The following is a 144,179-nucleotide window of genomic DNA, read 5'->3' as shown; positions in this document are numbered from 1 at the left end:
TATGGTAGAGAAATCAGCAGGAATGGGACTGTTACTGTTTTATTTCCTTCCTTTCTTCCTCCTCGCCTCCCCTTCCCCTTTCTCTTACCCTTTCTTCTTCTTCCTCTGCAAGGCAGCCTGAATCAAATTCCTCCATTTCATGGAGAGGGTGGGATGGGATTTGAGGACAATTTCCTTTTACGGTGACAGGGCTCAGAACATGCTGCCCCTAAATGTGGCACCTTGGCAGATTGAATATTTTAAGCTGAAAGAATTTGAGAGAAAGTCAGGTCATTCTAAATTCTCTCCAGCCCTTCTCCCCAGAAACAGGTCAGAGAACCCTCCTGTGAGAGGTACCCTTCCTGTACCTGGAGGAAGGTGCATCCTTATCTCCGAAGACAAAGGGATGCCAAGAAGAATCCGAACTAACAGGCCTTGCTAAGTTTCCCTCAGTTACTACACTTACTTCCTTAACTTTGCATACTCCTCCATGACCATCCACTCTTCATCAAACCCAGCACACTATATTCAGGTCTGACTGTTTCTCTGGGTCTTCATTTCCTTAGGAAGGCTCCCGTGTCAGGCAAAACGTATATTCAATAAATGTGTATGCTTTTCTCCTATTAATCTGTATTTGGCTTTTTTGTGTCTGTGTCAGCTTGAGCTCATTGCTGGAAATATACTAGAGGAAGGGAAAGAAGAGGAAGCAGGAAGGAGGAGAGAGTTTTTCCCAGGCTTGGAAGGGTCCCAGGAGGAGCAGGAACCTGAGCCCAGACCCACGGCTGTGGCCATGACCTTGATCAGCACTTCCATGGTGCTCCTTGTAGGCTGGACACAGGCACCCAGATTCCCAACCTGGAAACATCCTCACAACCACGCTGGCACAGAAGTGTTCAGACTGCCTGTTCAGCAATTTTAGGAGTGTATACATTAGCTGCAATAAAGGTAGACCAACGGACTGAGAGACTGTTTCCCATTTTCTGGAAATCACATAAACCTCACGTGCTTTGGGGGTGACCTCAGGCAAGTAATAATGATGGAGACAGAATTTCCTAGTGAGTTTGGCAGCATTGGATTTGGTCTATAATTTAATTTGATTTTAAGACTATAAAGGTGTATAACTTTTTAATACCAGGTTCATATATAGAGAGCATTCCACACAGTGCCCAGCAAATGGTAAGCACTCAGTAGGTGATACCTACTCTTATGGCATCTTTCATTTCTGTAGAAAACATTCTTACTACTTCAATCCTTCTAAAGAATTAGCTGTTTGGAAAGCTTGCTAAGCTTTCCGTGTGACACTAACTACCGATACCTGAGTGGTTTGTGTACTTTGATGTATTGCACAATGGATGTAATATCAAGGTTTAGCACAGCAGAAATGTACATTAAGACATGGGATGGGAATTGTCAAATATCCGGAGCTATCACCTCATTGTCAGCTAAGATTCCCGTTCACGTGCTGATGTTAAAGAGTCAAAATTCTTCAGAAACTTTCAGGGCAAAGCAGTTACGTGACCTGTATTTTTCCTGTCTCTCTGTCCATATAATTGAGCTTTGGGGCCCGATACTGAAACAAGTTATTATCTGGGGCAATGGAATCAATTCCCAGGGGTTCTAACCAAGTGCAGGTCTCACTGAGCTGCAGGAAGCTCACTTGCAGATCTTTGCATTAGCGTCTGACAAGCTCTTCCTCCCCGAGAACTGTGCTGTCAGCGCTCATCTGCCCCAGGTAGCCAAGAAACAGAAGCACAGAAGTGGAATGAAGTGGCTCCGGCGCTGCTGACATGGAATCGCCAACAGTTCAAACACCCAAATTCTCAAAAAGAAAAACTTAAAAGTTCTGTTCCCATTATTATTCAAATTACTATCTTTGAATAGTTTTTTCATCCCTTTATTGGACTTGATTAAAGTATACTAAGAAATGTTACTTTGCCAAGTGTTTCAAAATTAGTAAGTGTTCTGAAATGAACATTCAAAAAGCTTCACATTAAACTGAAATCTCCTCTTTCTGCCATAGAACTGCTCTTTAATTTAAGAAAGTCCAGCGTGGACAAATCTGAACTGAACAAACAGGTGGGAAAACACATGGAGGTAAGTCACTTGCCCGAGGTCATACGGTTAAGCCCTGCAAAGCTCACTGACTCCAAGCAGTCTTCTCTAGTGGACAGAGGATGATGAGGATGTGGAACTTTGTAGAAAGAAACCCAATCTTAGGAAGATCTATAGGAGACTAGAGGAGCATCAGCAGCTTGGTGGCTTGCCCTTGTCAGTTTACATTGCAGGGTTCCCTTTGATGAGGTTCAGGGTACGCCACCCCAAAATATGGCAACTTGACATGTCAAATATTTTAAGCTGAAGGAGTTAGAGAAAACAGCAGGAGCAGGAAGGTCACTCTGATCGGGCCCCCACCCTCTTCCCTGAAACGGATCATAAAACCCTTAATTACGTGAGAGGTACCCTCCCTAAATCTGAAGGAAAGGAACAGCCTTTGAAGACAAAAGGATGCCAAGAAGAATCTGAACAAACAGGCCTGGCAACTTTCCCCCAGTCTGCCTTACTCACTCATAATCCTTAACCTGTCATATTCCATGACCATCCACTCTTCATCAAAGCTAGCGTAAAAAACTCAGGTATAATTATTTCTTTGAGTTTACAATTCCTCATGAAGGCTCCCGAATCACCTAAAACTTGTAAGTGAATGTGTGTGCTTCTCTCCTGTTAATCTGTTTTTGTCAGTTTAATTTTCAGACGCAGCCAGAGACCCTTCTTAGGTCAAGGAAAACTTTTTCCTCCTCTCCACCGTGAGATCCTCCACACCTAAGCAGAGCTTTCTGAACTTGAAACTCCCCTAAGAGAAACAGCTCCTTCAACCCCTCCCCTTATCAAGAAAGACTGCTTCATCCAAACGAGCAGTGAGGGTACAGGCTTCATCCATGCTCCTCCCCTCTTTCCAAAGACACCATCAAAGGCAAGCGGACTGAGGGGAAGGGGGTGTTCTATTGTACTACCTTAGGCAGCTAAGTCAAAGTGATATCTGCAGGGGGAAAAAAGTATTTTCTTCTGTTTCTGTTATGCATCAGACTAAATCTTTTCCTATCAAGAATGAAGCTTGTCTTTGTGAAAACAGGATTCTTGCAATATAGCTAAGCTGGTGTGACCTTCAATGATCTGCCAGTGGATGTTTGTCTCATTTAACAAATTACTTGGCCTGAAGGCAAATATGTTACAGTATTATCCGCTCATGCTGGAAAGCAAATATAAAATGGGTGTCTCTGCATATGAAAAGAGAATAAAGGGAGGCTTTGACAAGGCAACTACTTTATCAAGCATTCAGTGCCACCTACCTATTTTGCATTTTTAGATGTAGAAATCTGGGTTACTATGGCTTCCAATAGCGTTAATAAAATATAAATTCTTGACGCATGTTTGCTTATAATAAAATAGAAATACTTATGCATATTTGCTTTAAGCACATTTGGAGTCAGGAGATCTTTCTATTTAGGTTCTGCTAACACTTGCAAACAGTAGCCCCCAAAATGCAACAAACTTCCCAGGCAGCTTGGCAAGATGGCTGGAAAATGGACATCCCTTCTCTGTTCACATCTTCTTGTTTCCTGTACCATTTTTGTGCTTCCTCATACGAACTTTGATTTTTCTAACTCAAATCGGGATTAAGGTTCTGACAAGATGCCAGCCTATGATGGACATTGCTGCACTAAAACTTCCCTGGAAATATAATGAAATAGAGAAAATGATATTCATCATACTCATCAGAATGATTCTTGCGGAGTGTTCTGTAAGCAACTGGAAGGAAAACTCTGCTATTGCACTCTCCAGGAGCCCTGCAGAGTTGCAGTGGCCAGGCTGCCTTTCAGAAAGGTGGTCCTGGTTGCATGCAGGATTTTATTGTGCCCAGTGAGGTGTGTTAGCTCGGGGCCAGAGTGGAATAGGTAAAGGTAATAAGAGAAAGGCCAGTCTGCAGCAGTGGTGCATTGCCACCTGTGCTCCATGTAGCATTTAGCATCACCTCGGCATGACTATCAATGACTATGAAAAACATATATACAACACAATAGAAATATGGGAAGAAGATACTGGATTGGCAGATCACAGGGAAACCAAATGGCAAATAAACATATGAAAAGATGGTCAGTTTCACTGGTCCTCAGAGAAGTGCCAACTATAACAAGAGATCATTATATCATCAAAAAGCTAAAAGCCCAATAAAATCAGGACACACAGAGGACATTATGTTCTTCTCTATAATTTGTGGTTTGTAAACTATTTCAACATAAATGGACTTGAAAAAAAAAAAAAAAGAACATTGATTTGAAGGAATTCCTGTGCTGTGTGCCAGCCTGGCTGCATGAACGCCGTGTCATCTGGCCTCACATCGCGTCACGAGAAACCCTCTGCCATGGCAGTTCTCTCCCAGAAACACTCCTGCTGAAACTCCTTCAGGCCCTGGCGTTTTAGGTTCCAGACATTTTGTAAGGAGCTGGGGGACTTTAGGCCGAAGATGCAGGTGCCAGAAATGGAAGGAAGCTCCCTATGTGGAACTAAATGCTTTCTTATTTTCTGTGAAATTTTAAAATGGAAAGTTAGAGATTTTATGTTGGGCTACCCATCTTCGTGATCCTTAATAATGAGGCCAGAATTGTTAGGAAATGTGCTTTGGACTTAAGTGACAAGCTAACTAGCCATATATTAAAGACCCAGGTAGGAAATTACTGCAGAGACAGCTCTATGTGTTCCCCTAATCATCTTGTTCTCCGTGTACACAGAGGACCACACTGTCAGCCTTCTCGCTCCTCCTTGTGAGCATGTGCCTGCGTTCTGGCTAAAGCAAAGTAAATGCAAGTGACTTTCACTACTTCACCTGGATAGCAGACGTCCTGTGCCATCTTCTACTCTGTCTGTCCCTGCCCGTATGTCTGGAAATGAAGGACTGTGAGATGGCAGAACAACGTCCACAACAAAAAGAATATTGATTGGAAGGGATTCCCCCAAGGCCCAGGGGTCTCTGTCTGGCTCTGCATCATGAGAGAATTCTGCATCTCCGAGTCATCACGTCGGGTGGAGCCTCCCAGGAAAGCCAGATGACGAGGAATGTCTGCACGGGGCCTATGTGTGAGTATAAGAAACACATCTCTTTGTGTTAAGCCACTGAGATTTTGGAGCTACCTTGGTCACAGACATTGGTCTATTTTGAGTTACCCAGTAATCTCTTAGAGTAAGATATATTTTCTTAAATGTCCCAGGAAGTCCTTCAAACATGCCAGCAGAGCTACCGTCTAACTTAGAATTACTTATTATCTAGACATTTAAAATACACGGCTTTGAAACAACCCAGTCTCTTTTCCTCTTGCCACTGTCACATAGGGGAGAGGCAATGCCGGGAATATGACGTGCTTTATGAAGCAGTGACAGAGAAGCTGGAGAGGAAACTAGATTTCTGAACTCCGCGGTGTACATCTCGGCTTTGATGTTAGTACAAGTGTCCTGTTTCCTTTCCTGCGTCCCGCACGGAGGATTCATTTCCAGCGGCAGGCAGGGCCCCGAGCCTGCTCTTTCTAGCAGGGTAGCTCCCCCAGATGCGTTCATTTGCCGAGCTGACCGGTGTGACTGCTTAGTCTTTATTGGTGTTTGGTCTTGGTCTACAGCTGTGACTAAGAGTTTGGGGTTTTAGTTGTGATTTATGTTGGAGGGTTTTTATTTTTCAAGAGGAGTAATACATAAGATTTGAGACATAGTGAGTTTTTGAGGACAGATGTGAGCAAATCATCCCCAAATTGAGACACTGAATGGAGCACAGGCCCCTTGAGACCAGACAGGACCGTGGCGTCTCCTACATGCTGAAGCCATGACTCACATGCCAGCTCCCTCCTCAGCCTCTCCCCACGAAGGCTCAAGAGTTATCTCAGAAGTTCCAAGTTCAAACAGGGTATCGGGCTCCCCTCCCACACCCTAGGAGAGGGTCACTCCATCCACCCCAACCTCATCCTTCACTCTTCTCTTTTCCTTCAGATCCAGTCTGTCAGAATAGTTCTGTGCTCCTTCTTTCAAAATAGATCCTCAATCCATTTTCTCTCCTGGATTACTTCATCATTTATGGACTGTTCCGCCCATTTCTGCCTTTGCTCTTGGTTTCGTGTGTCACTGGGATAAAGCCAACTCCTTGAGACGGCATCCAGGTTTGACGTTCCCTGTGCTTTTCTCTCCCCTCCACTGTCTCCTACCTCATCACCCATCCCTCACCCGAGCACTCATTTGTTCCAGCCACACCGACTTCCTTGATGTTTCTAGAATGGATCAGATGTGACCTACCTCAGGGCCTTGCATTTGCTGTTCCCTCTACTTGGAACACTTTTCCCTCATTTATCCATGTGGATTAAGTGTCATTCAAATGTCAGTGAGGACTTCCCTGACCAACTGCACCTAGCAAGTCTTTTCCTCCAAGGCCGCATCCTCTGCACCACAGGCTTCCTCCACCTCCCAGCGGAGGCTTCCAGGCTCTTCCTACAAGCTTTATTTTCCTCTGTAGCACTTACCACCATCAGATATTGTTATTTTTTGTCTCTTTTTGATTACCATCTTAACCACTTTTAAGTGGTTTCAGTAGTGTTAGGTAGATTCACATTGTTGTTACCACAGACACAGAAAAACAGAAAAGTTGTCTAGAACTTTTTCATTTTACAAAACTGAAACTCAATCCTCACTAAACATTACTTCCCCTCCCTCCAGCCCTTGGCAGCTACCCTTCTACTTTCCGCTTCGATGATTTTTGACTACTATAGATACTTCATATGAGTGAAATGATACAGTATTTGTCTGCTGTGACTATATTTTTATGCTTAGTGTAATGTCTTTGAGGTACATTCATGTTGTTACATGTGACAGGATTTCTTCCTTTTTAAAGGCTGCATGATATTCCATAGTATGTGGGCTGCTATCACGAAATATTATAGACTGGGGCTTGTAAATGACAGACATTTAGTTCTCATAGTTCTGGAGGCAGAAAGTCCAAGAAAAGCTGGCAGGCTTGATCTGGTGAGGGCCTGCTTCTTACGGCCTCCTGGTTCACATATAGCTAGCTGTCCTCTCGCTGTGTCCTCACACAGCAGAAGGGACAAGGGAGCTCTCTGGGGCCTGCTGCCATTCGTGAGGGCTCTGTCCTCATGACCTAGTCACCGCCCCAAGGCCCCACCTCCAAATACCATTACACTGAGGTTAGGATTTTAACATATGAATTTTGTGGGTCACATTCAGCCCACTGCAATCATTTTGGCAGGAATATTACCTAATTGGTATTGCATCTTTGGAGCATCCCATGAGGAGCACATAATGTTAGTTTGTTCTGAATTTAAAAATTAAATTAACCCCAGGCTCAGCAGGCACTCTGTAGGCACACATTTTGTCTATGTACACATTTTGCTAATGATGTACATATGATCAATTTTTAAAATTACATTTTAGGTAGCATATTTAACAAATAGATCTTTTCTCTCAGGAAAAAAAATAAGGTTGATTGTTTTCCTTCCCCGTCTGGTGAAGGAGAAGTGGAAAAGTTTGCCAAGCAGACCCTGTGAATGTTGGCTAAAAGAATTATAAATTTGAGATTCTGAACACTGCACCAATTCTTGCCATTTTTTGTCCTTGGACAAGTTATTTAGTTCTTGGTCACCTTGTTTCATCTTCAAAATAATGGAAAATCATGCTTGCTGCTCACCTAATCTCTCTCCCAAAGGCACTGATAGTCTAGGCCAACCAAAGGCTTCAAGGGATTACTGATTTTATAATTTAAATGAAAGACACACAGAGAGGCAACCCTCTAGCGTTATGCAGACTGTTTTCATAATGAGCTTAACAGCATTCCTTGGCAGCTGTCATTTCAACACATTGTACATTTACTGAAAAGTCAACAACAGATGAGACTAGAACAGGCGTATCCTCAAAGGAAGATGAAACAGTTATCTCCAAAATCTCCCCTACAATGAAAAACCTGCCATCTTAAATACAAGCTTGTAGTTGAAATGAAGCCCCTTTTTTATTAAGAAAAATTAATGAATCTTTTGGAAGACAATGGTTTATAAGATGAATAAATCCAAGTCTATTAAAGTAGATGGTCTCATAGTCAAGGCTTCAGGGGAAGGGTGGCATTGTAATTATTACAGTGGTATCAGTGTAGAAAACAGATACCATGTAGCTGAACAAAATCAACCATGTTTCAGCCAGTTACTTTTTAAAAAAAAATTTATTTTGGTTGGGGGTAATTAGGTCAGTCTGTCTGTCTGTCTATCTGTCTATCTATCTGAAGGTACTGGGGATTGAACCCAGGACCTCGTGCATGCTAAGCATGCACTCTACCACTGAGCTATACCCTCCCTGACTTAGCAAGTTACCTTTTGAGATGAGACCTATACATGTTTAAAAAATACACATAATTATTACAGTGCCCTTCCTCGGCCATCATCTTGTCTAGACTTTAGTTCCTGACAGAGCAGGCTCTACCACTGTGATGGCAGTGGCTGCAGCACTGCTGTTCCACTTCAAAGAGCAAAGCAAAGAACAAAAAGCATCAACAAAACTCGAGTGTCTTCATCTCTGCTTTCCCACCAGACCATCAGCCTCTCTTAGCCATCTGCCTTCCCAAGTCCATCTGCAGCTCACAGTTGATCATGAGAAACAATCTTTCACCTACACCTTTATTTGCTTGGCACACTTTTCTCCTGCTGTGCCCTCTCAGCAAAACCTCAACTCCAGAGAAATTCAGCAATCCATTTTTTCCACTCCTACAACAGCATGGCTGAGTACTGCAGGAGACAGTCACACCATTTGTCTGACTAATACCAGCAAATAGTCAGATTTCCATTCTCAAGTAGGCTGTTAGCATCTCCTGGAAGTTCTGGGTCAGAACCTCCTTGATCACCTCAACAATCTTTTCCAAATTCACCTGTTTCTACATGTTCTCTACTTAGCCTTTATCCCAATCTTAGCAGAAACTTAATTTCTTTTCAGAAAAACAAGAACCAAAAAAAAAAAAAAAAAAAAAAAAAAAAAAAAAACCCAAAAAAACAAACAACAAAACCCAACTCTAGACAGAATCTCCCTCTAACTTCCTTTATAAAATTTTGGATAGTACTCAAGACAGACATGAGGTAGAAAAGCTGATTTTTCCCCTTTACATTTTCTCCTTTGTTTTTCTGAACTAAATTACAAATTAAGCTTGCGATTGAGTCCCCACTCATCAGAGTTGTGAGAAATTCAATTTCCTCCTTGTTGTGAAGTTGTACAAGGATCCAGGAAGCTTGTGTGGGGCCTGATATATGGAGAAAAGGCCTCTAGACTCCCTTATCTTATGAGACAATGTTGATACTAGGTTTCAAACCCGCGGGCCCACCCAAAGACTGGCAGTTTGACTATTTCGTGCCTGTCTTCTGCTTGTTCTTTCGGAGGTGGGGGGGTACCTCTCTGCCTGGTGTTCAGTGTACCTGTATGGCCCACATCTAATTCCTCTCTGAGTTTCCTCTCTAATTCCTCTCTTTGAGATGCTTTCAGAGATTGGAGACCCTGGTCTCTGCTTTTCCCAGGACTTGTCCAAATCTCCATGCCTTCCTGGTTGAAGGAAATTTTCTATCTTTTCTTCTCTATTTCAGTTTTTCGTCTTAAAGTTATTCAGCTCTTACCACACTCCCCAAAGGGATGACCTAGCGTAACTCCCTCAATGACTTTCAGCTTTCAAACACAAAAACCTGGGGAAGTCTGCCTTCAAGAAACTTCTGCTTGACAACCTATAAGAAATGGATAAATTCCTAGAAACGTACAATCTACCAAGACCATAAAGAAACAGACAATCTGAACAGACTAATTATTAATAAGGAAATGGAATCATTAATCAAAACCTCCCAACAAGTAGAAATCTAGGACTAGGTGACTTCACTAGTGAATTTTACCAAACATTCAGAAAAGAATTAATACCAATCCTTCTCAGACTCTTCCAAAAAATAAGAGGGAACACCTCCAAAGTTATTTACAAGGCCAATATTACCCTGATGCTAAAACCAGCCAAGGATACCACAAGAAAAGAAAATTACAGGCCAATATCCCTGATGAACATAGATGCAAAAATCCTCAACAAAATATTAGCAAACCAAATTCAGCAGTACATTAAAAGGATTGTATATCATGTTTAAATGGAATTTGTTTCAGGGATGCAAGGATGGTTTAAATTCACAGATCAATATCTATGACATTAACAAAATGAAGGATAAAAATCATAAAATCATCTGAATAGATGCAGAAAAATCATTTGACAAAGCTCAACGTCTGTTCATGATAAAAAACTCTCAACAAAGTGGGTATAAAGGGAATACACCTCAATGTAATAAAGGCCACTTATGACAAGCCCAAAGCTAACATCATATTCAGTGATGAAAAGCTGAAAGCTTTTCCTATAAGATCAAGAACAAGACAACAATGATGCCCACTCTTGCCACTTTATTCAACATAGTATTGGAAGTTCCAATGAGAGCAATTAGGGAAAAAAGAAAAAAAGAAATAAAAGGCATCTGAATTGGTATTTCCTCTTTGTTCCTTTCTTCTTCCTTTTGTGGTTTGGTAATCTTCCTTTGTATTATCATGGATTTTATTTAGTTTTTGTGACTCCCTTGTAAGTTTTTGGCTTGTGGTTACCCTTTTCTGTAAGTCTATTAGCCCATTACTATATCTCAAACTCATCCTACCGAAAACAAAAAATTTTAAAAAAAGAAAGAAAGAAAGAAAAATACTCTATACTGGAATTTGACACAACATTGTAAAATGATTATAAATCAATAAAAACTGTTTAAAAAAAAAGGCATCTGAATTGGAAAGGAAGAAATAAAACTATTACTATTTACAGATATTATATAAAGAAAAATCTTGAAAACTCCACCAAAAAAATATTAGAACTAATAAACATATTCAGTTAAGTTGCAGAATACAAAATCAACACACAAAAATCTGTTGTGATTTTATACACTAATAACAAACTGCCAGAAAGAGAAATTAAGAAAACAATCCCATTTACAATTGCATTAAAAGAATAAAACACCTAGTAATAAATTTAACCAAGGAGGTGGAAGGCTTGTACACTGAAAAGTATAAGAGATTGATGAAAGAAATTGAAGAAAACACAAATCAATGGAAAGACATTTCATGCTCATGGACTGGAAGAATCAATACTGTTAAAATGTCTGTACTACCCTCAGATATCTGTGGGTTCAGGGCAATACTGTTGGGCTGCATCCCAGAGGCCTATAAGCCCTATACTCACTTAGCTTCAAGACTGAAGAAAGATCCTGGAGTCAGGGACAGAGACATCAGTGGTTTAATGGATGGGGGAGCTTACTTGTCTGAAGCAAGGTCCTGGGGTGACTCTCCACTGTGTGCGGCTGAGATCGGGCAGGATGTGGTGGCAGTCGCTCCAGGGGCGGGGGAGGTTAGCAGTTACAGGGGAATTGATTTCAGGTTTGCTCATTGGTTATCAGGGAAACCAGCAGAGGGGCACACCCCTCACTGCCCCTTTGATAGGAACAATCACTAGCTGTGGCCTGAGACAAGTGTGTAGGAAGGTCAGTCTCATGAGTAGGGTGAAGGCGAAACAGGTGCTGGTTGAGCAGGAGATGTATAGGGAGCAAGAGAACAGCCATCTTGGGTGCTCTGAATTCCAATGGCATTTTCCTCAGAAATAGAAAAAACAATCCTAAAATTGATATAGAACCACAAAAGACCCCAAGTAGTGAAAGCAATCCTGAGAAAGCAAAACAAAGCTGTAGGCATTACACTTCCTGATTTCAAACTCTATTACGAAGCTACAGTAATCAAAACAGTATTGCATTGGCATTAAAATAAGACAAATAGATCAATGGAACAGAATAGAGAGCCCAGAAATAAACTCACATGTATATGGTCAATTAATTTATAACAAAGGAGCCAAGAATATACAATGGGGAAAGGACTGTCTTTTTAACAGACAGTGTTGGGAAAACTGGACAGCCACATGGAAAAAAATGAAACTGGACCACTATCTTACACTGTACACAAAAATTAACTAGAAATGGATTAAAGACTTACTATCAGACCTGAAACTGTAAAACTCCTAGAAGAAAACATAGGCTCCTTGACATTGGTCTTGACAATAATTTTCTAAATTTGACACCAAAAGCAAAGGCAACAAAAGCAAAAATAAACAAGTAGGATTATATCAAACCAAAATGCTTCTGCCCAGCAAAGGAAACCATCAACAAAAAGAAAAGGCAACCTACCAAATGGAAGAAAATATTTATAAATCTTATATCTGATAAGGACTTAATATCCAAAATATATAAAGAACTCATACAACTCAATGGAAAAAAAATACAATTAAAAACTGGGTGGTTGATCTGAATAGACATTTATCCAAAGAAGACATACAGATGGCCAACAGGCACATAAAAAGATGCTCAACATCACTATCATTATTATTGATAAAGAAGATGTGATATATATATTTACACACACACATGTACATACACAATGGAAATTTATTTAGCCGTAAGTAAGAAGGAAATCTTTTCATTTGCAACAACATGGATGGATCTTGAGGGCACTACTCTTGAAATAAGTGAGAGAAAGACAGATACCATATTATCTCACATTTGTGTGGGGAAAAAAACCCCAAAACAAAACCCGAACTCCTAAATACAAAGACCAGGTTGGTGTTGCCAGAGGCAGGGGGTAGGGAGTGGGTGAAATGGGTGAAGCGGGCAAAAGGTACAAACTTCCAGTTATAAAATAACTAAGACCTGGGGATGTAATGTACACCATGGTGACTATAGCTAATAATACTATATTGAATATTTAAAAGTTGCTTAGAGAAGAGATCTTAAAAGTTCTCATCATAAGAAAAAACATTTGTGACTATGTGCAGTAGTAGATGTTAACTAGACTTAATATGGTGATCATTTCACACATACAAATACTGGAACATTATGTTGTACACCTGAAACTAATATAATATTATATGCCAGTTATATCTCAATAAAAAAAGAAAGAGGGTTAGTGTGCCAGCTAGTTTGAGCTTCTCCACTTTAAGGCCTTTTTATGATCACATCTTAGCCCAAACCCTGACTAATCTATGTCATCCATTTATATGAATTATGTTTTAATAATTATAAGAGTTTAACTTACGAGCATTAGAAAAATACATTGTTGTCTATTCTTAGTTGCAAACTCATTGTGAGGCCACAAATTTATATTCCACTGTTATTCACCACATTGCACTGCTTTCTTAACAAGAATATTTCAAATTTCAAAATTATGAGAATTTCAGGAACAAAATAAATTATTTTCAAAGGGGAAAAATATATATACATAAAATTTCTGCTCTCTGCTTCCACTAAGCAAATGCCCCCAAGAAAGGGGACACGGATGCCTGGCCACCTCATTGGAAAGGAGAAACATTTAATAAGAACAAAACACAAACTTATAACTTATTGTTTATTTTGTCACTCTTAATTGTGTCTACATCCATCCTCCCTTTCTTTAGGTTTAAGGTAATTCCTTAACCCTGACTTTTATATCTTCCTTTTTTTCTCCTCTGATACCCTGATCAGGAATGACCTTTCTTCTTTAAAGAACCTCAACACCTCTCTCTCTTTCTTACTCAACTTAGAAACGTGCTTCCGTCTCTCATCTGCAAATTGCCCTGCAACCCGTGTCCCTCTTAGGTAGTGTCCATTTCTCTCCTTTCATAGCCAAACACCCTCAGAGTTAGTCTTCTTTGTCTTCTGTCCACTCCTCAAGCCCCAGCTAGTCATCTTCTGACCGAAATTTATTGAAAGCGCAGTTGCTAAGGTCACTTGTGACTTGCAGTTGTTAACGCCAGTGAAAAGATTTTAATTCTGATTTAATTAGACCACCTCACTGCATTTAACATTGTGAGTTAGCACTCTCTCTGGAAATAGTCTGTACTGTTTCTACTTATACCCACAACCTTCCTCTGACTCCTTTGAAGGCTTGTCTTCTTCTGGGGACCCTGAACATGTTGGTGCTTCCCAGGGACTGACCAGGAATCACCACTTTTCTTGTTGTACCTACCCTTCCTGGGTGATTTCATCCATCTTCATATTTCTTTTGAAATAGGTAAAAAAAAAAAAAAAAAAGTCTTAAAAATTTGTATCTGGTGTCTCCTAAATTAAAAGTTCCAACTCTGAGGTTTTTGCAAAGGCTCAGACTTTCATATCTCATGGTCTCCTGGGCATTTGTGCTGGGTAAGGAACAAACTCACTCTCAGTCTACATATATGGCAGATTCCTAGTGCCTTGTGATGATATTCATGTGTTGCTTCAAATATTGTCTCATAGATAGTGTGGAAGTCTACATGGGCTGAATATTTTAGACCTACACCAAACTTGCATAAACAGAGTACATGAGTTTAATGAACCCTATAAATTGTAACTTTTGGGACAGTGTCCTAAACTTAGTTCCTAAAGTGTCCCATGGGTCTCATGCATTCCAGATTCTTTGACACCATGTATTAAAAAAAAATGGTCAGTCAAACCTTATCTCTGGAAAAATATTACACTTGCCTCAGGTGAAGCTTTTTTATGAAGAGTACTTTTGGAGCAACAAAAAGGACAAAAGAGCCGAGACCTCATCATTCTTTTTTTTTTTTTTTAATTGAAATAAAGTTAATTTACATACAATGTTGTGTTAGTTTTGAGTGTACAGCAAAATGATTCAGTTTTACATATATATATATATTCTTTTTCAGATTCTTTTCCATTATAAGTTATTAGAAGATACTGAATATAGTTCCCTGTGCTATACAGCAGATGATTGTTATTTATCTATTTTATATATAGTAGTTTGTATCTGCTAATCCCAAGCCCCTAATTTATCCACCCCCTGCTCCCACTTTGGTAACCCTGGCTTGTTTTTATGCCTGTGAGTCTATTTCTGGTTTGTAAATAAGTTAATTTGTATCATTTTTTTAGATTCCACATGTAAGTGCTAACATATGGTATTTGTCTTTCTCTGTCTGAGTTAACACTATTTACAAAAGCCAAGACATAGTAGCAACCTAAATGTCCATTGACAGATGACTAGAAAAAGAAGATGTGGTATATATATACATATGTGAATATTACTAAGCCATAAAAAAGAATGAGATAATGGTATTGGCAGCAACATGGATGGACCTAGAGTTTATCATAGTAAGTGGAGTGAGACCTCATCATTCTTAAGGAACAGGTTGCATGACTGTTGTGCCGCTTTGCTCCTTGTGGCGGGTTGTATATTTCCCACAGAAAACTAAATGATCTTCTACCATGTGACCTTATCACCCTCCCATCAAGTTATGCGAGCTTGTTTCTTCTTCCTCTTGCATTTGGACAAGCCCTGTGGCTGCACTGCAGATAGAGTGTAGCAGAAATGACTCTGCCAGCCCTGGGAATGGCCCTTCACTGCCCTGATTCCAGCTGTCCTGCTGTGGGAAGCCCAGGCACAGAAAGAGGACATGCTCAGGTGATACAGCCCCAGCTGAGCTCCCAATCAAGAACCTATGAGTTGTACGTGACCAAAGTGACTTGGGGAGATGAGGCATTTTCCCCAGTACTAACAGGGCAAGAATTTCAAAGCTCAGGACCCAGATATTAGGCCTATGAAATGTGGTTTGTGGAATAGCAGAATTGTAGCTTCAAATGTTGCCATACGTTACTGGGTGCTGACATGGCTGAGTATAAGTCAGTCAGCCCATAGATCTGTCATTGTTTGGACCTGGTGGACAAATTGTTCACATACATTGCTAAGACTGCATTTACAATGTATCTCCTTAAGATAAAAGGGAGACAATGAGGAACTATGTCAGCCTTTTGCATCCCTATCTTTGCATTGCTTCTTTGCTGCCTCAGGAACAAGCCAAAGCAAAAGCAACCTTGAATGAGTCCAAATCCATATTCTCATCCATCCTGAAACCTGGACCGGGTGGCCCGGTACAGTATCTCCATCCCAAAGCCCCACAGGCATCTCAGATGCATTGTTTTCCTCGCTGAGCAGACGGTATTTCCTCCTGAACCTACCGCCTTTACCATCTTCTCTGTCTCCTCAGGTGTTAACCTCCATGCACCTGTTCACCGTATTTCTCCTCCCTCTTTCACCACACTCAGACAGCATCTGAGGCAGCTAATATGACTTCCCAGACGGGGTTTAGGAACCTTTTCCTAAAGCCATTTCAAGATTCTGGCCTTAATCACGTGTCATTTTGATGAACTGATTCGCCTCCCGGCCTCTAGTCCTGTCTGCCTAAAACCCCCCTTTACTCAGCTGGCAGAGAAAGCGAGCTGGAGGTAAATCTGACCGTGTCATTTCTTTGCCTCAAATCTGTTATTCTGAAAGCCACACGTGGCTCCCTTGCTCACCTCTGGTCTCATCTCCCATCACTGAAAGCCTTCTCACAAATCCAGAATGCTTGTCATACACCAAGCTCTTTCTTGCCCCAGTGCCTTTGCTCATGCGACTCTCTGCTTAACATACCTTCTCTCTGTGTCTGTCCCCACTTCCCAGTCCTCAGACTGGCTGATGTCTCCTCATTCTTTAGAACAGGAGAGCTTGAAAGAGTCCCTATCCCCAGGCAACACCCCAGGCCAATTACAACAGAATTTATGTGAGTGGCTCCCAGAAACGGCTTTTTTTTTTTTTTTAAAGCTGCCCAGGTGATTTCCATGGTAGATAAGGCTGAGGACACTGCTTTAGAGTCATGGTGCTCCTCTTCCCTCCAGATTCCAATGCTTTTATGATTCCATAATGTTCTGTAACTGTCTCTATTATTACACAGCCCGCAGTGCATTATAATGAGCTGCTTAAACGTTGGTCTCTCTGGAGCAAATGACTCCTTCAGGATAAGAACTGCAGTTTTTTTGTTTTTTTTTTTTTCAAATTTGTACTTTCAGTATTTAGCTTAGTGGCTGGTAGGTACGAGACAATCAATCACCCTTTATGAAAGAAAGAATGAATGAGAAAACAATTTAACTTATGCTAATAAACATTTTCAGAATATTCACATAAAAAGGAAGTGAAATGTCACCCTAATTTGCTCCAGCACTATTCATTTTTTGTTAAGTCCCGAAGCATACAGGCATGAGCAGGGTGGGAATACAGACAGTTTGCTTTATGATTTGACATGAGGATATTAAGAAACCAGGGCAAGCACTGCAGATTTTGAGGGGACAGGCCCAGGAATGTGACACGGGCTACTGAGCTGGCTATGAGATGTAAAGTCTTGCTACAGAGAGAAACAGAAAAGGGAAGCATTTAGGGCTTACTCAGTAACTTCACAGGAAAAAAAGAAAACCGTTTCTCCTTCATAAGAAACTCCAGTAGGTTGGGATAGGTAGAACATAAATGTGTACTTTTGAGAACTGAAAACACTGTAAAGAGGGAAATGAAAATTTTGAGCAGAATACTGAGTTATAGGAGAATGTTTGTCAACATTCTGGAACCACTTCAATTCACTAACCTGTTTCTGAGCATCCACATTTCAAGTCACTGTGAACTTGAACAACAGAGTCCCTGATACCAAGAAACTTGGTCTAATAATAATGGTAATGGGGCTAACAGTATAAATACATATTTTGAGCATCCACTGTGTGCCAGGCTTTGTCCAAAGGTCCTTTATGCAGATAATGCCATCTAATCTATGGTTAACTTACTATTCTCACTTTTTTAGATGAAGAAACTGAGGCTTAGGGAAATGAAGTCATTTGCCCCAGGTTGATAAAGCTAGGATTTAAACTCGTATCTTTTGGGTTCTAACCCATTCTCTGCTTTCTTAATAGGGGAGATGAAACATGTGCACCAGGGATAAAAGTTCGAATGTGGTATGTTATAAGCAAACAGAAGGCCATAAGAGAATGACATACAAAGTTTTACTTCTCACTGGGAGCAGGTAAAAGCAGACATCGTAGGGAAGATACCTGAACCAGCTCTGATGTGAAGGGTAGAATTTTGTTGTTCTAAGTTTAGTAACTCTCCTTAATTTTTTTTTCAGTGGTTTTATTATAAAATGTATTTGGATTTCCAGAAGAGTTGCAAAGATATCACAGAGTTCCCCGTACCCTTCACCCAGCTTCCCCTCTGGTTAACATCTGACATACCCTTGGCACAATGATCAAAACTAGTAAATTAACACTGATACAAGACTATTCACTAAATGACAGGTTTTATTCAGAATTTCCCCACTGATGTCCTTTCTCTGTTCCAGCCTCAAGTAATAGAATTTTTATCAGGAGAAAATTGAAGAAGACGATATTCCAGAAAAGGGGAGGTCCCTGAACAGTGAAAACTAATTCTAAGTCCAGGGTACTTCTGTTAAGATGATCAGTGATGTTCACTGCATCTAAATTAGCCTATTAGCAAGTGGAGAATTCACCACTGCTGTTGACTTTCCTGTCAGTCAGCTCCGCCTGGTTGAACGTAAAGTGATAAATAAGAAGGGAAATCATTTGTGTGACTCCCTTGTTGCTCTGCCCTATTTCCCTTTTGCCTCAACAGGAACAGAAAATTAGGCTGTGTGCATTTCGGTGTTAATGCACTCTCAACGGCTTTGCTGTCTTGGTCTGACAGTTCTGGCCTCATTGCAACATACCACAGATCTGAGAAAAATATGCCAGTCTATGCTGTTTCCCCAAGTAAGTTTTTTCATTTTTCAGGGTAGAACCTTCTCTACCAAAAAGGATAAATAAAGCCTAGGTCTTCTTCTAAAAGGCTCTCAGAACAGGCATATTTAAAAGAACAACCACCATAAATCCCATAGAGCAATAATACACTAGGCATAAATTTCAAGAGTATGTTGCCATTAAAAACAACTGTCACAGAAACATTCACCTGAGTCTCTGGGGAAATATGAATGATAGGAAATCTTGAACCTTGCCAAGTGCTATGTGAAGAACCAAAAGAAAACTTTCTCAGAGGAATAGCAACAATGTCTCCAAGTTAATTTTCCTTTACTTTTCTTACTGGATTCGATGCATTTCAGCCACGTTTACCTACTTTTCCATCTTGCCCTGTAGATGGGTCACATTCATATATTATTTTATTTTCATACATCATTTTAAAGGTGTATCAAGAAAAGCTGTTGGATTTCTTTTCTTTCTTCCTTTTTTTTTTTTTTAAATAAAAGAGCTAATATCAACTTCCTTTCTTTGACTTTAAGATAAAACATGTGACATATTCTGGCTGATCCAGTGCAGAGGCAGGGCTGCAAGCTGGCTGTGCCCACATTATCATGGACGTGACTCAAAGGTCACCAGTCGTCAGTATTTCCTGTTGTTGATAGGACGGCAAAGTGGCACATTTTTAGTCACATTACTCATAACCACACTTTGGTTGTTTAAATTAGAAGGAATAATAATGAGAGTAATTTGTGGGCAATTAAGCCTCTCCTTTCTACCTGTCAGTTATGCAAACTAGAAGGAGATTAACAGCACAGTCATGTGTTGCTTCATTTAAGAACAATTTCATGGGGACTTTGAATAATGTGGGTAGTCTATTAAAATGTTAGAGGAAAAAGTTGAAATCTGCTATGCTTTAAAAAAGTTTTATTGAGATATATTTTACAGATTACAGAATTTATCCACTTTAAGTGTACAAGACAGTGAATTTTAGTCTATTAACAAAGTTACACAATCATCTACCGGAATTTAATTTTAAAACATCTCCATCGCTCTAAAAAGAAATTTACGCCCCTTTAGTCACTCTCTATTCCCACCTCCAGCCCTAGGCAACTACTCATTTTCTTTTTCTCTCTATATATTTGTCTTTTAGGTCATTTCATATAAATGGATCATACAATAGGTGTTCTGTGTCTGGCTTCTTTCACTGAGCACGTTTTTGAGGCTCATCCATGTTGTAGCCTGTATCAGTACTGCATTCCTTTTCATTGCTGAATAGTTATCCATTCCATGGACATACATTTTATTTACCTTTTCACCAGTTGATGGACATTGAGCTATTTTCACCTTTCGGGCTATAGTGTACAATGCTGCTATGATCATTTGCATTCACACTTCTGTGTGGGCATATATTTTTATTTCTCTTGGGCAAATACCTAAGAGTGGAATTTCTAGGTCACATGGTAAGTCTGTTTAACTTTTTAAAGCAACTGCCAAGCTGTTTTCCAATGTGGCTGCATCATTTTACATTCTCACCAGCGGTGAGAGTTCTGGTCTCTGCACATCTTTGGCAACACTTGTTATTATTTGCCTATTTTCTATACCCATTTTAGTCAGTAAGAAATGGTATCTCATTGTGGTTTTGATATACACTTCCCTAGTGAGTAATGATGTTGAGTATCTTTTCATGTTCCTGCTGGCTTATCGGTACTATTTATTGGCATTCGTTCTTTGGATAAATGTCTATTCACATCTTTTGTCCTTTTCTAATTGGGTTACTTGCTTCTTCTAGCTCCCTGTCTCCTGGAGGAAAGTATTTTCTCCAATTTTGGGGCCATTATTCCCTTGCACTAAAAAAATTGTTTTTATAATGTAGTGCATTAAAAAAATATTTTATCATGTATTCCTAAACAAAACATCATTTTGCTTCTTCTTGAGCTTTACAAAAATGGATTTATATTGTATGTGGTCTGCATCAATAGAATCTTGAATATTCTGAAAAATTTAATTTTCTTGTTGGGTAAAATCAATTGTTTTCCAACAGATCAAATCTTTAAGATTTAAAAAAAGCATATAAATGAGAACATGCTGCTGATGAGTCTAGTCTTTTGGAAAATTTAATGCAGTTTTGTAAATGGTGTATAAGGGTAACAAAAAGATGCCCTCAGAATTTATGAACATCAGTTTTCACACTAATCTGATATTAGAATGTAGAGCTATTTGCCTCTAAGTAATCCTATCCTGGGAATTTTTCAGTTTGTGAGACTAATTTGTATAACTTTCCTGTCTCTTCTTTTCTCTGAATCTGATAATTACATCTTTTATTTCTTTTACTGCTTTCAACAGGCTATTTTCTCTGGCAAAGATTTAGAAAACTGATAATCCTGAACTGTCATTAGAATTAGAGTGAATATTTACGTCCTGATTAAGGGCCTGAGGGATTCTTTTGGAGATGAGTTAATAAACTTTAGTGCATGGATTATGTGAAATGTATCTCAGTTGCAGAGGCCTTTTTTTTGTTTCCTTGTTTTTAGCTTTTTCTGAGCGGAGATGTAAGAGTGTGGGTTTGAAGACAGACAGATTTGGTGTTGAACCCTTGCTTTGCCACTTTATTGGCTATGAACAAAATACTCTGTATTACTTAGTCTCTAAATGGGGGGTAGGAATGCATTTATCACATACATAGTATGATATTACAAAGTAAGATGATCTCTCCAAAGCACCTAGCATCTCAATAATTTGTGGGTATTGTCTTTTTATAATATATAAAGAGGCTTATCAATATCAAGCTCTCAAATTGCTCTTTGGTGACATCCAAGAAGGGGAAAAATAAAAGCAGTGTAGTCACAAAGACTGTACTTCATAGATAAGGTACATAATGCTTGCTAGGATAAGAGAGGAAAGAATGGAGGACAAGTATGGGATGTGGGGGTGGGCGGTAGCGGTGGGAATGGTGTCAGGGAGAAAGCACCCAGGAAAGGCAGGTAAGAAGAGCCCCCACATTCCTAGCGGGACAAGTTGACGCCAGCAGGGCCGGACCATCAAGAAAGTCCTGAAAGGGGCCCTCAGCAGCACTCAGCTGAGCTCTCAAATTTTATCACCACTTAGATTTTCTTTCATTACTTTTTTCCCTCCACTGACTCCAGAGTTAATCTGTTGTTCACCAAGAGGTCTGATGTGCCAGCGAATTAACGAATGTGTGGGAGAACAGAGTCTGGAGAGGAGAAGGATTTCCCCCTCTTCTCCTCTCCAGAGAATGAAGAGGGGACAGGGTGGGGTTTCAGAGACTGTAAGACTGTGGTTGAGAGCAGGTGGACTCTTCCCTACCTCTCTGTTGGGCTAGGGTACATGGCTCTGCCTGGGCTTTATACAAAGAAGCTCTTCTCCCTCCTTGTGTGCTGAGCCTTGCTTAGTCTAAGTGCAGTAAAAACTACAGGGGACATGAGCTTGTCAGCAACCCAAGGTCCTACAGCACTGGAAAGTCAAGGAGACAACTTCATGAGCTTGGCAGACATCCCTTGACAGAGTCTGCAACCAACGTGGTGGTATTTACAATCTTAGATGAATTTGCAGACAACAGACATCATCTAGTTGATAAGAGGGCAAAAATAGGATTTCACTGGTTTGTTGCATTTGTGTAACTCCCCAGGTATTTTCAGAAGTAACTATGGGAGAAATGATTAAGGAAATAGCTGATAGTTAGATCATGGTGATGAATCAGACAATTTTGGCTTAAATGGGCATGTAAAGTCATTTAAATCCACAGAGAGATGAGGTCTCAAGATTTTTGGATTATGTAAACAATAATTTACAAATTAAAACAAAAATAACCAAGTGTATTAATTTAGGAAAAAAATAATAATTGTTATAATTATATATTTTTTACTAATAATTATATAATGACAATAAAAGTCTTTAGAAATGTGATGTTTTAGCTAGCATTTGCATTTTCCTTCCTGCATAGGGTCCTTGCAGTTCATAGATCCTTTTCATGACATTCTAGAATCTCTAGGGATCTAGGGACCGTAAATTGGGAATGGCTCATCTTTTTTCCCATTCAGATAGGGGTAAATGGGGCCCGGAGTGACAAAGTTAGTATTAGAACTCAGCTCTCTTTTCTATCTGAGTGTTTGTCTATTCTTACCCTCTGTTCCTTCCGGTAACTTTTGATATCCATAGCCCATAGGCATGTGTTACAGGAAGGGAAATTAACAAACATACAGAGCACTGAATGACGTGTAGGGCTGTCAGATATGCTGGTAGCCCATTTCACCCATTTCACTCTAGAGATAAAGTACCTTGGTGTGTTGGGTGGAACCGGGGAGAGAAAGATGTCTCAGGCTTGTGGCAGAATGTCACCTTGGTTAATAATTGGGGAAAGCAAAAATACGAGGCTTATTTATTTAGCACTCCTTAAGAAGCCACAGTACGGACCTCAGGAGAAGAAAGAACAGCCTGGCAGCAAGTTGGAGCAGGAAGAGGAGAGGCGATAGCAACTGGCCTAGACTTTTGTGAGCTTAGGTGTCAAGAGGGAGAGTGGAGGGCAGCTGGCGTCTGGGTCCTACCGAGTCTCAGGGAGGCTGGTCATCTCAGCCTTTCCAGCAGAGGGCACTCACAGCTTGGTTTTTCTCAGGCCATCCACGCTTTCCCTCCCTGGGTTTCCCTGTCAGATCTGAGCTAACTTGGGGTCCCAAGCACAGGGTAGGGCAGCTTCCTCTCTTCTGCAGGGGAACCTTCTCCAGTCTATGGAAAGGGAAAGGGACTTCACTGAGGTCTCAAAATCTAGAGAGGACCTCGGTGGAAATCTCGCTACATTTCCCATGCAGGGTCCAGAACTGAGGGTCCAGCCACATGGATTTCCTTTCTGCTTCCCTGCTCCCAAATTTGATTAGCTGTCTCCTCAGAATATGTCTGTTCAGAATTCAATACGTTTTATACAAAGTCTTGACTAAAGTTATCATTGCTTAATTAAAAGTTTCTTGCAAGAGAGAAAATACATAGATGATTGAAGGTGGAAAAGCTAAAGTATTTAACAGATTGAAGAAATGTAAGAAGAAAAAATCCCCACCTAGTTAAGGGACTCAAACACTTGGAAGGCGGGTCCTTATATTCAAGGCATTATTATGCTAGTGATTCTTGGTAGTGAAGGGTAGTAGAACATGCCGCCTCAGAATGTGCCCTTTAGGAGGTGGATTGTTTTGAACTGTAGGCACCTGAAAAACAGCAAATGCAGGGAAAGGCTTTCTCTGAACTCCCCTTATCTGCCTAAAGACAGAGCCTCCAAAAGGAACTCAATTGTCATAAATCCCCTCCCCCAGGAGTTTCATTACAGAAGAGACTGTCTGACACACCTAAACTTTGTCACAAACTCTCGTAACTCCAGTCTGTTCTTCTAAGGGACCATTCTTCTTTTCTAAAAGTCATTTATTCTCCCCTAAAAGGTCTACATTCCCTTTCCCTTTTCCCTGTGAAGACGACTTAAGCCTGATTTCTAAGCCACGTCAGAGAGCTGCACGTCTTTCCCTGGGCTTCTCCTGTGTGTACATGAGGTATCCATGGGAATAAACCTCTACTCGTTTTCTCTTGTTAATCCATTTTTAGGGGTCTAGCTAAGGACTCAGAAAGGTAGAGGGAAGTTATTTTTCCTCCCCTATAATAATTTATTCAAATCCATGGTCTACAACTCTTTGTTAATTAACTCTGTATTTAAAAATTGAAAAATGGAATGCTATGCTATTCTTACTAACAACCAAGTCTTAGGTCATTATGTGGTGTAAATGATTTAAATTAATTGCTGTTTCTTTCTCTTCTTTTATTCAAATCTAGAATTCACAGTGTACTTTAGCCAAATTATTCAAACTATTTTTCTGTTCCTACAGGGAAGTTAATTCAATCCTTATCCAAGTAGCTTATCATAAAGTTTTACCTATTGCATTCTTTTTCTAAATTGAAGTATAGTTGATTAACAATGTTGTGTTACCTACTGCATTATTAATTGCATATAATTTTGCCGTACTTTCATGATGGATTTAAAGTTACTAGTACTAGGTAACTCCTTGGTTTCCAATTGTAATATAACTCAGTTTCAACATCTAATTCGTGTGTGTGTGTGTGTGTGTGTGTGTGTGTGTGTTGGTGAAGGGGTGTTTCCCAAGACCACCAAATAATTCTGGGACCCCAGCTGGTGACCTACAATTCAACTCAATTCTGACACTATTTATTGGAGATAGTGTCAGATCTCATAGGTTAAGGGCTTAAGGGCTGGGCCCTACAAGACTGCCTTACCCCCCACTTCAGGCACCAATTGCAAATTCAGATTGGCACCTGTGCTTCTGACCAAGTGGCTGTGGGTCAGAGGTTCCAATGACCCCTTCCTTGGGTTTGATTAATTTGCTAACATTATGCAAACAATAATTTGCTAACAAATACTAAGCAACATTTTACTTACTAGATTGCTTATTTATTATAAAGTGATATAACTCAGGAATAGCCAGATGGAAGAGATGCATAGGGCAAGGTATTAGGGAAAGGGTAAGAAGCTTCAATAACCGCTCTAATGCATTAATCTCCTTGAAAATCCATATAATCACCAACCTGGAAGCTCTCTGACTCTTACCTTTTTGGGTTTTATGGGAGCTTCATTACATAGGCATGACTGATTAAATCACTGGCTATTGGCCATTGATCTAGCTTCTGCCCCCTCTTGCTTCCCCTGAGAGAACCTCTAATCACGCAGTTAGCTCCCCTGGAAACCAGTCCCCATCCTTAGGTTTTGTCCAAAAGTCACCTCAGTTAGCATAACAAAAGACATCTTCTAGCTCCCATCACTTAGGAAATTCTAACGCTATTATCTCTGTGCCAGAAACAGCATGAAGCCCAAATATAACTTCTTATTGTAGATCACAGTAATCCAATTAGAAACTTGAGTTCACAACCTACCTCCTAACTCTGACAATTCCTGACTCTAACAATTCTTGGTTTAGAGATTCCCACTGATGGATTTATTTGGCAGAAACAAGTTTAAATACTTCCAGCTGGATATGAATATACAAATTTTCATTTTTTTAGAGGAAACATTTTGTTCATTCTTGAGAGAGTAAGTGAAATTATTTTCTGTACCCTTGAGCAGGAGAGAAAGGCCATTTTATTTCTAAGGACTGGGCCCTCCTTACCTTGGAAGGAAGGTGTGACAGGCTGAAGAATACATGCTCTAAAAATGGCTGCATCGATAACATTCATTCAACCCTGCATGCTTATCTTACAAGATGACTGACACTCCTCTCCTTGGAATTTATGTTCTTTCCCTGAATCTGGGTTTTGACTAATGGAGTATCTCAGAAGTGATGCTATGTGATTTCTAATGCTAAGTCAACCAAAGATGCAGTTTCTGCCTCTTTCTCTCATCCTGGAGGAACACAGGGCTGTGTGCCCAGATGTCAGGGCACTGAGGGAGGAGTGGTGTTGATAGCTACACCCTCCCACATTTTTGAGGTGCCAACTTATACTAAAGGGCTCAGAGGCCTTGGATATTAATCCTAGTTATGTTATGGGAGCAGAAACTCTCTGAAATCTATAGATTGAATAATAGTCAAGAATGAAAAGAGGTTTGCTTCTCCCTCACCCTTTCAAACCAAACTGCGAGTTTTCATTTCAAAGACTCTCTAGCATCCCAAGAGTGGAAGTAGAGGCTGAGAAAGAAAAATGAACCCAGGCCACTACGTAGCCTTGCCTTTCTCCGTGACTAAGACATGCTGCACCAGGTGAGGTAAGCACCATGAGAGAGACCTGTGTAAGCTCTGACCGCTGAGTTCAAGGCTAGAAAGCAACTGTTGCCTTTCAACTTGAAAGGATAGGTTAGAGAGGTTTTGATGAATGGCATCACTTTTGATTTACTCCTGTTGCTTCTTGGCATCTCATTTTGACATTCATCAACAGGCAAGATGTGGACAGAGAGGAGCCCTGTGGTCTGAACCGGCTGCTAACAGGCACAGGTGTCTTCTATTACATGAGCACCGCCATTGAATGCTTCACACTGAGGTCCTGATGGCTGTGTGGGGATGCCCTGTCCCCCCACCCCCACCCCGGACTGTAATCCCTAGGGGCAGTCTGAGCACCTCAGGGTGAATTACAAACCGAGCACAGTGCGTTGTAGACATTCCTGTTTCACATAGTTTTGTGCTGACCCACATGACTTCTCCACTCTAGAATATCATGAGATTTATTGTTCTGTTAACAAACACTGAGCACTTGTAGACCATTTTTGTATCCTGCGCTGACATTTGGTACTCTTTGCTATGCTCGTGTTCCAGAGATCATAAACAATTTGATAACAGTGAATGGAAACAACAGGGTCTCATATGTTTTATAGAAAAAAAAAAGTATAATCTTAAAATTTATTTTGGGCCAGATGTACTTCCCTTAATTACTGGTTCCAAACATGATTTAGGGATTTTGGATAAAGGAGGTTCATTTCTATGTATCATGTCTCATCATATATCTCCTCATATTTTATATAATATACCATTTTTCTTTTCAATGTTCATTTACACAATTATTTTTCATGATACTCTCCACTTAAACCTGTTACATCTCACAAATTAATGGATGACTGAAATATGTACATTAAAATTTGCCAATATGGTGATATATGTCTAGTGACAAATAATTTGTGACATTATAATCCAAGATGCTATAAATATGCAGGGGTGCAAAATATACATTGTGACAGTCTATGCACTGTGTTTTCCTGTTTCCATCTTTTAACTGCCAGCTTGAACTCTGTAGGCAGGGTCAGAGTTTCATCTTCTAGGCTCCTATAGTAGCTGATAATACTCCATTGTGGCCCCTTTGCTATTGCTGTGTTTTGTGGTTTACATATCCGGGAACCTCTGAAGGGTTAGAGCTGGGGTCGTTCACATTTCTGACACCTGCATTGTCATATTTGTGCTTGCTGCAGGTGCTTAATTTATGTCTACCAAGTGAAAGAATGGTTCTTGGGATGTCATTTTGTTTACATCTATTATGGATTCTTGGATTAAGATTCTGGTTGACTTTTGACCTGGTGTAGACAAATTCTCCCAATTACAGTCAGAGCTGGTTATTATGCCCTGGAAAGTTCTCGGAAGGAGATATGATCTGTTCCTGACTTTTTAAAATTGAGAATTTATCTGCCAAGTCATCTGTGTCTGTGCTGATCTCTTGAGCATTTCTAATATTATTCTCAGAGAGGAAGTATTAATATACTGTGTCTGTATCTTCCTTTCCTTCTTTATCCACATCAGAAATGTTGATGGTTTCTGTTCTGTCACAGTATACCTCCTTGGAAGATAAGCCAAAAACCTTCTCAAAGTGAAATGATTATATCCCTTATGAATTCATAATTACTTTAAATGTCTCAGTCATCTTTAAATGAGCATTTCACCTTCAAGGAAAACAAGCAGCTGTACCAGGCCTTGGTTCTTCCACAAAGGAGGCAACCAATAAAAACTGACCCCTTCCAATAATTTTATTAATTATTTTAAAATATGCTCAAGGCTTGCTCATTTATTTTATGAGTTACATTTATAAAGTTCATAAATATTTAACTTAATAATGAATTATTAAAACATGCAAGAAGGTAGAAAGCGATCTCATTTGCTATGAGACAAGAAATAATTTTTAGTCAATTTGTATAACTACTTCAGACTGCACATAAAATAATGCCACCCAGATCTTTTATTTTCTGTCCAGAAAATGGTAAGTAGTTTTACATAGTTTCATTGAGTATTCTCCTTTTTTTTTTTTGCAGTCTTTGCATAAAATTACTTCTTGTTACTGTGATTTGCATAGACTATGAATGGACATTTTGATACTTTAACCTGTTTTTTTCTTTCCTCCCATTATCCACACTATTTAGAGGAAATACACTTGAGTAAACCTTATTTTCTTCCAGAAGTAATGGTTCTTTTTTTTTTTTTTTTTTTTTTGTATTCCACCCCGGGTTTGAGATTTATTACCTTATTAGTAATGCATTAAATAACTCTTTAGAAGCCTGAGTTACAAAAATTTTTTAAGGGCTAATAGAAAAATGAGTTAGGTCATAATGAGAAAACATTAGGTTTTAGTGAAGTAGTATCTGACATCTTGATAATCCCCCCCTTTTTTCTGTCACCAGCATTTTGTGTACAGTAAGGCATCTGTAGTGAACTATTCAGGTAAGCAGATGACAGCACTGAGCTCATGTGGGTTTTTCTTGGTGCTACCATTAACTAGCTATATGCACTTAACCTTGCTGCATTTTATTGCATCTCTAAATTGCATTTCAGTTTTCATATGTAAAGTGGGAAGGATAATAATAATACATCGTAGAGTTATGTTGAAGAGTAATGAGATAAGTGAATGGGAAACGCAGAATAATGGCTGGTATGTAGTAAACATTCAGTATACGTGAGCTACTATGATTAATAGTGCCAGCCTAGAAAAAATACTAAAATAATCATTTAAATAAATATACATTTAATTTTGAGCAAAGGACAAATAAAACTGATTGTCCCATTTTGTGAATGGAGAAGGTGAGGCATATAATTTCGTTAAATGTTTATCTTAAGCGCCCTGGGATAGGCACTAGTACCTGAAGACACCATATAACCGAGTGCCTATTTCACACCAGGAGGCTTCACCGTGATTGAAAACGACATTTTATCATACAGTAAAGAAACTCTTACGGTTACTAAAGGGGAAAGGGAGGGCACGGATAAACTAGGAATTTGGGATTTGCAGATACAAACTACTATATATAAAATAGATGAACAACAAGGTCCTATTGTACAGCACAGGGAACCATATTCAATACTTGTAATAAACTATAATGAAAAGAAATATAAAAAAGAATGTATATATAAATGTGTAACTGAATCACTATGTTGTACACCACAAACTAACACAACGTTGTATATCAATGACACTTCAATTAAAAAAAAGAAACTCTTACATGCATATGATCGACATTGTTTACAGCAACAAATAGCTTTTCAAATTTTATGCAGTACTATCCCTAAAGGGAGATGAGAATGATAAACAAATAATACTGGAAGGCGAAGGGGCATAGCTGGAGGCAGCCAGCCAAAAGATAGAAATTTATCTGAAGTCCTGTGTTCTATCATCTAAGAATGGAGACTTTGTCCTTTGACTCCTCTGTAGGTCAAATTCTGGTAGGAAACAGATGGCATTTTCAAACTGGGTAAGTGAGGAGAATTTTATAAAGAGATCTACAAAGATGTAGGCAGGTTTTAGGGCAATCACAAAGCAGTAGTGTAGTACCATGGGTCTAGTGATGAGCTGGGGTCCAGGACATGACTCTCAGGCCTGAGAAGCCAAGGACCGGAGGACTAGCCAGGACCCAGCCTAATGAAGAAGCAGGGGTTCCGGTTCAAATAAGGGTGACACAGCCAACACAAGCCCCCCAGCGTGGCTGATAGGGGAAATAAATGCCTCGACCTTACTCTCTCTCCTCCGTGCCGCCCACCTCCAGCCAGCACGCGGAGAGGCTGAAAGCAGGTGGTGGCAGCATGGCAAGGGGGCCTGTGATCCCCGTCTATACAAATCAGCCTCCAAGTGCACCAAGCAGGATGAGCAAGGTGAAGAATGGACCGAGAATAGCCGACGGGAGACAGATACAACCACACACATCCATGTTCCCTTCAATATTAAAGCGACTCACGTACTTCCCATTAAAACTACCACCAGGTGTTTCAGGAAGATTGGCACTTTAGCGTGGAAGGGTTCCTGCACCCTGGTTTGGGTGGCACAGAAATCAGTAAATCCTTGACTGCACAGTGGATCTTTGGCAACTTCAAATCCCAAACTGAGGGGTGTATTAGTTTTCTATCGCTACACAACAAGTTACCAGAGACTGAGCAACATCAAACAGTACACATTTGTTACCTTATGGTTTCTGTAGGTCGGAAGTAAAAGTTCAGCGTATCCGGTTTCTCCTCCAGGCCCCGCCTGGCTGAAATCAAGGTGTTGGTCAGGGCGGCAGTTCTCACCTGAGTTTGGGGGTCCTCTTTTAAGCTCGCTGGTTGTTGGCAGAGTTCATTTCCCTGCAGTCATAGGGCTGAGTCGCTGTTTTCCTTCTAGTCTTCAGCTGGAGCCTTCTCTCCGTCCCTGGAGGATGTCCGCAGTCCCTGCCACGTGGATTCCACTCCTGGTTCAAAAGTAGATGCTTGCTTTCTCTCGGGCCAGATAGAGTGGGTTTCGCTGACTTCTGGAACCAGCTGGAGAAAAGTCTAGCTTTCAAAGGGCTCACATGATTAGGTCTGGCTCACACAGATAATCTGTCTGGTTCAAGGTCAACTGATTTGTGACCTGAATAATATTTATGAAATCACCTCACAGCAGTGATTGATTAAAGAACTGAGGAAACGTGTGTGTGTACCAGAGGCCGGGAATCTTCCTCAGAATTCTGCCTACCACGGTGGGGCTGCATAAATCAAAGTGGAATCACCTGGGACTCTCCCTCCACAAGCTGTAGAAGCTCTGATGTTGACGCTGACCTTCAAAAACTGTGGGAGCTTTGGGGCTTCTGGACTAGCAGCAGCCACAAATGCAGATGTTTTCAGGGGCCAAGCAGGTAGCATGGCTCTGTCACATGAACTTCCAGTATTTTCTGTCCACACAAAGCTTTATGTCAGGTGGCAAAGTCGTCACTAGTGACAGAGTCTATTTCAGTTTTGGGACCCCCCCCCCCCCCCGATTCAGCAGGAAAGGCATTCAACTTGCAAATGCAATCTCAATTCAAATTTAAAATGCTTGGTCTCATGGAATAATCATTATTCTGCTTATACCTGAAAATTCTCTCCTTATCAGTCCCACAGACCCCCATGAAGAAGGGGGTTGTGATTTAGATTCTTGTTGCTTTCCACCCCTTAGAGATTCTATTTCTGCCAAATAATCTGGTTGAAGACCAGGGAGAGAGAGGAACGGAGATCAGGAAAGTATGTCAGTTGCTCTCTCTGACAAGGGTTTGTATCTAACCTGCTCTCAGGGACGTTCTGTGGATTCTTTAGGAAACCCTCCCTCTACAGTCCTTCCGCCTGCCTTACGTGGACACGTGAACAGCTTCTGGGCATGCGTGCGGGTGGGTGTGTGCATGCGACATGCGCGCGCACGCACTCACACACTGATTCTCTGTGTCCCTCCCACACACACATCACCAGGGATCTCCAACTTGCAGGCCTTATAGTGCAGGTGAAGTACTCTCTTCCATCTCTTGGACGTAAAACTCCTAACTCAGCCCGCATGAATCTGGAAGGCCGCCTGCAACGGCATTCAGGCGTGGGGGATGGAGGTCTGTTAGTGGAGCTGAGCATATGTTCACATATTTATGACGCTTGCTTATACAGTTTGATAAACCTGTTTTCATCTTTTTGTAACTGATTTGTAGGTGTTCTTCCTATTTTTTCTAGATTCTAATATTTAGTCAGTTATATCACCTCCCTTTTAATTTGCATCTGGACTCATATCTAAGTTTTAAGTATTAGTGCAGTTAAAGTTACCAGATGTTTCCCTTTTTTCCCTCCTTTTTTGAATTGATCATTTTTAATTAGCATTTAACTTGATATTTAAAAAATCATATTTGAGGTGACAAAATTAAAAATCCGAATCTTTTCTTAATTCTTAAAGATCTGGTAACTAAGTGAATGTGTCATCCTTATGTTTTAAACAAAAAGGGAAATATGTTTAAAGTCACAATTTAGGTACATCATAGTCAGATTTAAAACATTCTTACTACTTTTCTAGATTTATTAAAAGTTTACTAAAGAGAAGAAAATGGCAAAATGCCAGTTTGGTTATAATAGAATGGTAAAATTCAAGCAAAGAACACAAAAATCAAAGGAGTAAGGGAAGGAACTAACATTTGTATTGCCTGTGTCATTTAATCCTCACAATTTTGCAAAAATTTATCCTCAATTTATGGATGAAAGCACTAATCCTCAAAATGATTAAGTGACTGGGCCATGGAATTATCTTTAATGCTGAAATTTGAACCCAGGTTTCTTTGGTTCTGAGCCTGGGTAATTACCACTATTTCTTTTTGAACATCCAGTTCATATGTTTCAAGTATCTACCACTGAGAAAAAAATCAACTGAAAAAAAATGTGCATTTATATATACCTCCCAAGGTTGAGACACTTATTGAAGTGCCCAGCAGAATGTCTAGCCTTTGGCCATTACCCTTTGGATTGACTTTAGGCAAAAAGAACACAGATAATAAGCAAATACTTTCCAACCCTTTAAGAAGTCTTATCTTGCTTCTAAACACCTGGGATATCTTTGACAATGACATTCTGCTTAGGTTTTGTTTTTTGTTTTTTGTTTTTTGTTTTTTAATGACAGACCAAGGTTCCTGTGCAGTTTGATTGAGATGTGTCAAGTGGAACTTAAAAAAAAAACATCTGTAGGCATCCCTGAGATGCCAAAACTCCCACCAGAAATCTCTCTGAGCACTTTCAGCTTCCATTCTGATAATAAGAATGTCCACAATCTTAGTCCTCTATATTTAGAAAAACAGGCTATAGAACATTAAGATAATTCAAAGGGTCTAAAGAATTTAGAACTCTGTAACTTAGCTCACTGAGAGTCTAGAATAGTGTTGAGAAACATTAAACAACGTTGGTATTCATGAATTCATTAAAAACATGTGGTAGATCCAAAGTGATCCTATGTGGTTGACAAAAGGCAGGCCCTTCCCAAGAAATAAGAGGTATTTTGAGTTCACAATCAGTCCAGAGAAGCCGAATTACGATCAGGCTGCTCTTGCGTTTACTACTCAACATTAAAGACATAGGTGAGTGAGAAGAGTTGGCTGGAAGAGGCACCTAATGAGCTGAACGCCTGCTGGTGGGACATAAACAGCTGCAGGAGTAAGTCAAGCATCTCTGCCCTCTGGGGACCCGGGCATGACCTACCTTCTCGAACAGCATTTATATCTTTGGAAATGCGTGAAGCTTAATTTTGCCAAGAGTGAATGTCGAAGTATACAAGAGTTAGATCATGACAGCCCTTGGACATCATTTTAGGCTGAAATAGTGTGTATTTATATACACAGAATTGGTTGAGGGAGAGCATGGCCCTTGGATGTTTTGAAACAATCACTGTGTAAAGTTCATGAAAAATTCATCAAGTCATTTTTTGAAGATTTTGGGGTTCATAGATTTTATATCTATCCAACTCTACAGCTTTTTTGATGAATTGAACACAAATTCAAGAAGGCAAAAAGGACCTAATTATAGTGTTAGCTTTATTAATGGTTAAGCTGGATCAGAGGCCATAGCTGGCTCTTCCACCTTCTTTTAGGAACCTGTGACTTGTGTACCCAGGAATGGACAGACGAAGAAGCTGGTGCCACAGTGCAGCTCAGCTGGATGGCTGCAGGCAGAGGCAGCTAAGCCTGGGCATGAGACAATATAAGCTTGAATATAAGCGTCCACACTAACACAGAGATGTGCTCCATACCCCACCCCTTCCTGTATATCCATGAATGCCAACCTCTCATCACTATCACCAAGCAAAAGCAAAAGCAAAAGTTCACACTTGTACACACACACACACACACACACACATATACACACCCCGCTGTGCCACCAACAGCAGGAAAAACCACTACCTCCGATGCCCTGCAGGCTTTGTTGATGCTATGGGAATTCTATTTCAATTAAAGGGAAAAACCCTTTCATTGTATATACTTTCAGCTCTTCTTGTAGATACCTGGCAAAAGTCTGTCACACTGAAATCAACCGATTCTAAGCATCTAGGGCTAAGAGAACAATTTTGTGGCAAACACAGTAACAACAAAAAACGAACACTGTAACTTTTCATCTGTATCACGTTTATTATGGAAAGTGAAATGCAAAAAAATTGTACTTAAAAGTTTTTCAAGGGTAAAACTAGATCATCAGTTGAATTTCGTTCATTCATCCATTCAGATATCAAATCCACAATGAGGATGGAAGTGTACATAATTTCCAAATCTTGATCTATCCTCATATAAATCATAATAGTTCATCCTTTATCTAGGAAATGAAATTTTATTGGCAGGTCGATTTCTGGAAGATGAGGACTTTCTTAAATAAATCATTTAATGACCTTTGTATATATACAACATGAAAAGACATAACTTTAGATTCTAATATTGATACATTCATAAATGGAATTTCATTTTAAATACTACCATTTCTTCAGTGATTTAACATCACACTACAGTTTTGCTCTTTCTCTGTTGAGTACTTACACACACAAATGATTCTTACATTGACATCTATAATTTTTCTGGACGGCATTTAAATTAATATGCATCTCTCAAAATAATTACATAAATCTGTCTTTTAAGCAACAGTAAATATTGACATCAAGATTTCATGTGTACTGCTCTTATAAAGAGTTTGTTTTTAGTCGTTAAAAAACACAGCTAGCTCTAGTTGTAATTGTAGCGTTCTTATGGTTGGTTAATCTTTTTATCTAAAATACAAAGATGGCACATTCAGTCTTTAAAACATGAATATGTATTAAATGGTATTACTAACTTTCTACTGAGAAGTGGTTATATTTGTACCTTGCCACACAGAATTCTCTATTAATTGGCAATTCTGGTATTTCCATTCATATCTTCAACCTAATATCCAGCCAACGTAATTTTCAGCGTCAAAGAATTGAGGTCAAATCATGTTAGGTTCTAGGAACCACATCACAGACTTTTTGATCGCTAACAGAGTATTTCCTTTTAAAAGAAATGAGAGAAACTAAAACAATGTCAACTCACCGATTGGAACTGTGGTAAGTTGACGTACCCAACGTTAGCATTCCCTGGCCAATGACTCTAATCTTATCTAGTCCCCACTGCAGCACCTGGCGTCAACATCGTAGTTTATGAGTCTATCTTAAGGAAATCCCAATTGCTATTACCCTATTCTTCTACCAGTGTAGCCTGTCATTTTAAAAAAAAATTTGCCTCTTTGACGTCTCTTTGGTGTTGCTAAACATTGTTTTGCTGATCTCAAGAGAAGAATTCCTGCAATCAGGTTTCACTTTGAGTGACTATATACTGTTTTGAAATTTAGAGCTATGTCTTTGAAAGAAAATGTAGGGCTTTTATCAGCCTGTGCAAATAAACATACTAATAAATGTACAAATGGAGTCTATAAAACATAATTGGTTTTCCCCAGTGTTTGTCATGTCCAGATAGAAAATTAGGTGCTAAAAGAACAGCATTAAGCCTTTGAAGATGCTCAGGTACCAGTCCGTGCCTCAGTAAGACACCAACTAGCTATGCATGGTCCAGTGGGGCTGGGCTTTCTAAGCACCAAATCTGCTACCAGGGAGTAACACCATTTAATATGGAGCATCTGATCTGATATTACTATACATAAAACAGAACAGTCATGGAAGGATGCAGCTTTCAATTAGTTGTTTTAATTTGTGATTTATTTAAATATACCAGTATGAATAAAATGCATCTATGTGTGCATGTATAGGTGGGTAAGCTATTTACAATTATGTCATGTATACATTTTTATGTGTAGAAAATGAAAATACACATTGATTAGCCCTTCTGAGGCTTTTGAACAACTCTTTCTTTCTTTCCTGCAACTGCTTTGAAGATTTAAATAATTCATACAAGGTATGTACACAATCACACCCATAGTATGTACATCCTAGTCACACACTTAACACGGAGAAGATGTGTGAGGAATGTAAATCAACCCAGTGGTCAAAGAACTGACCTTACCTGTGACTAAGGACGTGGGGGATTAGCCCTGGCATATTTAGTAACATGCCCGTGTACTGACTAATGTGTTCAGCCTTTGTGATAATTATGTGATCTACTCTCAGAGAGGCTTAAAAAAAAAAACAACAAAACAGCCCTTTCTGACCTTCAAAAATGAAAGGACAAATTCTGTTACTGAACACGCACACACACGTCTGTTGGTTTTATTCACTTTCGAACATGCAGCCTCCTGATGACAGAACCTGGCCTTAAAATGGGATACAGCATGGTATTTTTTTCTACACATAAAAACAGAAAACCAGCCACTCACAGACATTACACACTTACAGGATGTACTGACATACCACGACCAGCTACAGTGTTACGCACGACATACTGTTCACACGTTAGTACAGCGAGATAAATACATTTAGAAATTTAGTAATTGTTACTGTATTTCCTTCTTGAGTTTTCAGGCCCTGTTGACCTCTCTCAACCTCAGAAAAAGGTATTTCCAGACGCCCTTAACACAAGAATTAGGCTCTCCTCCCTGCTAGAGATTGAGGAGCATGACTATTAATACTGTAATCTCCGATGACCAACATCATCATAAGACATGCCAGAAAGCATTAATGAAGAATAATCTACTCAAAGATGTGGTTAAAATAAATGCTAAGACTACTGAAATCATTAAGAGACACGGATACACATGGATTAGCCCCTTCCGCGCATTTCTGTTTTGCTCTATACAGAATCTTTACATGATATTAAAAGCAATATGAACCAGAAAAATGTTGTTTAACTGCTTAAAAGTTCTGCCGAAGAATAGACAGTTTAATTTTTAAAGGAACAAAGAGTAACACTAGCAGCAATGCCAAAAAGCAAGCTCTCATTTTCACCCCAAAATAAGCAGATGACATCCCCCCATTTTAAGAGTCCAAGAAAGAAGTTAGTGTTTCACCCCCCACTGAGTTCTCTTTAACTCACTGAAATCCCTAGGGTATCTCTCATCATAACTATCTCCATGCTGGTCGATCATCAGTATCTTTTTTTGAAGTGTAAAATATGTCATTTTTATTCCAGCCAATCGATTTTGAGCTTGAACCCAAAAGGATACTTGAGGAAGAATTGGTTTTCAGAAACACCCATTGAGAACATCATTTTCAGTAAGGCATTATTTGAGGCCCGCTTTCAGATGAGTACTCACATTTTAGTTATTTTGCATTTGAGAACCCTTTTTTTTTTTCATAGCTAAGGCTGGTAATCCTCCAGGCAAAGTTACCTGAATTGCTTTCCTACAAGTGAGTGTCCAGGAATAGTAATTACCATACATTTAATCCTTCATTTCAACCAAGTTTCCGGTGTTGTCTTGAGTTTTAACTCAGTGACTCCTTTGGTCTTGGCTAGTGTTAAAACAGAGACGTTAACCATAAAATCTAACGCTCACTACTGCTGGACCTCTCAATGGCGCTCCTAAACAAGTTTTTCCAGCAAGAAAGCATAAAGTATGCCTTTGCTTATTTTAGCCTGTGGGTTACAGTCAGTCTTTATGGAGCAAGCCATAATTATACAATGGTGTGCCCATTACAGACGCACTTGCTGGTATAACTGCCTCTTTTTGGCACATTATTGCTTGGCTTTAATTTCATTATCAACAGTCTTTATTCTCATCATGAGTATCTGAGATATCTGGGTCTTAAAAAAAAAAAACCACACACACGAAACTTGTGAATAACATCTTGGTGCATCATTCTGGCCTCCACAGTCATTTCACCCCCAGGCCCAAGGTTATTTAAATGTCCCTTGTAATGATCATCACTTTGATTTACCTAATAGCCAACAGTAATTTTTCAGGGTTTTTTGTTGTTTCTATCCACACATGTATACAGATGCATTGGATTTACTTTGAGAGAGGTTATTTGGTTGTGGCAAGTGAGTAGTTTAGCTGGTGAATGTTCACAGTTAAAAGTAGCCGTAATGACCTCTGGCAGATGTCACGGATTGTGAGACATGAGTTTTCCACTTCAATCCATCTTCATTTATGTCCTTGGTCACTGTAAAGCAAATTGATTTTATTTCTGTAGCCAAGATTTTTTTTTCTCCCAAGAGTAGGATGACGTTCATGGAAATCTTTTTCAGTATTTACAAGACTTTTTTCTCATTTGCAAAAATGTCTAAAATCTCGTTGACATCCGTAAGCCCAAGTGTCTGCACAGATGCCATTTATAATTACTTAGCTGGCTGCAGAATTTTGTTAAGAAGGATACAGTTACAAGGATGGACAGGAGATTCAGCACATCACCTGTTATTTGCCAGGTGGTAGCAGCTGACCCACACTGGGACAGATTCAACCGAAAGGGCCACATGTGGATTCAAAGGACGTCACTAACAGAAAACAAAATCCTCAAATAGGAACATAAAGTAGCAAGCACTGAGGCAGATGTGGGCAAGACTTCTGATTCACTATGGAGACAAAATGGGGGTGGGGACAAGATGGTCAGCTCATTTATCTAAGCTCCTGCTGAGTTCACTGTATTCTTATCACAAAGGGAAATTCACAGGCTTCATTTCTCAAATACCACTTAGGACCAAGCTGGAGAGTAAACAGCATCATCTCCATGGCAGCACTGTAGACAATTGGTAAGTCAGACAGGTAGAGGCCTGCACCAGGCTGCAGGTGCCCAATTTTCAGTAAAAACACATATACAAACCTTATCCTAATGTATGGTTTTTCTTTCGACTGAGTCTTAAAAAGTAGACAAGGGGTGTGGTGAGTTACATTTTTTAACACTTGCACAACATGTAGGAGGAAGAGAAGACAGCTTCTCACATTTTGGCAGCAAAACAGTAACGAAGCGGATACAGCAAAGGCCAAACAATTTACATCAACAGCATACTCATAGATGTCCTCTGTAAACAAACTGTAAAGTCACATCATAGTCTATTCTTCACGTGGTGTAGACAGGTATTCCCAGAATGATAGGAACTCCCAGAGATGAGAGGAAGAAGAGTAGAGTCAGCTAGGAACGATAAAACCTTACAACTCTGGGATGCAACCCAAAGTCGTTTTCCTCTTCTGCCTTCGACTTGAAGATGACGAGCTCTTATTAAGAATTTGGTTCCAAAATTCAATCTCTAGGGTATATGTTACACATGCATATTCAGTCCAATTTATTTTATGATATTTAACCTATAACATGGAGAATAATGGTACCCAAAATAATAAATATTAGACAATTCTTAAGATTCAAAAATCATCAAAAATCAAATAATATTCAATATAGCTGAACTTGCTATGGTAGGAAAACACAGCAGTATTTTTTACAAATATTTCATATTGGATGCAAACAAAAAGTTTTCTGGTTAACTTTGATCTAAAACAACGTTCAACTTCTGCCACTGATCCAAGACACAAAGGTTAATTAGGATTTCACTGTATGTGAAGTAGTTGGTCTGTGGCAACAAGGCCAAGAATCCAGAAAGACATCATTAGAAAAGCACTGAAGGTAAATATATGACAGCCGAAGTGATCACATTTTTCTTGCAGTCATAAAAAGTAGAAAAATCAATATTTAAATTGAAACTTCTAGTGTTAACTGGGTAAGCCGTATCACATCTTCACATTTTAAACATTTAGATGTTCTAACTTGTTTCTCTTTTGCTACTGGTTTAAAAAATATCTTATATATATATATCTACTTAATATAATATTTCCTCCACTTATTTCAACAACTAAAATGCATTAAAAAGGACCCAAACATAACTAAAAGAAGTCAAGGACAAAAACAAACAGCTTTCAACCCCGTGTGTGCCATGCAGGTAAGGAACAGCAGAGCAAGTTCAAAGAGTCTGCCAAGAATATTGTTTTGCAACGTCAGTTGCTAGATGAACCTAAGGAATGACAATGCTGTCCCGAATGTGTACGCTGGGTCACAGATCGAAGTGAAGGAACATTTTCACATCAAGGTTTTATCGTGAGAGTACTGAGGGTATCATAATGCAAAACACTGCCGTCTTGATTAGGCTCCTGTCTTATTTATCCATGTGATGAGCTATTTCTGTGACTGTTCTTAAAAGCTGTTCCTTCTATAAGATTCCGTAAGTGAGAAGGAAGCTTTTGTAAAGACGGATGTTAAAAGATCAAAGGTGTAAAAGTAAAGGTTAGTTCCAGTACCAAAGAAAACCAGTTAAGGTTACTACATCGAGCATTAAGTTTTAATTTGAGAGGCACAACTAGAACACCAAATTCAGGTTTAATTTATTTCATTTCATTAATTAATTTATTTTTAATGGGTAACGGAGGCCCACAGCTCTGTGGCCTCTGCTTCCTTTCACTATTTATAAACCACGTGGTTACTCCCAACTCATGACAACAAATATTATTACCAGACGCTGAATTCTTCCTTTTTTCCCATTTTAATGCAGGAACAGCCTGTTCTAGCCAGTTCAGAGCAGAGGATTACCTGGGGCCCACCCGCCTGGAGTGGGTACCGCTGACAGCTGCTACTGTGTACACAGGATATTCTCCATGTGTACACAGCACGTACGCCAGCGTGGGAGGGAGACAGCCAGTGGGCGAGAGACAGGAGGGAGATTACATCGTGGCAAAGGCATTTCCTACAGAAGTGGCACGGACACTACCACAAATGGGTATTTAAGGCCAAGGGGAGCGTTTTGGACTAAATTCATTAATAATAATTTGATTGCTCATTGGATGGTCATTTCTGCTTTAGATAGCATCCTTGACGGAGGCCCAATGGTAAGACGTGGAAACATGGGCTTTACTAAACTGCTCATTCTAAGTTCCAAGTATAACAAGTGTACTTGCCATTCAGAGCATGCTTGCTCTGAGAGTGCTGTGACCATGGCCCACGTATGCAGGCGTCACAGACAGTCCAACGGCTTTGAAAGAAATCAATGGCTCTTTACTAATTTAGGTTATGTCCAGTGTACTTGTGGTGTTAAAGTTTAGGTATGATTCCTCCCCTCCATAATGTTCAGAATCTGCAATAGAGAATTAAAATGAAAAAGCAAAAAAGCCAAAAGAGAAACTGTGAATTTACTGCCCAAATGGCATTTCTGAATCTCTGGAGAGAGAACACACAGCCAGATACTCTTTTCTGGCTCATCGAGGGCAATGAGATTAGAGAAAGCAACCAGCGCCCCTCCAACCAACAGTGACTCTCTAAATGCGAGGTGGAAACCAGCAACCTCCCTACCACGAGTCCAGGAGGGGAAGCCCTTTCGGGCCCTCACTCTCTCCCCTCTTGTCCGTCACCCCAACTCAAGCCACTCTTGGTCGTTCCAGCCCAGTGCCCTGCAGGACACTCATAAGCCCTAGGAATACACTCCTCTTAAGGAGACAGGTGAGGGCTCAGCTCAGACAGGTGCCTATGTTCTCAAGGACCAAGCCCACCCAAAGCTCAAAAACGTGTTTCAGTAAAGGTGGCTTCTTTTACTGGGTTTGAAGGGTGGTATTTTATGACGTTTTTCTCTTGAAATCAATAGTCTTACAGAGGTTACCATTTTATCATAGATTAGACTCAAGCAATAAGATGATATTAGTCTACGTACAAAAACAGCGAGGAAGCTCATGTTCTAATCGGTGTGGACCACACTTTCTACTAGAAGCTACTGAACCAAGTCAAACAAAAACACAAACTCCATCCTGGTTACAGGAGTCTCATATGTGTTGTTTTGTTATTCAGGAGGCTTTCTTTTCTTTTTCTTTAACACCTAAAAATAGAGTGTTTGGTAATTGGCTATTTATAATTCCTTACCCGAACCGTGACGCTCTCAGTAGAATGTCATTGGAGAACACCTGTACAACATAAAATTGAGTATTATCAATAACCTGATGACTCTCTCCAAGAATTCAGTCACATGTACTTTCTCTAGGGTAAGGAAATATGAATTTAGTCTAGTCACAATCACAGAGATGAAACTTGCCTTCAGGGCAGGAAAAGGTGCATATATAAATTCATGTTTTATGTGGGCAATATTCATAGTCAAATGCTTCACTAATTTTTTTTCCTAATATAACTTTCTTATATTAACAGGTATAACAAGGTTTATAAAAAGGGTTATCTGCAGATGTTTACAAATATGACTTCATATTTGGTATTTTATGCATTTAAATGCTTTTACTTATTATCTTCTGGCCTAAGGAGTCAAATTTGTTTCAATTTTTTATATGATAGTTCTTATCAACTACTTAAATTTTGTGGGGTAACAGCATTCTCACTGCAATGGACCAAAAAGTGTAACAGTATTTTTGCTATTTTTAATATAAAGCTGAGATTTTAATGGAAATACCATAGTGTGATAAATTGAGGCAGTTATACAAAATGATACATATGTAATGATAATGATAGTTCTGTAAGCAACAGCATATTAAAAAAACAGTGAATACTATTTCCTCTTAATTACAGTTGTAAACCTTCAGTGAAGCGTGCTTGTTTTCTTTCTTTCCAATTGAAATGATGTGTTTTTGTTTTTTTTTTTAATGAAGACTCCAGCAAGGGACCCCACTAGCCTTCACAGCAATTTCCTGGAGTTAACACTTGCTTTCTCTTCCTGGTCTCTCAGGAAAAAAACAAGTAAGCTTTGACAGACGGACACCTATGAAGACCCCATGCAAGGGCTCCCTGCAGCTGTTTTCCTTTTCAGTCTAACACAGAGGAAGGGGCGGGGCGGACGCAGCAGTTGGGGCGTCGAAAGTTCTGCAGCAGGGACTGGAAAACACTGTGCTGCCTGCCTTTGAGCTTTTTATTGGAAGAAGTATCTGAAGAGATGGATCTCCGGGTCTGGCTGCTTTGAGCTTTGATTAATTTCTCGTGTTCCCTGATTTGTCTTTGTAGGTGGTTCTGGATGGCGATGCCCAGGGATTCCGGGTCCAGGGAAGCGCCGTACACCTCCCAGGTCATGCCCTGCTCATCCCACACGACGTCCCTGACACGCTTGGACTGTTTCAACTGGAGCTTGGAGTCAGCACTGAGCTGCTTTTTCTTCTCTCCTGGAGTGAGTCCCACCTGAGCGGCGGCTGCTGTCACGTTCAGCTCCTTGAGGAACTCACTGACCCGGCTGGCCCGGCGGGGGCTGGCTTTGACCGAGCGAGAAGGGGTCCTCTTGCCAGAACCCGGACTGGACTCCCCCAGGGAATCGGAGGGCAGGCTTAGGCTGGTGGCTGTCTTGGTCTGTCTGTTTTCTTCTCCGGTGCCCTCCTGACTCTTTCTGACTGGAGAGGGGGTGGGACTGGCGGCTGATGCTGTGCCTCCACTTTCTTGAGATTTCGGGTTGAGAAGTAGGCTTTTGGCTTCTGCCCTTCCCTTTGCATCCAGAATATCGATGCCAGAGGATTCCTGCTCTTCCACGACGTGAGGAGACACACGCTTCCTCTCTCTTGCATTCCCTTGGTTGGTGAGATCTAAGCTCCCAGACTGGTCATCTTTGCTGGTGGGGCCACAAGAGCTGGAGAGTTGGTAATCCGGGTCTGCTCTGTGGCCATCTGTGGTTTCCACAGCAAACTCAGATGGCTGCATTTCACATGCCCCTAACCCATGGCTTGTTCCAGCTGGACGTCCTGTGCTGACAGAGGTCTGGTCACTGGGGCCAGCTTTCAGGGAGGTAGAACTAGCACCTGAAAGCTGCTTAGAGGAGAGCCCTTCCCTTGCTAGGGTCTTTCCTGCTGACCTCCCATTTTCTTTACACGTATCCTGAGCGTTACTGGATGCCACGTTGACTGCTGGGGTCATAAGGACTTCGCCTGGTGGGTTCACTGATTCCCTTTCCCCTTGGGAAGCTGTAGAAACTGCTGCAGCCGCCTGGATGTGCACCTCTGGCGTGATGCCCAGGCTCTGAGCCACCTGCTGGGGCCCATGGGTGTGGTCAGTCAGCTCCCACGTGTGGCTCACGCGGCCGCTGCCATGGGAGATGACACACAGCTGCTCTGGTTCGAACTGCTCCTGAGCAGGGGCTTCCTTTAAGAACGCAGTGAGGATGCTGGGGCTGGTGGACACGGCTCTGCTCTCGACACTGGCCACTGCCTGCACCTCGGCATCTTGCTGAGCCCTGGGGGGAGCTTCCTCGACCTCCTTTTCAGCCTGGCTGGTCATCGTGCCCACTTCTTTGAACCTTGACACCAGAGCATGTGCTGGCAGTGGCACCTTCTCCGGATCTGAAGGAAACGTTGACCCTTTGCTAGGGAGGTGGGATGGTTGAGGTGTCCCTGAAGTCACAGCCTGGGTGTCTGAGGTGGAGGCAGACTGTAGTATGTTCCCGGAACATCCATCATCTCTCGCAGGAGAGTCACAGGACCTTGTCTGGGAATCGCAAACAGCTTGCTGCCTTTCCCCTTCAGGTCCACCTACAGAAGTGGATGTGTTACCGAACACTCTGGCTGCTGTGTCTGCAGCTTGCACCATTCCCTGGGTTGTTTCTCGAGATGGAAAATCACAGGACACTTGATCTTTATTGCCACCACAGGTGTCCCCCACAGGACAACTTGACTTCTCGGGTGGCTCTACATCTGAAGTTCTCTGTGATTTCACCAGGGTATCTTCAGGTCCTGAGTAGAGGCCAGCATTGGGCTGGTCGCCTGGGATGGCCGGGTGGGCGTGCTGATTAGCTGGCATGGTAAATGTTGCGTGTGTAAGATCCTTTTCTGCTGCAGAACATGGGGCTGGTGCTGTGGGCTCCCTGCTCCCCGGCAGCTGGGTATCACCAGGAGAGTTGAGTGTGGGAGATGTTTTCCCCACTTCACGGACAACGCCAGGAGAAGACATGGCGGGCTGGGTGGTCTCATGCTCACCAGCCTGCATCAGGGCCTCAGCTGCTGTCCTGGGGCCGAAGGCTGGCTCTGCAGGAGTGCTGGAAAGGCCATTGGTGTTCTCACACAGGAGGGCTGGTCGAGGCTGAGGTGAGGCCGCCCGCACCTCTCCTAAATCCTCTTCTTTTCCAGAAGCTTCAATCAGGGAAGTTTTAGCTGATCTCAGAGGGTCAGGTACAGTCCCCATGGAATTTCCCTTTAGGAAAACCTCAGAGCGCTCCCCTGAGCAGTGCTTCCACTGGGATGCAGTTGTAGCTCAGAGTGAAGACGCCGTCAAGGACAATTCCGCTGCAGGGCCAACCTGGGAATCAAGGAAACAGCACCATTAATAGAGAACAGAATTTGAGGATGTGAAACTTGTTGTCACCTGTTTAAGATCTCATAAGAACATCAAACCTTTTCTTCCCATAGAAATAGATCTTGGGAAGAAAAATTTTGGAAAAATTCTTTTGATTATACAAGTACATTTTGATATATTAGTTCCGTTTGCATCCCATTGCTGTCCAGCAGATAGGTTTTTAATGTGTTTACCTACACACTCGATAACTGCCTCAAAAATCATTTGGGTAATCAGATTTACCAGATATCAGAAAGTCCTATCAAGCTACTGTAATCAAATCAGTAAGTACTGAAATAGGCCTAAACAGATATGTGGAATAGAATATCTAGAAACAGATCCAGATATAAATGAGGATTTACTATATGACAAAAGAGGCATTTCAGTGTAGTGGCAAAAGGATGAATTCTTTAATATAAGGGGTTGGCAAACTATCTATTCATCCAGAAGAAAAGAAAACTAGATCTTTATCTTACACCAATTTGAAAAATCAAATTCAGATGGATTTAGAGAGATTAAAGGTTAAACTGTAAAACAAATAATTAAGTTAAAAATCCTGTTAAGAAAATCTAGGATCATAAATATAATCTAGGAGCAGAGTGGGTAAGGTTTTTTTGGGGGCAAAGCAGAAAATACAAAAACTATAAGAGAAAAAACATCAACATAGATGACTAGAAAAATTACAAAACTTTTGCATGGCAAAAGATAATATGAACAAATACAAATGACTGGAAAAAATGTTTGCATCCCTATAGGACATAACTGTAACACAGCAGAAGCTCTTAAAAATTTACAAGGAGACAAAATAATCCATTGGAAAAATGGATAAAGAATATGAAAGCATAGTTTGCAAAAGAGGAAATCCAACAGCCAACAACCTTATGAAAAGATGATCAAATTCATTTGTAGTCAAAGAAATGCAAATAAAGTACCAATGAGATTTTACTCTATACCAATAGCACTTGCAAAAACTTTAAAAAAAAAAGTTATAACACCATGGTCTGGGGAAACCTAGTGAAAGGAAGTATTTTTAATTCTATGTGCAAATGTGTATAGTTGTAGCTTTCTTAGGGAAGTAGGTTAGCTTCTAAAACTAAAAATACATATGTCCTTGACCCAGTGATCTTATCAATAGAAATAAAATAGCAGCATATGTAGATACATGTTTATTGAAGTACTATTTGGAGACTTAAAACAAACTGCTCTATAAATAGGGGAATGGCAGAATAAATCATGATATAGCTCCCCTGTGAAGCATTATGCAACAATTAAAATAATTAAAACCACAGTGAGATATTGCCTCATACCTGTCAGAATGGCTATCACCAAGAAGAACACAAATAGCAAATGTTGGTGAGGATGTGGAGAAAAGGGACACCTCATACACTGTCGGTACAAATGTAAATTGGTGCAGCCACTATGGAAAACAGTATGGAGGTTCCTCAAAAAACTAAAAATAGATTTACCAAATGATCCAGCAATTCTCCTACTGGGTAGGTATCTGCAAAAACAAAACCACTAATTCAAAAAAGATACACGCACCCCAGTGTTCATAGCAGCATTATTTACAACTGCCAAGATATGGAAGCAACCTAAGTGTTCATCGAAAGATGAATGCATAAAGATGTGGTATATCTATACAATGGAATACTACTCAGCATAAAAAAGAACGGAATTTTTCCATACACAGCAACATGGATGGGCTTGGAGGGCATTATGCTAAGTGAAGTAAGTCAGACAGAGAAAGACAAATACTATGTATCACTTACACGTGGAATCTAAAAAATATAACAAACTAGTGATATAACAAAAAAGGGGCAGATTCAGATATAGAAAACAAACTAGTGGTTGGTTACCAGTGGGGAGTGAGGGAGGGGCCATATAGGGGTGGGGGAGTGGGAGGTACAAACATTGGGTGTGAGACAGGCTTCAAGGACATATTGTATAACATGGGGAATGTAGCCAATATTTTGTACTAATTGTAAATGGAACATAACCTTGAAAAATTGTATTAAAAAATTAAAAACAAAACAAAGTAAAAACCCAATTAAGTAGGCTAGAACTTTTCACTTGGGAGAAATTTCCCCAAGGTATTGCTGGGAGAATAAATCAAGGAACAGAAAAGAATATATATGTTTTTATTTTTGTAAAACAATGATCTAAAACACTACATATGTGTTATGTGTGTGCGTGTGTAAAGATATGCTTGTGTGTGAGTATATAAATTCTAAAAATATATATAATGACACATAGCGGGTGGTAAATGGAGGGAGTGTAAGGACTCGGAACTATGGAAAAAGAGATAGAAGTTTCCAAAGGTATGAAAATTTTGAATTTTAAAAACTATATCTGAATTTTTTAAAGTATATATGAAAATTTACTTATATGTGTTTATACATAAACATTTTTTAGACAGGATAACCAGACTTTATGTGATATGGATCAAACAATGATTCAGAAATTAGTAGATGACTATTTTAATTTCACCTCTATTGCTCATAGACTCTCTGACCTTATGCTAATCATTTAATCTTTCTGCACCCCACATTAACTTACTGGCAAAATAAATTATATGATTTCTAAGGACCATTCCAGCTCCAAAATTCAAAGATCCTATTTCTTTGCATGTGATAGATAATAAGTCAAACAGCACCATCTTAACTCTGGCTTAAGGGTCAAAATTGTAGACAAAGGCAAATGTGGTTGGGCCAAGATTTTGAAAGAAAGAATTTGATATTTTGGTTCAATGTTATTTGGTTGATCTATATCATAAGAAATCTAACAATAAATCCAACTTATCTTCTTCCCTGAACCAGCTCTTCCTTCTAACTTCATTATTCATATTAATGGGTTAAATTTTTTCCCATCCTGGGTTTTGACTGCTTTTTGTTCATACAAATCATTCCCCAGGTTTATGTTCCATTTCTTCTTTTCTGGAGTCTTCTGTTGCAATCATTTGTTGTGCCCAAGCCCATCTTTCCTCTCCCTCTTTTGCCTCTGTCTCTATAATACCTTTAGTGCCACCCTCTGCCCTCCTCACCCTCAAAAAGCCTACCCATTCTTCAAAGCCCCACTTAAACCCCGTATCCTTCCTGAAGGCCTTCTAAGGCCTTTCAGGTCATAAAGTCTCTCTCTCTCTTTAAAATCCTACAGCTATGGTCCTCTGTGTCCCTTGAATTGTGCTTTTTATGTACGGTTGCTACTTGTGTTAATGCCTGATTTCTCCAAAAGTACTTCAGCCCCAGGAGGGAAGGGGACAAGCTTATTGATTCTTTTTTGTTCACTCTGCAGGACACAGTGCAGGGTCTTGTGCATAAAAAGGTGTTAATTGATCCCATTTCCCTCCAAAAATGGCCATTATTAAGCCCTGCCAAACTTCAAAATAATACAAAATTTCAACCTATGACATGAAATATTATTGAAAACACAATTTAAAAGAGTGCTATTTTTGGAAGTAAGTAAATGATTGTATCTCATTTATGAGACTTTATGTATCTGTAATCCAGATTTAGACCATTGAAAACAAGCACATTGGACATCTGCTACAAAAAAGGTGGAAGGTCTCATAAATTCAGGAGTAAAGAACATCTCTGTGTTATATGGCTGGAGCCAAGAAATCTGGCTTTCTAGAAAGGACTGTAAAACATGAACAACTCAAAGTTCAGCAACCGAAAGTTGAAAGACTTAGAAAAGCTGAGGGACTTCATAAAACTCTCAGAAGTCAGAATTTATCTCCATTTCCCACAGAGAGCTGATGGTACTAGTTCACCTTTGAAAGGATGTTTTCTTTTGTTTGCTTTGTTAACAGAGGATAAATTATCCATCAATTCAAGAATCAAGAAGAAAAGCCCTGATTGCTTGGATACGCTTGTAATTCAAAATCTCTTGATTCATGGGTAGACAGAAAATCAACACTACTCTGAAAAGATCTGCTATTGTAATTGTCACAGCATTTCCACGAGCCCAGGAGAGACTGCCTAAGCTCAGAAACAACCCTCCTCCCCGATTACCCCTACTCTTCTCCAACCAAATAATGGAAATCCATAGTCTCTAATAGGTTAGACAAATAGGTCATTTAAAAAATGTAATTACTTGATGGTTTAGAGTGAGGAGTAAAAATCTTTAAAATCAACAGGAGTCCATTGTGGTAAGATTTAATAACCTCTGAAAGTGAGGTTGCAAACAAGTGGTCCACAGACTGAATGAATTCCTTCTGCAGGTGTGTGTGTGTGTCCTGTGTGGTTTTTCCCTTCTCTGCTCTCCTTTCCCTTTCTCTTTCCCCCTCTCTTCTTCTCTTTCCCCTCTTCCCTCTCTTTTCTTTCCTTGTCCTTTGAATTAAAAAGATCTTTCGTAAAAATCCAGATTTCTCTTGCTTCTCTTAAAAAAAAAAAAAAACACCTCAGAAAGTATCCATTTCCAGATGGCAACATTACATGGTGCTGATAAGGGCCATCCCTCTAGAAGACAGGGACACTCCAGAACCCAGAACCCCCAGCCCTCACTTACCCTCCTTGTTTACCTTACTCACTTGGGTTCCTATGGGCAGCTAAGTTTGAGAGCTTTATTCTAAGAGTGCTGACACAGTAGACTTCTCAACCTAACTTTTAGTTTGCTGAGGGCAGTTCAGCACTGTGTTTAAGAACATGGACCCTGGGGCAACCCAGGACATATTTCACGGAACTAGAGCAAATCATAATAAAATTTATATGGAACCATCAAAGACCTAGAATTGCCAAAGCATTACTGAAGAGAAAGAAAGAGGCTGGACGAATAACTCTCCCAGACTTCAGACAATACTATAGAGCTACAGTCATCAAGACAGCATGGTATTGGTACAAAAACAGACATATAGACTAATGGAACAGAATAGAGAGCCCAGAAATGAACCCACAAACTTTTGGTCAACTCATCTTCGACAAAGGAGGCAAGAATATACAATGGAATAAAGACAGTCTCTTCAGCAAATGGTATTGGGAAAACTGGACAGCGGCATGTAAAACAATGAAGCTAGAACACTCCCTTACACCATACACAAAAATAAACTCAAAATGGATCAAAGACTTAAACATAAGACAAGATACAATAAACCTCCTAGAGGAAAATATAGGCAAAACATTATCTGACATACATCTCATAAATTTTCTCCTAGAAGAAATAAAAGCAAGAATAAACAAATGGGACCTAGTGAAACTTACCAGCTTCTGCACAGCAAAGGAAACCATAAGTAAAACAAAAAGACAACTTACAGAATGGGAGAAAATTTTTGCAAATAAAACTGACAAAGGCTTGATCTCCAGAATATATAAGCAGCTCATACGACTCAATAAGAAAAAAATAAACAACCCAATCCAAAAATGGACAGAAGACCTAAACAAGCAATTCTCCAAGGAAGACATACAAATGATCAATAGACACATGAAAAAATGCTCAATATCACTAAATATCAGAGAAATGCAAATCAAAACTACAATGAGGTATCACCTCACACCAGTCAGAATGGCCGTCATTCAAAAATCCACAAATGACAAATGCCGGAGAGGCTGTGAAGAAAAGGGAACCCTCCTTCACTGCTGGTGGGAATGCAGTTTGGTGCAGCCACTGTGGAAAACAGTATGGAGATTCCTCAAAAGACTAGGAATACACTTACCATATGACCCAGGAATCCCACTCCTGGGCATATATCCAGAAGGAACCCTACTCCAAAATGACACCTGCACCCTAATGTTCATAGCAGCATTATTTACAATATCCAAGACATGGAAAGAGCCTAAATGTCCATCAACAGATGACTGGATAAAGAAGCGGTGGTATATTTATACAATGGAATACTACTCAACCATAAAAACCGACAACATAACGCCATTTGCAGCAACATGGATGCTCCTGGAGAATGTCATTCTAAGTGAAGTAAGCCAGAAAGAGAAAGAAAAATACCATATGAGATTGCTCATATGTGGAATCTAAAAAACAAACAAACAAACAAAGCATAAATACAAAACAGAAATAGACTCACAGACATAGAATACAAACTTGTGGTTGCCAAGGGGGCAGGGGGTGGGAAGAGATAGACTGGGATTTCAAAATTGTAGACTAGATAAACAAGATTATACTGTATAGCATGGGGAAATATATACAAGATCTTATGGTAGCTCACAGAGAAAAAAATGTGACAATGAATATATATATGGTCATGTATAACAGAAAAATTGTGCTGTACACTGGAATTTGACACAACATTGTAAAATGATTATAAATCAATAAAAAAATGTTAAAAAAAAAAAAAAAAAAAGAACATGGACCCTGGGGCAAGAATCCCTGGATTAGAATATGAGTTTCACTACCTAGCTCTAGGTTTGTGTGCTTAGGCAAGTAAGTTAACCTCTCAAAGCCCCAGTTTAATACATAAATTGAGGATAATAGTAACAGTACACAGCCTCATTGGGATGCTGTGAGGAACAGACTTAGCATTTAGAACAAATAGTGCCTCGGCACCTGTTAAACACCATATAAGTGTTAGCCTCTTTAAAAGAACCTCAATTTTAAATTTTGATCTGTGTTGGAGAAAAAAATTATTCTGACACTTGTTAAAATGATAAGGAAGACTTTATTCAGGACTATTGCAATAGGTGTCAATCCTATGGCAGGAGGAGAGAGAGACCGAGCTCAGCCCCAAATTCAACAAGAACAAGTGGGATTTATAAGCAAGGAGTGGGTTTGTAGGGGGAGGGGTGGTCAGTGGATGCAGAATTATTAAGAAGAGATGGCATGGATGGGGGAGTGTTGCTGAAGGTAGGTCAGGTGATCAGGTATTAACTGGGAGACGGTGAAGGATGAAGAATTTGATTGGAAACTGAGAATGATCAGATACCATGGGTGGGAATATTCTCTCTAAACTGGCTTAGTAGGATTCTTGCTAAAACTGGACTCTGCAAGGACAGACACGGAAGCCCAGGACTGAGGCCTAATTAAGAAGTGGGCTCAGAAGAGCCCGATTAAAGTTTGGTCAAGGAAGGAGTCCTTATCATCTCATCAGCACCAGCAAATACGGGTTTTCTTATAAGACTCTCTGGAGCATTTTGACTTCTTTCTGAAGCGGGCATGAATCACACAGAAGCTAATGGCATCTCTAGGTGAGTCTGTCTTTAAGTCTGATGGGAACTGGACTCATGATAGCAGGTCCCCTTGGTGCTCTGCCCTTAAAATTGAACTAAGATTTAAAGCCTTGTTCCAGCCATACAGCAAATCTGCAGGGAAGACCTTACTGACATTTTACAATGAAGGAAACTGAGGTCCAGAGACTAAGTAACTTACTCAAGGCTGAGTACATTGAATTCCTGTTGAACTGAATTGTAATGAATGGGAATGCCTGGGCCCCTTCTATGCCGCTTCCTTTTATCTGTAACTCTGGAAAAAAAATGGAAAGAAAGAAAGAGAAAGTATCTATCTATCTATCGATCAATCTATCCATCTATCTTCAGAGGAGAGGGAAACTTCTTTTCGTAAATGGTTTGCAACTAAGCAGCAGCCTGGATGGTACTAACACCGACTACAATGACATTCACCACTGGTCACTTTATGAAAAGCCTGGCTTGCTGAAAGCTGCCACTGCCACCACTCATTCTGAAAAGAGTGGGTTCCACTGCTCTGCCAAACACTGCCTATTTTCATAACAGACACCCACGCTTAATAAGACAAGCAGCAGGGAATCTCAGCCCTTTGTGGCTCCAAAGCTGCTCTGGTGGGAAGAGCATTAGACGGAAGAATGGAGAGACCTGGCAGTCCTGGACCAGGAAGGTGCCGATATCCTGCTGGTCATGGCGATCATTCTGTGGGCAGCAATGACCTCTGCCCACTTCAGAACGGCCGCACGGCTAGAACAAGGGCTCCAGGAGGCCATCAAATCTCTTTAGTGACATTAGGAAAATGTTATAGGGACCTTGGCGTCCCTGCCTCCACCCATCTGACAGCAGCTTTCAGCCTTCAGAGGGAGATAAAAAGACCCTTAGAGGACAGGTAGGTGAGAGGTAAAGAGACTATTTCATCCTCACGCAAAGGATAAAGAAAAAAATGTCAGCTGGCATCTTATTCAATCCGATTTTATTTGCTCGCTTTAATCGGGAACCTTTGCCTAGATCATTTGCATTCTGAACCCTGCAGAGCCTGCCAGTGCACATTTTTAAGGAGCGGTGATTCAATCCCAGGAAACACCCACAGGCTAGGAAGAGCAGAGCCTTCTTTTCTTTAAAAAAAAATCATACCCTCACACTAACAGCTGCCTCAAATGCACTCTTCAAAGGTACCAGCTGAAAAATTGGTTCTTCCCTTCGAACTGCGTCTAAAGCAAATCAGAAGGGCTGTGTTGCTTGGTGACACCAACCATGACAGGTGGACCTTCAGGTATAACGGCTCCTTTAATAAAGGCTCATGAGAAATGAGCGACATCTCTACCCTCTTCAGTTCGTCTTGTGTTCCACAGCGTTTTAGAAAAACATATGCATGGCTTGTTATCTCATTGAATTCCATGGTAAGCAGGGCGGGGCAAAAACTAAGAAGTATAAAAGGGCTTTAAGAAGCACGACGACCCCCAATATATCTTCCCTCTTTTGTCAAATACAATTTGAACAGATGGCTTCTAAATTCACACCCGATTAGAATCCTACAGTACAGCAAGCACTTACGTATCGCTTTCAATATTCCAAACACTGTGTGAACTTATTTTTTGTGTGAGCTTATTTAACCCTCAGAACAACTCTAGGAGGTTGGTCCTACTCTGAGTTCCACTTTGCAGAGCTGGAAACTGAGGCAAGTTCATGCAAGCAGTAAGTGGGAGAGACCAGGTTTCAATCCAGACCATCTGGCTCAGAGTCCACGTTGTTAACTAACTTTACACAGGCGAGAGATGAGCATTTTTTCTGGAGGCAAACCCAACGACCTGGGCAAGAAGCATCATCAGACAATAAGAGAAACAAGAGGAAACTCAGAAAACATAGTCTCGAAACCACTGTCCTAGTTCAAGCTAACAGAGGTAGACTAGGCAACACAGAAGTTCCTACTCTTCTTAACGATTAATCCAACTTACCAGCTTCTGAGAAGCTGGTAAAAACTGCGGACTCTCTAGAAACACACAACGTACACACACACATGCCTGTCTGCAGATAATTTTAGGGGGGTCGTGTCTGGAAACCCTTCCAGGACTGCTCATTAATGTCCTCTTGTCTAAGGCATCGGAAAAATGTCACAAAATGGAATTTACCTACCTCAAAGAGTTGTTACAGAGTTTAAGTGAAATACCCTGCGTGGTTTGTGGAGGATAACAGATACACCACCATGAATTATTATTATTACTTTAAAAATATTATTTTGGCATCATTTGCCTAAGAAGGCAAAAACTATGCAATCTATTTATAGAAAGTCTACCTTAAATGGTCCAACACTTGAAAAGTTGACTATATTTTCTCCCAAACCCCTGCCCAAAGACTATCATTTGAAGAGGAAAGTTTGATCCAACTTGAAAATAAACACAATAATGAGCTCTATTCTTTTTCGATAATGTTGAAAGGGGGCAGGACCCTGTCCCCACACCCACCCTCAACCCCTACCTCTTGTTTATAGAAAAGCTGAAGTCTCCAGGCCTCCCTGAGTCCTAGAAGATCAGGTTAAAACAGGTGATTAGGACAAGCCTGCAGGCACTGGGGGATGGCAACGACTCTGACCACCTATCTCAACAATTAACTGAGATTATTCCTTCATTTCCCTTTAAAACTTTCATGGCTGAACAGAATCCTCGGAGGCCTTTTTTAGGGGGGATGCTAGGTCCACCAGACTGCTGGCATTCTGATTAAAAGCAACCATCGTTTTTGTTACCAAGGCTGTTGCCCCCAGAATCACACCTCTGCCTCTCCCTCAAATAGAAACCAATTATTTTTATCTGAGTCTCAGGAGGCAATTGCAGAGAAGAAATAAGAGCTGGTTAGAACCCAGTCCAAGATGGTGGAGGAGGTGACTTCCAGTGGACCCTGAGCCTCGTGATATGCTCACTGTAATGTATTAACATGCTAAGTGACACACCCAACAGGGCCATGGCAGTTGACGACTACCAGGAGAACGACTGGGAAAGTCCATACAAGGACTGAAAGATTCCAACAAGGGCTGATTGGCTCCAGCACAGTGATGAAGGACATGATGGCAGAAGCCTTCCGCAGAAGTCTACGTGGCCCGACCCGGGCCGGAGCTGTCCCTACAGCCCATCTTGGCTGACGGCTCCCTGCTTGAGCGCCTCTTCCATGCTCGAGCGCTTTTCTTTCCTTCTCCTTGCTCCAGCACTTTCCTTCCCTTTACTCTTTTGAGAAATAAAAGCAGTTTCTGCTCTGTCCCTCTGCCTCAGCTGTGAATTCTTCCCAGCCAGCAGGCAAGGAGCCACACTTTGGTGGGCCTCCCAATTTAGGGGTCTCACTATCGCCTAACAAGGTGGGAAATGTGAACTTTTGGGTTCTGTCTCAGCAAAATCAAGACTCAGGTCTTAGTAACCTTCAAAAATTAACCCTTCAACAGCTCCACTTCCCTGCCTGTGGAGATAATTCATAGCTAAATATCAAACTGGCTGTTTAAAAAAATGCCTTAAAATGTATGTTTTTAAACTTGAACACTTCAAGGGAAAAGATGATTAAAATTTTTAAGTTTCGTTTTCTTTTTTTACCTTCCCTCATCAAGCTGTCTCTTACCATTTACTTGGTTTGCCTGATAGATGCTCAGATCTGAATGTTTTCCTCTTGCAACTTGGCTTTGAAGGACTTCAACTGCAAGTTTATTTTAATTGCAAAGAGAAGGCAACAGGGATCTCAGGGCTAAATGGTAGTTAAACAACCAGCTATTAGAAATCAACCTAGCAGTTCCGCATTTGCATTTTTTTGCATTTGCATTTTAAACTCCTGTTAGATAGGATCAAAGCTGCCCCACGTCCCAATTTTCTGCAAGATATATTTAGCGCCACTCAGCCTTACAAACAAGTTTTCTTGTCCTTGCCTAGTTCTCCCTGACCTTGCTGATCCAATGCCTCTCCCCATCCTCTCGCTGAGAACTTCCCCGACCCACACCAGGGGCCTCTCCTAAAACCCAGCCTCTGCTCCACCTGCTTCCTTTTGGCACAGTGCCTCCCCCATGTGTGTGGGTCTAAAGTGGGCGCTAAGCGGAGACCCATTAAAGCTGACTAGTGATTTCTGCTTTTAGCTCAGGTCAGACACTGGGAGGAGTCTCTCCTCTGGCCCCGACCCTGCGGCCTTCAATCCTGGTGAACCATGCGGAGGTGTCTGGTGGCAGCGTTTGCGGTGATGGACACAGATGTGAAAACGGGAGTGTGCACGGAGCTGGTCAGCCTGGCTCTGGACCCCTAGAGAACCCAGGCAGCGGGAGACCCGATTTAGCAAGGAGATCCATCTCTCAGGGCCCGGCACCTGGCCGTTCTGCTGTGCCTAAAGACCCCAGTGTCAGAGAGCATCTTTGAATAGTTTCTCTGCTGAGGTCAGAACGTGCTCTGGGTGTGCTCTGAGTGTGCTCTGAGTTGTAATTAAAGAAAAGAGAAAGGAAATCAAACAACCTGTCACTCTCCTGCTCTATAGTCTGTAAAGTACTAAGTCAGGCCTCACGAGATCCTTAAAGTTTTAATGATTTTTGCCCCTAAGGAGATTTCAATCCATTTGAGGAGACAAGACAGATTCAATCAGAAGCTATAAATGAGCAAGACAGTATATAGTTCAGTGACAAACGCTGTGGTAATAAAGTACACTTTCTGTAAGTTTAAGTCAGGGGGATGGCCCATGTTTCTTGTCCAATTGACACTTCCTGGTACAGTTCTTCTGTAGGCTAGAAAAAAATACCTAAGTCAAAAGAAAACTGGACATTTGAAATTAAGAGAAAGGTGGAGCAAGTAAGAGTGGAAAAAAAAAAGGTCTGTAATTAAAAATAATCCCTTAAGTCACACTGAGACAATCAGAAAGTACTCTTAACATCCACTCATTCATTTAATAAGCTGAGTGTCTTCTTTGCACCAGATATTCAGGATACAAATAAAAATAAGGTACATTCATGTCTTTGAGGAGCTCACAGTTCCTATAAATCATTAATTTTAATATAATATAAATGTAAAAGAAACAAAAACCAAGAGTACCGTGGAACCATGGCGCACTCGTTATTTTACTTGGCTTTGACCTGAGATCACAGAGTCAAGGACACGTGGCTTTGTAAGATGTATGTATTATGACTGAGAGGAGGTAGACACAGGGTGGATTTTCTCCCCTCTGCACTGTGGACATTTTGGACCAGATAACTCTCTGTGGAGAGAGAAAGAGGGAGGGACCATCCTGTGCACATCAGGTTTTGCAGTATCTCAGACGTCTACCCACGACATTCCAGCAACACCTCTACCTCCCAGTGGTGATGATAAAAAAATGTCTCCAGGCATTGCCAAATGTCTCTGGAAGGCAAAACTGTCCCCAGGTGAGAACCACTAATCTGGGAGATGAACATATTCACCTTGAATAGAAAGAAACGTCTTTAGAACGACTACCTGTGACTTGATGTGAGAGACTCTGAACTTACTCCAGCTATATACGATAGTGCTTCAATACAATGGTATATTAACAGCCAAATCTAGTAATAATGAAACTCTTCATGTATTGATACGTAAGAGTCTCCAAAATATACTGGTAAGTAAAATGACAAAAAAAAGCAAGCAAAACACATTGATAGTTTAAAAAAACCCCAAGATCTAGAGCAGTATGTTTACTATGCTACTGATGCAGGAAAACAGATGTGGGGCACGAGAAGGGCCATGTCCCAGGCTTCAGTTGAGCCCCTGGGATGTGCCCAACAAGTGTGGGTCCTTGGCTTCGTGCAGGGAAGAATTCAAGAGCGAGCCACAGTTGAGTAAAGGTAGATTTATTCAGAGAGATATATGGAAAGGCAAGAGAAAGGCCACGAGGTGTTGGGGTTGGGTGCTCAGATTAAAAGTAGGTACACATTCCATAGACAGAATGTGGGCAGCCTCCGAAGAGAAAGAGAGAGAGAGAGAGAGAGAGAGAGAGAGAGAGAGAGAGAGAGAGAGAGCGCGCGCGAGAGCGAGAGCGAGCCTCGAGGTGCCTAGTTTTGTTGCTAGTTTTTATGGGCTTGGTGGCTTCATATGCTAATAAGTGGAAGGACCAGGCTAAGTAGCCTGGGGAAGGGGCTGGGATTCCCAGGAAATTGGCCATTTCCACTCTTTGACCTTTTGTGGCTAGCCTTGGGACTGCCATGGAGCCTCTGGGTGTGTTATTTACCACGTTAATACACTACAATGAGAGTACAATGACGCTCAAGATCTACTAGAAGCTAAGTCTCTCATCACCTTGAGCCTCAAGGCCTGTTTCACCATTTTGATGTTAATTGCTGTAGCATTCCTTGAATGGCTGTGCCCTGCCTGCTTTCATCCTGTCTCACTGCCAATTATACTAAAAAGGGAAAAACAAATATCTTTACTTGTATGTACATAAAATATCTCTGCAAGGATAAGTACAAAATTACTATCAGAGGAGTGGACCTGGGTGCCTGGGGGATATGATGGGTAGAAGATTTTTCATTCTATATCCTTTCGTACTTTTTGAATTTTAAACTATATGGATGTATTAGCTATTCAAAAATAATTAAATATTTAAAAGCTGGTGCTCCCCACCTAGGCAGAACTGAACAGGCCTGCACCCTGGTGCTTTTCTGTCAGTGATGATAGATTTACGCTGATCTGTCTTTCCACACTCTTTCTATCTGCTCTTTGCTCCGCGGGGAGATCAGCCCGGAATGCAACCAGTTAAAACAAAACCATCATTTCCTTATCCCTCCTGGTTATCTACAGGCTCCAAGCTAGGCGATGTGATTATTTCTCAAAGTCAACAGCTGAGAAATGCTTTTTAAAGTGATGTCTGTTGGGCCACAAAATAAAGTTTACTTAAGTTCCTTTTCCCAGACTCTCTGACTCCTGTTTATCAGTTGATTTTTTTCCCCCTTCCTTTCCTATTCCTGGTAGCGCTAGCAGTTGGTCCTCAAGTCATATATCCCTCAAACAATAAATCCATGATGACCTGAAGCCAAACTGTAGGAAACTGGGTCAAAACATCGAAGAAAATGATTAAGAAACATTTATTTATTTTGTTTATACTTTGAGAATTGACTAAATGTTAAGATATAAAATTTAGAAAATGTATTTTCATTGCCAGTTATCAAATCCACCTCTTCTGTTACTACCAGGCTTAACTGAATTTATCATCTCACAACAGTGCGATATCATATTACCTGGTCTCATTTAGCCAATTCTGAAACTGTACCCTCCACTTGCTGCTAATGTTATCTTTCTAAAACAAACATACTCTAAATCACTGTTCTGCACAAAATAATTTAATGGTTCTCCATTACCTACAAAATAAGATACCTGCTCCTTAGCACAGTTTAAAAAATATCCTTCACTATCTGATCCATTTCTCTTTAAACTGTGGTATCTTCTCTCATCATTTGTCAAACCTTATATGTTACTTAACTTGTTCTTCCAACAAACCTCAAAAAAGGATTACGGTCTTTGTTTTACAGATGAGAAAACTAGGGCTCAGAGAAATCCAACTCACCAAAGTGGCACATTCAGTAAGCTGGAATTCAAATCCAGGTGAGTCTGATTCTAAACTCTACCACCTCCAAGAGCACAAAGTGGAAGACAGAAGTGACTTCATGATGTATGCACGAGAAATGGAAGACAGCAAGAGGGGTAAATGTGCAAACCAATTTGGAAATACCATTTCTCCCTAAGACCTTGTCTGGTCCCATCAACCAGAAGCAATGGTCCCAGCTCTCGTCTCCTGTAGCTGTTTGTTCACTGTTTTACCAGTGACGCTTTGCCCCTTTTACCTCATCCTTGGCTCTCCAGGCAGAGGGCACAACTAGTGCAAAGGCATGAGCCTGAGGGGAAGAGGGAAGAGCTAAGCAGGGCAGCTGGAGCTGAGTGGGAGGGGAGGAGAGTGAAATCAGGCGGAGGGATCTCACAGGGCTTCTGCAGGTCTTTGCCCACGTGTCACCTGCACAATGAGGTCCCTCCAGGCCAGCCTATTGTTAAGCTGCAAGTCCTCTGACTTCCACTCTCTGTCACTTCTGAAGTCCTACTAAGCTTCCTTATAATTCTACTTCTGGGAACCGAGCCTCAGGCAGTAAATAAAATGACTCGCAAGTGTTTGTGAACAATGAAGTTCACTGTCGGGTTATACGGTGAAAGCTCTCTAAATAACCTTCACCCAGCTCCCGAGCTTTCCCGTCTCAGTGTAGGAGGTACTGGTGAGGCCTGTGACTCCTGGAACCTTAGCAGCTGGTAGACCCCTCTCTGGCAGGCCCACCCAGTTCTGCTCCTGTCACTTACAGTCTATGATGACCTGGAACCAGCAGCTCTTCCTTAACTTGCTCAGGCCAGTTGCCCTCATTCTTGGCACCACATCATTTAACTACATCACAAAAAAGATGTAACTTGAGTGCAAAAGTGTTTTTGTTTCTTGGAAACTAAGTTGAATGCTTTGGTAAGACTGGACAAAGGTGGGTTGCTGAAAAAAAAGGAGCTTTTAAATTAGGAATGGGTGAGACAGCTGTAAAAGGGGAAAATAATTGTAAACACTTAACATTCTTATTTTTAATTAGGAATGCTTTGCTTCACTCTAACAAAACTGAAGTAGAATATTGAGTCCACTAAGAGTTCATACAAGAAAGAAGATACAGAACTAGTGATTCTGTACTCAAAGAAAACATCTACCCTGTATCAAAAAGCTAGTGAATGATGCAAATTCAAATGTTTTACACTGGAAGGAAAATCTTAGGAACATACATATCATTTTCATATTTCCTCATTTTCTCTACTTTTTGATCAGTTTTATCAATAAGTTGTGATGCTAAAGGCAGCAAGAAATTTATATCTAATATAATATGTAGAGAAAATACATAGGTAGAAAAAATTTTAGAAGGAAATGCAAAAAAATATTAGTGAGTGAATATATGGTAGGATTAAGGGTGATCTTTAAAACTCTACTCTGTTGTACTTTTAAAACCCTGGAAATGTAGTCTTATTTCAACTGTGTAAAATGTAGCAAAAAATGTAAGGAAGAATAAGAATGGAGAAACATGATTACTGCCAAGCTGAACTCCATAGTCCTGAGGTTTCCTATTTCATAACCCATGTGAAAAACTTGGGTTCCCCATTGCTAAGAATATTCATGGTATAAAAATGGGAAGGCTGTTTCTCTCTAACGCTGCACTTCTAGACCTTGTTCTATCTCAATGCACACTCGGGGTTTTTAATTATTACACTAGCTCTTTACCAGCTCAGAACATGAGTCCCAAGTATATAATTAGACTCCACTAGGCACCTAGGAAGGAATCTGGGGACAAACCTGCCCAGTTGAAGTAGTCTTCTATGTTGCTGCCTTAGAAGGTTTGCAGTCACCCTGACATCGAGGCATGTGATGGCTATGGTTCCACAACATTAACACGCCTGTGCCAGGAGTTGCTTATCACCACCCGTCACTGGCCATTGACATTCCTTCCTCTCTGGGCTCCAGTCAGTCTCTGGCTTCCAGTCTAAGCCATTTCGATGCCACGGCTCTTACTTCTTGTTTTAAGAAGTATTACCTCTTCTTTCTGTTTTTTAATGCCTATAAGTGCTACATGAATTTGAGTCAGACCTTGAATGACTGGGAAGATTTCAACTGTACAAAGGGGAGGAATTCAGAGGAATCCACAAAAAGAAAGACACAGACTTGGGAAAATATACTAGTTATTCAAAGAAGAGTGGGTTGTCCTGTGAAGTTAAACCTACTGAACTTACATGCAGGGTATCACTAAAAATGCGTATCAGGTAGTACAGGCCTGCAGGTGCCTGGCTTACCAGATGGGGTGCTATTTGGAAAACAACCAATACTGGTATGTAGTTACACAAAACTGGCTATTGAGATGTTAGATCGGGTGAGGCCAGAAAGCCTTAATGGCTTTGTTAACGAATTTGGTTTTTTTTCCGGTAGGCAATAGGAAGCTACAAGAGTTTTTCCAACAAGCCAGTGAGACAACTTGTCAATTGGTTTACAAAGGACACAGATTTCAAATTGCACTGACTAGCGGAAAAGGATCCATATGTAGGGAGATCAAGTACAGGGTTACTGGCACACAAAGTCCATCAACGCTGTCAACATAAAGACTACAGAGAGAACAGGGATGTGCAAACCATGGCACAGGTGGCACTGGCAGCATTTAATGACCAGTGCCATGTGGAAAGCAAGGCCAGGGAGGGAATTAAGAATGACTCCAAGATTTCGTATCACAGCGATGGGGTGGATGTTGGGAAGGTTGACAAGATGATTAAAGACCAGGGACCAAGGTTGGACTGGAAGACTTTTCATGGGTGGCTGTGCCAAGGGTGGGTGAATGGCATGAATTGGGGAGCTGTAGCTACTCCTCCACTGCCGTCTATGCCCTTCACTCACTCCAAACAAACATTTCATCATTAATTAACATCTCATGTTAATACACAGCCTCCCTTTCCAAATCCACAGGTCCTGCAACTCCCTTTTATATAGAAAATCCGGAGCCACTAGTGAGGCACATAAGTGGTGACAGAAGGGATAGCAGGTCTACAACCAGCAGTGTGCGGGAGCTGCCGCACACAGCTGACCTCCGTACTCGGTAACTCTGCAATCAGCAACAGCACAGAGCTTGCCATGGGGGCCCGTGGTGGGACTACTGACACCACAGAACCAGCAAACTACAAATCCGGGGGATGCTTTTCTCCCAGAGAGACAGTGGTTAAATATTTATACCTCTTGTGAGAAACAGGCTATGTCAGTAAGAAAATCAGTGAAGTCTGATACAAGCTCTTGGATGACTGTAAGGCAGAGCTGAAGGATATGGGTCGGAAGGAGGGAAGGGGTGAAGCATGTTTGAGGTTTGCTTTATATACATGCTATCACGGTTCAAGGAAGGTGGGATGGCAAAATTTATTTCCACCTGGAAGGACCCTCTACACCTTTCTAAGTTAGTAATTGGTTCCTTGAAGGGAACATTTCTTCTGATTTTTAAGACAATATTTAATACTCTGGTACAAATGATACTTGTCAGAGATGACCACCATAGGTGGTTCCTACTTCTCACCCTTCCTGCTGGGTTTCCTCTACAAATTTAGTTAATTATTCTACTGAGCAATAATGATTTTTTTTCCAGTAGACTAGCATGCTTCATGTGTGAAGCAGTTATTAAAAAGAGGGCAATTCACTAATAGTGTATCACTAAACATCTCTTTCAGGGCACGTTTCTGGAAGTAGGTCTGTATTAAAAAGTCTACCCCATCCCTCCACAACCCTATCTGCCTGGTCTTGCTCTTCCTTCCCCCAAAAGGCTAGTGCACTTTGTATCCACTCTTCTTATAGTGAATCATTTCTAAGGCTTAATCTCTCAACTAGGAAATTTATCACAGAAATTGTTAACCACAGCAGGCACGATACAAGAGGTGATTGTATCTAAATGAAATTTTGGTTGGATTATGGTCAAGATACCCATTACTTAGAACCATATTCTCCCATACAGGACAAAACACAGTTCTTCAAGCCTACTCAAGTGTTGAAAAAAACAAACAAACAAACTACAGATTGAACAACAGCAATTCCCGTTTCATTGTCAAGAAAATGATTAGACACTACCAAAGAATCCAATCTCTTATTATGTGGTCTGACACATAATTAGTGCTCAAAAATGTCTGTGGAGAGACAGGAATATTTTTCTGTAGCAGTAGGGTTCTCATTGCACTAAGCTTTAAGTCAAGTATTTGAGGAACCAAGACAATACATGTCCTTTTCACTTAAAATCTTGTTTTAGAACTGTCAGCTTAATTTAACCAATTGACAGCATGGAAATCTTGAGTATTTATTTATTCTTAGTCAGCTTGGGTATCTCTCATTCTCATTTGGGGAGAAATATTACCTGAAACCTGTTGATTAATTACTATTTCAAAGTTACCAAAGCAGAAGACATAGTGACACAAAAAAGTATAAAGGAAGTGAGGAAAGAGATGTGGTAAATTTATTTACCATAAAAAGGACAAAAGGAGTGGGAGAAACAGGGATACAGGGCTTCCCTTTATCTGATGGCCTTAGTACAGCTCCTCAGGGATGAAGAAGGTGGCTTCGCATTGCTAACCTCTGGGGTCAATATAAAATCTGGTGAGTAAGTCAGCCTCCCTGTAATTTGCTTTGACGCTAAGTAAACAAAGATCAGTTCATTATAATCAAATTAACTTATCAAAGTTGCCAGACAAATGTAGACCTCACTGTTTGGAAATACAAATGGTTCATCTATTTCTTAATCTTCCAAACATATTTTTTCTTATGTGTGTTGTACCACGTTTGGCATTTTTACTTTTTCATTTGCTATGACACCTGTTCTATAAATCTCATGCATCAAGATACACCTTGGAGAAACAATAATTAATCACATATACTGCTAAGGGCCGAGCGAATGACAGAAAACAAGATGCAGAAGCTGGACTGTGATGCAGCAGAGAAGGAGACGAATGCATTGTAAAAGTGGCGATTGAGGGAGAAGGCAAACATTCCCAGTGCTCAAGGAGAGGTGCAGTGCTGAGCCTGGGAATCAGGAGGCTGTGACAACACAAACACAGTCTGTCAGGCTAAGGAAAGTTGAGTATTGTTCTGAAGAATGTACATGCTGCCATAGAAGTTAACGATGTGCTATGATGTGGAAACATATTTTATTGAGCACCTACTATGCTCTAGTGTTCTTACGTCCTAAAGACTGCCGAAACATCACCTCATTTCAAACCTGCAATAACCCTATGAGGTAGTGCTCATTTAACTCACATTTTAGGGCTGATGAAACTGAAGCTCAGCAAATTTAATGAACTCACCCAACGTCAATAAATAGCTAATAAGCAATACTGCTGACTTACAGAGCTCAATTTTTTTTTTCAGCTCATCAAAGTGCTAGAAATAGGAATGAGGCACACTGGGTAGCAATGGCAGCATCAAAGACCAGTCGGCAGTACACGGGATATGTGGGGTATGCTGCAGGGAGTGCAGGAGACAGGATGGACAGGTGCTGAAAAGAGCAGTCTGGAGAGGCAGTGAGAAGGGAAGTGAAAAGAGGAAGACTTGGATGCAATACACCTTTTGAAGGAAGAATTTCCAGGACTTGAACTCTAACTGCTTAGAGAGGATGATGGAGAAAACAAGGACCTAGAGACTGGGTCTGCATGTTGGTGAGAAGGCTGTAAAAATTAGGTTTTTAACATGAGACTGCAGGAAGCAGGTGGAAAGGGGAAGGCAGTGAAGTCACAAAATGGCAACAGCTGGTGTTGGCATATTGAGACGGGTCATGCTTTACCACACTGCACATACCTCTGCCAATCATATAAGGAACCTCCTCTCAGAGTGTTACGGTCAGTCCTACCACTACGGTAGTCGCGATTGTCACAGCACTTACTACTTTAAGAGTTAGAAAAATAAAATTTTCTTTTCACGTTTTCAATTAGTCTTCGGGCGTTCAACTCAAACTTCCATTTCCCCTGATTTTGTTTGGTACTTTACCGATGGCATGTTTCTAATTGTTTTAAAACAATTGTGGTAAATGGGTTTTTTGCTTCAGTGGGAAAATTAAGATATCACTGAATTTCTCTGTCAATGTATTAGCTATACCAGTGGATTTCAAGCTGTTTTGACCCAATCCAGTGTAAAAAAATAATTACCTCACAACCCAGTACGCACATTTGTATTCAACTGTTTATCTAGTCCACTAACATAAAATGGTAGTAAAAACAATACTTTTGATATTTCTATTTAATTCCATTCCACTTAAAAATGCTGACTAAAACCTACCAAGTTGGTATCTATAGTGATCCAAAGATTGACAGAGAGCTTAACTTGGAATTCCAAATAAGAGGTAGCCACGTGTTCCACTTGGGCCTCTGGTGTCCAACACAGAATCCAACACATAGAGCTTTAGAAATGTTGAAAATAAGACAGAGGGAGGGAATCACATCTTTTTGGTGGATCATTTATTTTTCTTAATGAGAAAGATTTGGTAAATTCACTACATGTCTCTGCAAGTTTAGTAAATTTGTTCCCAAGTCCCAGATAGTCCCGGTTATAGCATTAATCCAATAGCCATGACAAACTGGGCTTTAAATCTCCTGAAGATCATGAGGACAGGCATGGGAGCTGTAGATGTGGCCAGAGGAGCTTCAGCCTCTCTGACAAGCACCGTGTCCTGGTGGCTTCTACATTTTCCAGTAAGGGGCCAGGCAAATTGTGTGCGTGTGTGTGTGCTCACACGTGCATGTGTAGTGTACACGTGGGGGTGGCGGGGAGGAAAGCAACTAACCTAAGAGTAAAGCAGTGCCTTTGTCTGAGAAGAGAGCGCACATAGCAGGCAGGTCTGGCCCTGCAATTTGAGGATCAGAACAAAAGCTGCATACCTACTTTTCAATTTTTACCAGTGATGCCTACCTTTTACTATTCAAGATCTTCTCACCCATAATAAAGTAATAGCATCCTCCCTGCCCAGAGCCAGCATCCACTCAGTGCTGTATGGGGTTAGTATTTTCTTTGACCTTAGGTTGTATTTGAGTACCTTGGAATCAACAGAAAAAAAAGGAATTCAGAGGTAAAAGACAAAAGGGTAGCTCTCCTCCCTTCTTCGGAACAGATTCGGATTTGCGGACAGTTGGATAAGATCCGCTCTGGCAGCTCTGTTGCCTGGGCTGACATGGGGATAATTGTGTCCACTCCTGAAGGAGGAGGCAAATGCAGCCCTCCTTCCTCCTCACTCATTTCCTGCCAGCCCTGCAAAGAGCTGCAGAAAAAAATGATTGTGCAACCCCTTCCTCGGCTGTTATTTATTTCTTCCTTAATGAAACAGACCTTTGTTTGCCTCCTTGTCCACGTCACCAGTAGTGACGGACTGTAATGTCGTCACCGTAATGCAATCTGGGATCCTAATCACTGGTTAATATTTGCCAACACATTTCATAAAGAAAAAAAGAAAAACAAACCCCCGATCTGCCTAACTGATCTTAACAGTGGGTCAGCTTCATGTGGCGCTCTCAGTTCCATAACAAGTAATGTCTACAAGTAACCTAGGCCAGGCAGACTTAATTTCAAGGGAAGGATCTGTGAGCCTTACCTGTCTTAAGAGACCTCAAATTCCAGGAAATTCTGACTTAAATTAGTAGAACAGGGATAAACAGGATGACCTGTCTCAAGCTATCTTGTCCATCTGCCATATAACAAGTAATAGAGTTTTTTTGGGATACTAACAATGAATTACCAACATTCTTTCATATATATTTAGTGATCATCTACTATGCACCAGGCATAATCATGTGTAATTGTATTTTATGTAATTTTTACTACCCTTATTTATTCTACCAACTGTGTATACACTGATCTTTTAAAAAATCAATTGATTTTATTGCCATATAGTTGACTTACAATATTGTATTAGTTTCAGGAATACAACAGTGATTTGATCATTTTTATAGCTTACACACCATACAAAGTTATTGCAATATTATTGGCTACATTCTCTGTGCTGTACATTACATTGCTATGACTTATTTATTTTAGAACTGGTAGTTTGAACCTCTTAATTCTCTTCACCTATTCCACCCATCCCCTGACCGCCTCTCCCCTAAGAGGGCAGCCACCACTTTGTTCTCTGTATTTGTCTGTTTCTTTTTGTTACATTTGTTTTGTCTTTTAGATTCCACATATAAGTGCAAATATGCACTGATCTTTAGGTCCCTTTCAGAATATTTAACTAAATTATTACAGTTTTACTAATGACATTCTAAGTCAATTTTTAATACAATCTTTCTTAATTATAGATCCCTTTCATTAATTACTATTGCACTAGTCATTTATTATTGCCTAGAATTTGGCTTTCCCTTTCCTTACTATTTACACATGTAGAGAGACTAGTTGAAAAAGATACCATCAGTATTTTGTTTCTTTAAAAAAAAATTATACAATAGAAATAGATATATTGATATAGTATCCTTTCTATAAGAACATATAAAAATGGAATGAGGGCCATGGTGGCCCATGAGAAGAAGGAAAGAAGTGGTGTAGAAAGATAAAGAGAAGTTAATTAATTACTTAATTAACTAAACAAGATGGGGTCCTTTACAGGCTAATGCTCATCAACTGAGTTGAGAAATACGATTAACTCAAACATCAACAATACAATATACAATATTCTAAGTTTTAGAATACAAAAAATTTAAAGAAGCTTTAAAAAATTCCTAATCTCACTCCAGAAGCACTATTAATCTTTATTCTAAATTAAGCCTTTATTTTTAAGAGCAGTTTAACATTTACAGCAAAAGTGATAGGAAGATATACAGATTTTTCATATCTCCCTGTCCCCAGACATGCACAGCCTCCCCCACTACCCACATCCCCCACCAGAATGGTACATTTGTTATAACAGATGAACCTACAGGAACACATCATTATCACCCAATGTCCATAGTTTACATTAGGGTTCATTCTTGGTGCTGTACATTCTATGGGTTTGGATAAACGTATAATGACAATGTATCCATCATTAGGTACCATTCAGAGTATTTTGTGTCCTATTTCACTCTGTGCTCCACCTAATCATTCCTTCTCTCCCTGCCCTTTTAACCCCTGGAAAACACTGATCTTTTTACTGTCTCCATAGTTCTATTTCCCAGAAAGTCATATGATTGGAATTATACAGTATGTAGCCTTTTCAGACTGGCTTATTTTATTTAGTAATATTCATTTAAGGTTCTTCCATGTCATTTCATTTCTTCTTAGCTCTAAATAATATTCCATTGTCTGGATATACCATAGCTTAGCTATACAATTATCTACTGAAAGACATCTTGGTTGCTTCCAGGTTTTGGTAATTATGAATAAAGCTGCTATAAACATGCATGTACAGGTTTTTGTATGAATATAAGTTTTCAGTTTATTTGGGTAAATACCAAGGAGTGCAACTGCTGGATTATACATTAAGATTATGTTTAGTTTCTTAAGAAATTGCCAAACTATCTTCCAAAGTATTTGTACTATTTTGCATTCCCACCAGCAATGAATGAGCGTTTCTGTTGCTCCACATCCTCATTAGCATTTGGTGTTATTATTTTGGATTTTGGTCATTCTAACTGGTGTGCTGTGGTATCTTGTTGTTGTTTTAATTTGCATTTTTCTGACAACATATGATGTGGAGCATCTTCTCATATGCTTATCTGCCATCTGTATATCTTCTTTGGTGAAGTGTCTGTTAAGATTTTTGGCCATTTTTAAAAATTTTATTTATTTTTTTAATTGAAGTATAGTCGATTTACAATGCTGTGTTAGTTTCTGGTGTACAGCATACTGACTCAGTTATAAACATATATATATTCTTTTTCATATTCTTTTCCATTATAGGTCATTACAAGGTATTGAATATAGTTTCCTGTGCTATACAGTCAAACCTTGTTGTTTATCTATTTTATATATAGTAGTTAGTATCTAAAATTCCAGACTCCCAATTTATACATCCCCACTCCCCTTCCCCTTTGGCAACCAAAAGTTTGCTTTTTATGTCTGTGAGTCTCTTTCTGTTTTATAAATATATTCATTTGTATCATATTTTAGATCCACATGTAAGTGATACTATATGATATTTGTCTTTCTCTTTCTGAGTTAACTTTAGTTAGTAGGTCCATCCATGTTACTGCAAATGGCATTATTTCATTCTTTTTTATGGCTCAGTAGTATTCCATTGTGTGTATATATTCTACATCTTCTTTATCCATTCATCTGTCAATGGACATTTAGGTTGCTTCCATACCTTGGCTATCGTAAATAAGTCTATTCTATGAACACCAGGGTACATGTATCTTTATGAATTAGAGTTTTCTCCAGGTATATGCCCAGGAGTGGGATTGCTGGATCATATAGTAACTTTATTTTTAGTTTTTTTAGGAACCTCTATAATGTTCTCCATTGTGGCTGTACCAATTTGCACTCCCATCAACAGTGTAGGAGAGTTTCCTTTTGGCCATTTTTTAATCAGGTTGTTTTCTTACTGAGTTTTAAGAGTTTTTTTATGTTTTGAATAACTCCTTTTTTAGGTGTGTCTTTTGAAAATATTTTCTCCCATATTGTAGTTGGTCTTCTTATTCTCTTGATGTTGTTTTTCATAGAGCAGAAGTTTTTTATTTTGATGAAATCCAGCTTATCAATTCTTTCTTTCATGGATTATGCCTTTGGGGTTGTATCTAAAGGTCATCTTGGTTTTCTTCTATGTGATCTTCTAGGAGTTTCATAGTTTTGCATTTTACATTTAGGTCTATGATCCATCTTGAATTAATTTTTGTGAAGGGTGTAAGCTCTGTGTCTAGATTCATATTTTTGCATGTGTATGTCTAGTTGTTCCAGCACCATTTGTTGAAAAAGACTATCTTTGCTCCATTGCATTGCCTTTGCTCTTTTGTTGATGATCACTTGACTATATTTATGTGGGCCTATTTCTGGACTCTGATGACACATCAATGTTCCATTGATCTATTTGTCTATTCTTCACCAATACCAGACTGTCTTGACTACTATAACTTTATAGTAAGCTTTGAAGTTTGGTAGCATCAGTCCTTCAACTTTGTTCTCCTTTAATATTATGTTGGCTATTCTAGGACTTTTGCCTGTCCAAATAAACTATAGAATCAGTTTGTCAAGATCACAAATAAACTTGCTGGGATTTTAATTGGTATTGCATTAAATTTATAGATCAAGTTGGGAAGAACTGATATTTTGCTATTACTGAGGATTACTGAGTCTTCCTATCCATGAACATGGAGTATCTCTCCATTTATTTAGTTCTTTGATTTCATTTACCAGAGTCTTGTAGATTTCCTCACAGAACTTGTATGTATTTTGTTAGATAGATTTATACCTAAATATTTCACTTGGGGGATGTTAACATAAATGATGGTTAGTTTCTTTTGAAAAATCAGACATTGCTCTTATATTTCTCTATAGAAACAACAGGTAATCTGTTGTTACACAAGAGAAGTATATCCTCCCCTCACTCACCCCAAAGCCTCCAAAAGTAAAAAGAGAAGAAACACAAATGTATTAGAAGATAAGGTGAGTGCACTGCAATCTGTAAAGAAACAGGGGAAAAAATAGTTTTGGATTATTATTATTGTCCAGCATACTGGCACTGTTTCCCAGCCTCTTCCCTATCACCCCCATGATGGGAATTCAAAGGTCATGGTATCATATCTCCACCTCTCATTTGTAGAGTGGATATATGGCTGGGTGATGCTCTGCCTGCCAAGAATCCAGCAGCTTTAGTCTGAACTCATAATTAATATTCCCATGGTGAGGGGAGGGAGGAAATATACATGAAATGATAGCTTATAAGAATATGTGTCAAATATGCTTGTTTGGAAAGATCTAAATTTTAACAATTTTTAATGTCTTTTTTTTTTTTCCTTTTCAACAGTTCATCCTGATACAAGAGCTCCTTAAACATTTTGGCAGGGGCCTTTAGCCCAAACAAAATTTTCTCCTAGAACCATTAAAGTGGGGGGGGGGGTGTCATGACCTCAGAAGAGTCCGTTCGCCATCACAGTGGCTTTTGGGGCCACAGCTGAGTTCTCAAAAGTGTTCCCTCTATTTGTGGGCTAACCTCTCGGGAAAAGTGGTAGATTCTTTCCTTGTGGGGCTTATGTCTAGGTGGGAGGCAAGATGATCCCAGGAGAAGGCATGAGAGACCTGCAAGAGCAGAACATCTATCCCCAAGGGGCAGTCCACAACCTGGGGCATGCCAGCAGAGGGACCAGGAGCCCCAGGGACACAGGCAGAACTTCTTCCTACTTCAAACTACTGTGCTTTCTTGTGCTGACCCAGATGTTGCTCTGCATGGCTGACTGTCCATTATCTCTCCACTTGTCAGATCTACAACTTGACTTTGCCCCTTTTGTCCTGGGACCTTGGAGACTTAGTCCACAGTGCTGACCACCTGCCTGGCCTTAGTCATTCCAAACTCCTTTTTTTCCATCCTCTGCCCTTGGGTGTCTGAGGGATATATTGTCTTTTCACTAGCTGCTCATTATTTAACTCATAAAGCTCATGCAGCTTTCATCACTGCATTCCACCCAGCCTCATGCTATAATCACCATGACCTTGATGTGGATGAATCCCAAAGACTTTCTGCCTTCATCTGAGTTGACCTCTTAGGCACATTCAACACATGAATGTTTCTTCTTTGAAATATATGCCTCTCTCAGCCTCCATGACCCACAGTCTATTCATTTTCTTCTGTCTTTCTGTCCAGTCCAGCTTGGGTAGCTTTTCTTCCTTAGCTCTAAATGCCAGAGTTTGTTAGATTTATTCCTCAGCCTTTTTCACTATCCCCTTTTTATCCTTAAAAGGGGGAACTCATCTAATCCCATACATATTTATAACCCATCTTATCAGTTGTTTTTTGCTGCAATATTGCTATGTAACAAACTACCCCAGAATTCAATGTCAGACAGCAGTGAGCATTTTCTGTGTGAGGAAATTGAGACTCAGTGAGAAACATTACCTTCTTAGAGGGGACATAAGTGACATAGCCTCCAAATCTGATTCATGGGTCACTGCATTTTCCACTGTATTGTGAACTTAGAAAGAAAGGAATTATCATATCCACCTCATTTCTATCAACAGCCAATGTAGAGTTATCACATTTCAAAATGTTTTTTAAAAAATTCTCCCGTATTTTAGTTCTCTGAAATTCTGTACAAACATGCCATTAATGTCTCTTGTTAAGCTCCTTTATTTGATACTTGAATGAGAGCTTTCATCCATTTGCCACAACTATCCTAGCATATTCAAATTCTCCTTCTCTCTCCAAACCATTATAAATGGTCAGTCCCTATGAAAGTATTAATTACATCTAGACTTTCAGGTTCAATATAATAAAATGTTACTCATTTGGAATGAAGGAGGTATCCATCAGGATTCTTTGGTGGCACATAACAACAAATGATTCTAGCTAACTTACAGAGAGGGGGAGTTTACACAAATGAGAAATGCTGGAGAGGCTGTGGAGGAAAGGAAACCCTCCTTCACTGCTGGTGGGAATGCAGTTTGGTGCAGCCACTGTGGAAAACAGTATGGAGATTCCTCAAAAGACTAGGAATAAACTTACCGTATGACCCAGGAATCCCGCTCCTGGGCATATATCCAGAAGGAACCCTACTCCAAAATGACACCTGCACCCTAATGTTCATAGCAGCATTATTTACAATATCCAAGACATGGAAAGAGCCTAAATGTCCATCAACAGATGACTGGATAAAGAAGCGGTGGTATATTTATACAATGGAATACTACTCAACCATAAAAACCGACAACATAACGCCATTTGCAGCAACATGGATGCTCCTGGAGAATGTCATTCTAAGTGAAGTAAGCCAGAAAGAGAAAGAAAAATACCATATGAGATCACTTGTATGCGGAATCTAAAACAAACAAACAAACAAAAAATACAAAACAGAAACAGACTCATAGACATAGAATACAAACTTGTGGTTGCCAGGGGGACAGGAGGTGGGAAGGGACTGGGATTTCAAAATGTAAAATAGATAAACAAGATTGCATTGTGTAGCACAGGGAAATATATACAGGATCTTGTGGTGGCTCACAGGGAAAGAGAATGTGACAATGAATGTATGTATGTTCATGTATAACTGAAAAATTGTGCTCTACACTGGAATTTGACACAAAATTGTAAAATGACTATAACTCAATAAAAAATGCTTATATAAGAAATTTTTAAGAAAAGCAGGCATAGAAGGGGAGTTTATTGGAATAATAAACACCTGTAGCACTTACTTGGAGTAGGCACCACTCTAAGCATTAAATCCATTCATTCCTATTGAACCCTGTAGGTAGGCACCATTACTCATCCCACAAATGTGGAAATCAAGGCACAGAGAAGTGAAGCAGTAACTTGCTCCAGATCACCCAGTTAGGACGTGGCCAAACCTGGATTTGACCCCAAGCCATTCAGCTCAGAGTCTTTGGCACTCCAGCCTATCCAAGGATATGGGGTAGTCACAGAATTGAAGGGAAGGCTATAGAAGCAGGTTTAGAATAGGGCAGCAACCAGGGCATGGTAAACAACTGTCACTGGGATATATTATCTCTAACCACCCCCTGCCCACCCCCCAAACCCTTGTATCAGTCAAAGGCTCCAGATTCAAAGCCCTAGGAGAGTGGCTCAATTGGCCCTTGCCTATGAGAGGACAGGACACCTTGTCTGATGGGTCTACTGAGGTTGCACACATAGAGGAAGAATCAGTTCCCCAAGAGGAAATGGGAGTATTGTTTTAAAGGAAAGGGACTAGATTTGGGAAAGGTAGCCAGCAAAAACTATCCATTCCGTGGAGAATGAGGGAAAGATTTTTACTCATACTAACAAGCTGTTCCCAATGGCAACCGTATGAGAAACCTTTCAATTGCCTGAAGAACATGTCCTCATAGGCACATTTATCTGGAAGAGATGTCCCTACACTTTTTGTAGCTTCCATCTCTGCCCCAAGGCCAGGCTGTAGAACTCACATTTTCCTACTTGAGTTGGACCACAGCATGCTCAAATCTCCATCATCAGGGAAAAACACTTCCCTTACCCCACATAGCTATTGATTGTAATAGATCTCTGATTCCCTCACAATCCAACTTCTTGAAAAGACAGTCTCCAATCCCTAAGTGCCTCCCTTCCTGCACGGCCACTCCCAAATCTACTGTCATCTTGTCTCTTCCTCTGTCATTCCTGTCATTCCACTGTAACTGCCCTTGCTAAAGCCACCAATTGATTGGATTTTGCCAAAACACTTTTCTCTCCTTATCTTTGCTCCCTTCTCCAAAGCAGCTGCCTTTCTGAGCACTCCTTCCTTCTGAAAATTCTCTTATCTGTGATACACTCACTGGGTTTTCCTCCTTCCTCTACAGAAGTCTCCTTAGTGCATTCTTTGGTTCTTTTTCCCTCAGTTAATTTCCTAAATGTTGGCACTTCCCAGACCTTCTGCTCTTCTCACTTTACACACTCCACTTGGGGGACACAATTACTTAGATGCTCATGAATCTCAAATCTCAAGCCAGAACTATCTATCCATCTCCTGAATAGCAGCTCTCCACTTAGAAGTGTTATTGATACCTCGAATTAGATAGGTCCAAAAACTCATCCACCTTTATCTCTAAGCATGTTCCTCCTTCTTAATTATCTCAGCAAATGTCACCTCCATCACCTCATGTAAGCCAGAAACTTCAAAGCCATCCTTGTCTCTCTCTTCTCATTCCTCACACCTAACTAGCCACCACATCTTGTAGCTCCTTCTTTTAAAAAGATCTCCTCTATCGACCACCTCCTCTCTAGTCTCCCTACTGCTGATGTAATGTAGGCGCATATCATTTCTTGCCAGAATTATTTCAGGGACTTCCTATATAATCTCTCTGCTTCCAATCTGTACCTTCAATTCTCCACACTGTTGCCAGAGAGATTTTTCGAAAACGCAAATATGATCATGTAACTTCCAGAATTAAAATCCTATGACACCCACACATTTCATGAGGAAATTCAAATTCCTGAACTTGGCACACAAGACTCTGTGATGGGCCTCCTATTACTTCTTAAGCCTCATAACTTGTTAAGATCCCCAGAGCCTTTCAGTCCAACCATTAACAAGCATCCATGGTTGCTCATAGACATCAAGGTTTCCACGTGGCTTCATCCATGCTGCTTCCTGTTTCTTGAATGCCCTCTGTACTGGTTGAATACTGTCCCCTAAAATTCAGGTCCAACCAGAACCTGCGAATGTGAGCTTAACCCACAACTAGGTTCTTCATAAATATACTCAAGTTAGGATGAGGTCATACTGGGTTAGGATAGGCCCTAAATCCAACATGACTGGTGTCATAAGAGGCAGGAAATACGGACACAGACACAAATACAAGGGAGAAGGTCCCATGAGGAGACAGGAGCAGAGATTGGAGGGATGTGTTTACACACCAAGGATTGTTGGCAAACTCCAGAAGCTAGGAGAGGGCCATGGAACAGACTGTCCCTCAGAACCACTGAAGGGAACCAACCCTGCTGACACCTTGATCTCGGGCTCTAGCTTACAGAGCAGGGAGAGAATAGGTCCTGTGGTTTTAAGCCACCCAGTTTGTGGTATTTTGTTTCGACAGATCTAGGAAACTCGTACTTGCTTCTAAACCTTTATTCCCATGTCAACCTCAATTCAGCTCAGCATCTCCTCTTCTGGGAAGCCTTCTTGGAACTTTCCCACTCCTAAGCCTTTCCCAACCCCTGATTTAGACACCTCCCCTCTGCTCTCTCACTGCATCTGTGCATGTCTCTATAATAATGCATTGCTGTGCTGTCAATCACTGGGGGTGTTTTCCTTTGTTTTTCTTTTTTAGATGGTAAGCTCTGAGAGAGTACAGAGAGGGGGCCTACCTGGCAGCCCCAGTATCCTGCATTGCCCTGGCAAGGGGGAAAAAGAAACATGTGCAGTTAACATGGGTGAATGTTAACACGCTTAAGAAGAAGTGTGATTTTATTTCCTTCAAATGAAATGTTATAAATTATCAAGTAGACTGGATATAAGTTAACGGGAAAAATAAGATCTCACATTAGACCAACAATGTGCAATGTATCGCCAACAAAATTGACATAAAAGAAGAGCTGCTTCCATTACTGAAGTTAATTTTATTTGTCTCTTATGTCCATGCTGTCTCAAACCATGAATTGTTTGCTCTGCATTTCTTTTTCCTGCTTTGACTAGCAGTTTGTAACAAAAATAAATAGCATATGAATATTTAGGTAATAGAAATACCCTTTTTAAATAAAATAAACAGCAGCCAGGAAAGTTTACATCATGCCTTGTCAGCCTGACTGTTGAGCATTTGCGATCTCTGTCTTGTTTCAGTAGTGTGTGTCCTTTATTGGGATAAACCCACAGGTTTATAAGAGTTCATTAAGAGAGGATCAATCCAAAGCGTGTAGGATGTTAGCCTGAGAAATCACTTGTCAGAAGTGTCAGCACTTTATTCATTAAAAAATGACCTCTTCGTGGCCTGAAGTGGCTTAGTGAGCTATTCCCACTTAGTTATCATGGGAATTATGAATTTACGTCAAAGACCTCACCAATCTGTAAAAATTTGCCTAATAAAGATGTAACAGCTGGACTTGTTTACTTTAAAGAATGCATTAATCTGATTATTTGCCATACATGCAATTATCCGACCCTCAGATGGTAATGGAGGCCATTTTTTTCTGAAAGTGATAAGAACATCATCCACATCTGTTCAGGCCTAAGAAGGCCACCTGTTACTAAGATTAACAAAGCTCGCCAAGCCTTGGTGTTGCGCTTGTAAAACCGCTTGCTTAATTGAAGGTTGTGAGATGAGATTAAAGCAGGGCCTTCACAGTGATTATCTTTTCGTACTCACTCAGCTCTTACACAGCTAAATAAAGGGTCTGAAGTATTACACATGAAATACATGACTTTTTTTTTTTAGTTATCCCAAATTATTTAACATATACTAATGCTAGGCTTGTGTTAGGTACTAGAGAAACACAAAAATGAGCAAGACTCTATCCCTGCCTATAGAGGCTGACATCTGCTGGGGAGAGAGGCAATTTCAGTGCCAGATTTCAACAGTAACTCAAGAGGAGAAAGACTCATTCCAATATGTGCAATCAAGGAAGGCTTCCTTGGAACCATTGGAGATTTGCTGCAATGCTGGGAAGCAAAAAGCATCAGAAACAGTATAAATAGCCACACAGATCATGGCACACACAAGGTGGACTCTATGAACAGCTCCAAGTTTAATGAGGAGTGAAGAGGAAAGAGAAATAGTAAAGCATCAGGCATGAAAGGTGGAAATAATGTTATTTATATGTATTTATATATGTGACATTAAAACATGTATATTAACTCATTAATTCATTCATCAAAGATTTATTGAGCTTTTGCTATGTCTCAGGTACTGAGAATAACATGATAAGTATACCAGTCCTTACCTTTAGGAAGTTCCTCTCTAGTGGGGGAGGCAGAAACATAAAGGGATGGTTGGAATACAAGGTAGTGAGCCCCTTTAAAGAGTGAGGCACAGGGCATCAGGGCAGCACACTGTTGGTGCAACTGAGAGAGTGGTTGCCCCCTAGGGATTCCGAGTGTACATGACAGCAAAACTGCCTTGAAAGTCAAGCAGGAATTCTGAACAAAATTATTAGCAAACTGAATCCAACAATATATGAAAAAGATCATACACCATAATCAAGATGGATTCATTCCAGGGATGCAAGGATAGTTCAATATTTGTAAATCAACCAGTGTGATATACCACATTAACAAAAGGAAGGGAAAAAAGTCCCATGAGCATCTTAATAGACACAGAAAAGGCATTTGATAAAATTCAACATTCATTCATGATAAAAGCTATCGTCAAAGTGGGTATAGAGGGAACATAACTCAACATAGTAAAGGCTGTATATAATAAGCCCACAACTAATGTCACACTCCACATTGAAAAGCTAAAAGTCTTTCCTTTAAATTCAGGAACAAGACAAGGATGCCCACTTTTGCGACTTCAATTTAACACAGTATTGGCAGTCCTAGTCACAGCAATTAGAAAGAAAATGAAATAAAAGTAATAATAAAAAAAATAAAATTTGGGTAAATTGGAAGGGGAGAAGTAAAACTGTTACTCTTTGCAGATGACATGATACTTTTTTTAGGAAACCCTAAAGTCTCCACCCAAAACTATTAGAACTAATAAATAAATTCAGCAAAGTTGCATGATACAAGATTAATATGCAGAGTCTGCAACTTTTCTATACACTATTAATGAACTATCAGAGAGAAAGTAAAAAAAAAAAAAATCCTGTTTAAAATCACATAAAAAATAATAAAATACCTAGGAATGAACTTAACCAAGGAGGTAAAAGATCTATACTCTGAAAACTATAAAACACTGATGAAGGAAACTGAATATGATACAAAGAAATGGAAAGATTTCCTGTGCTCTTAGATTGGAAAAATTAGTATTGTTAAAATGTCCACACAACTCAGAGAAATCTAGAAATGTCATGCAATCCTTTTCAAAATACCCATATTTTTCACAGAACTAGAACAAATAATCCTAAAACTCACGTGGAATCACGGAAGACTGAATTGCCAAAGCAATCTTGAGAAAAAAGAAAGAAGATGGAGGTACCATGCTTTCAGATGTCAGCCTATACTACAAAGCTACAGAAGTCTGAACAGCATATTGCTGGCATAAAAACAGACACGTAGATCAATGGAACAGAATAAAGAGTCCAGAAATAAACCCACACACCTATGGTCAATTAATCTATGACAAAGGAGGCAAGAATATACCACAGAGGAAAGACAGGCTCTTCAATAAATGGTGTTGGGTAAACTGGACAGCTATATGTAAAACAATGAAATTAGAACATTTTCTCACACTATATACAAAAATAAACTCAAAATGGACTAAAGATCTAAATGTAAGACCAGAAACTATAAAACTCCTAAAAAAGAACAGAAGCAGAACACTCTTTAGCATAAATCACAGTAATTTATTTTTGGTTCTGTCTCTCCAAGGCTAAATAAATAAAAGCAAAAATAAACAAATGGGACCTAATTAAGCTTAAAAGTTTTTGCACAACAAAGGAAACTATCAACAAAACAAAAAGACAACCTATAGAATGGGACAAAATATTTGCCAATGATATCACCCATAAGAGGTTAATATGCAAATTGCATAAATAGTTCATACAATTCAATATCAAAAGAACCAAACAATCCAATGAAAAAATAGGCAGAAGACCTCAAAAGACATTTTTCCAAAGAAGACATATAGATGACTAAGAGGCACATGAAAAGGTGTTCAACATCACTAATTATCAGAGAAATGCAAACCAAAACCACAATGAGGCATCACCTCATGTCAGAAAGTCTACATCATCAAAAAGTCAACAAAAAACAAATGTTGGTGAAGATGTGGAGAAAAGGGAACTCTTGTGCACTATTGGTGGGAATGTAAATTGATGCAGCAATCATAGGAAAACAGTACGGAGGTTCCTCAGAAAACTAAAATAGAGCTACCATATGATCCTCCAATTCCACCCTGGGTATGTATCTCTAAAAAACAAAAACACAAATTCAAAAAGATATATGCACCCCAATGTTCACAGCAGCACTAGTTATAATAGTGAAGATATGGAAGCAACCCAAGTATTCATCAACAGATGATTGGATAAAGAAAACATGGTGTGTATGTATATATATATATATATAATGGAACACTATTCAGCCATAAAAAGGAATGGAATTTTGCCATTTGTAGCAACGTGGATGAACTTAGAGAATATTATGCTGAGTGCAATAAGTCAGATAGAAAAAGACAAATACTGTATGACACCACATTTATGTGGAATCTAAAAAAATAAAACAAACTAATGTGAGTAGCAAAACAGAAACAGACGTACAGATATGGAAAACAAATGGGCAACCAGAAGGGAGAGGAAAGGGAGGAGGGTAAATTAGGGGTATGGGATTGAGACACAAACTATTATGTATAAAATAGATAAGCAGCAAGGATATATTGTACAGCACAGGGAATTATAGCCATTATCTTACAATAACTTTCAATGGAGTATAATCTGTAACAATACTGAATCATTATGCCATATACCTGAAACTAATACAATACTGTAAATCAACTATATTTCAATAAAAAAAAAAAAAAGTTGAGCAGGAGTTACCAGTGAAGGGGAGATGGCATTTCATGTGCACGTGAACAACATGTGGACAGATGTACAGAAGTGAGAGACAGCCGGCTGGGAGAAGTGGTTGAGGGTGGGGCGGGGCTGGAACAACTGTAGTTGAGCGCAGCTGGAGCTCCAGGTGCAAGGCCGATAGTATAAAGCAGCCATCTGTCAAGAGATGACGCCAAACAGAGAGAAAGCAAGACTGCGCTGAGCCTGGTATGGCCCTTCCCCAGGTCACAGGCAGTCAGTAAGGGCTTGACCGGGTAGGTGTGTGGAGACTGGAGGCAGAAGGACCTCTCAGAAGGTGACTACAGGAGGTTCTGAGAGAACCAGGGCAGTGGTCACAGAAATAGAGAGGAAGGGATGAATCTAGAAATACTGGAGAGGTGAGATCTCCTATGCACCATGACTGACTGGATGTGCAGGATGAGATAGCGGGAGCATCCCAGGTTTCAAGAGGAGGCAGAAAGGTAACTGGATGCTATGGTAAATGTGATGATGGATGTACTCACAGGGTACCACAGAAGTCCGTGAGGGAAGGGACCCCACCCACCTTGAAGAGAGTTCTGGAAAGCTTTGCTAAGCAGGATGACTTCTGAGCTGAGACCTGAAAGATGACGAGTTAGCCATGTGAAGGAAATAACAGATGGAAAGAGGTCACACAAGGCAAAGGAAACAGCATGCGCAGAGGCAGGAGACTGGAAACGACACATCAGAGAACCACCAGCAGTTCAGAGGCACTATGTCCCTTGCCTTTGGGAAACATTTCTCTGTGTGAGGGGTTATATTAACCTGGTTGTGAAGACTGTGTTTCTAGAGTCAGAAGATTTTGATTCAAACCCAGTTGCCAGTTATGAACGGTGTGGCCTCAGGTAAATTACTTTAACTCTACAGTGCCTGAAGCTAATAACACAGAACACAGGGCTGGGAAGAGCATCCACCACAGGGGGCTTAGCCCTTAGAAGTGAGCTTGGCACACAGTGTCAGCAGCAGCCGCAGAGGTGGCAGTAGTTAGTAACAGCAGAATGACGTGTACTTTCTGGCTAGTATAACACTCACTGCCAGGTGCCCTTCCAAGTCCACTGCGCCTTTCCTCCATCCACTCCGTAATCACAGAATAACCACAAGATCATGGTCCATAACTGGACATTGAAATTCTGAAAATGTGATGGCAACCTCAGGCTGCACTGCAAAGATCTCCGTTATTTACCCTGCCATCCCCAATTCACTTCTTTTTGCTTTTCTCAAATCTCACTATGTCCTTTCTCCACAACTATTCCTCAAAGAAATTACTCAAGATTCACCTGTACATAAACTGATGGGGAAAAGGCACATGAAGTAAATCAGTGTATCCAAGACCCGGCAGAGGACCAGGTATTTGGGCAGGAATCACTGTGAACAAGTGGCTTGCTAGAAGGTCCACTCTTCGCCTAAATCTATAACTCTGCTGCTCTAACTGTGTAATTTATCCTCAGTGGAAAAAAGGAATCATACGCTAGTTTTCCACGTAGACTAATCGTTTTTCTATCTTGACTTCAGCAAGTTGCTTATATTTTCAGTTCTCGCCCATTTTTTTTTTGCAAAGCATCTTTTTTCTTAACTTCTAGACATTTTCCTTTTTGTAGAGCTTGCTCATTCACACTAATTCTTTTTGAACAGAAGTAATACATTTTCCTTATGTATAAATACATAAAAATTAAGAGGACACAGTGCTTGAGTAGCTGTCATATTCTCTGAATGTTCTAACAAGCGCAGTGAAGGAAGGAAGTCAGGAAGAACATCAATTTGCAAAATATAAAAATGTTCATTTCAAAAGCCCAATGTGCTTCAACAAAAGTATGCCTTTTGATGACCACCTTGTTAAAGCTGTACAGATGATAGCATCAGGTCAGTGATGCTCATTGTAACTGCTGTATAATGATGATCCCCAACTTTCTGATTCCTCATGTTCTGTCTGGGGCTGGCCTCAGAGCAGCTTTGATAGTTCTCATTCAGGCAAATTCACCTTCCATTGGTGCCTTCCCATATTCTGTCTTTATCACATCAGATGTACTTTCTTTTCATCTGACAATCTACCTTATATTCGGAAAGCTGACTCGAAAAAAAATACTATAGGTCTTTTGCCTTTTTTTCATGTTTTAAAAATGTGACTCCATTTTCAATGTATTTCCATTTCCTATGTACATCTCTTCTTATACATTAATTTCCTATATTTATTTTATTGCTTGTCATTGGTTCTGGGATTTCAGAATGAGAAGAAAACAAAAACCTCAAGGAAAAAATATCACCAAGTACTGACAAGGAAAGATGTGCTTTATCTCACTAATGAAAGATACCTTAAATATGATAAATATCTTCGATACAGTAAAGTCACTTTTAAAAAAAATCCAACTGTTAATCTTACAAGGATTTAAAAGGTAGAACCGTATCACAAAAATATGTACAAAACAAATGATTTTTCAAGATCTACTACTCAGTCTCAAATTCCTGAAGAATTCAGCACTGAACTCAATGCAAAACTGAACTGAATTCAATAAACATTTATTGAGGATTCCTATGTGTAGAGCACCATGCTAAGTTTTGAAGGGGCTTTATAAAGATATTAAAAAGCTGGCTGATATGATCCAAAATTAGAACATTTTAGGGCAGTTTACCCTAAAATCAGCGCTTGTGCTAGGCATGTAGAGTACTATGGAGCACAGGAGGGCAAAGTCCAGTGAACGTGAGAGTGAACTTCGAAGGCTCTTTGGAAGTGTTGGTAAAGATTTTTAAAAATACATACAATGTTATTTCCTTAAGCCTTGACGTTTTGGGGTTATACGTTATTAGAAGTTAGTCTACTGTGGCTAATACATCTAAACTGACTAAATTGGACTGTGTACTATCTCAAGCAGAGAGTAAAGATTTGAGTTGGGCTTTTAAAGCTCAAATTTGGGGGCAGAGCATAAGAAGGTTCAAAGATAGGAATTGGGGGAGGGTATAGATCAGCGGTAGAGGGCGTGCTTAGCATGCACGAGGTCCTGGGTCCAATCTCCAGTACCTCTGTTACAGAAAACAAATTTAAAAGAATAAACCTAGTTACACCCCTCCCCTCCAATTTTTTTAATTAAAAAAAAAAAAAAAAAGACAGGAAATTATAGACCTACTGCAGTCCATTGTGCCTGGACCTTAAGAGTCTATGAAGGAGGAGAGCTGTGAGTGGTGTGTAAACGGGGTATGGGTTTGGAATATTCACTAGGAAACATAGCTCTAGGCCCAAGTCTATTATGCCAGGTTAAGAAATTAAATTTTATTCTAGAAATTATTTCAAAGTTCTATACTTGGAAAGAAGTTAAAAAAAAAAAGATTCCATTAACTAAAATGTGGAATGAAAGAGAAGAAAGAAATGCAGTGTGTTTAGAAATGTTCTTGAATATTAAGAAAATCACAACAAATCCTAAAGTTAAGAAAGACTAATGGGTTGATTATATGATAATACTGATTTTTGCTGATTACTAGAAATACAGAAGATAATTTGCTTTGGTTTCAGTGTTGGGTCAGTAAAATTATATCAAATGATGACCAGAAAAAGGTGTTATCAATTCCCTTGAGAGTCCCCACAATTTTTTTAAATTAACATATAGTTGACATACAATATTATGTTAGTTCCAGGTGTACGACACAGGGATTTGACATTTGCATACACTATAAAATGATCAGAAGTCTACTAACCATCTGTTCCCAAAGTTATTACAATATTATTGACCATATTTCTTATGCTGTGTATTACATCCCTGTGGCTCATTTATTTTATAGCTGGAGGTTTGTACCTTTTAATCCCTTTAGCCTATTTCACACCCGTCAACCCCTCCCCTCTAGAGACCACCCATTTGTTCTCTGTATCTATGAGTCTGTTTTCATTTTGTTTTATTTGTTTGTTTTGGTTTTTAGAATCCCACATATAACGGAGATCATATGGTACTGGTCTTTCTCTGACTTTTTTCACTTAGCATAATACCCTCTAGATCTATCAATGTTGTTGAAAATGGCAATATCTCATTTTTCATAGCTGACTAATATTCCATTGTATATTCAGTTGACTCTTGAACAACATGGGTTTGAACTGCTTGAATTCACTTACATGCAGATTTTTTTCACTAAAAAGAGTACTACACAATCTGGGAAGGACCTCTGTGATTGGATATTCCTCCCATTTGTGGGTTGTCAGTCCAGGGATATGAGTCCTGACTGCACTGTGTGTCCACCCCTTCTACCTGAATTGCTATGGTTCTTTCTTTGTGTCTTTAGTTGTGAAAAAAACTTTTCTGCTAGTCTTCAGGTTGTTTTCATACACAGTTACTCTATAAGTAGCTGTAACTTTGGTGTGACCATGGGAAGAGGTGAGTTCAGGGTCTTCCAATTCTGCCATAACACATGGAATAATGTGCCGTTGAATATCAGACACACAGGAGATCACAGAATCCTGCTCCTTGCCATGGATGGTTTTCCCCAAAGTAACTGCAGATGTCCCTAAGCCTTTTCTGCTTTCTCACTATGTCTCCTTAATTGCATACATTTTCAAAGTGGCTGATTTGAGATGAGACACAAGATGTGATTCTGGAAGAGAGGGGGTTTTTTTTGTTTTGTTTTTTTGTTTTATTTCTGTTTGAAAAGCAAACTGGCTTTCACCTGAATCAAAGCAGAGATGCTCAGCCTCTTAGATAAAAATTTAAAAAATCATCAATGTGGCACAAATAGACTTGATGATTGTTCTGTGCTGTCCTGGTTGTTTATTCAGAAGACAGTGTAAAAGTGTGCATATCAAACCAATATTCTTTTAATTTTTTCCCCTTCACTACTGATTTTCTGGGTCAACTAAGTTTATATTTTCACCGTCAGGACTGAGATTTAGGATTAATTCCATATAAAAGATATGTTCCACATTAGGGACAGAGGGAAACAGATGAGCAAGGTCTTCTTACCCTGTGTACCTTTGCTGTGATTTAACCTCGGCAGGGATGGGAGAAATTTGTTCTTTTTTCATGCAGTACTGTCACGAGAGTTACTGAAAAACAATATGCTCCTGTCAGAATAGTACAGAGCTCTTCTTAAACTGGGATGGAACTATGTTTTACCCTTTAAAGGGAGACGTTACACAGCAAATTTAGCCTGTGATTTACTTTTTTCCAAAAGGAACATCATATACATACAAAAATCACGAGGTCTGAGTTACATTTTTAAAAATTCCCAAAGGATACTGAAAATGAGAATTAATTTCCCATAACAATACTAATAATATCTCCTATTTTAAAGCCTATGATGTCTAAGATATTGCACGAGGTACTGTCTCTTGTTTATTCTCCACAAGCCAGCAAGGAAGGTATACTTTTCTCAATTTTAAAATGAGGAAACTGAATTTTATTCCTCATCTGCCTTGAACTCCTGGGCATGGTTTTCACCACTGACCCCGTCTGCCTGACACTCTTCCTTGTCGACCATGTCCTTGGAAATCTCTTTGACACTTAGGATATCTAATGGTGCTGATCTAATGGCTGTATTTCAGGCACCACTTCCCCCTCACGTTCCTGTCCTCCTCCATTTTATAACTGTGGACCTGCACGTCATGCCAGTATCCCAAACTCAACATCCAACCCAGGATTCAACATCATTCTGCCAACACGAACTTTCCTGCCTGACAACTGTTTCTGTTCATGGCACCAATGGTCCCCCAGCCACGTTTGGCTTAAAGTCCTGGAGTGACTCTTGACAGCTTCTGCTCCCTCATTCCCTCTAATCATACAGTCAATTCCTGTCACATCTCTGCCAGGAATATTTGCAGCTTTCTTTCTGATAACTGAGATTCAAATAACAATACTTCTCACACTTACGCAGCTGTTTTAAGATATACAAAGCTTCCACAGATATTCTTTCTTATAATTTCCAAATTAACCTCATGGATACAAAGACTGAGGCTTCAGAAACTTATGTGATTTGTCCCACAGCTTAGAAGCAGAGTTAGGATTTGATCCCAGGGCTTATGACCCTTGCTTTCCAGGTCTGATCTTCCAACCACTGCCTTCTCCCAGTCATGCCTGAGCTGGCACAGGTGCCTCAGGCACGGTCTCTCTGCTTTGCTCCAACACCGCTTATATAATCACTAATGGTCCCTGTCTCATGATTACTGTCAAGTGACATCATTTTAAAACACAGACTGATCACATCACTCTCAGCTCAAAATCCTTCAGTGGCTTCCTCTCCTGAAAAATGTTCAAATTACTTAACGTGGCACTGAAGAACACCTCCAGTTTGATTTCAACAGAATTTTGGAACATTGCTTCCCACAAGCCCCCTAAACTCTAGCCAAACTGAACAACTCAGTTTCTCAAACATGCTTAAGCATTTGCCTGCCTTCCTGTGCTCAGACCACGTCTCCCTGCAGTGTGTTCTCTGCCTTTGAAAATAGTCTATCTTTTCTTTCTTTTGCTAATTATTTCCAAAACAAGGATGCATCAATATGTATCAGGGACAAGACGAGAGATGGGGGAAAACCAGTCTGTAAGACAGAAAGAATGAATTTCTCAGAGCTTAGGAACTAAGAATCTTAAAGTTCAGGACAAATGCCACAGTCTTCGCAAAATAAACCTTTCCTGATGTTCCTGGCAGGAAGTGATAGCTTCCACCTCTCAGCAGTCATAGTACAGTGAGAAAACCTCTATTATAGGATTTATCATAATCTGATTGAGTTACCGTCATTGAGTCACATGTCCTATCTCTCACCCGACGTTGTAAGCTCCATTTCTGACAGAGACTCTAAGTAGCTCAACATTAGCACTCACAGCACGTAGTACAGTGCTTCTCATGTTATAAGACCTCAACAATATTGCAGTAAACAATTACTTTCACAGTCTGTGAACATGAGATCAGGGAGGGAAGGCGGCCCACCCCACTCACACACAGACAGTAGACGGCACAGCAAACTCACACTACCCTCACATACATCCACCATTGGTTAAAACAACATCATTTTAGGAGACAGAATTGTCAGATGATATTCAGGGTCCCGTGATACTTGCCTCTATCCATTTAAAGAGAGTTTTGAGATCTAAACTAACCCAAGATTTCTGGACAACGGAGCACAAATCTGTTCAGTTTGCACATTTTTCTGTGTCAATAAACAGAGAATAGGATTAGCATCTTCTCCATATGGCCTGCTTTTCTCATCTCGGAGCCAGGAGGATGCTAAACTCTGGACCATGATTCAAAGCTAAATTTATTTTTTAAGAATTAAAAAAATTCACATACAGTAATATTTACTTTTTTTGGTATACAGTTCTATGAGTTCTGACAAATGTATAGTCATATCACCACCACCACAATCAAGATGCAAAACAGCCCTGTCATCCCCTAAAGAAGTTCCTTGGGAATTGGCTATTCTTTTATAGCCAAACTCTCCCCCCCACTCTTAACCACTCCTGGTTTTGCTTTCTCCAGAGTATCATGTAAAGATAAAAGCACAGCGCTGTTTCGGGCTGGTTTCTTTACTTGACATAATATATTTGAAATTCATCTGCATCGTTGTGTGTATCGATCATTTGTTCCTTTCCACGGTTGGGTAGTATTCTATTGTGCAGGTATGCCACAGTTTGCTCATTCATTTTCTAGTCGAGGGATATTTTTGGTATCTCCTGTTTTTAGTGGTTATAAATAAAGCCACTCTAAATGGGTCTTTGTGTTACCATAGGTTTTTATTTCACTTAAGTAAATAGGAGTGGAATTGCCAGGTCATATGGTAAGTGGATGTTTAACTTAATAAGTACCTGCCAAAATACTTTTCCATAGTACCTGTACATTTTGTATTCCCAATGACACCATATGAGACATCCAGTTGCTTCACATCCTCGTCAACACTTATTATTGTCAGCTTTTTATTTTTGTTTTGTCTTTGTCATTCTAGATGTATAGTGTAGAAGAGAATTTTAAAATTCACCTTTTTAGAACCATAATATTATTAAGCCCACATTCAACACTTCCTCCTCTCTCTTCACTTGGATCTCAGTTTTCTCTCTCCCACTAGATTACAGGTTCATTTGTGAGTAGATATGTAAATCTTAGCCATCTTTGTATATATGATGCATGGTCACCCAACCCAAGTGCAGAGATTTGCAACAACAGGCAAATAACACATGCTGCTGAAATAAATGTGTCTATATCATCAGCTTAGATCAACACACACAATGATACAACTAATGCATCCAAAACTTAATAGAGTATTGCCTAATTTCATCAGTTGTTGTATACCAAAGGAATTTTAATGCATTTTCCTCCCTTTTCATGGATATTTCCATTTTTATTTACTTTTGTGGGTATTTGTGTAAATTATAGATTTCTGTTTTCTTGCTTTATTAAGCAGTAAATTAGAGAATATGGTCAGGATGGTAAAATATAGTCGAAATATAGCTGAGACAGATTGAGTCACAGATTTCTTGTGCCCATATGAAGACAAGATTTTTCTTCTCAGTACTTAAGAGATAATGGATTATTTACTTATACTGTATTTTATAAAGTCGATCACTTCCTTGCATTTTAATGTGCTTTTTTTGGGTAAAAGAGAAAAAGTTGGAATGAAAAGGGGGACCCACCTGTAAACATTATTTACCAAGTGAGTTGGGGCAAAAAAAGAGGTTGCGAGTCACTGATAAAGACTCAAAGAATCTCAAAAATGGAGTGAGACTCGGAAGCTCTGTGGGCAAATCTCCCAGTCTCTGCAGGAATTCTGGCTACAGCAGCTGGTTGACTGCTTCCACCATGAATAAGTTCACCACTTCATATGCATACATCCTTACAAGCAAAAGTATCTCAAAACAAAACAAAAAATAAGTAAGTAAAAGAAACATCAGGAAGGCAGCTCCTGTCTAAATGAATTTTTTGCTTTTCTGTACCATTACATTATACGAATCTTCTGGAGCACCTACAGAAATCTAAAAATGGAGTTTGGAATCTATTGTGGCAGAAAATATGTTCATTGTTACATCACCCAGCCATGTGCCGAGTTAATCTCATTAACTTTTATATTGCAAGATGATATATATATATATACTGAAGAGACGAGCTCAGTGGCTTGAATGACATGAATCTTGGAACTTTTCAATAGATACTCCTTTAGAAGCTTTAGTTTTTGAGTAGAAATCAACCAACGACTTATAGTTGAATATAGAAGAAAATTTGTATAAATCTATAGCAGGAAACATCTTAAACATAATCCATGATCAGACTGGATTCTGAGCCCTTCAGCAGAAAGGATTCTTGCAGAACTCAAAAACAAGGGACTATCTGATCCTAGACATTTCTCTTTCTGTTGGGCAGTTCCTGCAATGGCTTTGTACTGTCAATTTAGCACAGGCGGATATCCATTCCCAGAATTCCCTTCTCCAAATGGTTCCTCATTACAGTTGGCTACAAGGGAAATCCAGGTGAGGACTGGAAGACGGAAATGAAGCAGCAGTGTTATGATGACCGGAAGGGCTTTGGGTGCTGGTCTCCCTGCTCACCCTGGTGATGTCAGGCAGCAGAAAGGCTGTGGTCCTTTGCCTCCCACCAGATTCCCTCCCATCTTCACCTTCTAGGCCAGGTGCACGAACAGCTTTACGGTGCAGAGAGCCAGCTCCCTCCACGGTTCTCCCAGGTCGCTGAGGTTGGAGGAGACAGGAATCCAGCGGTCTCGCAGGTTCCAGTCTGTCCTGGCTTGGCTCCACTTCACATCCAGCTTTTCTTTCCACTGCCAGCTCTGCTAACCTATGATGACTTCAAATTCAATACCAGATGCAAAAGCAACCACTTCTCATGAACTTTTTTATAAGCTCCCACAATTATGTAAGGTCTAAAATTTATAATAAATCCATTATTCCATATCACCATAGTGGTTCTATTTTCCTAACTGATGTAGTTTCCATTAAATCATTTCTATTCAGAATATATACTTAGTTGCAAGTGTTCTTTTTGTGCATGGCTTTCTTTTTTTTTGAAATTTATGATAGTGTCAAATGCAAAAGTATTGATTTATTAAGCCTACATACATCATTTTATTTTACCTTGTCTTTGAGAAAGGGACTTGGAATATGCTGTTTTGCCCAATTCCTCTCAAAATTCCTGGGCTGGGGAATTAGGAATTTAGTCCATCACCAGAGAATACAGAAAAGCTAACAAAATTAATTTGAACTTTGGTGCAATTACTAAAGTGAAAAGCCATCTGTGCTAACTAGCTGTTTCTTCAAAATATGTTTCAATGTGACACTTGGAAAGTTCTATCTATCATGGTAAAACATAAACATTAAAATTTGGGAAACAATTTCAATTAATCCATTTTTATCACAATGCATATGCACTGAAAGTAGAAAATACTACCATGAGTGCTTCAACTTTCTTACTGTTTCTTCTCACTAAGACTTTACAGTCTTTAAAGGCAAGGATGCATTTTTCATCTTTATATCCTCCCACAGTGACTGCACACAGAGATGTCCTTACCAAACACCAATCAAACTGAATAAAGGACAAACTTCAGCTTCCTGTTTTTTACAGAAAAGAAAAGAGCAGAGTGCATGAACAAACAGCCACAACCAACTGCATCCTCTGCTGCTTCTCTCACTATTACATAGAAACTCCCACAGGAAACCACAGCTATATCCTTTTTACTAGTATAAGAAAATCTTATGAATTGCTGGCAAGCATAAAAGAGCTCCACTGACATTACACGGATGCTTGTGACAGTTTCTCCTCACCACACTCAGGTGCTTTACAACATTTTCCGGACATTTCTCAAGGACAAATTCCCCAAGAAAAATTATCATAATAATGGTTACACCTTAACCATGTGTGTGTGTGTGGGGGGGGTAAATTATATAGAAAACCAATAAACACCATTGAAACTTAATTCCTCCCTCAACGTAACTGTTAAAAATAAAAACCAAAAAAATTCTGATGTGTTAAAATTCCTCATCTCGTTCAGACCTGAAAAATTTCTAACTGACCAACTGCATTGCCCTCGACTCAAAAATCGTGAAAGTACTATTTTTTCTCCCTTTGTGTTCAAAATGGCCTAAGCTTTAGACCGTTCTAGCTATGAAATGTAGAAAGCCTTTTTGTCCATTCCTTTTTATCCATTATTTGTATAATCCCATTCAGGATTTGCACAACACATGTTTTAAATTTGTAATATGAGCCTTGATAATGTGTTTTTATCAATGAAGGGACTTTCCATTGAGGATCTCTCAGCCATTCAGGAAGCACAAAAAAAAAAAAAAAGATCATGGCAGAAGTCCAGGGCTTTCAAGGGCTTTAACTTCAATGGGAATCAAAGACACGGACTCATTGAAAACGGAAGTCAGAGGTATAGAATTCTGTTGCTTTCTTGCGTGCCCACATTACCTAGTGTGTAAGTTCTCCATAGAATGTTTGTTTCACGAACACATGCGGAAATAATGAGTGTTTGGAGGCGATGGCGGGGAGGCGGGGTTGAAGAAGGGGATCTCTAAGTTCCAGAAAAGCCTGAAGAGATCTAAAATTCAGAAAACAGGCTCAAGAAAAAACAAATGGCAAGGCTGTTAAAAATAAAATTGGACATCAGAGCTAGAATTGATCTTAGGGTTTTCTGGACTGACCTTCTCATTTCTAGAGAGAACCTCAGGTGCCTTGGGCAATGACATGATTTCCTGTACACTTTCACAGACTATGACACCTGTGAACCTCTTCCCTGATTTTTGCCTTATCTACTTTTCTAAACTACTTTTCACTTAATGTTTCTCATTCAACTGACTATACTGGATGCACTAGTTAAAAATATTAGCCTAGCCCTAAGAAATGATATCTGTAAAAATCACAGGCTTGATGCGCCAGTGACATATTTTTCATGTAGCATATTTTAATATATACTTTAAAATTTAAGTATTTTTATATTAAAATAAATTCATAACTATTAAATAAAGAGTAAAGCTGTATACTACCTCAGATCATCTTACAGGTCACTGACCGAACTCTCCTGCACTTTGAAAAGCTGTGTCTTCTACTGTGCCACCCCCTGGAACACAGAGTTTGGATTCTGAATCAATACAAAGTGGTGAAGACATTCCAGATTGATGACAAGAGGCCAGTAATAAGACTATTGCCTGTAGGGGACTGCTTTTATTTTATTTTTAACTGGAAAAAAGTCAATTGCTTATTAAGGAACTTTAAAAAATTAAGGCAGAAGTCATGACTTTAAAACAATCAGTGGATTTTCATGTTCAGAATGGACAAATACATGTATATTCATCCTTCTGTCAAGCACCATTAGTTTATTAGCAATAGGGTTTTTTTGTTTTAAATTGAAGTAGTCAGTTTACAATGTTGTGTCAATTTCTGGTGTACAGGATAATAGTTCAGTCATACACATACATATATTCGTTTTCAGAAATAGAGTTTTAAGAAGGAACTTTTCTCAAATGGGCCTCCTGTACATTGATTACCTTTTGTTCGGCCTTCAAGTTGCAAGCAGAACACTTAGCTGCAAGCTATAATAAGGAATTGCTCACTTTCATAAGTAAATGAATGTCTATGATTAAAACATCAATCACGGAAACACTAGTTCTATAAATAGCTCCTAGGTCCAAAGTCCATAGGTAAGGCTAACCGCAGACGCAGGCCTGGTTTTTCTCGTTACATGTGGTGTGTGTGCACGTGTGCGTACACGTGACTGTGAAATGTGTTCGGTTTTTCTTTCCAGAAACAAAGACATGTTGTTTGTAGAACATACGTGTCACCTGGATATTTTGAGAAAAAGTTTTGTTTTGAAATTTTACCACCTATACAAGGATTTATAACGTTTTAACCCGAAATGTTTGCCCTTGAACTCACCCTATTTGCTTAAAGGATGACTTATCACTGATTTAGAAGCTTTTCACATTTGCTTTTTAAACAACACAGAATGAAATCTGAGTTAGGAGAACACAGTCTGTAAATCCTGCCTATTCTTCATCTTTTGACCCAGTGTTCATGGGATTAATGTTACTAATGTGCACACACTGCAGTGTATGCAGCACAATGGTGAGGCGTGAAGCTTTTAACGTTAGACAGACAACTCTGGACTCTGACACAGCTCAGTCAATTACTACCAGAGGGACTTTGGGCAAGTTATCTGTTTCTTCCTCCTTAAAATGGGGGAAAATAATAGTACAAACCTCATAGATTTGTTTAAAGGAGAAATGAGTTTGGCAGAGAAGCCTAGAGAATGAAGTTTCCAAAAGAGTTGGAGGTCATTAATGATACAGATCTGTAGTTAACCCGCGTCTCGTCCTCACAGGGGAAAGCAGATGGAAAAAGAGCAACATTTTAGGTTCTCTCATGCCCTGGAACCAAGATGGCGAAGTGGCCTGAGTGGGTCCTTTGGTCTCTTGCTCCCATTTACCTTGCTTTACTTTCTCCTCCCTCATGTGTCTGGCTGATCTTTCCACTCATCATCATTAGTTCTGTAGTCCAGGTACCACTCCCCTGCCCCTTCTCCTATTTCCCCGGGGCCACTACCCTCTGGACAGCAAGGCTAGGGAGTTCTCCTCCCGGTGGGGGTACACAGAGATGGAATCATTCACTAGGCTTTGCAGAGACAAGAATCATCACCCGAACTTTCAGGGTCCTAACCCTGGAGAGGGAAACCAGGAAAAAGAGATGAGTGCCACCTTAGGGGGAAAAAGACAGCACACAGACATGGGGCATTTCACCGAGCAGCTATGAAAACAGCGGGGTATTTTCAACACCCTGAAATGGGTGCATCCCCCAATAATGATCTGATTCAAGATCATTCCCGCAGGGTACACGTGATCCCTGAGAGTCTAAGCAATAGTCTAAAACCATGACCTTTAAACAGGCTTAAAATACACTAGTGCATCACAAACTGTTTATGAGCAATGATAAAGTTCCAATGACAGCAAATGATTTATTAAAAGAATAATTTAGAGTAGTTTTCTCTAATGTCAGCTATGCTAGTCTTGCTAATAAAGTCATTTCTATGATAATGTCACTCTCAGTCATCTCACTTGCATTTGTAGATATTTTCTTGAATAGAAAAAAAGAGGGGGGAGGAAGTTACACTGAGTTTCTGCTATACTCACGTGGAGGAAATTTCGTCTAGTATTCAGACTGGCCAGCAGCAGAAACTTCGATTTCTGAATCTTATATCTGCCCCTTCTTGGTTACTCTTGCTACCCTCTGTTTCCTAGTTGTTTTTAGCTGAATAAAGGTGAAAATACATGTGTCTATGTTTTTATTTTTGATGGCATGAAGGAGGGGTAGAGTGGGAAAGCCCCATCTAGTTCTCAGGGTGGCCTGGCTGGGAAAGAAGCAATCCAGGTGTGGCAAGCAGGTGGTGAAGCTGTGAAGAGGGATGGAAATTGAGCTGAATCTCTAGGGCCTAAGGAAGGACGAGGGAGGCATGGGGGTGCTTGGCTGGGATGAGAAAGGAGCCTGGTTGTTAGCTGCTGGGGGAATTCCCCGAGACCCTGCTCAGGAAGAGAGCCCGCTGTAACTTTGCTGAGCCTCATTTATGAATAAATTTATCTAGTCCAGTCATCTGGGAATTATTTGAGAGTTCAGACTATGTTTTATTCAATATTGAATCCATAGCACATAGCACAGGGTCCAACATATATATTAACTACTCAACACCAATTTATTAAATGATCCAAGCATCCATCTTCCTTAAATCAGGGCCTTCTGCCAACCCTCTCTCACATTCTATACTTCATCTCCTAAATAAAATCCTGCTTCCAGTTGGAGGATGTTTTTCTGTGATTCACAGAGCAGAAGTTCTCCACCCAGTGCAGCTCAGATTGTTAACTTTTATCTTGGACGCACCACTCGAAAGCCACAAACCCCAGGGGGATGATCTTTAAAAACCCATCATTACCATTTTAAACATCACAACAACCACCAGGGGAAAAGGAGAATAGTTTCATAAAAGAGCATACAAGTTTCAGTGTAACTAAATTTAAGTTACTTAAAATGACGAAGAAAAAGTTAACTATATCCCTAAAGAATCTTAACACTTCTGGTCTTTTATATAGTATTAGTCCATTTCAGGTGACATGACACCTACTCCTTAAACACTTGGACATTATTCTATAAGGAAATACACTCTGTCGCAAGAAAGCCCGGCGTCGCTGCAGCACCGTGTCCTCTGTTGGCTTCCTATACTATTCTCAGCGCTGTCTTCTTGGAGTGAATCTGCTAAAGCACTGACACTTTAGGATTAATAATTAGGTGCGAGGATGTTTTTAGAAGTGAGGTGGGAGGCACGATGTGGGGGTGGCAGGCAGTGAGGTGTGCACGAGGAACGAGAGCGGCAGCGGGAGTTGGGGAAGTTTGAGAGATTCCAGAGAGCTGGTAAGAGCTTTCTCTACTTTAGAGACTTGCCTCTAAAGAGATTTTGGAGATTTCATCATCTCCAAAGGGCATTTGTCTTTATTTACAACAGGAATAAATCCGCTCTGACAGTCACCTCATTGTTAGCCATATGAACAGAGCAGTTGCAGTTGCGCACAAGCCAGCGGCCAGGCTGCGCGGCGAGCTGGCTGTGTGCAGCGACGGGCTGGAGGCACAGCCAGCTCCATCACGAGATGCGCCTTTCTCAGCTCTGCAGACACAGCCACAGACTGGGACATGAGTTGGTACCACTCCTGATGGTTTATCCTCCACTGCCAGGCCTCCCAAATAGAATGCACCATCGGTTGAAAGATCGAGATATGCTTTGGGCTTTCAGGAGGCTCTGCAAGTTTGGTGCTTATGTAAAGAGCTGTACATCAAATAAAGATATGGTGCATGTAAAAATATGTAAAGCAACCCAACGTAGAAATGTAGTTATTGGTCAAGTTAAAGAATAAATAAAGTTGTTAAAACTTTTTGTTTGTTTTATTTTTTTTGCAACGTGTGGTACAGGATAAAGCAAGCAAGCAAACAAAACTTCTCACTATCCTCTTATTAACAGACCAGGTCAACTAAGTTTGTATTCATTACCCTTTCACAGAGTCTACATATTTTGATGGTGAAAACTTTTTCGACTGTCACTGTAGTTTACGGGGGTTACCGACATTCAGAATGATGATCTCTCTAATTTGCAGAGTCACACCAACTTCATGAGGACACTCAGAACACTGCAGAGCTCAGTGGTACTGAGAAAACACCCAGTCCAGGCTTCGTGAACTCAGTATTTATGGCTTTTAGGAGGCGAACACAATTAAGTGAGGCTGCTGGAGTACAAGGGACTTACATGAAGTCTCATGTCAGAGAGACAATAGGGAGTAGTGGGGACTGAAGTGTAATAAAGAGGAAGAATATACTGTTATTCAGCTCTGGCTTAGAGAACGTGGGTTGGTGTTTCATTTTTTTATAATCCATCTTCTGATTTTTAAATATTGGCTTAATTAAAAATAAATACCTGCAGGCCAAATAAAACATGATTTTCCTGCTGGGCGCACAGACTGCCAGTTTTCAATTTCTGACCTGGTACATACATCCTGAAACCTGTCTGGGCAGTTTAAGTGACATGCACCGGGGCCCACTGATGCTCATGGCAAAGGATTCTTCTGCTCTGGGAATCTACATATGTAGACAAGAAATCATCCCCCATGCAAAAGAAGAATTCACAGGCATTTTTCACTCACTCACTCAGAGCTTCACCTCTGACCCTGACAGTGACAGGTTTTTGCTGACTGCTTTCAGAACTTGTTCAACGTGAAAACAAGACCAATCCTCCACACCCATTTGTCATAAGCAATTTTTACTCATTCAAGGATGCAGTGGGAAATGTACATCCTTTTATTAACCTTAGCTCTGATTAAAATTCTCATTAGCATTAAAATTCTAGTCACTTCAATTTTGCCTGCATATTTCAAGGAGAAATAATTTATAGGATTCAAAGAAAAAGGTATGCTTAGAGAACAACATAACGAGGGATAAATTAAAAATTCATGCCATGGATAAAACAGTAATTAGAAACAGGCTTTAAAAAGCATGGAGAATTTGCTGAAATAATTGAACTTTAAGCCATGTTTTGAGAAGATTGGGAAACTAATTTCAGATGAAGAAATAAGCATTCCAAAATGATGTAATGGCAAAGGCAAAGACCAAAGTCCAACAAAGTGGAACCCACAATGAATTAAATAGCTTTTGCATTTTTTGGAACAACAACCAATTTTTAAGGGTGAGACAGCACATTCACATCAGGGTGAAAAAAAACCACTTAAAATTTTTATATTATATTCAGCAGCCCTGTCCCACAGCTGTAATTCATAATAAAAACCCGGAGGCAATGCAAAATTCTGTATCCTGATGATACTTGCCATCTTGTCCTTATTAAGGCAGACACATAGGCAAAGGCTATTAGATTTTAGAAAAACTATCAACAAGAAACAAAAAGATGCTCTGATTATGCAGAAAATATACTGAACACAAACACTTAACTCCCTCAAGCATTTCATTTACCCAAAGTTTTACATTATGAAGAGAGAGGAGAGTCTCCTATAAACACAGTATGGTTATTTTAATTTGAGGCTACTTAGAAATCAATATTCTGAAAAAGCAATCAAGAATCTATCCACATAAAGCACCCTGACTATTCTGCCTAAACCAGATCTCCCACTTTGTTGGACCAGTTGCAATTTGGGCTTAAAAAAGGGATTCTCTGCCATGCCTTTCCCTCCAGAAAATTCATAGACGCAAATGGGATTTTTTCAGGAGCTCAGGAGCTCTCTGTCCAGCTGTCCGTTACTGAATTAGCAACAGCACCGAGGTCCCTCGAGGAGCCTGTGACTGGATTTTTACTCTCTAGCCTCGAGTTCTTTTCAGAGTTTGCTTGGTTCTGTAAGTGTCACTGGCTGTGACTACTGACTAAAGCAATCTTCTTAGGATTGGCTTGGGTATCCACTGGGTTTAGGACCCAAGAATTAATATTTTAAAATTGAATCCAGTGTGTAAGGCCAAGAAAGTGCCTGGCCTCAGATCACACAGCTGATCCCCACAATTTTTCTGCCACATCAGACCCTTGGGATGGAGATCACTGCATTGTCATTTAGAAAGGCTTACTGCATGGACTCCCAATTCTGGAAGAAGAACTGCAGGAGGAATTTGATTTCCCTGCCCCAACTGACCACTTAGGAGCTCTTCAGACCCTCACTTCAGGTCTGGCTCCTTCTCCCCTTAGTGGAGAATTAGGAAGAAGAGATCTAGATTTTCGCCCCAGTTCTGACAGCAATTTAGGACAATTTATTAACTTGTCTGGGGCTCATCTGTAATCTTCCTACTTCCCTGTAAATAAAGGCAGGACTAAACAGTGGTGTCCAAACCTGGCTCTTGAAATCCTTTTGGGACCATTAGAGAATGGAGGTTTCTCAGCCCCACCTACAAATTCAGATTCAGATTCAATAGGTCACAGCATTTAACCCCCCAGCGGAAGGTCAGTTATTATTGACTGGAAATAATAATTCGGGTCCTCAATTATGCTGCTAGCTTCAAAGCCCACACTCTAATTACAAACATGAAAAATTAGAAAGCTGTTACTGTATTGCCAACTCCAATACGCCCAGAGAAAAAGCTGTGACCATTTTTCTCACTGGCATTCAAGACAGTAAGTAATCTGAATCGTAAGAGTATATACGTTTTCCCCCAAGAAATTCAACAAACGTCTTTTCAATTCAAATGCAGCCTCTAAATGGTTTTATTATTCCAGACTTGACTCATGCAAAACAGTTAGATTATCACCAATTTACACATTCTGATGTGGACAAAGAAGATGAAAGAGGAGTCCAGGACCTCTTTACAAAAAAGTTAATTTCCATATTTGATTGCACTCTAAATCAACTAACTGAAGCACATGAGTCTCTATTTTAACTGGCATTGGTTCTTCTGGTTAAAGACCTAGCTTTATTCAAGGGGGTATCAATATCATAACATTGTGTTATTGCTTAGGAAAGACAGCAAGAGCTAAAAGAAGGTCACCAAGTTTTCAGACACACAAGTAAAGACTTTCTTCTCTGATTCTATCTCTTCAAAATAACTATCTAGCTACAGAAAAATACTCAGATGTTAATTTCTCAAAATGCATACCCACATATTTAAATATTTACCTAAAACGATGTGCAAGTCATAAAGCAACTGAAACAAAATCTGGCAGGCTCTGCCCTTCCTTTTGGGGTTATGAGTGCCAAGTGGTCCGATTCATCTCCACAGAGCCGCCATTGCCTAGCCCAGGGCTTTGCAGCTACCCGGCGCTCAAGAAAGGAGACTTGTTGAAGAGAATAAAAGACTTTGCTCCATTGATGACAATCACTTGGTTACCCTCGCCCCTCTGTGCCAATGACTATACTTGTGTTCCAAATGAAACAATCATGCTACAATGTGGTATATCACCTAATTTCAACAGTTTAACCACTAAATTCATTTGAAACAAGGCTTAGCCAGGAAATCATCATAACAGAGATAAAAAGACAGCAGGAAATAACAGATTAGTGACTGACTGACGTTATGACCATTCTGCCTAGATTTTCTTAAAGTTACAGGATTAGGGAAGGAAATCTTAGATATGAAATAAATAACAATCTTGAGTAACATTTTAGTCTAAACAGAAATTCTGCTGTAATTCTCTTCCAACTTAATGTTCATTTTTTTTTCTTTTTTAAATGATTCTTAAAGAACTTCCTTACTTCACCTCCTTCTTTACTTCCTCCGTCTATATCACCACCCCTTCCTCACTGCCCCCCAGATCCATCCATCTTTTATAAACAAGCTCAAGTCCCACCTCCACTTTGACCTTTTTCTAGACTAATTCAGTCCCCAAGAATCTCCCTCTCCTCTGACTTTACCATCATAAACTTACTGGTAAGTGATCATGTCCTGCCTTTCTCAAGGAACTTGTGCTATTCAGAATATTGTGCAAATGCTGTGTACTAGATCTCTAGTTGACTGTCGGGGGCTGCAAACTGGGGCATCTCTTCTTTATATCACTTAAAGCAGTAGCCTTCAGACTTTCTGAAACATGATGCATAATAAGATATACTTATCATAATAGTCCAGTGTGCCTACACATATAAATATATATTTAAAAGTTCCAAGAACAGTACTTATTTACCCTTCTATTCTATTTTGTTCTATTTTATTTTTAAAATATAAAAGTGCTATCAGGCCCAGGAAACGGACCTCACAACGGGTGGTGACCAGTTCTGGATGGTCACGTGTTGATTACTTTGGGATTGCTGTATGCATTTCTCTCACTTAAAAAAAATAATTTTATAATTATCTGTGATCTTTGGGCTCTGACTTTTTCTGAGTTACTTTCTTCGCTTTTTGGAATCATCTGGGATAATTCAGTGTTTCGAATAGACAGAATTTCCATGCTTTTACCCTGAGTACTGCTGTCATAAAAATAAGATTTGCAACAAGTCAAAAGACTCAAATCTCCATTCCCTCGTTCTCTTTTATTTTCACAATACGCAGAGTAGGTGGTAGAGATTTTGTGGATGAAGAAACTGAGGGCCAGAGAATTATGACTTTCTCAAGGACACACCTCCCTTTTCATCGGGCGTTTGTAATTTAAGGTAAACATGGTTTTGGAAATATCTGAAAAATACAAACTTGGGTAATGTAAACAACATGGAGCCTCAACATGAATGTATTTACCTAACGTATCTGGATCAAATGGTTTATGGACCAGATGTGCTAGCAGCTCTTCTGGACTTCAGTTTGAGGATGGATCGACTTCCTTTTTGGCCCCTACCTTTCCATCTTTATCTCCTCACAGGTTTTCAACCACCTGGAGCTACTTGTTCTTCCTGAGCCTCTGTATATTTTGGTCCCTATACCAGGAATGCCCTTCTCTCTCCTCTTGATCAGACTCGTTCCTCACCAGTTCCCAGGGACCTCCCTGTCCTCTCCTCTCCTCCCCTACAACCTGGCTTCCCCGGAACCCTGTGCACTCCCCGTCAGAGCACTTAACCTGCTCTTCCTCCCTCCCTCCCAAGTTTTTCAGGCTATGACTCTCCTATTCCACAGTCTAGGACCATGTAGAGTTCAGGATAAAAATATGTTGATGGCATAAAGGAATCAATAAGTGAGTGCATGAAGGGCAGAAACAGCTGCCCCTGAAAAAGTGTGTGTGATCTGGGACTAGAATTGTGTGTCCTGACTCTCTGTAGCCAAGCTTTCATGATATTGTGATTCTGTGACCAATATTTTAGTGCTTCCCCGAAGGCTGCAGATTTTGTGACTGGAAATTCACAGCAAAGGATAGCTGCATCTAATACATTCTTTTCCATTTACTTGAGGCACAAGCAAGGATATGTTGCAGGGACAAATAATTAAGTGTATTAGGCAAGCGTACTGATGCAATTAAAAAAACACCTAGGTTTTAAAACTGCTTGTTGGAACCCAACCTGACCGCCAGATGAGACAGTTCTGGTTCACATCATGCCTCAGTCCTCTGTTTCCCATATGAAGCTATGCACTTGCCATTTTGACCTCATCATTTCAGAGACAACAGTTAGTGATTAGGTGAAGCCTCACCACACCAAAGCACACTCTACAAGGATCTCCATGAGTTCCTCTGCACTGTTTCCAAAATAAATTCCACTGATAGAACATCTAGACTTGCAATGGCCATTATCATTTTTTTCCTGTTTATGAATCAACAACCTATTCCGCCCCCCCATTAATGCACAAAAAAATCTTGAATGATTTTCTCCATGATTCTATTTCAAAAGACTATTCTCTCATACAAACTCCTGCCATTTGCAGATAGCAACAGAGAAGATTTCCTTCTTTCTGCTGTGACTCATGGATCTTTATTCCCACAGTTGTTACAGAGGGCAGGCCAATGGCGAACACAACGGAAAAGAAAGAATAGTTTATAACTGGAAAATAAGCACATTCGGGAGAAGTACACTCAAAGCATTATCGAAGTAAAATATGCAGCAGCACCAACAAGAGCAAACAAAAGCCCACGCAAGAGACGTGTAAATATTTCATGAAACTGAAGCCTTAATCAACTCTCTCTCCAAATCTTGCTGGTGTTGTAAACACTTCAGTTTCTTCCAGTCCCACCATGACCCAGATTTTTTGCAAAAACAAAATGAAAACATGGACCAATGGATCTTTAACAAACGTGCTGTGAAAAATCTTTAGATGGAGCATATCCAAGGTACTGCTTTAACAGGAAGAGGACACCTAATAAAAGGTGGTTGCTGCTTGGGGACCTTCAGAGCTCCGCTTCTCCCCTCCCCCTCCAAACCGTGGCCTTTTCCCCACTGCCTATGCTGCTCTCTGGACATTCACATCATCTTAACCTTGAACTACCTACATCCTAAGCGGAGATTTCTCCCAATACCCCCTCCAAAAAGCCCTTTAAACCTGACAGGGCTTTGCTGCCTTCCCACCAGGCAAAATTCACTTTCTGGTGTTGGAAGTACCTCTCTTTCTTCACCTTTTTTCACTGTCCATTGTTGCGTCTGAAATTTTGCCTGTATCTTGTAGGTCTGCCTGGATAGCATGAAGACCTGTGATGTGTATTGGTTGACAGTGTTCTTCAGTGATTTCTTTTCTAAAATCCATCTCCAAAGAACCGTTTATAGCCTCTAGTCTCTACCTGATATAATGTGGTTCCAAAGTTCACCTCTAGATACTGAACAGGTATTCCCTTTATCAACCTCTGCCTGCCCTTCTCTCTCCGCCCATCTCCTGAAAAAAAAAAACTATATATGTAAACATGTGTATACACACATGCACACAAACGCATGTATATTATATATTCCGATGGTGTTCTGACCTTAAAGGGAATGAGTGTAGGAAAATGAGAAAAATGCCGGTGTAGTATTGCCAACACACACACACACACACACACACACACACACACACACACACACCCTATTTGGGTATTCATAGTGTGCAGACCCCATTGATTATAAATCCCCCCGCCCAAGAACAGCAGGCGTCTTCTCCCGTTTACCTGCCAAGCCAGAGCCTAAGGGAGCAATGACCTTGTCGAGAAATTCATCACCTGTGAGAAAGACAGTCCCTCCTGGAGCGCAGGCTGGGTTGGGGACAAGAGCAACAGGCAAAAAGGGTCACCCGGCAAAATATGGGACCGAATCCATCCCCCATCAGTACCGAGCACACCGCAAAGCCCGGCTCCCCCAGAGGTGGGACGCCGCGCAGCGGTGGCGCCGGGGGCGTCTCCTGCCGCGGCCGCCGGTCGCCTACCTGCTGTTGCCCGGTTCTCCCCGGCGCGGCGCGGCCACTGCCTGCGCTGTGGCGGGGGCTTCCCGTCGCATATCCCGAGCAGCGGCTCTCGGCGCCACACCGATGGCTCAGGCGGGCTCGTAGCGGCGGTCCTTTTCAGACCTGTTCCGGGAGCGAGCCGGGTGCCAGCAGGAACTGAAATTACTATGCAAAGAGCAGAGGCGGCGCGCAGGAGCCGGGCGGAGACAGCGGGGGCCGCCCCCACCGCGGGGCTGCCGCCGCCGCCACCGGGCTCGGAGCCAAATTGGAGGTGGGAGTTCACGTGCCCGACTGCTCACTCGTCAGGCCGGGAATGCGCCCATCTGTCCTCGCGGGCAACGCTGCCCCGCCGGAGCATCCGAGGAAGGGGGCGGCAGAATCGCAGGCGGCGGCGGCGGCGGCGGCGGCGGCGGCAGCAGCGGCAGCGGCAGCAGCAGAGGCGGCGGGACGCCGAGCTCCGCCCCCATCGCGCCCCCGCCCAGCCTCCGCGTCCCGCGGGAAGGGGTTGCTGCGCCGCTGCCGCGAGCCGGTGGGGCAGCTGGGCAGGGGCTGGCGGTTCGCGGTTCTGCAGCAAGGAGACCGGCCGCAGATGGAAAGTTAAGAAGGGTCTTAAGGTAGGGCTGGCACCGACAGCGACTCAGCAGGAATTCTGGCCTTTGCTCCCTCCCACAGGTCACCAGACTCCATGGCTGTGTCTAGACTTCAGCAGACGGTTTCTAATAAAGCCGCGTGCAGTCCAGATCTGAAAGCAAGGAGATCACCCCACGTTTCCTACATGTTGCAAAATGTACTGTACCTACGTATTTGGAGATGGCATTGCTGACAGTGTTCCTGCCCCCTCCCCTCCATGGGCGTGGATAGCTTTGGAAATCGTCCACGCAGAGCGGCTCCGGCAATACTGAATGGATGCGTAGTATGGTTAGCAGCTGTAGATGGTGCAAATGATACAATGAAAAGAACTCTTAGTAACTGAGTATTTGTTAGCAAGCACTGTGCAAAATGCCTTATATGCAGCCTCTGCAATTCTCATAACAACCCAGTGAGGTGGGTATTATTCTCCACTTTATTGATTGAGAAAACTGAGACTTCGATGATTTAAACACCTTGCTTGAGTGCAGTAGTAACCTGCACAAGTAGGTTTCAAAATACTGCAGAATATATCCTCTCACCTAGCACACGGGACTCACCCAGGGATCTTGTTAAAATGTAGATTCTGACCCAGTAGGCCTGGGGTGGGCCTGAGGATCTGCATTTCTAACAAGTTCCCAGGTGGTGCCCATGCTGCTGGTCAAAGTCGGGGACTTGAAGTAAGTTTCTTCTTTCCTGCCAGCTCTAGGTGATAGACAGCAACTTCCTGAAGGCGAGTTAAGAAGGGTTCTAAGGCTGTCTTCGCTCCTGGGCAAAGAATGCTGCCATTCATCAGCCATATCAATCTGGTTGATGGAAGGAAGTTTGTAACAAGTGTGCCAGATGGCCATTCCCACAGGAGGCCATCTCTGAAATAACATGTTTGCTACTGGGGTGGTTATGCTGTAATATTTAAGGATGGATATCCTCACTCCAGTCCTCATCCTTATTAAGAAAACCCTAAGTCAAAGTTTTACACCTAACATTTGTATAACACAAAACAGTTTACAAAGCACTCACATGAGTAATTTTGTCTGCCTTCATAACAACACGGGAAGGCAAGTGTAATTTAACTTTACAGGGAAAGAAACCAAGATAGAGTGATGTTCTTGAGATCACTCAGTCAATAAGCATGTAATGGGGGCTGAGTGTGTGTCAGATCTCTAGCTCAGGGCTGTTTTTATTAGACCACTGTATTAGTTTCCTACTGCTGCTATAACAAATTACCATAAATTTAGTAGCCTAATACCACACAAATTTATTATTCTATAGTTTTCAAGGTCCAAAGTCTGAAAATACGCCTTATAGGGCTAAAATCAAAGGGTCATCAGGGCTATGCATTCCTTCTAGAGGCTCTGAGGGGAGAATCTCTTCCTTCCTTTTCTCTTCCAGCTCCTAGAGGCAGTCTGCATTTCTTAGCTTGTGACTACATCCCTCAGAACTCTATTTCTGTCCTCTGCTCTGACTCTGACCTCCTACATCCCTCTTATAAAGACTCTTGTGATTACATTGGGTCAACCCAGATAATCCAGAACAATCTCCCCATCTCAAAATGCTTAGTTTGTTCACATCTGCAAAGACTCTTCTGCATTACAAGGTAAAATATTCCTAGGTCCCAGAGATTAGGATATAGATATTTCACGAGGGTCATTATGTCCACCAAAACTTCACTTAGTACTTATCCTATAGTTTCTGCTATGTTTGACTCATCCTACTCTTCTGCTTGACTTCTCACACTGCTGGGAAGTTCTTTCAATGGAAAAATTCACTTGAAAGTCATTCAAGAGACAATATCAAGTAGGTATAGGCAAGAAATACCCCAAGGTCATGACAAAACCATGACAATGCCCAGTATTGTGGTCATGAAAAAGACATGTAGGATTAGGAGATGCTTATTGGTCTGAATGGCAGTGAGATAATCCTTAGGGGAAATCCTAACCACAGGTAAAGTCTCACTTTAGCAATAGAGAAATTTTTAAAGATTCTGCTTCTCAAAGGTACATGATTAATAAGGCAATTCAAAACTCGTACAAAAAACAGCAAATTCCAAAACTATCAGAGTGACGGTACGCATTAAACTAGTACGTCAAGCAAAGCCAATATATATTATTGAACACCTCAAGGAACTTATAGAAAGACCCTGACATACACAAGTTTAACATTTCACTGGGGACACAGAATTTATGGGGAATGAAAATAAGAAAGGATTTCAGCAAAAGAAACAATAGGAGAAGCAACGTGAGATGGTACATGATTAATTGCCAAGTGAATTAGACAAAGTGAAAGTTTTATTTGGAAGTTAGGTTTATGCACAGAAGTGGAGATAAAACTGGAAATGTAGGTTGGAAGGTTGTGTTGTGAATGATCTTAAATGTCAGGCTATGGGGATGATACTCAATCCGCAATAATAACAATGATAATAATAATGCCTTGTGTTCACATAGTGCCCAGTAATTTATCAAGGGCTTTTTCAGTCATTTGACTTCTTCCCCTCTCCCCCAGAGAAGCCGGCCAATGTGCTCACAAACAAACACAGGCACACCTCACGCAGCATGGAGAAGGAAATGCCAGCTTCTTACCAAAGAGGTGTTCTTAACCACTCTAGAGAGAATAGCAGCTCCGTCCCCTCTTACCTGCCATTTTTCTATCCTTCTTCCCCTGCTTTATGTTTTTCCATCAGACTTCCTACTGCATCCTGATAGAGTATATAGTGGTTTTCTGTCTACTGTCTATGAGGGCAAGGACTTTGTCTCTTGTTCGCTGTTGAATCCCTATCGTCTAAAATAGTGTGCACCATTTATGAAGGGCTCAGTAAGTTGAATGAATCATTATCCCCAATTTAGAAGTCAGGAATCAAAACCCCAGGTGTTTAAGTAACATTTGTGACGAATGAAGTAACATATAAGTGCCTCAAGACTGAAGTCTAGTGTCCAGCCTGATGCTTTTCTGGTAATCTGTTCTCTTCTGAGTGAAAGCTCTTCCTGGTGTTTAAACGGGGGCAGCACTGTATTTTAAAAATATAAGATTTTGACACTAGAATCTTCTTTAAATGTCAGATCTTTCCTATAAACGTCATCAGTTTAGCTGGATTGGCAAGAAGCATTGGTGGGATTGAGTCCCCAACAGGAGGTTCTGGAGGACTGCCACCAGTGCTGCACCAGTTGGCACTGAGTAATGCTGTAAGCTGTTTTGTAATTGTTCTCCAGTTAAGTCATGTGCCCATGTCTTGACACTTTGTATTACAGGCTTTTGGGCTCAGGGACTATAACTTCTACTTCTTGTATATCCACGCATTCTGCTCAGTGCTGGACTCTCAATAGATTTTATCACTGCATGGTTACAAGATGGCTTCCATTGCTTTAAAAATCATATCCTTACAAAACCACATTTAAGACAGTGTAGGGGATCCAATTATGCCACCATAAAATACGCCACTTTGGCATAAGGATTATTTTGAACTGGAGGCAACTGAGAATCAACAAATGCAAGAAGCAGCTTTCTTGGAGTTTCCCTTATCTGACTAAAAGCAGAAACTTCTGAGAAATGAGGATTACCCTAAATCCCCTCTCCTGGGGAAGTTTTGTGGTCATGAAGAAGACGGAAAGTCAGCACCAAGATAGGTCTGCAAACAAACCTTATTAAAATAATTCTTATCTTCCATTAGGTTTCCCCTATATATTTGCCTTCCCACAGTTCGCTGCCCCTAAAAGCCTAAACTCCTTTTTCCTTTGTCTTATCATTTCTATACAAGTTTATTTTTCTTTGTGAAGATGCTGTGTAAGCTCAAGTTCTAACCGCCCCTTTGAGTTACTCATCACTGAGTTTCTTCGGCATCTATGCCTGCTGTACGTGTCAATAAACTTTCTTTTTCTCTTGTTAATCTGTATTTTGACTGTCAGCAGAGCCCCAGTTAGAGAACCTAGGAGGAGAGAGGAATGAGATTTTTTTCCCTCCTCTATAATAGAAGAAAAGAATTCCAGTGGAAAAGGGAATCTCTTTTTTTTATGGAAGAAAAAAATATTTGCCAGAACCCACTCTCTTATTCCCAAGTCATTGGTCAGGATTCAGTCACCAAATCACCCAAGGAGGCTGTGCAAGTGAGCGCCTGCCTAGCCTAGAGGAACAGGCTGGCTTCAGTTTTTCTAGGCTAAATGTCCTAGTGCCCCAATCAAAACTGAGGTTCTGTTAGTAAGAGAGAAGGAAGGTAGGCTGTAGGTTCATCCCTTAGCAGTGTCTTTCACAGAGAATCAGTGTAGAAACTCACATTTAGGTACATTTGATGTCACCTGACTGCCTTTGGATTTCCGGAAGACTGGGGCAACCACATGTCAGCGTCCTACACATTTTCTTCCCTCTCTCCCTCCCTTCTCTCCTTCTCTCTCTCAATCTCTCTCTTGCCTGCCCTTCCTCTTTCTTTCATTTTCTTCTTTTTCTTTTCTTTTCTCTTCTCTCCTCTTCTCTTTCTTTCTCTCTCTTTTTCTTTCTTCTCTTTCCTTCCTTCCATCCTGTCCTCTTTCCTTCTCCTTCCCTCTCCTCTCTTCTGATACTAAACAGCCTTCTGCAGCATCATTTTTGGTCACATTTAGTATTCTGCTGTTTATTTAATCAATATCCTATTGTCAAATGCTTAGATTATTTCCATTTGAAATATTCTTATGATAGACTTGTTTAAATTGATAAAGAAACACTCAAATCACTGCCTGTTTTACCAGAGTCATCTCTTGCCACTCCCTAAACTCATTTTCCCTTCCTGCAATAGTAGTTTGTAAAACACACTAGTACACTGTTCCACGACTTTTCTTTGATTTGTGTCCTCCCGTCACTCCCGAAATGCCCTTTCCTCATAGACACTTACCAAATTCCTAGTCATTTGTGACAAAATCTAGTTATCTCCTCCTCCAGGAACCCTTGCTCAAACCACCCATTCCCTTATTTAATTGCTTCTTCCTCTGTGATACATCTATACCTGGTGTCAATCTTTGTTGTAGTTAAAACACTGTACATAATTTGTGTTTGTATTTGTTTTTCTCCTTTAATAAATGCTGTGTTCCCTGAGGACCAAGTCTTCGTATTATATGATTTTCTATTATCAGTCTTGGTACATTGCCCATTGATTGTTAATGTTTGTAGAATTTCAGGCCAATTTGAATTTTTAAAAGGGCTTATTCTGGTCTAATTGATGTGTTAGGCATTTTAAAATTCATTATTCAGTTTAATTAGAGTTAGAAAAGATGGAATGATCGTTTTATAACAAAAGATATCCAGGTAACTTTAAGATGAGGGAGGAGTCCTAAATTACTTTGGGCTCTGAAAACTGGTTGTGTCTAAACTGTCTTCATGGGTATGCAGCATGGCAGTGTTTGGTCTTTACTCTTGGCCATTTTAGCCCAGTACTCTTATAGATAACATCACCTTCTATTTAAAATTGCATGCCATATGTGTGAAAATCTACTTCATATAAGATCAATTTTCAAATACTTATTTTTTTCCAGGAAATGTTAGGCTATGAGGAGCAAAAAAAAAGAAAGAAAATAGAAAAAAAAAGTGCTGAGTTGTCATCAGCTACTGAGAATTTGTTTGAAAGACACAGGGAGGTAAGGACACACAGGGACCCATTTATGGAAGAGAGCTGCTGTTTCTGATTTCTAAGCTTCCATTTACCGCTTGCTGATGGTGACTGCATCTCAGTTTTCCATTGAGGAACCACAGCTCAGTCTATGTGATTAGGTGGGGCTACCCTTGATCCGCATGAACGGATGACCTAGGATAGAGCAATAGGAGAACCACTGTCCTTGGCCACAGTGATTGGTTCATGGATGGATTCAAGACTCAAAGTATTGCTGGAACTCTTGTTAAAAATGGAGTCTTCTGACTAGTAGAATGTAGAACTGGGGCAGCTAGTGGAGACCCCTTGGAAGAAGTCTACATGAGGGAGGCATGAAGACAAAGGAAAAGAAAGTAGGGCTGGAAAGAGTTAGAAAGAGAGAAGGAGTGGAGCTCTATTTCTGGTGATATTTAAACCACTACATTCAGCCATCCTTGAATTCATTTCAAATTCTGATAGAATTTGACATTGTTCAATCATTTTCAAGGTGGGTTCGTTTCTTGCAATGAAGAGTTCTTATAGGTTCTTATAACAGCTGCACAGAAAGACTTCATATGTCACCCAGAATAGAGCAGCAGACCCAGTGATTGACAATGATGCTTCTGGTTCAACAAGAACCTCTCAGGTGAATTGGTCACCCTATTCCTTTAGAAGTAGCCATCTGCTATTGCTTCTTTTCCTGAAGCCTCCAAAGGACCTCGTAACTGTGTTTCTTTCTGCTTCTCTGCTGACACTCCTATTACTTGAACTCTTCTTTTTCTTTGCATGACTTGCATTCAAACTGCCCAGGAAAGAGAATCTGATTGACTGTTGGATACATTCCTTTAACTGTATGGAGTACTTTCTTGTAGGTTGTTCCTTCTGGCATGATTTCCTGCCCCATGTCTGTCCCCTCTTTTTGGCTAATGCCTGTGTATATCTGAAGTCTCAGGTAAAGCCTAAGACTATCTGCGATGCTGGGATTGGGGTCAGTCCTTCTCCTCTGTTTTCCTATAGCACTTGCCTGTTCATCACGTGGTGTTTCATTCCCTGTTTACCTGTCGGTCTTTTTACCACCACACCTAGACTGTAATTTCTTTGAGGACAGGAGTTTTTTTTTTCTTGGTTTATGCGTCACACTTGGCACAGGACCTAACGCATAGTAGATACAAAAAAATTAATGCAGGTTAACTACTGAATAAAATCATTATTGATGAGATTATGGTTGTAGCCCTAGTGTCTATCAAAAATAACATTGATCAAAACAGCAAGGGGTCTCCAGAGTTAGTTCACTCAGCGTGTTCAGGGTGTAACATCAGAGGAAAGGGGCTGGAATATAACTAATGTAAAGAAAACTGTGGAGTGTTGAAAATTCATATGCCCATTTAACTTATGTAACTATAAATACATAGTATTGGAGAGGGGTGGGGGAGAGATAACAATTCATATGGTACAGGAATTTGGACATGACCTTCCACCATGTAGCATCTGACCCAGGGTTAGCATGCAATAAGAACCAAAAACCTGCTGTTCCCTCTGTAGGGCTCTCATAGCAGGGTTCTCTGGACAGACTGGGGATGATTCTGGTGTTTAAAGATATTTTTTCCTCATAAAATGGAGCCCCTAAACGCAGTCAACCACCTCATTTGGTATTAGACCAAAGGTTCAGAAATCCGTTCCAAGCCCAGAAGAAAGGGTTCAAAAGAGGACTTAGTACTTTCTTCTAATGAGAAAAGTTGATAGATGATTGATAGACAGGTAGATAGATAAGCTAATGCTGAATACATCTTTTGATTGGAGAGGTTTGGAAGTCCCTGCCTTTCTCTTGCTCCATGTTGCTACAGAACTCAGGTTTTTAACCACATATGCTCAAGACTTTCAGTCCAAAGCCAATTCTGACCAAGACAAGCAGTAGATTAGCATCCTTCAGCTGGTGGAATATGGAAATAGTCTCACTGAATTTCCACATTTGAGTGTGGAATGACTGAGGTGGGCTCTCAGCCACTATGTCTGCAATGGTGATCAACCTTCATCTCTGTTCTCCACCATGTCTTCCTGGTTCATATGGTCCCAGGAATGCTTCATCTACTGGTATTTCATCCAGCCTGTTTAAGATCCTGACCCTTCTTATCCCTCGCCCATCTGTTTTTCTCCAAGGGCTAACGGTACCCAGGTGCAACTTTCTCCAGAGACTGGGTAAAGTTCAGCTTTAAATTGGATGGACCTCCTGGAAAGAGAATGCAATTGGCACACGGCTTCAAGCATAACCACTATCTAGAGACTGGCTGCCTTGCCTAAAACTGCTCTACCTTCTGAGGGAAGCAGACTTTGAAGACTGCTCCACCTTTCCCCCACCTTAAAGATGTTAGCTGTATGTCATAACATTTGCTATGTTCTTTCAGACACTATTACTTTTTTTTCCTGTGTCATGTTCATAAACCAAATTAGTTTCCATAGTCCAAATTTCCCTGGTTCTCCATCCTGTTGAGATCACCAGCATTTTCCATAAAAATATGAAAATTGTTCAACAATGTCCATCAACTGATAAATGGATACATAAAATGTGGTATATCCATACAATATTATTTGTCAATGAAAAGGATGAAATATTCATACGTGCTCCAATTAAAAAGCGGGCAAGAGATCTTAATAGACATTTCTCCAAAGATATACAGTCCATAAGCACATGAAAAGATGTTCAGTATCCTTAGCCATTAGGGGAATGCAAATCAAAAGCACAATGAGATGCTACCTCACACCCATTAGGTTGTCTACTAACAAGCAACAGAAAATAACAAGTGCTGGTGAGGTTGTGGAGGAAATAGAATGCTCACAATTACTGATGGGAATTGAATACGGTGCAGCTCCTTTGGAAAAGAGCTCATCAGTTCGCCCAAAAGTAAAACACAGAGTTATCATATGACCCAGCAATCCCATCCTAAGTATATACCCAAGAGAAAATGAAACATATGTCCACACAAAAGCTTGTATGTGAATGTTCACAGCAGCATTATTCATGGCAGCCAAAAAACAGTAACAACCCAGATAGCTATCAACTGAGGAAAGAATAAATAAAATGTAATGTATCCATAAAATATAATTTTATTCAGAAATAAAAAGTAACAAAGTATTGATACATCTTACAGCATGGATAAACCTAGAAAACATTATGCTAATTGAAAGAAACCAGCCACACAAGACCACATATTGTTGTGCACTATTGATAAAATGTCCAGGAAATGCAAATCTATAGAGACAGAAAGTAGATTAGTTGTTGCCGCAGGCCTAGGGCTGAGGGGAGGAGGGAGTGGGGAGTGACTGGTAATGGGTATGGGATTTCTTTTTGAGATAATGGAAATTTCTAAAATTAGGAGTGAATATACTAAAAAAAATTCAATAGTACCCTTTAAAAGGGTGAATTGTATGGCATGTGAATGATATCTCAATAAAATTGTTTTAAAATATTACTTTAACAACTAGTTTAACCCAATAGAATACATCTTGAGAATTCTTAACTCCCATTATTCTAAGGCTGAGCACACAAGCAACAGTTTCATCTCTAGTTCAGTTTCCTCAGTGCATTATCCTGATCCGTGTTACTTACCCTGCCAAGCTTGTTAACCTATGCAAATAAATTGATACTGTGGTTTGCATGCCTGTCTCTTGTGAGTTTTTCCAGTCCAAATAATCTCCCCAGAGTTTAATTCCACTTGGGATGAACTGATAGAATTGATTTTAGCAAACTGCGAAGCTAAACACCTGGCCTGTGTTAGCCTCACAAGTACTGAATCCCCAAGAGATCCTGCTTAAAATAGTTAGTCAACCAGCTGGCCTCTTGCTTTTTTCTTTTTGACAGGCTTAACCTACAATAAATTAGATGGAACATTGGTTTTCAATGCAGAATATAAAAATTCTTCTTGGAAATGTGCAGTATCACATCACAAAAGAAAAATTAACCAGAAATAAATGAAAAACAAGATATAGTTCCTGATTTTGTTTTCTGTAATGGATGTGAAACCATAGCAAGGATAAACAGTGATGTGGCATTCAGCATCACCACATCAGTCATTAAGAAGAACTGAATTAATAAATGAATAAACTCATGTCATAAGCAGGTTGTTTGCAGGTTGATGAATGTATTCCATTTGCTCCAGACTGGTTAAGTGTATCTAGTTATCATGAAATTGCATGACTCAAGGAGTTCAGCTTAACTTTGCTATATGTAAATGGTGTTTTCTGGATTTGCATAAAGTGGAAAATCTGATTTATTTCATAGAATGGTAGGGAAACCTGGAACCTCAAAGAAAAAAAAAAATAGACTCCTCATAGTCTACCTTTCTTCTCACTTCACCCAAGGGCAGAGCTGTACCCGCTATCTCACTTTACTTTCTGAAACCTGAAGTCACCACGGCTATCATTATTGATGAGTCAGTGGGGTTGATGCCTACCTAGAGAAAATTAGGCTCTATTTTGTTTCTATGGTCTTACAGACTCACGTGCGTTCGTAACTATATTAATACTGTGGTACCCAGTTGGCTCCATTTTCTATGGCTGGTATTCACCATCATCATGGTAGCTGAGACATTACTGATGTTCAGGTGAGGATCCAAATAGAAATGGGACAAAGGCATTTTGTAAACACACATCCAGTTTGGCTGCCGTGTCTTAAGCCTGCTTTTTGGCATAGGTGAAGACAGAAGCCAACCTCTAATCAGTCCATGAAGTGCAAGTAACATAGTGGAACAGAAATTCTAAGACTTGATTCCCTACCCTGGAAGGCATGGCTATTAACCATGCCAAATGTGAAGATCTATTTGTGTGTGTATCACAGAAAATATATACATGCACATAAAATACATGATACACAAAGTCTAGATACATAGATAATGTTTTTTTTTTTATAGATTGAAGGTATCTCCGACAAGATTACATTTTTCTAAACATTACCAGATTTTCTGGAAGCTTTTTATATGAAAAATGAATGCAAAAACAACTTCCTAATTAAGAAAAGTACTTGATTTTCCTGATCACCTAATGGATTATTGTTTCTATTTATCATTTCGAGGATTAACTTGCTTCACTAATTATCCATGTACTATACAGAGTCTCCACATTTCTCTATAAGACATTCCTAGAAGTTATATCATAAAGCACCTCAGCGTGAGGTGTATCTTTTTTTTTCCTGGAGAAACAATGTTACTATTAGGCCTGGCTTCTCTGATCATGAATTCAACAACAAAATGATTCAGAGTTAAAAACTAACAAATACTAAAATCTCTACAGTCATTTAAAATAACATTATGTTCTTAATTCTGTAGAATGACATAAATAGAATGTGTATATCAATTATTCAAGGGATCTCAAGGTATTACAATGTTCATGTATAAGACAACTATTACAACTGTACTGTATCGTAATGACCTATTTAAAACAAGTAATCCAGCTCTAATAATCATTGCATTAATTATATATGATTCAAGGAACAGTTTTGTTTGCATTCTTACAGTTCAGAAGAAGCTGGGAGGAATAATGTTTTGCCAAATTCTTATTAAAACTGCTTAAGGAAGTTTGAGTGGATGAAATTTTTTTCTATTGATAAGTTTTCCTGCAGCAAGAAGTCTTCAAAATTATTGAAGAGTTCTGACTAGTGGACATTTGTTAAGATTCTCCCAGATGCCAGATATTATAGTAAGCAACGAAGACACAGAGTTAAATAATACACAGCCCTGCCCGGGAGGAATTCATTGTTCTGCAGAGGAGACAGACATGTGATTAGTTGATTTGTGTACAGGCACAAGTTGTGCATGAGGCACTTTGGAGCACAGCATAGCTAGATTTTTGGGTAAAGAGAGGATCCTTGAAATGAGTTAAACTCAAGATGGATAGGAATTAGTGGGATGATGAAGTGGAAGGAACAGGAGATATTTGTGAGAGATGGTATCCTGGGTTGGGCTCAAAATGGGTCATTAGAAAAACCAAGCCATTGCAGTATTTATGTATTTGAAGTCTTTATTAAGAAACATAGCTTGTTCAATAAAATGCTTACTGAGTTTTATCATACATTGGGCAATGTTCTAGGTGCTGCAAATACAGCAATTAACAAAACAGACAAAGGTCTCTAACTATCAGGAGCTCACATTCTAATGAGAAAAACAGAAAAATGAAATGAACAAATAAATATATGTTATAATGTCAGATAGTGATGAATTACATAAAAAAAAAGCAGGGTAAGGGACTAGAGAGTGACAGGGTGTTATTTTAGATGGGGGTAGGTGTCAGGGAAATCCTCTCTGAAGAGGTGGTTGTGAGCAGAATGAAGTTAGAGGGAAAGCAGTGTGAATATCTAGTGGGAACAGCATTTCAGATACTAGGAACAGCCTGTACAAAGGTTCTGAGACAAGACCTTGACTTAGTGTATTTAAAGATTAATAAGGAGGCCAAAAAGGCTGGAGCACAGAAAATAAAGGGAAGGAAGCTAGGAAACGAGTTGGCAGAAGTGGCCAGAGGCCAGCTTACATAGAACACTTATTTTTATCAAAGTTGTTTTCTCTGTTTCCTACTTACAGAGCCACACTGAATTTCCCAGAATTCCTTGCCGTTGGGCACATGTAGCCATGTGAAAGAGTTCTGACCCCTGGGATGCGATAAAGATGCTGTATACCAGTTACAGGCTTGCATAAACATTCTGCATGATTTTCTCTTCTCTCTGATTTCTGGTCTCATGGAGGACCCCAAGGCCTTGAGCAGTCCTGGGTCTCAAACTTAGCATATGGAAGACCGTTCATTGACTAGGAACATTTGCTTTGTACTTTGTACAAACATAAAATACAGTTAGCTATGCTCAGCCACAAGATTTGGAATTATTCTCTTCCATCCTCTTCTCTCTTGTCCTTGGAAATCTTTCACATTTATGATGTCTGTCTAATAGTGTTGACCCTAATGGATGTAATTCCAGGCATTGCCAGCAGCCAGTGACTCTTAACAAAGCTTTTAGTTGGTGGGGGTTTGAAAAGAGGCATCTATTGATTCAATATTTGAGTTTATTTTCTTTTCTTCATTCTTTATTCTGTATCTCACCACCCCTCTTTGCGCCCCCCCCCCATTAGAAGAACTTTAAAAAATCAAAGTGGTCATAGGTGATCAATATGAAGGCTTTTGTTTTAAAGAGAAGAAGGACAGCCACCTTTATCTTAGTGATGCTGAAAGGTAAGGACATGAACTTCGAGGCTTGTAGGAATCATCATCTTCAGCTTCCTCCCCACAGCAACCCCAACTGATTCATGATTCCCCAATTCTTTCCCTGCCCAGTTCCAAGAAGAATAGCAGGTGTGATCAGAAGTGCAGAAAAAGAAAAATATATAGTTATTTTCTAAGCAGAACTGAAGTTTGGACCGTCTCATTCATAAATTACATGAGAAAGATTACATGAGGAAAAAACACTTGCATATTGGAGAATTTGGCTGAATAATTTAAAAACTCACTTTATAATTTATATCATAATTCTCTCGTACATGCATCTTTTGGGTATAAACATGGCAAAGGTATAGTTGTTTTTATATTATAGTTTCCAACAGAATTTCTGAGCATTGTTTTCTCACCATAGAAATGTTCCTCTAAGCTTACTTTTAGTTCTCCTATTTTTGTGGAGTCACATGGTACCATTATGAACATTCGTAGTTTCATTATGTTTTTATTGAGCATATACTCTGTTTCTAGCACTGTTCTAAGTGTTAGGATATAAAACTTCCTGCTTTCATGGAGCACAGGGGAAAAAAAGATAAATTTGATTGTAACTTAGCTTGGTTTTACTTTTGGTGTTGGTTTCCATTTGCCATGGTAAGAAAGTACCACAAATTTAGTGGCTTAAAATCATACAAATTTATCTTCTTCCAGTTCTGCACTTCAGAGTTCTGAAATGAGACTTCTGGGGCTGAAATTAAGGTGTTGGTAGGGCTGGTTCTTTCTGGAGGCTGTGAGAGAGAATCTGTTCCTTGACTCTTCCAGCTTCTAGAGGTTGCCGGCATTCCCTGGCTTGTGGTCAAATCACTCCACCCTCTGCTTCTATCATCACACTTTCTTCTCTGTCTGATCTGCCTATGTCCTTCTTTTTACAACCCTTGTAATTTTATTGGGCCTACAAGCATAATCCAGGATAATCTCATCATCACAAGATCATGAATTTAATCACATCTACAACGTCTCTTTTGCCACATAAGGTACCATATTCACAGGTTCTGGGGATTAGGACATGAGTATCTTTGGGGGAGTGGGGAGCACACTTTTCACCCTGGCATACTCTTTTAATATGTAAGACCAAAGAACTTATTTCCAAGCTTCAGTTGGAGTGTCATAGAAGCTGTTTTTTATAAAAGAACGATTTCATTTGCTTTCTCACAATTTGAGGTAGGCTGCCATAACAAGGCACATGTGAGTTCTGTTTTACTTGTGAGCAGGGTGTTCAGAGACTTGGCCCCACCACTTTCTAGCCTGTGATCTTGAGCAAATTCCCCAGCCTCTGTGATCCTTATTATCTTCATCTCTCTAAAATGGTGATAATAGGAACTTTGTCAACTGTTGTCATCTGTTGTCTGAGGACCATCTGAGATAACTATGAAAGGCGTTTGGCTTATTGTAGGCAGTGTTTCTCAACTTCTGGTACACAGGCTTCTAGGGGATCCACAGATAAGATTCAGTGAATGTTTCATCCTCTGGATTTATATACAAAATTTTGTTTGTATAAACACACGTTTTGGGGGGAGGAATCTTATCTCTATTTTTCATTACACTTTCTAAGGGTCTATAAACTTGTTAAACACTAAAACCCATTGTGCTAGCTAATCATAATGGTATTTCCCTTTTTCTTCCAGTTTCTCCAGGAGTGGGATTGGTTCACTCCCTTCATCAAAACGACAAACTTGACATGTAGGCAAACTTCGGAGTGAATGCTCAGACGGGATGGCAGCACCAGTGGTGCCTCCTTTTCTCTTTCTATAATGGTGGCTCCTGGTACACAGAGCTCGTCCTGTTTAAAGTAGATGATATGCTGACCTATCATAAGGCAATACCTTTTCCTCTTAAAGGAATACGCATGGCTCCAGCTGCTAATAACAATTTAGCCTTGATCTGTCTGAATTTTTAAATCACCATTCCATCTACATGATTCAAAACTCGTTGAGCACTCCTATCTTCACTTTGCCCACACTCACTGGCAACTTGTCCAGCTTGCCCCTTTCAGCCCAGCTCACTGAACCATGAGCATGTTGTGTGGACAAATGTGATTTGAAATGGAGGTCTTTTACTGAGCCCAGGTACATGGCTTCCTTATTTCAGGACACGGGACTTCCCTGAAGTTGTGGCTCCGTGAAATGATCTTATTGTATGATTGACTGTGAGTTTCTTGAGAGCAGAGCTCATATTTTGTCCATTTCCTTATCCCTTCTACATAATACCCCACCTAGATTATAGTAAGTGCTCAGGAAGTATTTGTCATATTAAAGCGAATGTTTATTAATACCCAACTCATTTTTTTCCATGAAATCTATCTTCCTTTCTATTTCCTTCTCTATTAATGGTATCAGTATGAAAACTGTGATTATATCAGGGGTCAGTCTATAGCCCTCAGGCCAAGTCCGGCTGCCACCTATTTTTGTAAATTGGAAGTTTAACTGGAACATGGCAGAGTTAAGTAGCTGTAAAAGACTGTAGACCACAAAGCCTGAAGATTTGCCATCTTACCCTTTACAGAAAATGTTTGCCAACTGCAGACTTAGGCAAAGATGCCCAGCAAAGTTCTCTCATGGGATAGAAAAGATTTCTGTCCATATTGCTTTCTTAAATATGGACTTTTCTCATTGATTCTTCTGCAACTCATCCTTAATCTCCACTTATGCTAAGGGCCACCTCATTGTTGAGCTCTTCATAAGTCAGGAATAATATGACCTCTGGAGGGTAGGAATTGCATCAAATCTATCTTGCATCCTTGACTGAACTCAGTAACTGTTGCTTGTGTGAAGTGTGATCTTCTCCAAATATGTGAGCAAATATCTCACTGTTTGTGACCATTTCTAGGCTTTCTTGTTGGTTTTTACATAGAGTATAAAGTTCTTTAGAAGAGGTTCACCTATTGCCTTTGATAATAAATGTGCCACTCCTACTGGGGTAGGTAAAGATGAGAGATTACTTCATCGCTAGAGTAGGAGAAAGGCGCTGGATTCAGGAATACTATTTTTGCACAAATTGAATATATAAACCAACTCAGTCATTAGTCTCACTGAAAACATGAAGCCTAAGCCTTCTTAGGCAATATCTCAATGTTACAAGCTTGTCAAATAACTCTGGACAAGATTTAACTTTTATTTTAAGGGTAGGTCAATTTTTATTGCTGGGGGAGTCAACACAATTATGTAATATTTTACTAAAGTTAAGAGACAGTAATAAATCTCTGATCCTTTGAGTCTCTGTATATACCTTGTTCTGATCTAGAAACGACTCCTCTGCCAGCTCACGTTTAAATCTTATTAGGTATACACTTTAAATTATGCCAAAACTCCACCCCTGCCAACCACACTATCACCCGCATCACCTCCTACATTCCTTCTATCTTACTTAGTATTTCGAAAACCTTTTTAATCTTATTGTTTCCTTCTCCCACTCTGTCCCATAGTTAGTACTTATTTTTGCTCCACTTTTTTGGATTTGAATATTATTCTGATTAAGAAGTGTCAAGCTTCAATCTCCAAATTTTCCTTTGCTCAAACATCTCCTTCAACCCACTCAAATGCTTCTCTCACCAGGGTCCTCACATGCCCTGCTGAGTTGGAGAGTCTAGTAATGTGGATTTCGCTGTATTTCCTTATTTCCTATTGAAAATGGAGACCAAAATTTAAGTTAAAAGCACAACTGAAAGCAATGGTCTCATCTGGGGCTTCCCCAGTTCCTCTTTGTTCCTGAGACCTTAACCATGGAAAGCGAGCACGCCAGAGCAGGGGCAGTCTCCTGGAGTTTGGGCATCATTCCAAACCTTCAGTTTAGGTGTAATACAGCTAGAGGATGAAGATGGTAGACTAGAATGAAGTTAGACAAGAAGAAGGATTTGTAAAAAACACCTGAATCAGCTGAGACATAAGGGGGAAAATCTCTGTCCTTAACTTACCTGTTGGGAAGATTCTGGGCTTCTCAGACTTATCGCTGCAAAGGGAGCTTCGTAAGATCTATCTTGTATGTTGATCACGAGAATGGGGACAATGTATTTATTTAAGTGGGTAGCCCAGTACCTAACACATAAGTGGAACCCATTTACTGGCAGTTTTTGTTATTATTCTTCATTCCAGAGACAGCAGGGCTGGTAAATGAATTAAGAAAGAGTTAACATTTTCAAAGCCATGGTGGCAAACACACACACTTCTCCTGGAATAGCAAATAAATATGAGAGCGAGTCTAAAGGACTTGCCTGTGACAAGATTTGCCTTCACCCAATTAGAAAGTCATCCCTAATAAACCCACTCAATGCTTTCCTCACCAAGGTCCCAAATGACCTGCCAAGTCCGAGAGTCTAGCAATGTGATTTCAGTTCTTCCCTTTGAAAACGTAGACGATCAATATCTTAACTGCCATATCAATATGGCAGTTTTTGCTGTCATAACGAAAATACACCGTCCCTGATTTTACAATGGTTCACCTTGTAATTTTTTGACCTTAAGATAGTGGGAAAGCAGTATGCATTCAGTAGAAATTGTTCTCCAAATGTTGAATTTTGACCTTTTTCCCGGGCTAGCATTATGCAGTACGATATTCTGCAATACTGGGCAGTGGCCATGAGACCCAGCTCCCAGTCAGCCACACCATCATAAGGGTAAACGGCCAATACACTTACAATCATTCTGGACCCGCACAACCATTCTGTTTTTCACTTTCAGTAGTGTTCAATAAATTATATGAGAAATTCAACACTTTATTATAAAATATGCTTTGTGTTAGATGATTCTGCCCAACAATAGGCTAATGTAACTGTTCTGAGCACATTTGAGGTAGGCTAGGCTAAGCTATGATGTTCTGTAGACTAGGTGTATTAGATGCAGCTTTGACTTAATGATATTTTCAACTTACAACAGGTTTATCAGGACATAATCCCATCATAAGTGGAGAAAGATCTGTACCACAGACTAGCTGGCATGGACAACAAACATTTATTTCCCATAGTTCTGGAGGCTGGGAAGTCCAAGATTAACGTGCCAGCATATTTGATGTCTAGTGAGAGCCTGCTTCCTGGTTCACAGACAGTTGTCTTCTTGCTGTGTCCCCACATGGTGGAAAGAAGGCATGAGAGCTCTCTAGGGCCCCTTGCATTAGGGCACTAATCTTGTTTGTGAGGATGACCCAATTATTTTCCAAAGGCACCACTCAGTACCATCCCCTTGGGGTTAGGGTTTCAGCATCTGCCTCTTAGAGGGGAAACAAACATTCAATACATTGCAATATGTTAAGTAAAATGTGCAACTAAAAGCAATAGTCTCCTTTCATTCTATTAAGCACTACCCCTCCCCAAGACCTGTTCTCTCTTTTTTAGCTAAAAAGCGACATATTGGATCTATGATCTAATGGCACCTGATAATCTCTATTGACTGTTGGAGGACCCAGAATGTAATTATGATGTTCAGCCCCCAATTAGGATGGAAGATGGCTCTGTTCTTGATGCACAGCAAGAAGGAGAAGTGCAAGGCAGGTTAATGTGCTTCCTTTCAAAGGCCAGTTGCATGGCATCATTAACCTAAGGAATTTAGGAATGTCTTGAGGATCATCATTATTTCAGCCTTTGAAGTAGGTTTACTAACTCCATTTAGAGCAAGTCACTTACACAGGACTCATCTATGAGAGACAAAGAGTTAAAAGAGCCATTGAGGTCCCAGGAACTGGCTTTACTTTTCCAGGTCCCACTACAGAGAGCGTGTTGACATAAGGTGGTAGTGGGGGCCAGGGTTCTGACAATGCATATGACCTCAGACAAATGACAGTCTCTCTGGGTCTCATATTTTTATCTAGAAAATATGGGAGTTGGATGAGATGACTACATTCCTTTGGCCTTAATATCACATCAACATCATTATTTTGATTACTGTTCTGAGCTTTCGCATCCTCCAGGGACCCTGAATGCAGGAAATAAAAATTGAACAGGAAGTTAGAAGCCCTGCTGTCTTAATGGCTAGTGAGTGAGAATGGTCACTACTCTCTGGGCCTCAGCTTCCTCATCTGTAATGGGGTTCAGTGATGAGCAAACCAGGCATGTTCCTTGCACAGAGAGCAGAGCTGTGGGGTGGGAAAGACAGCACGGAGCAGGCGACATCAAGGTTCTTCCCACCTCTTAGGTTCATCTTAGCCACTGTCCACCATCACTAAAGCAAAGCTGAAATTGGAGGAGTCATGGAATCTAAATTACTGATTTTTGTTTTATATATATATACACACACACATATATATATGTAAAAAGACTGACTAGTAAGGAGACGAAAACAATTGCTAAAAATAATTTAAAAGTCCAGTCTTCTGAAACATAGAAGGACTTCTCATAAACTCAGGAATCAAAATAATTCATAGAAAAGCAGGATTTCACAAAATCGCTTTTTGAGTGTGTAGAGTGCATGAGTTTAATGAGCAATAATGGCTTAATATTAAACTCGTGCCCTTATGTATTAAGAAAAACAAACAGTAGGAAAATCCACATTGTGTTACTGTATATCATTAACCTTACATATTGCTATTTCTGAGAATTACAAAGATTAATCTTAATGATCAAAGAAAGGGAGTGCCTCACTCTTTATCATTGGGTAACTTGTCTGAGTGCAATTAACTGCCCTTCCCAGCTCAGAGAATCCTGGAGGTTAGAAAGGACACACCATTGGTTTTTTTTTGTTTAGTAGATGTAGATTGGTAAACCAGAAATCAGATTATTTTATGTTCACATTTCAATTAAGCAGCAAGGAAGATAAACAAATAAAACTAAATATAGCATTACAGGAAAAAAAAACTCTTTCCAGTTGTCTTCTTTAAAATTTCCCAAGCTCAGATGACCATAAGAAATAGGCCAGAATATTACTAGAATAGAAATATACTAGAATACTTTCTTCCAAGTTGTGTATATTGAGAGGCCAATGGCTCCCACTTTATAGATTACCCAGGATCAGTCAACTGAGTCATTAATGGATAAAGGCACTGTAGCTGCGTATGGGCAAATGAGTGAAAGAATACATAGATGAAACTTCCACGCTAGACTTTTAAAAATATAGTATTTCTTCCTTATGATTTCTCAACACAAGTTAAGCACAGACCCTAATGAATCCTTGCTGCTATCACTATGGTTATTTTCTTGGTTGACTTATGTAATATCAAAGTCCAAATAACTAGAAGTGTCTTTAAACAGTGTTTGGGTATTTTTAAAAAGTTAAATGAATAATTCAAATATTCAGGATTTTTTTCAAATATAGGATGATCTTTCCTACAACGTAACATTTCATATTAAGAGTATAATCCCAGAACATTATAAGAAATACAGACAAGACAAGAATGATTTCCTTGAGAGAGAAAGCTGGCTGGGATGCTTTAGTTATAAATGCTACTTTCCTTGACTGAAGAAAAGGATATGTTGCTTAAGATTTCCCCTTTATAAGATTCGTTTCTTTCTCTTGCGTGCTACCTTCAGAGATTCATGACTAAGTAATGCCTTGATTAATTCTCTTCGGAAGACACCAGAAGTCAGGTAAACAGAGAGGTGGAAGGAACGCCCTGCCAGGACCTAGGCTTCCTATTCATTGTCAGATCACAAGTGAGTTGTAAGTTTGGGACCTTGGTGTTTGGCCACGGCAGCATGAAAACATTACTAATCGACTTGTGAACCTTGAATAAGGGACCTTGAGAGAGCCTCCAAGGTGTCATCCCAAAGGCAGCAACATCCTTGAAAAAGCAGGCATGAGCTCATTTAGAATATCCTGAGCAGGTTCTGGAAAAATCAACTCGTGTGCACAGTAGCCCGTGTACTGCCAGACTGGAGCCCCGGGGCCACCGAGGTCTTGTGTGGTCACTGCAGTAGTGTTTCCTCGATTTCCCCATCCCCTTGCCGGAGCTCTCCCAGGAGCCCCGGCCCTCTGTCTTCCCTCCCTCACCTCACGGGTTCTGGGGGCATCACATTCTCCCGCAGCGGCCGCTGCGACCACCCGGCTGCGAGCCACGCTCATTCCGGGCCTGGAAGTGCTGCTGCGGCGGCGGCTGCTCTTGCTCAGCCCTCTTGCTGCTCCTGCTCCCTAACGTTACCTTCCCTGGGTGTGAAAACCCCCGCTGTGTGTAACAGTGATGGAGAGAAGTCCCTGTCTCACCCACCAGCGCTTTCCCGGCCGGGATGACACAGTGAGGCCCGTGCTCCGTGAGCCTAGGATCTCTGCCTTCTCGTATGTTCTGTTTCAGAGGCCTCTCCTCCTACCCTCCCTCTCTGGGCGTGGGAAGGTGAGGCCCAGGCTTTCCTCCCCTCAAAACCCAGGAGACTCTGATAATAGATCTTTCGGTGTCACGGCCTGATTCCCTCGACTCTCCAAGGCAAACAGAGTGATCACAATCCAAGCTCATTTTCTACTGCTGCTCTAACAAATGACCACAAATGTAGTAACTTAAAACGACACGCATTTATTATCTTACAGTTTGCAGGTCCGAAGTCTGGTGTGAGTGTCAGCAGGCCAAAGTCAAGGTGCCAGCAGGCACCGACTTACTCAGGGTGTTGGCAGAATTCAGCTCCTTGGGGTTGTGTGAAGGAAAAGCTGGGCTGGTCTAACAAGATAACTCACTAGGTCTAGGAATGTGAAGGAAAAGCTGGGCTGGGCTAACAAGATAACTCACAAGTCAAAATATTGGAATACTGATCTGAGTTCTGCTGGACTAACTTGTAAATCTAAGTTAATTAGTGTTGGTTTGCTGTTTATGTTTTTTTGCTAGCCAGCTGGATTTTCAAAGATACATATCTGGCTTTGGAATGTTGGTTTGCTGCCTCCCCGCCTCCACTTTTGTGATGATAATGCTGCTAAAGCTGTTCCATGCCTATTGGCCGAATACCCCAAGCTTGTACTTTACCCTATAAAATCTCATGCGCACGTCTTGGAGGTGCTCAGAGCTTCGGAGCAGAAGCCCCTCTGAGCCCGCCGGCGTAATACATCTGAGTACTCCAACCCTCCGAATGGTGCTTGTTTCTTGACTGGCCTGTCGTTTCCCTAACAGTTGTAGGGCTGAGGTCCTTGTTTTCTTGCTGCTTTCTGGGGGTCATTTCCAGCTTCTAGAGAACACTACTTTCTCTGGCTCACAGCCTGCTCTCTCCATCTTCCAAGCTAACAATGGCAGGTGGAGTCCTTTTCAGCTTAGATTCCTTCCTTATTCTCTTTCCATCTCATTTCTTGACCTTTCTTCTGCCTCCCTCATCTGCTTTTAAGATCTCACATGATTAGATCACGCCATCTAATCTCAAGGCCCTTATCTTTAATCACATCTGCAAAGATATTTTTTCTCGTAAGATAACATATTTTCAGGTTCTGGGAATTAGGATACATGTATCTTTATGGGAGGGGTTGTCATTATTTTGCTTACCATAGAATCTGCTCATTAATTCTTACTGTCTTAGTGTTTTCAAAACATGAGGAGCATCTAATATAAATTTACAGACTGAAATTATACTCTGTTAGGCTTCTTTTGATTGAATTAGGAAATTACACTAGAGGAGTGGGGGGGGAGATATTCATTAAATGATTAGATGAAGAAGTTCAGATGGCTTCAGGCACAAATGCATCCAAGAATTTCCCTTTCTTCCTCACATGACACTTCACTCCTCTGTGCAACTGCAAATTCAGGCAGGTTGTTTCTTTGTCTCTAGGCTTGTGCCTTATCATTCTAGCAAGGTCAGTAAAAAGAAATGTTCTTTCCCAAGAGTTCCAACAAAAGTTTGGAGGACAATTCTTGTTTACCCTGCTTAGTCATGTGATCATCTTAAAACCAGACACCCTGAAGTCTGGGTGACCCAGTGCTTTGATTGGATAGGCATGACTCATATGCCTAGCTCTGGAGTCAGGTGATGAGGTCAGGCCCCCCTTAATCACATGGACTGAAAGTGGATAGAGGTACTGTTACTTGAAGGAGGTGTGAAAGCTGAGCAGACAAAAACAACAGATATCTACCATTACTTCTCAGAATTTTGGGAAAATACTACAGAGAGATTTAATATCTAAAGATAAAAATGTAAGTTGCAAGAGTAAGGGAAACAGAAATAGATATAGCTTTTCTATAATGCACAATACAAAATATTCGTGTGAATAAATCAAAGTGACTTTTGTCTTTCATGCAAATATTGCACATTTGTGTGCATTCGTCCATTTATGTGTGATTTTAAGCAAATTACTTAATATGAAGTTTCTCATATGTGAAATAAAATAATAGTCCTTACCTTTCAGAGTTGTTGCTGGGACTAGAGATAATGCATGTGGAGAAACCACCATGGTGTCTGGCGTATGGCTGATGCTCAATGAAGGACAGACATCGTCATCATCATCATTATCATTATTTTAGTAAATCTCAACCTGGCTCACTGTTGGAAAAATAGTTTAAGTTACAGCACTTCTACATCAAAGTTTTCCTTGCTGGCAAGCAAGCTACTTGTAATGCTCTGCTTTAAATGTCAGGGATGAAATGAAATTTTAATCAATTTGTTCTGAAGCCATTAGGCCTTTTTATTGATTCTGCTCTGAGGAAAACCCCAGTCGTTTTAAACATATTGATGCTGGCTGAAGTTAACTTTAATTTAACATAAACCAAAGGCGAAGTGAGGTCAGAATAGCAATGTGGCTAACAAGAAAACTGCATCCTTCCAAGCTGTTCTTTCCTTGCTGCTCTCCATTAAATCAAGTTTCATTTTATTAGCCAAGATGGATATATTCCTGGACCCATATCGCTCATCTCAATGCCTTTCTTCTCATAGAGGGTATGTCCTACTAGTAAGTAGGGTTCACTGCAAGCTCCTTAAGGACAAGGAATGTTTCTTATTCACTTGTCCAGAAGCCCTGTGCCCAGCCTACAATTGGATGCTAAGGAACTTCTTGGATTGGTACTTGTTTAGAAATCAAGATGCCGAATATGTACGTATGTTTGTTTGTGGTTAAATTGTTACAAAATTGGCAGGAAGTATAAGTGACTGGGTTGGGAGAAAAGCATAAGAAAAATTAGAGAATAATAAAAAAGAAAATTCTCTTTAACTGACAACCAGGAATTCACTTGGAGTCCCTGGTCAGTTTCAGGGGTGACGTGAACCTCCTGAGATTCTCTGCAAAATTTCGAGCACAGGTTTGTATGTGTGTTTTCTGGGAGTGATTTTCATGAATGTCTAAGGAGGCTCCTATCCAGGAGGTGTTATTTTTCCAGTGTTATTGGGCAGAGTGCAAGAATTTTAGGTCAGAGAATCATCTTTACAAGTGTACTTCAGAGAATTTGTACTGTTATCTGGAATTTTTTTAAAGGCTAAAAGATGGAATGAAATTCTCCTGCACATCTAACGACCCTTCTCCCCCATTGATTCTAAAAAGGATAGATAATCCAGTGCTCCCTAAGGCTTGTAGGGATGTCCCAGCCCATGCTACCATCAGGAACCGTAGAGCCATTAAGAGTTTACACTTTGACAATCAAACCCTGGGCTCAAGTTTCCAAACCTGAGAATTCAGATCAGTTCTGTTGTCCAGGCTCAGTCTTGTTAATGAGGAGCCTGGGGGAGCACATTACCTAAATCAGATGTATGGGCAGGCGGTGAACACAGGTGTTTGCCATAGATAGAAACTGGGTGTGGCTGAGCTGAGCAGACCCGGTGGGGGGGGGGGGGTCGGGGGTAGGGGGTGGAGGGAGCTGCGTGTGCAGGGAGAGAATTAATCTGATCCTACAAGCTGCAGCTGGGAAAAGGGGGTTGTTGAAAAATGCAAAACACAAAGCAAAGTTAGAACAATCACACTGGAAAAGATTGAAGGACATATTGAAGGACATATCCCAGAGATAAAACATGCAAACTATAGAAATTCCAGAAGAAAAAAGAAATACATGGAATGGTATAACTAACTGAGAAGTAGAGGAAAGTTTACCTAATCAAAAAAGAATTAAATGGGATTTAATTACTAAATATGATTGGCACAATTGACCTGCCACCTAAAAGATAACAGGTTTGGGGCTTTATCACATATGAAGCTCAAAACTGGATACCAGTTGAAATAAAGGTTAAAATGTAGGGGATTCCACATGTAAATGAGGAGGGGTAGGCAGAGAAGAGGAAACTTCCAAGGGGCAGGTGATAATAATAGCTAATATCTTGTGCAAGCTTATTATGAATTATACACTGTCATAAGAATTTTACATGTTCTGTCCATGTAATCCTTCCAAAGCTTTGTCTGGTAGGTTCTATTAATTCCCTATTTTGCAGTCAGGAGACTGAGGGCTGAGGGATTAAGTAATGTGCTCGAGGTCTCACAGCCAGCAGGCAGCAAGGTAGGACTTCAGCCCAGGCGGAGGGGCTCCATTGCCCACCCCCATCAGGACTACACTGACCTACCTCAGTACCCACCTTGCCCAGCTCTAGCCCCTTCCCACAGCCGGCAGAAAGGGCCAAACACCAAACGTTTCAGCCTCTCTTGTGCCCCAAGTCAACAAAACCCAGCAATGAAGATGTAATTAACTTCCTTCTCTCTTGTTAGTAAAGCCTGAAATGTCTGCTGTTCTCTCAAGCCACCCCACCAATCACACTGGAGGAACTTCATTTACCTGGTTCCCAGGTGAGTGTAGGCTGTGGCTTCACTCTGCTCCAGGTCCTATTGCAGATGGCTTTCTGCTGTTTTCCCTTCTGCCTTTGTTCTTTGCTTTTCTGTGGCTGAGTCCCTGTCCTAGACTCCACCTCCGTTAGCTGGGACTCTAAAACTCACCTCCTCCCTACTTAGCATCTTAACACTCCCTTCTCTGACGAAGTGATAATTTCTTATTGTGTAGCCTTAAAATACATCGCCCAAGACCTCACTGCATGATTGGCTAGAAGTCTCTGCAGATGTTCTGAGTCAGACTGCCTGGGCTCAAGCCCCAGCTGCGTAGCGTTAGTCAAAGTAATGATGCTCGTGAAGCCTCGGTTTTCTCACTTGTAAAATGAGGGTAATAAAATACCTCCTCATAGGCATTGCCATAAAGATTAAATAAGATAATGCATGGAAAGTCGCCACACAAACGGAGCACTCAAGGCAACGTTAGCTATTATTTATGTCCTTCTGCTAGACTAGATTTTTTTTTAAGTTTTAAAATTTTTATTGAAGTACAGTCAGTTACAATGTGTCAATTTCCCACTTACAGCGCAATGTCCCAGTCGTGCACATCTATACATATAGTCGTAGACTAGATCTTAAGAAGTTGCTCTCAGCCTTGTGGCTTAGGAAAGGATTTAGCATCTCTATTCTGCTTTGCTAAGACCCTGCTCTGTGTCAGCGTGTGGCCCTCCTTGCCGGGGTTGGGGGGGGTGCTGGGTTGGCACAAGTTACGGGTAGTCACAGGTTCTGGAGCCTTGGTCAAGACAGGACCAGTAGGAGTCCAGATAGGAGCTCAGTATTCGGAAGAGGCCCACACAGATGGGGGAAGGAGGAGTGGATTGGAAGAGATGTGGCTTCAAGGGCCACAAAATCGCCATGTTGCTCCCCAGGGAGCCATTTATTGGGTCAGATTGATAGCACGATTTAATTCATGTTCCAATGGAGAGTGGAATGGAGAATTTTGGTACGTTTCTGGGCCTTCCCATGACGTTTTTAGGACCAGGGAAGAGCTTGGGCGTGCAGGGTATACTGCAGTATACACTGACTGTTCACTTCCTATTACTGCTGTAACAGACCACCACAAATTTAGTGGCTTAAAACAACACAAGTTCATCATCTTAAAGTTCAGGAGGTCAGTGTCTAAAACGGTCAGCAGGGCTATTTTCCTTCTGGAGGCTCTAGGGGAAAATCCACTTCCATGCTTTTTCCAGCTGTGTTCTTTGGCCCGTGGCCCCTTCCCTCATCTTCACAGTCAGCTGCGGAGCCTTTCCCTTTTTTAAATGACGCCTGTCTACTAGAAAAGGGGACTTCGTGTTGCATAAAACTTGCGAAATATAAAAAAATGAGTTAACCCTTTTTCTGTTTTTTGATATATAAAACATGTGCCTACCTTCAAATGCTAACAACTCTGGCACAAAAACGAAGTGTTGATATTTTATATAACAAACACACACACACACACACTTATTTTTTAATAAAAATGATAGGGAAAAAATCCATCTCATATATAGACTCAGCAATTTAGTTCAAAGGTAGAAATACTAAATTCCCAGAGAAACATTACATTTCCAGAGAAAGGAAGATAAACCACAGAGAAAGACTAATTTGTACACAGAAATTGTCACTAGTCTCCAGGATCCACAGTGTGTGCTTAAGACCCCCAACAGGCGTCATCAGGGGTGTAGGCCCCATATTTTTAGGGTATTTCCCCTTAAAAAAAAGGCCCTTCGATGCCCAGAGGGGATGGGGAGATATGGGGAAAAACGTGGAAGAGATGGTATCAGAGGTGCGATGCTATTAGAAAACCTTTCATGAATGTCACGGTCATTTGTGAGCATAAAGAGAAACTTCTTCTCCACCCAGACCCCGGTTTAGGGCTGCGTGAGTTTGCTAAGGCCGCCTTAACAAAATACCAGACTGGGGTCTTGATCGACAGAGCTTTATTGGCTCACAGTTCTGGAGGCTGGAGGTCCCAGACCAAGGTATTAAAGTGTTGGTTTCTTCTGGTTGATTCACAGACAGAAGCCTTCTCACTGTGTCCTCCTGGTGTTCCTTCTGTCTATGTTGTCTGTGTCCCTATCTCCTCTTTTTGTAAGAACACCAGTCAGATTGGATTAGGGCCCACCATATGCCTTCATTTTAACCTAATTTACCTCTTTAAAGACCCTGGCTCCAAATGCATATTGTCTCCAAAGTCACATTGTAAGGCACTAGTGGTAGGACTTCAACATATGAATTTGGGGGATGCAATTTAGTCCATAACAAGGATCAACCGAATTTATTCCTTTCCATTATCTTTTGATGGAGTAGCTTGTTCCAGCTTCCTCTATCACTCTTTCTGGTGAGAGAAGGGTTAACACAGGGGTAAGCTTAATGGCCAGTCACCAGGTGATGTTTCCAAACCTGGCAGAATCACCAGTGTCACACTGAAACCAAAACAGGAGAAACCCATTCTGGGTCCAGGTCTCTGTCAAAATCCTCCAGAACCGTAGGGATTTCAAGGTTACCACAGAAAGTTATTTAAAACTATCCTTGCCATTATCTGTTGCTTTTTTTATTTCATATTAACTCACAATCTTTTTAGGACAGAGGGTTAAATTCCTTGACTTCTCTCTGTTTCAGTCATTTTCTTTCATATGGAGTAGGGGTTATATAGAAAATCACCGCTTAGAAATGCAGAAATGTAATTTTATTTTCTGTAACTGAACTCAACTGGCATTGAAACCCTCAGTTTTGGTTAGAAATGGGGAAGAACTTTAAGTTGCTCATTCGAGACTTTTTTAGTCACTTTCAGTTTAAATCTTCCCCTTTTCCAGAATATGTCAGTGTTTCTGCCCCCTTCCCTGCCCCCAGGATGAGATCTCAATTCCTGGGAAAGGTCACAGGTCCCTGCTCTGTCATCCTGTCCTCCTTGGTCTTGCCTGAAGTATCTCATATGCAGAGTTGGATTTACTGTACTGTTACTAAAGCTTAAACTTTGGGGTTTCTTCTGAACCTTTGAAGGGGCAGCAGTGATGGGTCTACATGGTCATAGATTTTTTAACATTTACAGAAGTAAAATATTTTAGTAGCAGTTGATTAAGACCACTGTTGTTTGCCATTTGATTTCCACTCCACCAAAATTTCCCTCATATGAAGCCGCTTTGGGGTAGCTGTAGGAATTTGGGGGGATATGAGAAGGGGAAGTTGAGATGCGGATACATTCAGTTTGTATTTAGTGGGATTTATTTATGTGGTTTACAGTCACTTCCATGAATAGTTAAGTTGTAGGCTGGTGAACCTTGGGTAGAAATGGGTCCTAGAAATCGTCTGTCACCCGCTACAGCAGTGCAGAATTGTGGAGGGCTGGGGGCATATCTGGAAATAGTGCCTGGGATGCCTGGCACTAGCAGCATGTGGGGAGTGGAGGAGAAAAGGCTTGGGGAGAAGCCTATGATTCTTCCAGTTACCAGAGGGGTAACATTGTCAGCAGAAAATTTTGTTCTCACTGAAACCTGACGTAGGGATTTTTGAGGCCAGGTATACGCTCAACAATGCAGCATATGCAATTATAAGTGATACTTATATATATTTTTCTGATGGAAATGATGCAATAGAACTTACAATTCCTGTGTTTGCAGGGCACAGGCACCGACAGCTGATACATCTATTGTGAGGCCACATCATTTATGTTTTCTAACGATCAGTTATAAAAAAAAAAAGTAAATGTCAATCAATGATCCTTGAGGAAAACCTGAATTATCCAACTTTTTATTCTCTCTATAGAAAATATTACAAACAATTACCATATGAATAAATGATCAAAGGTTGTGCAGCCCAAAATCTATGAAAAATGCCTTATAGCAGTATAAACAAATAATTCTCCTTTTGCTCCTTGAGCTGAGAGCAGGGCTGATGTGTTGGGGGGCTGGACTCCAGCCCCAGTGCAGCAACTCTATGCTCTCCTTGTCCAGACCTCAGTGGTCTGCCAGATCTACGTTCCCTGAACAAGTGCATTTCAGCACACCTCACCCCGTTTCTGAACTCCAGGAGCACTTAATGCCCCAGTGACATTCAGGGCACCCCACTGGCATGCAGGAGCATGTAGGACAAGCGAAGCAAAGGGCCTGCTGCTGCAAGTCCTGCTTCTGAACAAATGCTCCACGCCAGTGTGTCTGCTGCTCCAGGACTGGTGTGTGTGTGTGGCAGGGGTGGGGATGGGAGTGGGGACCCTCTGTGAGGCCATTTTTACATAGCTTCCTTTGCTTTAGAATTTCAAAATCTGACTGGAGCTTTTGTTTATCTGCCCCCTCCAAGTGTTTGGGTTTCAGATCTTTCTTACCGATACTCTCCAAGCACCTCCTCCCAAGCCCAGGACCTGCTTTTACAGCACCACGGTGCAGTAGTTAAGAGCGTAGACCAGAGCCAAATCACACAGGATCAAATATCAGGGCCATCAATTGTAAGCCTTGTAAGCTTGGATAAGTTACTTAACATCTCTGAGCATCAATTTCCTTATCTCTACAAATGTTGTAATGAGGATGAGTGAGTTAACGTGTCTAAAGGACTTGGAATACAAAATGCAGCTGTGTCAGCTGTTATACTCTCCTCGCTATATGTAGAGTAGGCACTTGTGCCGTATCCTGCACCTTTCCGGGTCTGTGGAGTATAGTAAAAACATGCTCTGGCAGTCAAGTTTGGTTCCTTGATATTTAAAGATAAGCTTTTGGATTTAGAACACATTTTTTTTTTTTTTTAAATCACAAAGGCCCAGAATTACAAGGAAAATCCTGGGTTTCAGGACTATTGCTTCAGAGATGCACTTCTAATGCCTATTTTGCAAGTGAAGAAATGAACATAAATGTTTGTTTATGTTGCATCTCAGCTATAAAGATACCAAATTTCTTGGAAGCAATGAACACTTCTGGCCAATAAGGAGAAAAACATGAAAAAATATTTTTAAAAGTACAAATATTAAAGTAATAACATATTTTAGAATGCTATTATATACATATCAGTAAAGGAGAATCAACACTTTGAATTTCCTTTAATGGTGCCAGGTCCCAGGCCATGAAATTTATATATAGTGCTTAATCTTTACAACAGCCTCTTATATAGATAGTTTTATTTCCATTTTACTCATGGGTAAACTGAGGTTTGCAAAATTTCAAGTTACTTGCCCAAACTATTTAGTGTATTAAGGGGTGAGCTATGATTCAAATTGACATTTTGCTTCCAAAAGACATGCTCTTCCCACTCGTTGCCCTTGGTGGCCCACTCGTGACTCCCTAGAACTTAATTCTCTGAAAGAAAAGCATCTGACTGGAAAAGAGCATTTTTCTGTAAAGGAGAGGTTTCCAACACCACCAGAGGCTTGTCAACTGTGGAGGGCATCTTCCTGAATCTTTAGAGCCTTCTTCCCATCAGAAGGATACCCTCAACTTAATAAAATAATCTAGGATACAGGTTCCATCTGCAAGTGTGACATCCATTATGAAAGTATAGCTCAGTGTGATGTGTAATCAATTCTAATTAACTCTCCTCTGCCAGTAAATTCTGCTAATACATTGATTCTATTAAAAAAAAAAAAAACTCGACCTGTCCTTGTGGAAAAAGCTCATTTCATCTCTCTCAGTTATTTGTTGCTTTGACTCTAAGCTTCATCTTTATTCTCATCACAAATTCCTTAGAAAAACTGTTCCTCTCGTTCCCATAATAAATTAAATGGATAATGCTTAAGATAGTGACAAAGAAGTTTTGCTCTGAATTCAGAATAGGAATACAGAACAAATTTGTTACTCTGGCTAACACTGAAACTTAGCATTGTACAATTTGTCATATGTGTTTTCAGGTTTCAAGTTGATCCTAAGTGAAATCACGAGGAAGATAAAATTTGCTTTATGGGATCCATTTACTCCTTTCTTAGCAATTGCCACCTTGCCTTTATATCCCCCTCACAACACTGTATCTAATGGTTTCATTTCTTCTTTAAGATTAAAAGACCATCTTCTGAATTTTATTTTATTTTTTATTGAAGTATAATTTGACTTACAATATATTAGCTTCAAGTGTGCAACAATGATTGATATTTTTATAGATTACATACCATACAAAGTTATTACAATATTACTGATCACGTGATGCTGTGCATTACATCCCTGTGACACTGATTTTACAACTGGTAGTTTGTACCTCTTAGTTCACTTCACCCATTTTGCCCAACCCCACACCCTCCTCTCCTCTGGCAACCACTATTCTCTGTATTTGTGAATCTGTTTCTGTTTTGTTATGTTTGTTTACTTGTTTTGTTTTTTAGATTTCACTCATAAGTGAAAACATACAGGGTATGTCTTTCTCTGTGTGATGTATTTCATTTAGCATAATACCCTCTAGGCCAACCCATGTTGTCGAAAATGGCAAGATTTCATTCTTTTTTATGGCTGAGTACTATTCCTATTGTGTGTGTGTGTGTGTGTGTGTGTGTGTGTGTGTGTGTGTGTGTGTGTGTTACCGCACATGTGTGTGTACACATCTTCTTTGTCATTCATCTATTGATGGGTACTTAGATTGGTTCCATATCTCAACTAATGTAACTAATGCTGCAATCAACATAGGGGTGCCTATATCTTTTTGAATTAGTGTTTTCATTTTTTAAATATATACCCAGTATTGGAATTGCTGGATTACATGGTAGTTCTATTTTTAATTTTTTGAAGAACCGCCATACTGTTTTCGATAGTCTCTGTACCAGTTTAGATTCCCACCAACAGTGCATGACAGTTTTTCTCTACATCCTCACCAGCACTTGTTATTTCTTGTCTTTTTGATAATAGCCATTCTGACAGGTGGTATCTCAATGAGGCGATATCTCATTGTGATTTTGATTTGCATTTCCCTGAATTATAGTGATGTTTAGCATCTTTTCACGTGCCTGTTTGTTCATCTGTTTGTCTTCTTTGGAAAATGCCTGTACAGGACCTTTGCCCACTTTTTGCTTAGATTTTTTTATGTTGAGTTGTATTTTTTTTAACATATTTTGGATATTAAACCCTTATCAGACATGAAGTCTACAAGTATCTTTGCTCATTCAGTAATTTGCCTTTTTGTTTTGTTGATGATTTCCTTCACTATGCAAAAGCTTTTTAGTTCAATGTATTCCCAATTGTCTATTTTTGCTTTTGTTGTCCTTGCCTGAAGAGACAGATCCAAAAAAATATTGCCAAGATCAATGTCTAAAAGCTTACTGCCAATGTTTTCTTCTCAGAGTTTTATGGTTTCAGGTCTTACATTTGAATTATTAATCCATTTTGAGTTTCATTCCAGTTTCATTCTTTTACATGTCGCTGTCCAGTGTTCCCAATACCACTTATTGAAGAGACTTTATTTTTTCTATTGTATATTCTTGCCTCCTTTGTCTTAGATTAAGTGACAATATGTGCACGAGTTTATTTCTGAGCTCTCTACTTCCCATTGATCTGTATGTCTCTTTTTGTGGCAGTAACATATTGTTTTGATTGCTATAGCTTTGTAGTATAGTTTGAAGTCAGGGAGAATGATACCTCCTGCTTTTTTTTTTTTTAATTTATTTTATTTTTATTTTTAATAGACTTAATTTTTTTAGAGCAGTTTCAGGTTTACAGCAGAAATGAGCAGAAAATAGAGTTCCCACATAGCCCTCCCCACCCACACATTTATACTCCCCTACTCTCAACATTCCTCATCAGTGTGACATATTTGGTACAATTGATGAACCAACATGGACACATTTTATTAACCAAAGTCCATGGTTTACATTAGGGTTCACTCTTGATGTTGTACATTCTACAGGCTTTGACAAATGCATAATGACATGTAGCCACCACTATAGTATCATACAGAATAATTTCATTGCCCTAAAAATCCCTTGTGCTCCATCTACTCATTCTTCCCTCCCTCCCTCCCTCTCCCCAAACCCCTGGAAACCATGATTTTTTTATTCTTTCTGTAGCTGTGTCTTTTCCAGAATGTCATTTGGTTGGAATTGTACAATTTGTAGCCTTTTCAGACTGACTTCTTTCGTTTAGTAATATATCTTTTAAGTTTCTTCCATGTCTTTCATGGCTTGATAGCTCATTTTTTTTCACTGCACATATATTTTAATTTACATATATGTACTGTTCATTGTTTCTAAGAATGTTCAGAGCTTTAGCTTTTTACCTCCTGCTTTGTTCTTTCTCAGGATTGCTTTGACTGTTCAGGATCTTTGTGGTTCTGTACAAATTTTAGAATTATTTGTTATCATTCTGTGAAAAAATTCCATGGGTGTTTAGATAGGGATCGTATTAAGTCTGCAGATTCCTTTGAATAGTGGGTAAATTTTAACAATATTAATTCTCCTAATCCATGAGCATGGTATATCTTTCCATTTATTTGTGTTGTTTACAGCTTCTTCCATCAATGTCTTATAGTTTTCAGAGTGCATTTCTTTTTACTTCCTTGATTAGTTTTATTTCTAGGTATTTTATTATTTTTGGTGTGATTGTAAGTGGGATTTTTTTTCTTCTGATAGTTTATTATTAGTGTATAGATGTAACAGATTTCTGTATATTAATTTTGTATCCTCAACTTATTTATTAGTTCTGATAGGCTTTTAAATTTTTAATTTTTTCTATTAGAGTCTTTAGGGTTTTCTATATATAGTATCATGTCATTTGTAAAAAGGGACAGTTTTACCTCTTCCTTTCCAATTTAGATGTTTTTTATTTATTTATTTTTTGTCTGATTGCTGTGGCTAGGACTACCAATACTATGATAAATGAGAGGGACAAGAGTGGGTATCCTTGTCTTGTTTCTGATCTTAGAGAAAAAGCTTTCATCTTTTGTTAGCTATGGGTTTGTCATAAATAGCTTATACCACTATAGCTCTATGCCACTTTTTGAGACTTTTTTTTATCATGGATAGATGTTGAATTCTGTCAAATGCTTTTTCTACTTCTATTAAAGGTTATCATGTGATTTTTATCCTTTTATTAATGTGATGTATCACATTGACTGGTTTGCAGACATTGAAATGATTTTGCATCCCTGGAATAAATCCTACTTGATCATGATTTATGGTCTTTTTAATGTATTGTTTAATTAGATTTGCTAATATTTTGTTGAAAATTTTTGTGTCTATGTCCATCATGGATATTGACCTATAACATCCTATTTTGTGGTATCTTTATCTGGTTTTTGTATTAGGGTGATGTTGGTCTTGTAGAATGAGTTGAACATGTTCCTTTCTCTTCAAATTTTTAGAATAGTTTGAGCAGGATAGGCATTAAATATTCTTTAAATATTTGATAGATTTCAACCATGAAGCCATCTGACCCTGGAGTTTTACTTGTTGGGATTTTTCAGATTATTGATTCAATTTCTATTTTCTATCTATTTCTATTGTTTGGAATTCTCTGTGATTCCTGAACCTGGATATCTGTTTCCTTCCCTAGGTTGGGCAAATTTTCTGCCATTGTTTTATCAAATAAATTTTCTGCTATTTTCTCTCTCTCTTCTCCTTCTGGGATCCCTATAATGTGAATATTAATATACTTGTCATTGTCTAATAGGTTCCTAATCTATTCTAATTTTTAAAAAATTCTTGTTTCTTTTTGCCTTTCTGATAGGTGATTTCCACTATTCTATCTTCTGGTTTAATTATGCATTCTTCTTATCACCTAATCTGCTATTAAGTCCTTCTAGTGTATTTTTCATTTTAGTTATTGTATCATTCAACTCTGAGTTGAACTCTAAAGTTAAACAAACAAACAAACAAACAAAAAAACTGAGAAAACCAAGTTTGGTGAAGATACGATACCACCAGTTTGGAAACCTGGCAGGTACTAAGGATCATACAATACCCAAAGGCTCTGCAATCCTTCTCCTAGACATGAGAAATGTGTACATCTTTACAAAAGACTGGAATAAACATGTTAATAGAAGCCCCCTTTTAATAGCCAAAAACAATAGCAGCAGCAACAAAAAACCCCAAAATAATAACTAGAAATGAGTCAATTGTCCATCAACAGCAGAATGAAGACTATACCATGGGTAAACGAGAGTCTCTTCGAAATATGGTGTTGGGAAAACTGGATACACACATGCAAAAGAATGAAATCGGAGCCCTATATCACACCATTCACAAAAATCAGCTCAAAATGGACTAAAGACTTAAATGTAAGACCTGAAATAATAAAATTACTAAGAGAAACTATAGAGAAAAATCTTCATGACATTGGTCTTGGTAATTATTTCTTGAATATGACTTCAAAAGTACAGGCCACAAAAGCAAAAATAGATAAGTGGAACTATATCAAACTAAAAATCTTCTGCAAAGTAAAGAAAACAATCAACATAATGAAAAGGCAACCTTCTGAATAGGAGAAAATATTTGTAAACCACACATCTGATAAGGGTTTAATATCTGTAATATATAAGGAACTCCTACAACTCAATAGTAAAAAACAAATAACCCAATTAAAAAATGCGCAAAGGATTCTAATAGGCATGTTTCCACAGAAGACATACAAATGGCTAATAGGTAAATGAAAAGGGTGCTCAATATCACTAATCATCAGGAAATGTAAATCAAAACCACAATGACATATCCCCTCACACCTATTAGAATGGCAATCATCAAAAACAAACTAAAAATTACAAGTGTTGGTGATGATATGGAGAAATTGGCACCTTTGTGCAGTATTTGTGAGAATGTGAAATAGTGCAGCTGCTATGGAAAACAGTATGGGGGTACCTCAAAAAGTTAAAAATAGAAGTATCACATAGTCCAGAAATTCTAGTTCTAGGTATTTACCCAAAAGAATCAAAATCAGGATCTTGAAGAGATATGCACTCTTATGTTTACTGTAACAAGATTTGTAATAGCCAAGATGTGGAAGCAAACTAAATACCCATCAATGGATGAGTGGATAAAGAAAATTTAAATACACACAGTGGAATATTATTCAGACTTAAAAAATAAAGAAATCCTGTCTCATGCAACAACATGGATGAATCTTGAAGATGCAAGTTATGTAAAGTAAAGTAAGTCATTTACAAAAGGACAGATACTGCATGATTGCACTTATATGAGTTATCTAAAGTAATCAAACTCATACAAACAGGAAGTAAATGGTGGGTGCCATGAATTGCAGTTTGGAGGAAGTGCGTAATTGTTTTTCAATGTGTACAAAATTTTAGTTATGCAAGGTGAAAAATTTTTAGAAATTGGCTGCACAACATTGCGCTTTAGTTAACAATAATGTATCGTATACATAAAAATTGGCGAAGAGGATAGATTTCATGTTAGGTATTTTTAAACCACAATTTTAAAAATCCAGTAGAATGAATAATTAGATAACAGAAGATTATACATTACTCTACAGTAATGAAAACAAGTGAATTATTGCCACATGGTATGCATCAAGGATTACACAAGCACAATGTTGAGTGAATGAAACCAGACACAAAATTACATGTTGTATCATACTATTTGTACAGAGTTAAAATTAAGCAAAACCAACCTATGCTGATCAAAGTCAGAGTTGTGGTTCCCTTGGTGGGGATGGATAATGGGAGGGGCCACAGAGGAGGAGATTTTTAGAGTGCTGGGGAGGTTCTGTTCCCTACTTTTGATCTGGGTGGATATGCAGTTGTGTCTCACTATGAGAAGCCTCATCGAGTTGTACACTTATGAACTGTACACTTTATGTAGGTTATGCCTCAGTATAAGGTTTTCTTAGTGACAGTAATTAATAGCTGTCATTTATTGAATGTATTCGTTTTCAGACACTTCACATGTATTAGCTCACTTAACCTTCCCAGTTCTCTTCTGCAGTAGGTATTGTATTCTCTTTATTTTATAAGTGAGGAAACTGGAACACTGTGCAGTCAGGTAACTTGCCCAGTGTCACACGGCTGACATATCAGGGAGTGACTAGGAATTCCATGGCAGGAGGATTGGCTTCCCAGCTCACTTTCTAACTACTATGCACAGACAGTCTAATATATTAGAGGAGGCACCAAGGGCTGTGCTTTCAATGATTAAATTTACCTGAGTGGAAAAATTCATAGACAGCTTCTGGGGATAGCTGATGGTTAAACAGGCTTGAAGGAAGGGCAGGTATTTTCCATGCACTGAAGGAAAGGAGGTATCCCAGGTTGAACACATAGCATATGCAAAGGTGACAGGCGTTGAACTTGAAAATGCCAGTAGTTTTGTGTGGCTCAAAAATAGTGTGAGTGAAGGCTTTCTAAGAGCCTGGGCATAGACAAGGAGCTTTCGATTTTATTCCTGATGAGAATGAAACTATTTTAAGCAGAATAATTATAGGATTACATTTAAAAATAGCATCCTGTGGGCAGTCTAGGGGATGGTTGGGAGGGGAGAAATCTGAGCCAGTGTGACCATTTCAGAGGTGACGTACTGGTAATGGTGAGGGGAAGAGGCTGAGGCAATCACCACTAAATACCTGGTTGGAAGGAAAAATGTTTCTCTCTCCTCAGAATTATGAAGAAAAATTTCCTCGATTTTGGTCAGCAAAATGCTGCAATGGCCTTCATGTTTCTAAGAGACAGCAGCTTTCAGATGGTGACACCCAAATAAATATGCAGATAACCTTATTATAGTCCTTATTAGAAACATGTATGACTTTTGTAGTAGCAGGAGGAGTAATAATCCTAATAACTGAAGTCATTTTAATAGCAATGAATAATCTAGCTCTATCCCATTCATCCTTTGTCCTCTTATTCGGGACAAGGCGCATCTTTGATGGTCCTTGGACATAAAGGAAACTCCTTTGTTTATGGAAGGTTGAAACACCCAGGTTAGAAAGAATGGGTAGAAATGGGTCTAGGAATCTGTCTCAGCATCACCGTTGAATCAGCAGTCTGAAGTTATTTCTCAAGTATAGGAATTCCAGACTCCCAGCCCTTGGTATTACAGCTCCTTTTCCCTGATGCAGCAATCAAGGTCTGGGGTGACGGAGGGAAGTGAGGGGTGTGAATAGTTCCTTCTTTCCAAGGGAGCTGGGCTGTCTTCTGTCTGGCCTTGGTCCAGGTCCCCAGTGGATACCATGGGATGGTAGCTTCTCTGGGCCCCATCTCACCCCACTTCTCAGGCTCGTGCTTCCCTGGCTGTGGGCAGCAGATTTCTTCTGTTTGCACTGGTTCCATTTTAAGTTTGATAGCGGGCAGCTTGGACCCTTGACCCGATTGGCAATTAAGAAATGCTGCTGTCCAGCCTGTCCTACAGGTGTAAACAATATGCCACAGTTCAGCCTGGCCATCTGCCTGTGGTATCCAGATCTAGTTGTCACACAGGAAACTTGCCAACCCCTCCTGAAGCCATATGCTCAGGGCCACATCTTTTTAGACCACATCTTGTGAAAGTGT

General features: G+C 40.1%; 1 protein-coding gene across 2 annotated transcripts; it reads right to left on the bottom strand.

The window, feature by feature from the left end:
* Positions 1–34,518: 34,518 nt before the first annotated feature.
* On the bottom strand, positions 34,519–105,112 carry GPRIN3 (GPRIN family member 3). Of its 2 annotated transcripts, none has more exons than XM_032498136.1 (2): positions 104,724–105,112; positions 34,519–45,542 (listed from the first exon to the last, which is right to left on the bottom strand). In XM_032498136.1, the coding sequence occupies exon 2, from the start codon at positions 45,426–45,428 to the stop codon at positions 43,080–43,082; it is 2,349 nt and encodes a 782-aa protein (XP_032354027.1). In that variant the 5' UTR covers positions 45,429–45,542; positions 104,724–105,112; the 3' UTR covers positions 34,519–43,079. The 2 variants fall into 2 exon arrangements, with proteins under 2 accessions (XP_032354027.1, XP_032354033.1); XM_032498142.1 differs by lacking the exon at positions 104,724–105,112 and adding an exon at positions 104,470–104,658.
* Positions 105,113–144,179: the final 39,067 nt, after the last annotated feature.

The sequence above is a fragment of the Camelus ferus genome, chromosome 2 (assembly GCF_009834535.1).
Source record: "Camelus ferus isolate YT-003-E chromosome 2, BCGSAC_Cfer_1.0, whole genome shotgun sequence".
Classification (NCBI taxonomy): Eukaryota; Metazoa; Chordata; class Mammalia; order Artiodactyla; family Camelidae; genus Camelus; species Camelus ferus.
The sequence above is the reverse complement of the archived record's forward strand: the minus strand, read 5'-3'. Positions and strand labels throughout refer to the sequence as shown.

Bases quoted from the DNA above. Each gene is read 5' to 3' on its own strand.
- GPRIN3 (XM_032498136.1), bottom strand. From the start codon at position 45,428: ATGGGGACTGTACCTGACCCTCTGAGATCAGCTAAAACTTCCCTGATT.